Source organism: Nannospalax galili, unplaced genomic scaffold, assembly GCF_000622305.1.
Source record: "Nannospalax galili isolate Female #2095 unplaced genomic scaffold, S.galili_v1.0 scaffold231, whole genome shotgun sequence".
Classification (NCBI taxonomy): Eukaryota; Metazoa; Chordata; class Mammalia; order Rodentia; family Spalacidae; genus Nannospalax; species Nannospalax galili.
In genome coordinates, this window is record NW_008330120.1 from 3,373,835 (window position 1) to 3,507,500 (window position 133,666).

At 51.1% G+C, this 133,666-nt stretch overlaps 1 protein-coding gene across 1 annotated transcript; it reads left to right on the forward strand.

The window, feature by feature from the left end:
• The first annotated feature begins 27,914 nt into the window (after window positions 1–27,914).
• Bmp7 (bone morphogenetic protein 7) lies at window positions 27,915–120,611 on the forward strand. Its single transcript, XM_008842560.2, has 7 exons — window positions 27,915–28,556; window positions 59,316–59,508; window positions 86,818–86,966; window positions 106,924–107,121; window positions 114,303–114,379; window positions 115,873–115,983; window positions 118,597–120,611. The coding sequence occupies exons 1-7, from the start codon at window positions 28,142–28,144 to the stop codon at window positions 118,744–118,746; spliced, it is 1,293 nt and encodes a 430-aa protein (XP_008840782.1). The 5' UTR covers window positions 27,915–28,141; the 3' UTR covers window positions 118,747–120,611.
• Window positions 120,612–133,666: the final 13,055 nt, after the last annotated feature.

Here is a 133,666-nt window from a genome sequence, read left to right on the forward strand (position 1 = left end):
TCTTCCCTTCACTCAATCCCTAGGGAAACAGCAAGTTGTGGGGTCAAGTCCCCGCCCCTTGTAGGACAGGTGCCTCCTGCTGGCCTGTCACCTGCAAACTGCTCACACAGCTGACTGGATCATGCAGTTTCTACTCTGGGCTTTTGCAGATGCTGTTCCTCTGCTCAGAACACCTGTCCCCCTTACAGGAAGGGTACAGTTACTCTGGCCTTGTACCCTTACCCAGCCTTTATCTCTGAAGAACCTGCTCTTTGACTTGCCCCTTGCTGGTATGCAGCAGTTTAGCCATGGTTTACCTTAGTACAAAGACTTTAATTGTTATTTTCATTTTATGTGTATCAGTGTATTGCCTGCATGTATGTAAGTGCACCCGTGTCATACAATGCCCAACGAGGTCAGAAGAAGGCATTAGATCTCCTGGAACTGGAGTTATGGATGATTGTTAACTGCCATGTGGGTGCTAGGAACTGAACCCAGGTCCTCTACAAGAGCATCTGGTGCTCTTAACCACTGAGCCATCTCTCCAGCCCAATACGAACATTTTAAAGATGACTGTAAGAGATGTTATTGTTAGAGGAAACTGGTGGGGGTGTGATGTAGGAACTCCATGCTGTTCTGCAACTTTGCTACAAGCTTCAAGTCATTTCCAAAATAATAAGTTACCAAGGGAGCTGGAGAGATGACTCAGCAGTTAAGAGTGCTTACTGCTCGTCCAGAGGAGTGGAGTTCAGTTCTTAACACCTGTGCTGGGCAGCTCACAGACACCTGTGGCGCCAGCTCCAGGGAATCTGTCTTAGTTTGCTTCTCTATGATTGTGCTATAACACTGACTAAAACCATCACAGGGAAGAAAAGGTTTATTTCACCTTACAGCTTACAGTTCATCACTGAGAGAAGCCAGGGCAGGAGTTCAGGGCGGGAACCTGGAGGTAGGAACAGATGCAGAGACCATGGAGGAATGCCACCTACTAGCTTGCTCCTTTGGCTTGAGCTCAGCCTGCTTTCTTATACAACCCAGGACCACCTGTCCAGGGGTGGCACCACCCACATTGGGTTGGGCCCTCCCACAGCACTCAACAATCAAGAAAATGCCTCACAGCATGGTCACAGGCCAATCCAACAGATGTAATTCTCCAACTGAGGCTCCCTCTTCCCAGGTGTGTCAAGTTGACACTAAAGCTATCCAGCACGATAGACACCTTGTCAACTTGACACATATACACTTCGCTGTTAAACCATAACCTTTCCATTTCTTATTCCCAAGATCTCATGTTAATATTAATATTACTATACAACAGCACAACTTTAACAGTCCCACAGTCTTTTGAAAATTCTAACACTTTAAAAGTTTGAGGTCTCTTTTAAAAAAAATCTTAGCTATGGGCTCCTGAAAAATCCAAAACAAGTTACATACTGTCTTATTTCAAAAGGGAAAAACTGGGCACACTTAAACAAAACCAAAGCCCAGCAGTGCAGTTCAATGTCTGACATCTGGGATTCACTCATGATCCTCTGGGCTCCAAAGGGCTTGAGAAGTTCCACTTCCCTGGTTCTGCCGTCCACAGCACACACAGCTTGTCTTGCAGGCGCAGGCTGGTTCCTCTCTACTCCACACCTGCCACTGTCTTTGTTGGTCATGCCACAGTGCTGGATCTCTACTACATCCTGGGGTCTTCAATGTAACTGAGCCCCCACTTCATCAGTGGCCTCTTCTGGCCTTTCACAGAGCCAAGCTGCAGCTTCCCTCCACGACACCTTCAATTCTGCAGCTTTCCTGCCATATGGGAGACTCTTACATGTCATCCGTTCATCTTCTAGCTTGAGATGCAGTCTTGGCCCCCTCCGGACCACAGGTCCTGTGTGCTGACCCTGAGGAAATACTTTCCAAAAGATTTCATCTTAATGATGCTGGTCTCTTGCTAATCACAGCTGATTCTTCAGCCCCAGCTGACCAGAAACCACAAATTCTCAATTCAAAATATCATACAAATAGTGCTGATAGTCTCTGCTTCCCCTGAAACTTCACAAGCCAGGCGTCCATGGTCTGCATTTCTCCAAGTTCCCATGGAACAGCTCACTAAGCTCCAAACACTGCCACAATCCTCCCTAAAACAACATGGTCAGGTCCGTCATAGCAATACCCCACAATACTGGTACCAATTTTTGTCCTAGTTTGCTTCTCTATTTCTGTGATAAAGCACTGACCAAAACCAACTTGGGGAGGAAAGGATTTATTTGGCTTACATGTCCCAATCTCACAGTTCTTCACTGAGGGAAGCCAGGACAGTAACCTGGAGACAGGAACTGAGCTCCACAGACTATGGAGGAGTGCCGCTCACTGGCTTGCTCCTCTGGCCAGTGTTCAGCCTGGTTTCTTATACAGTCCAAGCCTACCTGCCCAGGGGTGGCACCATTCATAGTGGGCTGGACCCTCCCACATCACTCAACAATCTAGAAGATGCCTCAGAGATTTGGCCATAGGCCAATGTGACAGAGGAAATTCCCCAGTTGAGCTTCCCTCTCCCCAGGTGTGTCACAGTGTGACTGGAGCTGTCCAGCACAGGCTATGATGCCCCCTCTGGCCTCCTAGAGCACTGCACTCACATGACACACACAAATTAAAAAATAAAGATAAATCTGTTTTTAAAAGTTACCAAGCAAAGCTGCTCATTATTCCAGATGGTGTTAGTGGGTTTGATGTCAGTCTCCACCTATCCCACAGGCAGGGTAACTTGTGGCCAGACCTATTGGTAGGTCAGGTCTCTTCTCTCTCTCTCTCTCTCTCTCTCTCTCTCTCTCTCTCTCTCTTAATTTTTTTTGTTATATTTTACTATTTTATTTTGAATGTTTTTCCTACATGTATATAAGTGCACCATATGGGTCCAGTGCCCTTGTAAGTCAGAGGAGGGTATTAGATCCCCTGGAACTGGAATTATGAATGGTTGTTAGCCTCCGTGTGGGTGCTGGGAACCAAATCCAGGTTCTCTTCAGGAGCAATCAGTGAGCTACCTCTCCAGCCCCTGCCCTCCTCTCTTTTAATGTATGTGTGGTGTGCGTGTATGTGTGTGTATGTGTGTGTGTGTGTGTGTAGTGTGTGTGTGTGTGTATGTGTGTGTGTGTGTATGTGTGTGTGTGTAGTGTGTGTGTATGTGTAGTGTGTGTGTGTGTGTATGTGTGTGTATGTGTATGTGTGTGTGTGCGTGTGTGTGTATGTGTGTGTATGTGTGTGTGTGTGTATGTGTGTGTGTATGTGTATGTGTGTGTGTGCGTGTGTGTGTATGTGTGTGTATGTGTGTGTGTGTGTGTGTGTGTGTGTGTGTGTATGTGTGTGTGTGTGCGTGTGTGTGTAGTGTGTGTGTGTATGTGTGTGTGTATGTGTGTGTGTATGTGTGTGTGTGTAGTGTGTGTGTGTGTAGTGTGTGTGTGTGTATGTGTGTGTGTATGTGTGTGTAGTGTGTGCGTGTGTGTATGTGTGTGTGTGTGGTGTGTGTGTATGTGTGTGTGTAGTGTGTGTGTGTGTGTGTGTGTGTATGTGTGTGTGTGTGCGTGTGTGTGTAGTGTGTGTGTGTATGTGTGTGTGTAGTGTGTGTGTGTATGTATGTGTGTGTGTGTGGTGTGTGTGTATGTGTGTGTGTATGTGTGTGTAGTGTGTGTGTGTGTGTATGTGTGTGTGTGTGGTGTGTGTGTATGTGTGTGTGTGTGTGGTGTGTGTAGTGTGTGTGTGTGTGTGTGTAGTGTGTGTGTGTGTATGTGTGTGTGTATGTGTGTGTGTGTAGTGTGTGTGTGTGTATGTGTGTGTGTGTGTGTGTGCACCTGCATGTGGAAGCACAAGGTTGAAGTCAGGTGTCTTCCTCCACTGCCCTTCACCTTGTATACAGAGGCAGGATCTATACACAGCTGTTCTCCCCACTGTGTGTTAGGACAACAGGCAGGCCACTAGGCCCACCCAACATTTTTACATAGCTTCTGGGGATCAGAGGTCAGGTCCTAACACTTTCATGACAAGTACTTTACCTGCTGAGCCATCTCCCCAATCCCAGGTCTTCCCTTTGTGAGTCCATCAGCTCTGCTCAGTGTGGCTGCCATTAATTCAAAGCATGGCCTAGTGGAGTAGTCACTGAAAATACAGTTACTGCTCACAGACACCCCGGAGTTTGGTTTGCAAAATTTAATGGAGTCGCGTGGCCTCCTAAGCTGCTGTTTGAAAGCATGTGCTAGCTGACTGGGTGTGGTGGGATGCACTTGTGCTAGCCGACTGGGGGTGGTGGGTGTGCACTTGTGCTAGCTGGCTGGGGGTGGTGGGATGCACTTGTGTTGCCTGGACAAGAGGCAGAGGTAGGAGGATTGAGAGTTCAAGACCAGCCTGTACTAGACAGTGAGACTCTGTCTCACAACAAAAAGAAAAAGAGCTTTGATCCGTGTCTGTGTCAGTCAGCTGTCCCGCCTCCCAGTGGTTCTGACAGAATTGCCCCTGCAAGAAGGGAGGCGAAACAGGATGATTTATTATTATTATTATTATTATTATTATTGAGACAGGGTCTCCCTGTAGCCCCAGCTGGCCTGAAACTCACTATGTAGACCAGGCTGGCTGCAATCTCACAGAGATCTGCTTGCCTCTACCTCCTGAGTGCTGGGATGAAAGGTGTGAGCCACCATGCCTGGTTAAAAAAACAAAAACAAAAACTATATTCAAAATTTGTGGCACAGGGAGGGGCCCGGGCATCAAAGCACATGAGTGGAAATCAGAGGAAAATCTGTGGGCTTAGTTTTCTCCTTTCACCGTGTGGGTCCTAGGGATGGAACTCAGGTTGTCAGGCTTGGCGGTAGACGGCTTTACCTGCTGAACCATCTTACCCACCCCAGAGTTAGCTTCTTTGTTTGAAACAAAATTTCACGCTGTAGCCTAGGCTGGTCTCAAACTCTGGGCATTTCTCCTGCCTCAGCCTTCCAAGTGCTGAGATCACAGGTATGCCCTACCACACTGGGCTCCCAGGACAGTCCTAAGGCTCTTGTGGTTTCAGGATGGAGGGCCCCCTATGCTGTCCTGAGCTAAGAGGTGTGCGTTACCTCCTTAATCTGGAACATAAAACAAAAAGGTCACTCCCAGTCACAGGGAAAGTAATGAAACGTTTGGGTTCAAACCCCCGTTAAATGATTCATCACGATGAAGAACCTCAGGTTTCTGGGCTTGGTGGGAAGTTGGATAATTGACCAGATGAGTACCTTGGGTGGCTTCTATTGGGGGATTTGCTTCTCCTCTATTTGGGATGAGAGTGGGGGATGTTCTCTGACAGCCGTGTGCAGCTGCCAACCCCACTGCTAGAGGAGCGGCAGTGACGGAGTTCCAGAGGGCAGAGTAGCCTGTGCCACCTGTCCTGTCTGAGTCACTGAACTTTGTGAATACAGATACATTGGAAACACCAGGTGGGTGAGAAGGGCAGCTAGGTACCGAAGGCAGGAGCCATTCCTTAGATGAACCAAGGTTGGAAGCTCCACTAAGCATGTCCTTGTGTAACCTTGAGGAAGTTACCTCTTTAATCTGAGCCTCAGTTTCCCTGTTGGGAAAACAGACTCACACCTAGACCTTGTTTCTAAGTTGTCACCAGGGTTACACAGAAGAAAGTAGCAAATTTCTTGGGCCAGTTGAGGGGCAGAGCTTAGCCTGGGGCTCAGCACCGCACTGACATCTAGGAAAGTAATTCCTGGAGTGCCACAAAGTTCCTGCTTCAGCAAAGGTGCCACCAGTCAGCAACTCCAGTCTCAGTCCTGCTCTGTAATTCTACCAAAAACTTACAGGTGAGCTTCTCTTTGTGACGCTGGGACTGGAACCCAGGGCCTCAAGCATGCTAAACAAGTACTCCTCTGCTCAGCTCAACTCCGACAAAGCGCTTTTTCCTCTCCGAGATAGGGTGTCCCTATGTTGCCCAGGATGGTCCTGAATCCCTCTACTCAAGTGATCTTCTTGCCTCTGCCTTCCCAGTAACTGGGACTACATGCACATGCCAACAAGCCTGGCTTGTAACTGTGTGTGTGTGTGTGTGTGTGTGTGTATGTTGTGTATATACATGTTTAAATATCCATATGTGTGGATACACATGTGGGGAGGCTGGAGGTTGATGTCTGGTGTACTCCTCTATCTCCTCCATCTTACTGATGACAGGGTCTTTCACTGAATCTGAAGCTTGACCTGAAACTTGGCTGGCCAGTGAGCCCAGGAATCCTCCAGCCTCCACTTCTCCAGCACCGAGACTATACTGCCCTGGATTTTTGTTTTTTCTTTCTTTTTTTGTCTTATTTGAGACAGGGTCTCCTTGTAGCCCCAGCTGTCCTAGAACTCACTATGTAGACCAGGCTGGCCTCAAACCCACAAAGATCCGCCTGCCTCTATCTCCCAAGTGCTGGGATTAAAGGCGTGTGCCACCATGCCGGGTGTTTTTTCTTTTTTTAATGTGGGTGCTGGGAATCAAGCAGGGGTCCTCATGTTTGTGAGGCACATGCCTTCGAAGGTCCCTCCTCCTCCCTTACTTCCCAGGGCAGCCCCTGGGGCTTGTCCCACCAACAGCCCCTGACAGAGTTCAGGAAGAGTTAAGAATCTCACTCAAGGTCACATGGCCAGTATCATGAACCCTAATCTGTCTGAATCTTGGCCTTCAGTATTTATGAGAGGGAGGAAATGGGCAGATGTTTCTCAGGGAATCCCAACCAAATCTTTCCTGTTCTTTATCTCCTTGGCCGCCCCGGCAGTACTTCAGACCAGAGATTTCATTTGTCCTGATTTATGACTGCTTCCTCCTAGGAAAGCGAGACTGACGAGTCCTTCAGCACGCATAGTGGACACAGGGAAGGAGGGCTTCGGAGGCCAGCCACTCTGTGCTGTGTCGCCATGGCCATGGGACCCTTTACCTGTGTGTGCCGCAGATTCCCCAGTGTCACCTCCTTCTTCGGGGTTTGAGTCTCCACTTCTATGAAGGGCTCTGTCTAGTGCCTGTCCCTGGGCAATGCTGGGTCCTGTTTCCTAGTCACAGCTGGACTCCCTGTTATTGCTCAGTGGGTCACAGTGATCCAGGCGCTTCCACCACAGGAAACTGACCACTGACCACAACTCCCAACCCCATACCTCCCTGTTTCTTTCTTTTACTTGTGAAGAACAAAAATTATATTTCTCCTATCTATGGTTGGTGTGACTGTGAGAAAAAGGAGGGGAGGAGAAGGAGGAGGAGGGGAGGAGGAGAAAAGAAAAGGAAATAATTAACTAACTAAATAAATTAACGGATTGAAGCCTGGATTCTGCTCTCAAACCTTCGAAGCTCTGGCCATTGAGAGCTCTGCAACCAGCGCTGTCCCTCAGGGTGACACAAAACAAAAGCCCTTACCAGGGAGCGGGAAAATATGAGAGGCATTTGGTGGAACTTCATTTACCCCAGAGCCACTCCAAGCTGCTTAACTAGAGTCACGCCCTCATGCCCTGCCCTAGGCAGGCCCCCTCGGGAGTGGGGGATGGATTCAGGTTGCCAGGAGACTGCACCTGGTGTGACCAGTGGAAAGGAATCCCATCCTGGTTTAATTAAAAAGTGAAGGGAGGAAAGGGGGAGGAAGACAGGAAGGGGGTGTGTGGAAAATGCTGGGAGGAGGAAGGATGGAGGGAAGGAAGTAGGGAGAGAAAACCAGAAGGGGTTAAGGGAGGGAGGAAGGAAGGAAACCAGGAAACCGTGGGAGACGTAGCAGGGTGGGGACATTTCTTCTCACTCTGGAATACAGCCATAACCTGCTGGGTTGGGACCTGTTCCTCTCATGTGTCAGCCGCCTCCTCGGGGCCCAACATGACAGGCTAACTTCTTCTAAAAGACTCCAAGTGTCCCAGCAAGTGTCCCAGGGAGAGCTCAGAGCAGGAGCTGAGATCAGGCTGGCCTAGCATCTCAGTTATGTGGCCTTGGGATGCGTTCTGACAAGACAAGTTAGTCACATGTGTACCCTTCCATCTATGGAGACTGAGCCCTACCCCATACCTTGTCTGCAGTCACATGGTGGAACGTCAGCATTCCCATAGATTCCCCCAATCCTGTCAAGAGAAGCTGCTGTGGTCCAAGGCATCGTGGGTTCATCCCCCAGACAGCAAGTGAGAACCTCTGAGATCCAGTGCTGGGCTGGGCTGGCCCACACTGGAGGCACCCCTGGATCCTGGGGATCCCAAGGCCATATAGGGCCAGGTCCTGGATGAGGGAGCAAGGACCATGTGGTTCAAACTTACCCCCAGAACATTTGATTAGGAGCACCCAGGATTCCACTGGGTGCTGCCATCACAGCCTGGACCCTAGACTCTTGGTGAATGAACCTGGCCGTATTTGCTCAAGAAGCATCTACAGAGAGTTGTGGTCGTTTGGTGATGGGCAGGCAGAGAGAAAACCAAACAGGTGAATGGAAGATGTGTTTTGGTGACTTGAGGACAGAATCTTTGGGGTGGGGGGTGGGGAGGCACCTGGGCTTTGGTGAGTGACACAACTGGGGCAGCCATCACTGTGCTGTGGACTCTGTGGCAAGAAGGAAGACACACCACTGGGCAGGCAGCTGAATTCAGGACCCACTGAAGAGGGGAGGGTGCCACATGTGCCTCAGAGGAGAAGGCCACGCCTCTGCTCTCCAAGCACACCTGAAGCACAGAGTGGTGTGGGGACCCAGGTCAACCAGGTCACCTCCCTGTGTGCCCCCTCCACCAGAATCAACCCAGCCTATGTGCTGTGGGCCCCAGACAACCGTGATTTGCACTAGTACACTCTCCCCTCGCCACACCACTGTTGTCACCATCCCATCACATTGGGAAGCCAGCAGTAGAACACGGTTAGGCCAGTAAAGACTGGCAGTGAGTTGTGACCTTGTTTGTAGAGCCAGGAAAAGATCTGGCAGTTTCTACTCATGAACTCACTCCTGTAAGAACCCAAGGATCAGGGGCCAGTGAGATAGCTCTGGGTAGAAGTGCTTGCTGACAAGCCTGGCAGCTGGAGTTTGATCCTGAGACCCACAAGTTGTCCTCCGATCTACACACACACACACACACACACACACACGCACACACGCATGCACACACACACACGCATGCACACACACACACATGCACACATGCACACACACGCATGCACACATGCACACACACACGCACATACACACGCACATACACACACGCATGCACACACATGCACACACACACGCATGCACACATGCACACACGCACACACACACGCACACATGTACACATGCACACACACATGCACACACACACGCATGCACACATGCACACACACAGACACACACGCATGCACACATGCACACACACACACACACACACACCAAACAAATAAATAGATATAATTTAAAAATAACCCAGGGTCTGGAGCTCTGTGGTTGGCTGCTCTTGCAGAGGACCCAAGTTTGGTTCCCAGCATCCATATGACAGCTAACAGCCATCTATAACTCCAGTTCCAGGGGATCAGACACCTTCTTCTGGCCTCCACAGACATTGCACACATGGTACACTTAATATGCACTTACATACATGCAGGCAAAACACTCATAATTACATAAAATTTTAAAGAATAACCCAGGAGCAGGAAAGCCTATTTTTCCTTTTACATAAAAATGAAAAAAAAAAAAAAAGGTGCAAAGTATAGACCACAGGGTAGTGGGTTGGGGAGTAGTGGGTGAGGGGCTGTCCCAGGTCACACAGTTGGAAAGCTGGTCCTCAAACCTCAGGACCCTAAGTTCACCCTCACCGCCTTGATATCAACCCCTCTTGTTAGTTACTAGGCGGAAAAAAACAGATGATTCATAAATCCATATATCGAATCCTAAGCGTGTTCTGTTCCCAGACTGGGCCAGGCTGTAGAAGCAGGTGTGCTGGGGAGAAGGCGGAGTTGAGCTTGAATCAAGTCTGTGGGAGTGTTAATTAGGGAGCTCATCCTGTTTCATGCCTCGTGATTTATTTCCCTCAAAGACCCATTAGTAATGTAACTTGAGTTGGATTCTGTTTCCCCATATAATTTAAGAAGACTTAATATCAAAGAAAGGAGGACCCAGGGGCCTTTTCTTTAAGTAGCTCTGGGCTCCTGGGTTGTCCGAGCGCTTCTGTGGGGGAGCAATTTGACCTTCTCTGACCTTCAGATTCCTGAGGGTCTGGTTCAGAGGTGGGGGTTGGGGGTGGGATGGCTTCTATCCGGGGCCTCTCAGTCTCTGTAGCACTTGAGCGGGTCCCTGGCTGCAGGGGCTGCCCTGTGCATCAGGCTGCTGAGCCAATGTCTGCACCCAGCACGCCAGGCTTTAGGACACCTTCCCCCTCCCCAAGTTTTAAAACTCAGAAATGCCCCTCACATTGCCTCTCGTCCTCACTGTGGCAAGTCACCCCTACCCTCAACACATACACTGTCCCCAGTAGAGAACCAGGTGTTTGTGTCTGCCTGAATCCTAAGAATCTTAGTTTTATTTCAGAAGGGGATGAACCCTCCTCCAGGGGTGAATCATATTTTGTTGCTTGGTCTCTTTAGCCCAGGGGGACAGTGGCCCTTGGGCACCCCTGGACATCCTCTGAGGGTCATCTTGCTGCTTGCTTTTGTTTGTTCTGAGACAAGGTCTCACTCTGTAGCCCAGCCTAGCTTTGAACTTGTAGTGATCCTCCTGCCTCTGCTGGGCATGGCCGTTAGTACTGAGCCCAAGGGGTTGGGGTAACCTCCAGATGCAAAGCAAAGGTTCTGACCTGTGGCTCCCTTGGTGTCTCAGAGTGCTGGGTCTAGGTGCTGCACCCTGCCCATTTAGGAGATTCTGGTTCCTAGCCTCTGGGAACCCATGTTACCTCCAGGAGGACACCCCATGTCACGGTGCAGTGGACACACATATGCCTCTGAGCATACCGTGTGCGTGTGAGAGAGCTCCTGACGCTTGGCAGGCACTAATTATGGGAATTGTGGGTCAGTCCTGCCTGCCTGACACCCTCCCCCTGTTCCATCTGAGACAACAAATGAAAAAGCTGGGCCTCCCTTGGGGCAGGGCCACCAGGGCAGAGCAAAGGCCCAGCCCTCCCCAGCGCCTGGCGCTGCCCCACTGGGCACTTCCAGGGTGGCTCAATGGGCCGCCTTGTTGAGATTTCCACAGGACTGGCCTGGAAGGGATCATTAAAAAACAGTTCGGTGGGAACAAAAGCTGCTCTGTTCATTGTCCCCTGGCTTCGGTTTGTTCTTCTCAGATGAAAGTGGATCCGATGGGCCCCAGACTGTAAGCAGCTGCAGCGGGTTCTGGCCTCTGGCCTCTGGTAGCCATGGCTGATCCTAAGCAGAGAGTTTATCTCCTAAACCCAGCCCAGGCCCAGGCTTTGGGTGTGGTGCTAACGTCTCCTATTAAAGATTCAGAAGTCTCTGGAAACCCCCGGAAAGTGGGGTGCTGGTTGCCCACATGCTGGCTAGGTAGGGCTTCTGGTGTGGGTTTGTCCCAATGGATACTGGGCCTTCTGGGCAAGAACTATGTGGATCACGTGACCAGGGGGTTCTGGCTGTCCCCCCAACCTCTACCCTAGAAGCATGCAACAGGAAGTGTACTTCTAGAACCTTCCAGATGCAAGAGAATCACACCAAAAAGAAGCTGTACTGCCGTGTCATGGGAACTCGCTTTAAAAATTACATTTATTTATTTATTTATTTTTTATTTATTTATTTGTGTGTGTGTGTGTGTGTGTGTGTGTGTGTGTTATACATATAGAGAGATCGGAGGACAACTTTCAGCAACCAGAGCTGTCCTTCTGCCATGCAGGCCCTGGGGATTGCACGTGGGTCCTCAGGCTCGGTGGCAAGTACCTTAATCTGCTGAACCATCATCTTTCTGGTCCCTGTCTCTATTTTGGAATGGACTTCCTAAAATAAGTCAGGTTTTTTTAGTTTTGGGCTTGGAAGCCAGGGCCTTGAACATTCTAGGTTGGCAGGCACCCCACCACTGAGCCATCCCCAACTATCCTGATTTTACTTTATATTTTGAGACAGAATCTCATGAAGTTGCCCAGGCTGGCCTTGAGCTGGCTCTGTGGCCCAGGCTGAACTTGAACTTGCAATCTCCCAACTCAGCCTCCTGAATATTTCGCAGTTGCAGCACCCATAGTGCCAGCTTTAGTTCTTAAGTTTTATTATACTTTACTAGCAAAGATGAAGTTTAGAAATGATTGGGGTAACCTAGGGACTCCTGTCCAGATTTCCAGAGTGGCTGTTGTCACTGTGGCAGAATAGGGCTTCTCACAGCTCAGAGCCAATAACCCACACTGGTAGGTTAATTGGACAAAGATGGGGCTGTCAAAAGCACTCTGAGCTGGCTGTGATGGGCAGAGAGCCCAGGCAGGCCAAGGAGACCTGTCTGAAAGCTAACCTGAAGACCCCCACCCCCCTCCAGGGAGCAGCTGTCCCTGCCACTTCTGTGGGGGTGCAGTCAAATCCCGAAGAGCATGTGACATCTGAAAGATGGTCAGTGTGACTCCCAGCAACAAGACCCCACAGAGCTACATACATATTTAGTCCTCTTTCCAGTTTGTATTTTGAGTCAGAGTCTAGCCTTGAACTTACTCGGTAGCCCATGCTGACCTTGGCCTGGGATTTTCCTGCCTGAGTGTCCTGAGCAGTGTGAACCACTGAGTTCTCCCCAGAGAATTCAGAAGTGCCCTCCTTAGGAAATGCTGCCTACAAGGAGATAAGAATTGGTGCTCTCTTCTACCATGTGAGTCTTGGGGATCAAGCTCAGGCTGTCAGGCTTGGTGGCAAGCACCTTAACCTGAGGCATCTTGCCTCAATTTTGGAGTGGACTTTGCTGGGTGTGGTGGTGCATGTTTTGGCACGGAGAAGATTTTATGTTATTATTTATCTTGCATGTGTATGTTCACATGTATGAGTGTAAGTGCACACGTGGAGGTCAGAGGACAACCTTGGGTGTCTGATGCTGCCTCTACCTTTTCTGAGACGGTTTCTTTCTTCTTTTTTTCTTTTTTTATTGAATTTTTTTTCTAAGTGTGTTGTTATTATTATTATTATTATTGGTCTTTTTGAGACAGGGTCTCCCTGTAGCCCCAGCTGTCCTGGAACTCACTATGTAGACTAGGCTGGCTTCAAACTCACAGAGATCCGCCTGCCTCTGCCTCCCGAGTGTTGGGATTAAAAGCGTGCGCCACCATGCCTGGCTGTTCTTTTTATTATTTTTAATATTTTAGTTATTATTTTTATTTTATCTGTATGAATGTATTGCCTGCCTGTATGCAAGTGCACCTGTGCTGTGCAATGTCCACGAAGGTAAGAGAGGACACTGGATTCCCCTGGAACTGCAGTTGCTGGGAACCAAACCTGGGTCCTCTGCAAGAGCAGCCAGTGCTCTTAACTACTGAGTTACCTTTCCATCCCTAAAATTTTGTGAATTTCATGCAATATATTTTGATCATATTTAGATCCCCTCCCCTATTATCCCCACCCAATTTCAGTACTCTCTATATAAAATGTAAAGGCCTATGGAGTCAAATTTGTGTCTCCAAATGTCCTCCAAACGCATAGGCCCATCCGCTGGAGCCTGGTTAATCTACCAAGAGTTTCACCCTTAAACAAGACTGACTCTCTCCCTCCCAGAAGCCATTGATTTCCAGTAGTTCCTCAGGAAGGGTTGGGGCTTCTTACCCATTTACTCACGTCTATGCTGGGAGTTTTGTCTGGCTTGAACTTAAATGGGACTTGTGTACGCACGCTGTCACCATTACTGTGAGTTCATGAGTTCATGACCAGGCGTCTGGAAAACGGTTTCCTTGTGCTCATCTACCACCTCTGGCTTTCACAATCTTTCCGCTCCCTCTTCTGCAATGATCCCTGAGTCCTCGGAGGCAGAAGTTTGATAAGGTATCCCATTTGGAGATAAGCACTCCGCAGCCTCTTGTTCTCTGCACATTGACTAGTTGTGGGTCTCTGTGTTCATCACCATTTGCTGCATAAGGAAGCGTCTCTGGTGAGAGCTGAGAGATGTGTTAATCTAGGAGTATGATGCAGGCAGGGCTTTGCTATATTTGCCAGGCTAGCTTGCTGGCTAGCTTCTGGGGACTCTCCTGTCTCTGCCTCCCCCAGCTTCTGGGGATTTGAATTCAGGTCGTTGTGCTTACACGGCAGCACTTTGCCTACTGAGCAATCTGCCCAACTCAGAGATAGATTTTACCACCTACTTGATTTAGTGAGCAGCTGACTGTGGGCCAGAGGCTACCTGGGCTTCTGGTCAGTTGGGTTCCTCAGTGTATCCTACACAAGGTGACTGATGTCATCAGAGCTAGTGTGTTACACCATAGAGTAATCTCAGAAATGCCTCTAGCCCATTGGTTGGAAGCAAGCCAGAGGTCTCATCCACCCTTGAAAGCAAGGGTGGACATGGGCAGGAATGCTAGGAGGTGGGACTGGTTGGGGGCCTCTTTAGAGACTGGGGGCTCCATGGTCTGCAAGGTCTTCACGGTGTGGCCTCACAGCCAGGATTCTTATCCCCTCTCTATTCCCTCATGCTTAGTCTTGGGGACCCTCTGGTTGTTACATAATCACACATGTCCTGGCCCAGGACCTTGACCTAGAAAGTACATCTGCCCAACAGTGTGAGTGGGTCCTCCCTCTGTTTTCAGGTTCTTTATGTAGAATCCACTCCTCAAGCTGCTTTTCCTGACTGCCGAAGTGGCCCTGGTCCTCTGAACCCCTGCTGTATGTCGCTAGTACGAGTTCCCGTGTCAGGAAGTTGGTTTCCATCCACAGTGATGCTCAGTACCTGTTTGTCCCACAGGGATGGAACAGAGCCTGTGAAAAGCTATTTGAGCGGAGGGAGAGACTTGTTGGAGGCCCAATACGATCAGAACAGTGATTAGAACCACTGGAGAAAAGTGAAGTCTCCCGCTCAGGGTCCCGTGCTGGTGCCCACTGTGCCAGGTACAGATGCTTGAGGCTGGAGACCCTCTACCGACAGAAACCAAGCAGTGTCCTGAGAGAGGAAAGAAGCTCTTACTGGGCACCCAGGTGTGGTGGCGCACACCTTTAATCCTAGCACTTGGGAGGCAGAGGCAGGTGGATCTCTGTGAGTTCAAGGCCAGCCCGGTCTACATAATGAGTTGGGGCTACAGGAAGACCCTGTCTCAAAAAGACTGAAAAGGAAAGAAGTTCTCACTGGGGAAAAATAAGTGAGGCTGCAGTGGGAAACTTGCAGAGATTCTGGCTTTTGGACATTTATTGAGTACCAACTGTGTGGAGAGCCTGTGTTGGGCACAGAAGGCCCAGACGGTGGTGCCAACATGACCTGGGAACCTACAGACCATGCATGGACCAGTGTCTAGAGCTGCCAGCCTGCTGAAAGCCAGGCAGGGGGCCCTCTGGGCTGGAGGGGCCTGGCCAGTCACCAGAGCTCGTCAACCCAGCTGCTTCCCAGTAGCCTGCTGCTTGTGGGACCATCTCAAGGGGTCTCCTGATCAAACCTGGCTTTACTTTTGCCACCTATGTCCCTTCCCTGCTTTTCCTAGTGATGGTGTCTCCTGCTTCAGGGAATTTCTTCCAGCCCTCTGACAGGGGTAGTGCAGGCCCAAACCCTGACACAGGGAAGCGTAGCCGTGGTGGGCAGATGCGCTATACCATTCTTTCTTCCCTAGCCCTGGTCTGCAAAGTGGGCTGAGCCCTGAAGCTCCCTGCCTTCCTTCCCCAGGGCCACCAGCTGGCACTGGACACCCAAAACTACAGTAGGGCTGAGACCCTAGTGTATAGCGGTCAGACACACCTGTGTAACAGACAGGATAGGGGGAAGTCAGTGCTCAGAACCACATGGAATAGAAAGATGGAGTAAGAGAGATGGAGGAAATGGGGCTGAGGAGATCAGGGTGCACAGCACTACCCAGAAGGCCTCCCCGTAAGGGACTTCAGCCTGGCCTGAGCTTTGGTAGAACCCCAGCCCAGAGCCCCCCAATGAGAGGCTGGGGGCATGGCTCAGTGGTAAAGCCCCTGCCTAGAGTCCTCAGTGAGGGGCTGAGGGCTTAGTGGAGGCAAATCTGTCCAGTATGTTCAAGCTCCTCAGTTCCATTCCCAGCACCTCAAAAGCCACAAAACCAACTAAAAAACCCCACATCTTCTTCCTCAGACCCCAAACCTCCTGACCTTTCCAGAGACCATCACTTCCTAAACTTCCTGGATAGGACATCTTTTCTCCTGATGATGGGCACATTGGAGTGAAGGGTGGAGGCAGGATCTGTAACATGAAATCATGAGTTCAAGACTGGCTATGGTTACACAGTGAGATCCTGCCTGAAAAAAAAAATCAAAAGAAACAGAAAACAAAACAAAACAAAACAAAACAAAACAAACCCAAACAAAACAACAGAAACAGGATCCTCCCTGGCTTCCAGGTGGCGGCTGGAAGGCAGATGTAGAAAATCTAGATCCCCCAACCTTCCTCTGCTGTGTGTGGCTGAGCTCCAGAATAAGGACTTTGGTGTCCACATGGGACCTCTTTCACAGCATGGCTTCTCAGTCACATTGTGTTGTTTTATCTATAAAATCGCTGCCTGGGAGCCAGGCCACTCCTCCACCACGGGTGGCTTTATCTGCCTAGCTGTTTACAACTTTATTCCTGGACAAGGCTCTCTCAAAACAAAACTGGTACCCAGATGCCTCCAACCTGCCCAGAGCCCTGGGCGACCAAACATTGCCCTCCGTGGATCTCCTGCCTTCTTCAAAGTTAGAAATTGTTTGCAAATTCAATTTTCTGGTTATAAGGAGGCTTTTGAAGGCCTGCAAATCATTCTTTTGTTTCTTTGTGCCTGTACAGCATCCCCCCCCCCCAGCAAATTCCCACATGGCATTTGGGAATCAAAGGATTTTACTCCATCAGAACAAAACTAAGGCACAGTCCCAGAGAGACACAGAGGGGGTGGGGAGCCACAATTCCAGTCTGGTGGGACAGTGGGGGTTTGAGTGTGAGATGGCCTTAGCCCCATCCTTCCTTGTATCTGGTAGGCCGGCAGCTGGCTGCGGGGCGGGGGGGGGGGGGGTCTGGTGTGACGCTATCATGATCTTTTGCAAGCTCTTTGATGTCTGGCTCTGGATAAAGGTGGAAGGACTGATGGACACGCCCCTGGGAACATGCCGGCAGAGCAGGCTGGGGAGGGAACAATGGGGGGAGGATCTCACTGCTCCTTCAGCCCAGAACAGCAGATGTTGGATCAACAGTGCTGTGGTCCTGGGGAAGGCTCAGGCAAGTGTCTAGGCTGAGTTCTTTTGGCAGTAGGAATTAGTTCCCCAACTCTGGCCACGCTGAGGGGCAAGGTAGAGCATACAGATAGATCAGGGCCAGCTAGGCCTAGGGCTCCATGGGGGTTAGGAGGTGATTCTAGGTCGTCACCATTAGCTTTTGGGGTTCACCTCAGTGTCTTTGCACCTCCCATGGCCTCTACCAGTAACACCCTTTGCTGTTTGTTTATCACATGCCTCTGAGAGCCTCCTCTACTAGTATCTTGCTTGGCTCTTTCTCACTGTGGCATTGTTTCTTCTTTTCTGTCCCCCAGCTAAAACATAAGGGGTATTTGAATGTCTTTCCATGGTTGCTGCTGCAAGGACATAAATATATGTGAATGACTGGCTGTTCTTGCAGAAGACCTGGGTTCCAATCTCAGCACCCACATGGCAGCTAACAACTGTCCGTAACTCCAGTTCCAGGGGATCCAACAGCCTCTTCTGTCTCCGCGGGCATGCGGGTGCACTTACCTACATGCAGGCGATACACACATACACATAAAATAATAATAAGGAAGCAATTATTTCAAATCCATGGGGCATTCTCAGAACAACTAGAGGAAAGGTGACAGACTTATAAAGGATGGCTCCAACCTCTGGGGACCACCTGGCTCTGGGCTTGCGTATAAGTGGAAAGCTCTCTCACCCTATCTCAAAAAGATCAAAAAAAAAAAAAAAAAGTGAATGAATCCATGAATGAATGAATTCCAAGGCACAGTTTCTCAGGGTGTGCACTGCATCAAGTCCAGAGGTCATCATTCTTAAAGACAGTGGTGATCCTGCACACTGTGGCCCTGGGCTCCTCTGCAACAGCAGCTGGCTCCTCACTGGTCATGGCCATGCTGGCTCTGCTTTCTGCCTCTTCCCTGACCTCATTCCCATAGCCTCATATCCATGAAAGGAGTGAATTTGAGAAATGTGCCTACTGGTCTTGCTTAGAGCCACATCGTTAGTCACTCTGACTAGCTTGGAATGGTGGTACACATGTGACCTGCTCTGATCTGCTTGTCTCTGGGGAGGCCTAAAGGCCTAAAGGCTCCTGTGACCCATTTATAGGTCCCCAGAATTTATGTGCCCCCAGCAGCACCTCACACACACAGTCAGGTTTCACTATCCCACCCCCTGCGGGTGGAGCTATCATTAAACCTAACTTTAATAAGTAAGCAAACAACTGGGTCTATGATCAAGCTGGCTAGGCTCATGGTGGCTTACCGCTTTCTGGGTTTGTAGCTCTCGGCAGACTGCTTAGTTTCTTAGAACCTCAGTTTCCTCATTTGGAAAGTGGGCGTTAAAATGGTGTCTGTTTAGAAGAGCGTGGAGAAGTCCCAAGTGATCAGAGTTCAAGCCCTGGAGTCACTGACAGTGGCTTCTGCTGTGTATGCCCCTTCTGCCAGTGTGGCAGGCACCACAGCCTGTCTGTAGAGACGCCAGGGTAAGCAACCTCACACTCACAAACAGGACAGCCCATTCTCAGGGCTGTGTCCCTGGGACCCAGCTGTGGGGCGTGAGCTGGGCAGGTAGCATGGAGAGTGCAGCAGATGCTGAGCAAGGTCTTCATCTAGAACCTTCTGTGGTCTGGTAGTTCTGTGCTAAGAGCTCTTCTGCTGCGCCTTCTCAAAGTAGGAGCATTCAAGGGCATGCCTGTCATTGTTTGGCAGGTGACAGAGTGGATCACAGGTAGGCTCCAGATAGTCAGGTGTCATTTCATAGTGTGAGCTAGGAGAGTTCATTTGTTCATTCATTCATTCATTCATTCATTCATTCATTCATTCATTCTTGAGTACCTAGTGTGTCTCAGATACCATTCTGGGCTCTCAGGAACAGAATCCATACCCACACTTTAAAAGATTTAATTTTTATTTTTAATTATGTGTGGGTATCTATGTGTGGGTATGTGTGCATGAATGCAGCTGCCTTTGGAGACAGGTGTCAGATGCCCTGGAGCTGGAGTTACAGGTGGTTGTGAGCTACCCAACACAGGTGCTGGGACCTGAACTCGGGTCCTCTATAAGAACAGTAAGCACTCTTGACTGCTGAGCCATCTCTCCAGCCTCTCACCCATACCCACATTTAACAGAGGGAAGAGAGACAGCAGACAAACATGAAACTCTATAGTTTCAGTGGTGAAAAGTGTGATGGAGAAAAATTATGGATCATTTCTAGGAAGAGAAAGGTGACATGAACCAGAGCAGAAACCCAGAGGATGAGGGAGATATGCGCTATGGAAGGTGAGCTTCCTGGCAGACAGAGTAACAAGTGCAGAAGCCTCAAAGTGTGCATCTGCTGCAAGACATAATCCAGGACATGGCAGATGTTTCTTATTTTCTTTAGAAGAACCTTGAAATGCAGGCTTGCCAGAGAAGGTGTGTTATGTCCAGTTACATGAGTGTTTCACATAAACAATGGCTCACTTTAGCACAAGTACAACCCACACAATTGAGGATATATGTAAACTGCAAAACTTGATCTTGTTTATCTGAAGGTGAGATCTAAGTGTTTTATTGTGTGTGTGCCTGTGTGTATGCATGCATCTGTGTGTCTGTGTGCATGTATAAGGTAATGTGTACGTGGACATGCCTGTTTGTAAAGGTGAGTGGTTGATGCTCGGTGAGTTCCTCAATCTCTTTCTACCTTATTAATTTTTAATATTCTATTTATTATTTTTATTTTATGTGTATGAGTGTATTGCCTGCATGTATGTAAGTGCACCCATGCTGCACAATGCCCGTGGAGGTGAGAAGAGAGCATGGAACTGGAGTTAGGAATGGTTGTTAGCTGCCATGTGGGTGCTGGGAACTGGACCCAGATCCTCTGCAAGAGTAACCAGTGCTCTTAACTGCTGAATCATCTCCCCAGCCTCTCTACCTTAGTTTTTGAAACAGGGTCTCTCCCTGAGTCTGGAGTCCACCAATTTGGCTAGGCTGAGTAGCTAGCAAATCCCAGACCCTTGTGTCTCTCCTTCCCCAGCACTGGGATCACACCAAGCTTTTTATGTGGGTGCTGGGGATTGAACCCAAGTCCTCATGATTGCAGGGCAAGTAATTTACTGATTGAGACCTCTCCCCAGCCCCACATCTTGTATTTTAATTTGCCAAGTCTGATAACCCTAGGCTGTGGTGAGTGACCATGGGAACTGTGGACTCTAACCCTTTGGCTGGCTCTGCGACAGGGACCTGACTGATTGAAACGGGGTTCAGCATCTGGTGCCCCTAGACTTGAACACTGGCTTCACCACTCATGGCCACCCACTGTGGCCACATTCCTTGACCCTCTACCTTCCTGCCTCATCTGTGAGGTTGGAGATCTAGCACCAAGTCTAGAGCTTTGATCCACCAAGCTGTGCCGTTAATCCAGGCGCTGCATCGGATGAGATCTGCAGAGATCTGATCATCTCTGAATGTTAGCTTTCCTCCGTGAGTCAGGACTCACCTGGTTAGAGCAAGGCTTTGGAGAGTGGTGAGCAGTAACAAGTGAGAGAGGAAATCATTGCTTTTGTTTGTGTATTTGTGGTGTGTGTGTGTGTGTGTGTGTGTGTGTGTGTGTGTGTTGTGTAAGCTATCGGGTGTCTTGCTCTATCACCCTCCACCTATTCCTCTGAGACAGAGTCTCTCACTGAACCTGGAACTAGGCTGGCAGCCAGCAAGCACAATGATCATCCTGCCTCCGTTCCCCCCAGTACTGGGTTAGACTCACACTCCACAGCTGGCTTTTACTTGGGAGCTGCGGGTTTGAACTCTCTCTCTCATTCTTGTGCAGCATGCACTCCTATCTGCTGAGCCGTCTCTCCAGCCTTCATATAGTTTTGAATGAGCAAAGCCACAGCTCAGGCAGCACGGAGATGGACAGCTATGGGGAGGCTGTGTGAAGTGATGACTATAACATAGGAGCTCAGATTCTAGCCCCAGTTCTGCACTGACTCCCTAGAAGACTTTGGGCTGAGCAGTTTCTCTTTGGCCTCCTCTTCTCCAGCTTTAAATTTTATTTATTTTTATTTTATGTGTATGAGTGTTATGCCTGCATGTATGTAAGTGCCCCTGCAGCGTGCAGTGCCCATGGAAGACAGAAGAGGGCAGTTGGATCCCCTGGATCTGGAGTTACAAACAGTTGTTAGCCGCCAGGTGGGTGCTGGAATTCAAACCCGGGTCTTCTGCAGGAGCAACCAATGCTTTTAACTGCTGAGCCATCTCTCCAGCTCCCCTCTCCAGATTTAAAAGGCAGAAATCAAAGCTCAAATTTGCAGTTTGTTGGAACTGAGAACTCAGTACATAGGGGCTTAAACTGGGGTGTTCTGGGACCCTGGGAGTCCCCCGACCTCCACACTGCCCTCCATCAGACCAGCAAACTGGACTCCCATAAGCAGACTGGTCCTTGGGTGGTCTTTGGTCTAATACTCAAAACCAAACTTGGAGGCTTGAGAGATGGTTCAGAAAGTAAGGGTGCTTGCCACTAAGCATAACAGCGTGACTTCAATCCCCAGAGCCTACATGGTGGAAGGAGAGAGCTGACGCTTGAGTTATTCTCTGACCTCTTCATGCACCACGGTACACACACATGTATTAAAACAATTTAAAACTGTTTGGTTGCCAACATATAAACACTGAGTGTTATCACATGTGAACAGGACACCAGCTTTTCTGAATCAGAGCCGTCTGGTTGGTTACCTGGGAGACCAATCCTGGGTTGGCACTGCCTGTTTCCATCTTACTTTGACTCCTTCCCTCCTTTAGGAAGGCCACTGCTATCTTACCAGTGCTCACTCTGTCCTTCATGGAAGCATGTGGGGCTATGCTGGTTCCTGGGTACTTGCTGTGGGCACGGGGGCACGTTGTGTCTGCTTTAGAGAAGGCATGGAGGATGGGTCCCAAGGTGTGCTTGGCATCACCCACACTCATGGGTAAGGCCCTGGCCAACACTGAGGCACAAGAGGCATGCCCCATTCTGGGGTGCCCCAGTATTTAAGGGCTAGACGGCTGGTGTTAGGACTGGGATTTTACCATTCACTTGCTGTCACCGCAGCCTTGGACATGTTCCCAGTAGCTGAGCTGAGCTTTTCTCGTGTGTAAGATGAGGGTAATAACAGTGAACATGGTACAAGGTGGTTGGGAGGGGTGGACAGTTAATTTAGAAAGCACTAGTCCAAGCTGGTGGGCATGTAATTTTCTCAATCTGAAGCCTTGACATACTGGTTGTAACTTCTGGAGAGCATTTGGTGCTTCATGGAGCATTCACAAGCAGTGGCAGCCGCTTGAAAGTGTTCACAAGCAGAGTCCGGCTGCCTGCCAGCCTCCATGTGGGGCCTTCATTCCACCCAGCAGATCCCGGGGTAGGGCACAGTCAGGAGAGCAAGGGAAACACGAGTGGCTACCAGGTCTCTCAGACACAGCTGTGTGCCCAGGCCTGTCCACACGGCGACTGTGGGTGCTGGCTCTGCCACTGATTAGTTGGACCTTGACGCAGTCACTCTCAGCACCTGTCTCCTTGTTGCTCCATGTGGAGGAGGATGTTCAGGAGGCAGTTCAGCCTTACCAGGTGCTACCTGTGGAGCAAACGTGTCCCTCAGGTCAGTGGCTCCCTGTCACTCCCCACAGGAGAGGAAAGGGTTCCTTCTAAAGGAAGAACAGCCATGGTGGTCAGACAAAGCAGCAGCCCCCTTGGCCTACAGGGTGCTGAACCCCAGAAATCAGTGCAATTCCAGCTTCCTGGAGCGTGCATGCAGCGTGCGTGCCGTCTGTGTTTTGGAACTTAAGTATAATGTGTGTAAGGCTGATGAATAATTCCTATCTCCTTTCCTCCCTCTCCTGGCTCTTTTCTTTTTTATGTGTGTGTGTATGTGTGTGTGTACGTGTGTGTGTGTGTGTGTGTGTGTATGTGTGCGCGCGCGTGATGGTGTGAAGGCTAAACAGTCAATCTGAGCTGTATCCTTCAGAAGCTGTCCATCTTGTTTTTGGAGACACGGTCTCCCTCTGGAACCTGGCGCTCACTGATTTGGCTGGGCTGGCTGGTGAGCCCCCAAGGATCCCTCTGTTTGCTCTCCAGAGCAGGCCTTTTACATGGGTGCTGGGGTGGAGCTTGCACGGGAAGCACTTACCAAGTTATCTCCCCAGCCCACCTTCTCCCTTCGTCTGAATATCTTTTCCTTTCTGGCACTAGGCTCTGCATAGCCCAACCTGGTCTGGAGCTTGCAATCCTCCTTCCTCAGCCTCCTGAGAACTGGGCTGACTTGGCTGATGGAAGATGCCAAGTCTCTTGTTTCCTCTTTAAGGCATGCAAAGATGGCACAGGAGAGAGAGGGCAGCACAGGAGTTGGCACTGTGGGGAGAGGAAACTTGCCCAGGAAGAAGTGTAGGACAGGTGAGCACAATGTTCCCTGTGGGGGATGCTCTGTGTGTGTGTGTGTGTGTGTGTGTGTGTGTGTGTGTGGTGTGAGAAAGAGAGAGAGAGAGAGAAACACGAACACAGAGACACATACACAAAGAAACACACACAGACTCATACAGAGAGAGAAAGAGAGATAAACAAGAACACAGAGACAGATACACAGAGAGAAACACACACAGAGAGACTCATTCAGGAGACAGAGAGAGAGAGAGAGAGAGAGAGAGAGAGAGAGAGAGAGAAAGAAACTGGCTCTTGGCCTCTGGTTTGTCATCTGGCCTTGGCCAGGTGAGGAGGTAGAATAAGCAGTCCCCAGTTCCCTGGCTGTGCAAGGCACCCCTCAGCTGGCTCAGCTCCCCCTCCCCAGGCAGATGGAATGGGACAGAGATGAGGTCCCACCTCGCTCCACAGTACCTGCCTCCGTCAGCAGAATTCTTTTCTTTTTATTGCCTTGAAGACACTTGCTGACTGGGTCAAAATCGCTTCCGCAAGATGTGACCGATGATGCACCAAATGAAAACTTCTTGCTGGGCGTCTGGAGGCCTGGAGAGGGCCTCCCCACACAATGACACCCCTCTGTTCCAGGCCCAGGTGGCCCAGGTGTGGAGCAGCCCGGGGGGGATCGTGTTACACTCTGGAGCGGCTGGGTCTGGGTGTCCTGGCCTTGGTGTGGGGCTGGTGTGGGTGGGGGCCTGGCCGGCTAAGGGAGTCCTTGGCTGGCCTGGAGTGGGGGCTGGGAGACAGCAGATGGCAGAGACTGACAGATTGATGAGTCTTTATCTCTAACATCCCTGCTGGGTCCTCCTTCGCTCTTGGGCCATTGCTGTCTACTTGGGGCTGGCTTGCTACTCTGCAGAGACCACCATGGAAAGTTCTGCAGTTCATGGGAACCCTACAAGCTTCCTTTTAGTGAATTTCCCTTCTTACCCAATGCCAACTAACATTCGCCAAGGATGTTTTGTCCTCCGTGCCCCAGGCACCCAACAGAGCTCTTTCCAGGAGTGCACCTGAATCCTCATGCAAAAGCTCCTAGCCCTCCTGACCCCCATTTTATCGATGGGAAACAGGTCGGTCTTTCTCTTACAGTGCACAGGTCGAAGACCTGGGTGTGGAGCCCTGGGCTGGCCCCCAGAGTCCAGGGTATCACTTCTTCCCTGCAAGGCTGTTCCCAAGGAACCTCAAAGCCTGTCCTGAGGTGGCCTCCGCTCTACAAAGTGTCCATGTGTCCCTGGGGGTGCCTCTGGCCTTCTTGTTTGCTTAGTACTCAGACAGCAGGCCAAGGTGGGGTCTTGGGGACTTCTCTGAGGAAGGAAGCACAGAGGAGAGCCCTCCTTCCCCCAGGTTTGATTTAGAGATAAGGCTAACTAGGGGGTGGTGAGAATTCAGAGAAAAGCTTATCTCAAGGGTTTGGGGAATGAGAAAAGGTGGCCTCTGGGAGGTAGGGGCCTGGCTTCTCACAGTCACTGACCTTTAGGGTTAGGTTGGGCTGATTACCCATCATCCAACAGGTACTTTGCTGTGCTTCTGATGTGGGAGACTCAGGGAGAGCCCAGGTGGGAAGCACACTAGGGTCCTGCTTCCCCTCCTCTGACAAAGCAGTGTTTTTCATATGTAAATTGGTAACTCCTAGCCATGTTCTTCCCTCTACAATGGCCAAGCCTTGTTGGCTAGGGAGATGCCTCCCAAGATGGGGGATGGGTTTGAGAGCTAGTGGGACTGCTGTGAGCAGCACATCTTAACTAGATACCATTCTAGACTCTGGAAAGTAGCCACCTTCTTCATTGACTGGCTCTGGGGGTGACAGAGTGTCTGCAGCAGCCTTGGCCTCCGCACCCAGCATGGGATACTGACAGAGCTGGGGGCAGCTTGGTGATTTGCCCCTGCTTTGTGGGCAGGCCCCCACTGCCTGGGCTCCTCTTCCTGCTACCTTCCTTAGGAGAGAGGGTCTCTTCTGTACCCTCCTCCAGAAATTCCACATATCCCCTTACCTGTGGGGACTGGAGTGACCTGGGGTCTTGAATTGCAGCCTGTCCCCCAAGAGTGGCTGTGCTGTCACGCCCTCAGCAACCTGTGGGTCAGATGGCCTCCTCTACCCAAAGTTCAGTCAGGTGTGCCATCTCCACCTTCCCACAGTGCCTCATCAGCTTGGCTTCAGCATGCTTCCCAGAACGACCAACCCTCCCATCCTCAGACCTTACTGAGGGTCCCTGCAGTTTCCCAAAGCCTGAGAACCAGTTTCCCATGGAGGCTGCCACATTGTCTGGCTTGCTCATTGCTATGTCTTTCTGCCAGGCCCTGCATGTGGCTCCCAGGCTGGTCAGGGGTATTTCAAAATGAAAGTAGAACCCCTTTGCTCATCCATATCACAAACTGTAACATGCTCTGTGACCACAGGACATGACACCAGGATGACCGCACAGGCCACTAGCTGTTCTCACTTCCAGCGTGATCTTAGTTCACAGAGGCTGGGCAGATGCTGACAGGGGTCTGGACTGGCGAGGCAGCTGGACGCCTGTGACACCTGGCCTCGGCCTGTGTGGGGATGGCTAGGACCTGTAGTAAGGGCACAGCTCTTGCTTCTGGCTGGGTGCAGGTCCCTTTGTCACCTGTGTGACCCCTCTGGCAGCCATATATACTAAAAGTCCCAGAGAGCCCTGTGTCAGCCATCTCCATTCTAGGGAGCCCTGAAACACCAGGCTGCCCTCTCTCAGTCTTCCAGCTCCAAGAGAAGTGCTCCTAAGCAAACGGTTATCTAGAAGCCTTTACCCAACGTCCTCCATACTCTGCCCGTCACTCCCCTGGGTCCTCCATGTAGCCCTGCTCCAGGAGAGTAGGGACATCTCACCTATGACCCCGCAGCCACTCTGGGTGAAGGTGGTTTTGCTTCTGTTTTTCAGATGAGAAAACTGAGGCTCCACAGAGCAGTAATCCACTGAAAGTCTCTCCCAGCTGGGTCTGGGGATCTTTCTTTGTGTGGGGTGACTGGTCATTTTGGGGCAGGGAAAGAGTCTTCTGAACAGCCCCTGGGCCACCAACTAGGGTACCAAGACCAGCTGTTTACTCCTCGGGCCCTGCTTGAGGATGAGGGTGGGGTAAGGGGGTATGTCAGACAGTGGTGTGAGGGGAGCTAAGGGACTTGTCTCAGGATGAGGGGGTGGGTGCTGTTAAACATACTGGCCCAAGGAGGCAAGGGTGGGAGCACTCTGGTCCTAGATTTCACTTAGGCACTCAACAAACACTGAGTTCCACTGACAGGGATTCCCAGGCTCTAGCTCACTGGGTGTGTGTGTGGGGGCACAAGTCAAGAGTCTGGCCCCCCAGGGTGCTAGATTTCCTTGGGGGTAGGGAGACAAAACAATAGACCTTGTAATCCCAGGCAGTGGAGAGGGGATATGTGTGTGTGTGTGTGTGTGTGTGTGTTGGGGGGGGGGCTTGAAGTGCAGAAAATAAAACAAGTGTGGGGAGGGGTCAGGAGAGGAAGCAACCTTATCTCTGCGGGTCCAGGAAGGTCTCCTAGAGGAAGTGGCATCCGAAGGGGGCGGGTAGGGAGAGTCCCAGGCAGAGGACTGACCAGGGGTGGAGGGGTCGACGTGACTGAAGCAAATGGCTGTTTAAGGAGGGATGAGCCAGCCCCATGGTCACCACCTCAGGGAAGCCTCGGATTCCCGGCGCTTTCTCACCACCGCCCCAAGATCCCACTGGTTGGGTTCTGGCCTCCTCCAATTGAGAGTCCCGGGAGGGCCGGACCTCCTCGGATTCCTCTCTCCGCACCCCCCGCGGCGTCCGTCCCAGTACCGGGCACCCGGTGGGCACTTGGTAAATATTTGTAGAGCACCCTGGGAGGAATGAATGAAACCATTGGGCCCAGTTGGGGGAGGGCAGGGCGGAGCGCAGGTGGGAGGCCGCGGGCGGGGTCGGTCCTCCCGCTCCTCCTCCCCTTCTCTCCAGCGCGTACCACTCCCGATCTCCGGAGGCGGCTGGCGGCGAATCCAGGGTGCACAGGGCAGGGGGGACTCCGGGCCCCTGCTCTCAGCGCTCCAGGTCCCAGGAGGGTTCGTCGCCGGTGCCCGCGGGCCTGCGAGGACCGGAGCGGGAGGAGGGAGCGCGGGCTGGCCGTCGCCTCCCGGGTACTCGCTGTCCGGGCTTTGCAGGCTGCTGCTCCTCCCACCCCGGCCCGCCTCCTCCTCCTCCTCCTCCTCCTCCTCCTCCTCTTCCTCCTCCTCCTGGCTTCGACTGCCCCGCGAGCCCTGCTCTGCGTCCCGGCGAGTGCGGGGCGAGGGGCCCCGGGCCAGAGCGGGAACACGGGTTCCAAGCAGAGCGCAGCCGGCCGGGGAGTGGCCATGTGTGTCGCGGCGGCGGCGGGGCTCGTCTGCAGCCAGTAAGCGAGCGCGGTGGACAGCTGCCCTGCCCCCCCTTGTGCTGCCACCTGGGGCGGCGCGGGCCGCTGTGCCCAGGGTCGCGCGTGGAGCCGGCGCGATGCACGTGCGCTCGTTGCGCGCCGTGGTGCCACGCAGCTTCGTGGCGCTCTGGGCGCCTCTGTTCCTGTTGCGCTCCGCCCTGGCCGAGTTCAGCCTGGACAACGAAGTGCACTCCAGCTTCATCCACCGGCGCCTCCGCAGCCAGGAGCGGCGGGAGATGCAGCGGGAGATCCTGTCCATCTTGGGCTTGCCCCACCGCCCGCGTCCGCACCTCCAGGGCAAGCACAACTCGGCGCCCATGTTCATGCTGGACCTGTACAACGCCATGGCGGTGGAGGAGAGCGGGCCCGACGGCCAGGGCTTTTCCTACCCCTACAAGGCCGTCTTCAGTACCCAAGGGCCTCCTCTGGCCAGCCTGCAGGACAGCCACTTCCTCACCGATGCCGATATGGTCATGAGCTTCGTCAACCTCGGTGAGTGACAGTGGAAGGGGGTTCGTCTCCGTAGGGGGACACTCGGGCACAGGGAGGGGGTCACTGCTAACAGCCAGCGCGTCCACCTTTCCATTTGCAGAACCTCAGCGCCTGCCCCGGGCTCTCGCATCGGGGTCCCAGTGGACCCCAAGCTCTTTACCCACCACCCCCCGTAGGGTTTGCTGGCCCAGCTGGCCTGTGGGGGCTCCTGGGAGGAAAGGACTGGTCCCAAGTGCCTTTGCTGCTCCGCCGCCAGTCGCATCTCAGGGGCGGGAGGCGCCTGCCGGGCCGCGGCTCAGTTCAAAGTGCCCGGCTGGGTCATGTGAGCTGTCCCGGCCGCGGCCCGCGCTACCTGGGCTTAAAAGGCCCTAGTGGGCCAGGCTGCTTTCCCATCCTTCCTCGGCTCCTTGGAGCCTGGCCTGGCCCTGGCACCGCGGGCGTCACTTCCCATCCCTGTCTCGGCCAGCCCTACCTGGTCCCCTCGCGATGCGCCCGCCTGCTTGCGTGCCGCGCGCCGGAGCGCCTCGGGGTGCCTTTCCCAGCCGCCCACCTCCGGGCTCTACTCGGCTGGAGCTGGGGAAGCAACGTTGCCCTTGCAAGCTTTCTATTTTAAATATTTAATGATAGGTCCCCGGCGGGCAGAATCCATTTTCAGCGTTTATCACGTGTGGCGCGCAAACCACCGGTTTTGGCGATTGGGTGTCTGGGGACCTGGGAGCCGAGGCAGCCGCTGGGTGGTGGTTCCCTGCTGGAATCCCAGCCAACCCCAGCGATGCGAGGCCCCAGGCCCCGGGGCAGCTTCCCCACCATCTGTAGGCACAAGCATCAAACTTGCTCAAACTAACCCCTAGCCGCGCGCTGTGGGGGGTGATGACCAAATATTTGGTTTGGGAGATAACCCAGCCCTGATAGTTCCCTTTTCTGAGCCGCTTTAATTCCGCTTGTGGGAGTTGATTCGAAAACACCAAGTCAAGAGACCAAACATGCCCACCGGGTGCTGTGTCAACTTGGAAATAATGAAGTTTGAAACCCTGCTACCCCACCCCCTACCCCCCGCGCGGCTGAGCACTCGGGGCACTCGGGGCACCTCTCGGGGCCAAGATCTACCCACCCCAGATACGGGCCCTGGGATTTCTGGGAAGCCATTGTCTGTGCCCAGTGATGGCCAAAACTCAAATAGTGAAACAAGGTTCAGGGAACTTAGAGTCTAAATCCTGCTTAGACACACACATTAAGAGCCAGGACCTGGATTTGAACAGTCTCCAAGATAGGTAAGGTGGGGAGCAAGGCAGGTGCTGATGGCGGTGGACACCATGAAGGGCAGAGAGATTTTCTTGGGGGATACTTAGTGGGGGAGATGGAATCTGTGTTCCATTGTATGATTAAAAAAAAAATGTGTGGATTTGTTACCTATAGCAAAAACTAAAGAAAACTGAATACATGCTTATCAAGACGTGGACATACATGGAGCTCTTTAACCATCGCGAAGCCAGGGTTAACTCCAGGGCCCTTTCTCTGGGGTAGGGGAAGGTGGCTTATGGCATCCCCAGTCTGTCCTGTCCTGTGATTTCCACTGAGCGCAGCAGGCAGCCGCTGATCCAGAGCCTGGCCGGGCTCATTAAGAATCCATTTGTCGTGGCAGTCCCTGATTCTGGTCAGGCAGTGTGGTCCCAGCTGTCCTCCTGCATCCCAGAGGGCCAGGTGGCTCCTGGGGTGCTCCTGGGAGCTTGGCAGGGGCAGTTGCCCCCCACCTTGGGTGCAAGCTGGGGCGTGCTGGGAGGCCACAGCTGGGTGGCTTCTTCCAGCTGCGCACACCTTTTAGTCCCGTTCACTCATGTTGAAAGGACAAAGACCTGCTTTTCTGAGCCTCTTAATCATCAGGGCTGACTTGGAGCTTTTGTGGGACTATCCTGGCTTTCCCAGGTCTGGCTTTCTTTCTTTTCTTTCCTTTTTTTTTTTGTCTTTTTGAGACAGGGTCTCCCTGTAGCCCAGCTGTCCTGGAACTCACTATGTAGACCAGGCTGGCCTTGAACTCACAGAAATCCACCTGCCTCTGCCTCCCGAGTGCTGATATTAAAGGTGTGTGCCACCACCATCTGGCTTTCTGGAACATCACTCCATATGGAACATCACAGCATTGGAAAATCAGATAGCAAAGTGGCTTTTAACAGAGCCCATAGACCTGGGTCTTGTTTTCTTTCGAGGTCTGTCCCTAAACTCAAGGTGATTAGGAAGCCCCAGATTGCATTTGGTTAGGACTTCCTGTATGTGTTTGCACCAGTGGCCTTTAATTTCTGCTGGGCCACAGCACAGGAATGAGCTGCCCACCCCTACTGGTGTGATTTCTTCTTTTCAGGAGGGACTTGGGGGTGGTAGTTAAGTTAGAGAGGGGTGGTGTGACTGGAGACTGGTTGTAAGAATGCATAGTTAGACTACAGGGCATGTGGATGGGATACAAAGTTTTAGAAATCCAAGTTTCCTCTCATCCTCGGGGTGAGAAAACATCAGTTGTTCTTGTCAAACTATTTCTTGTTATCGTTACAGGGACTTGGGGTTTGGTGCAGATTTGGGGGGGAGAGGCTGACTTCTCAGCTGCCCTGCATGCTTTTGCTGTCCTCCAGGCCGGCCTGCTTAGGGACCCCTGCCTCAATCCTGAAGGCTTTTGCAGACTGGCTGCCTTTATCCCTCTGTCTGCAGCCAAACTGGTTTTTGTTCCTGTAAGTTGTTCTCGTTGGAATTTGAGCCTTTTGCCAGGCCGAGTGGGATCTACACTAGAGGGAGATTTATGACAAAACCAGGTCCTGGGAGTGAGGACTTGACCGTCCCTCATCACAAAGGTCAGCCTGAGCCATAAAGCCCCATGCAGCGCCAGCCAGCCAAGTGGGACTCCCATCTTCCCAGCCCCCGCCCCTAAGTTCAATGGCAGGATCTGAAAACTGGTTTGGATTAACAAGCCCCCTGTCTTCTCTGCGTAGACTTCATTTTGGAATTCAAAACAGGCTACACTCTCTCAAACAGTCCCCAGGCCATGGTGATCCTGCAGAGTCGGAGTCTAGCCATTAACCCTGACCACTGTTTCTTTGGAAAACCCCAGCAGCTGTGTTTGGAATCTTCTAGAAAGCCAACTGGCATGGAGGGGGTTTGACTCCTGTTTATCTCTGGGCCAGGTTAGGAAGGAATGAAATGTGTTTAATCTTCGAAGCTAAGTTAGAACCCTGTCGTTATTGGAACCAGCACATTAAAGTGGCTTTTGTTAGTGTGGGCTGAGAATCAGGGGAAGGCCTAGCGGTTTGATTTTTGCTTTACCCCATCTGGCCATCCCTTCTGTTGACAAGTGTTTGGCATTAAGATCTCTCCTCTACCCTTCAGAACAGGCCCTACCACTGTGGAGTATTGGGGAGTTACTCTGTGGAGCGCGGCTGCAGGCGCCTGCAGCTGTAAGCTGGCCCGCCTTAGACTCTGAAAGGGGTTCCTTTGCATCCCAGTCCCGAGGTGAAGGTTAATAGAGATGTCGTACAGCTTCCCCTGTCCTGTCATGCCCCCGCCCCCAAAGCAGCTTCACCCTAGGAGTGTACCAACAGCTGTGTTTTTAGTAACCCTTTCAAAATCACTTCTTTCAAACCTCATTTCCCCGGGTCTATAAATCAAAGATTTCCCCCTCCCCTTTTCCCAAGGATGTTATGTGACCCCGATTTGAACTTTTTTGGGGTCATCTGTGTGTGTGTTTCTCATCTGCAATCAGGGCAGGCTAAAGCTGGACCCTGGATGGCAGCTCCTGTGGTTGGTTTGGGTTTTGCATTGGGGTCTGAGGTCTCCATGGAAGGGCAGGGGAGATGATGCAGATGATGAACCTGGAGGAAAGAAAGCCCCTCCTGAGAGCTGGGCCTCGGCCTACCTCGATGATGGCCGCCATCAAGCCTTCACTCAGATAAACACAGAGGGTGGGCGATCCCCTGACGCTGGCATGCCTGTGATATGAGCACATGTCACATGTCCACTGAACTCAGAGACAAGTGATGATTTCATCCCAGGGAGAGTCCCATTGTGGTTGATTGATCGCCCCGATCACTTTCATGTCTTGCCCACCCCATTCACTAAGGTCATATTTGGCCCATGGCGAGCCTCACAGTGTCCTCCCGCTGCCTCCGCCCTTCCCGCCTGCCCTGCCCCTTCGTGTAGCTGTGGAATGAGAGCCCTTCCCACCCAGCTGCCTCCTGGTGCTCTGCAGCTGTGGGCTGGGGCCCTCGACACACTGGGAATGTGGCTGGCCGCTGCAGAGCTGGCCCCACAGGCTCTGCCGTGTCACCAGAGTGGGGACTCAGGCAGGGATGTGTAGGATCTGTCATGTTATCATCAGAAGGAATGCACACAGGATTAGCAAGAGAGCGCGTGGTGGTGGGAGGGAGCCGCAGCTGTGTATACTTATTTTAAAGGATTTAAATCCCACTGGTAAAATCAATATATTGAATTGCATAGCCCTCTGCTTTTAATTAGTTTAAATCAAACGCTCCAAGACTGCTTTGCCTCCCTTTGCCTCTGTGGGGTGAGGAAACACCAATATTTACATAGAAACTGTTAATTTGTGGTGCAAATGGTAACATATTCTATGGCTTTGACTTGACGGATCACAGATTGGTGTGGAGTTGGGAGGGGTGGTATCAGTAGGATGAAGGAGCAGAGAGGGGACATCCGTGACTCCCAGGGCTTGGACCCCAAAGTTGGGACACAGGTGGGTGTGACCTCAGGTTGAACTTTTAAGAAACTAGTCTACTTTCTGTACAGGAGATTAGAAATACTGAGATTTACCAATGCAACCCCTTAAGCATTCTTGCAAAGCTGTGCAGGGTGCTTGCCCTAGGCAGGCTTGATTCCACCCCACCAGCATGTGGGGCACTCTGTGTCGGACAGCTTGAGGCACATGCTTTATTTATTCCAGAGCTTGCTTTCCCAATTCCTGTGACTGTTTATAGAGGCAGGAGGGCTTGCTCATTGAAAGCGATCGCATGTACCACCACGGCTATTATGTGAGCCGGCCGGTATTAGCTCCGTGTTCAGCTGGGATTGAATTCCGGGGTTTTGCAGCAAATGGCATTTGACAAATACTATTTGACAAAAAATGTGATTTGGTATTTCTTAATGTGGAACAGATATTTCATGGTTAACCCCCTCCCCTGGGGGGGTGGCTTAAAATTACTCGACCCCCAAGTACATCAGCACTGCCAATGAGGACTAGGGCTGGGCTAGGTTCTTCCCCTCCACAATGGGCTGTTTATGATTTGGGGGTGTCATAAGTGCATGGAGCCCGACACGCCCCATTGTGAAGCTACAAGTGGCACACCTCGTGCCGTCCTTTAAACATTTGTGTCGGAGGCATCTCGGGGAGTGGCGCAAAGCCTTTGCTGATCCTCCTGGAGTGGATCGAATTAATGAGGACTCTGTGAGCACCAGGTTTTGGGTAACTGCTTTATTGTTTGGGAGCCAGAGTGCTTATAATCCGGTTCCTGTACAAACATGTTTAACGTGTGTTAATGCATTTTCAAACCAGAGCCTCTCAGCACAGCTCTGCTTTTCATTAATTGATGTCAGTAGCGTGGTACAGTATTTCAAAGGGCTGGCCAAGTATAAACTGTGTTTCCAATTTCCTTCCTTTCCTGTGTTTGGAATGCCATTGTTAATTTGTTCTCATGCACGAGCTGGGGCTGCCAACCGGCTTTCTATAAAGGGCTCCACAGTGAAGGCTTCCAGCCCTGGCTCATGCTTGGGGCTGCCTGGCCAAGTTTCCTGACACTTTACAGCTAATTCTGGGTGATATATGGGGTTGGGGGGTTGGGGGACTTCCCTGCCATGGAACGGAAGTTCTTGGTAACAGCGGTGGGTGTGGCTTGGCAAGGGAGACCTGAACAGCATCCACTGTGATTCTCCTTAAACACGTGCCTGTTCCCACCTTGGTTGCATAGTAGCTGTGTGACGCTGGGCAAGCTACTTAACATCTCAGAGTCTAAGCCCTCATTTTATAAAGGGTCCCCTCCTCAGTGGATTCTCAAGAAGACACAAGTCCTATCATCTCTTTTCTTAATAAAAAATAACTGAAGGAGAGCAATATTCACTTTGGTATGTTAGTCTAAAAGTTTTTTATTACTTTTATTTATTAGACAGGAGGTGCACATGTGTCATATGGAGGTCAGAAAACAACTTGTAGAAGTCAGTTATCACATTCTACCGAGTAGGTCAATCCTGGGGCTCAAACTCAGGTCTTGAGGCTTAGCAGGAAGTGTCTTGGCCCCTTCATTTCAGTTTTTTTAAAAAAGATTATTTTATTTTACTTTGTATGTGTGTGCTCTCAGAAGCCAGAAGAGAATATCTGATCCCTTGGGGCTGGAGTTATAGGCAATTTGTAGGCCATCCATTGTGGATGCTGGGATCTGAACTCGGATCCTCATGGTTGACTATCAAGTACTCTTAAGCGCTGAGCCAGCTCTTCAGCCCAGTTTTTAAGTAATCATAAAATACTGAGATCAAGTGCTGGACCATTAAGCACTGAGCCATCTCTCTAGCCCAGTTTTTATTTTAATTTTATGTGTATGAGTGTATTGCCTGCATGTACCCATGTCTTGCAATGCTCATGGAGGTCAGAAGAGGGTGTCAGATTCCCCTGGAACTGGAGTTATGGATGGCTATTAGCCACCATGTGGGATGGGAATCAAATTCAGGTCCTCTGCAAGGGCAGCCAGTGCTCTTAACCGCCGAGCCATGTCTCTAGCCCCCGTAGCCCAGTGTTTAATTGCTTAATCATAAAATACTGAGATCAAGTGCTGGGCAGTAGCTCGGTTGGTAGAGTACTTGTTTAGAATACTGGAAGGCCTGTATTTGATCCCCAGCACCACATAAAGCCAGCTGTGGTGCTGCATGCTTATAATTCTAGTATTTGGGAGGTAGAGAGGAGGATCAGATGTTCAAGGTTAGCCTTGGCAAGGAACAAGTTCAAGGCCAGTCTGGGCTATTTGAGAATATGTCTTAAAACAACACAGATACTGAGATCAACTATTTTGAAGGTAAGAAAATGTCCCCCAAGGCAAGTTTCCCTCTGTTTTCCAGAGGTTAATAAATGGATGCTCTTTGACTTGTCATTAATTTGATCCATTCCATTGATCAGCAAAGGCTCGGACCAGTGACTCCCCATGATGCCTTCCCACACAAACGGGAAAAAAGAGCAAAGCTACCGATGAGCAGTGACGTCAACTGCTTCTCTGGACTTTAGCAGTGATGGTTATTTAAAAATACCACTACCAGGGAGACTGAAATAGAGTAAGGGATCCAGATAGGAACCCTCTGCATAGCTTTGCAACTTCCAACGAAGACTTACTCTTTCAACATGAAAAAGTTTAACTAAAAAAAAATCTGAAGTATTTCTTCCCACTCCTTTCTGGGAGCTGGTCAAAGTACAAATAATCTTTCCCTTCCAGGGAGTGACAAGCCCGGAACATTCATTAACAGAATGTGGAGGCTTCCCACTTTTTATTGGAGCAGGTGCTAGGAGCCCCTGACTTCTGCAGCTGGGTCTGGGCCGACGACATCAGCAAAGCCCTGTGTGGATTCTGTGGAGGCCAGAGGAGCAGTGAGATGGTGTCTAGGGCCTGAGGTGGAGGGTGGGTCCCTGCAGGGCCTTAGCTCCCTCCAGCCCTCCATGCCGTTAGGAGAGTCCAACTTGGCAAGTATTAGATTTCTTGACATCTCTGAGACCATGGATTCTGTCCCATCACTGTCTCCCTGAAGCAGCTTTTACGTTTCACTCTGTTGTTGGGTTTAATTAAATTTGGCTGTGAATACAGACTTGCGCTGTTTCTAGAACTGAGGACTTGGACGTTCCAAAGCCTTGGCCTGAGACCTGCACCGTCTTGTCATCTCAGTCTCACTCTTTTATATGGCATTGAACATGACATTCAGCATCTGATGGGCCAGGTGCTCTCGTGCCCAGAAGCTTCACATATGGATATGGACACATGTATGCAGACATACACGAAGACATATGTGCATACACGCTCACAAATATATGGCAAACATACAAGCACATATATTAACACATGCATAAGCGTAATGAATGCATATGCAAGCACATGCCAGCACACGTGTGTGCACACACAGAGCCCAGGGTGTCTGGTTGCTTTGGCTTTTGATCAAGGTCTCCCTCCTTGATTATTCTCACAGCCCTCTTTGCTGCTCGCCCAAGCGTTGCCTTGCACAATTCCCAGGGTGCACCAGGTGTTTGCAAGTTGGCTGTCTGTGACTGTGTGCAGGGGTGGGGCGAGGACATTCCAGGCAGAGTCCTGCAAATGTGTCTGGTCTCACAGTCCCTCCCCCCTACATTTTTGAGTGCACCGCCTATGTACAAACTGCATGTTGCAGGCCACTGGAGAACTTGTTCCGTAAAAGCGTAGGTAATGATAGAAGCGTAAGGAGTCCAAGGAGGGAAAAATACAAAAGATTCCCACTTGCTTAGTAGGGTGGGTTGAATGTGAACTGTCCCTCACTGGCTCATGTATTTGAGTACTTGGTCCCTAGTGGGTGGTGCTGTTTTAAGGAAGTTGTAGAAACTTTTGGTTATGGGTCCTAGCTTAGTAGATACAGGGCTTATGGGTTATAGCTCAGTCTGTTTCTAGCTTGAGCTTCTCTCCTCTCTCCCCTCATTTTCCCCCTCTCCATCCCCTTCTCCCTCTCTCTCCTTCATCTGCCAAGCTGTGAGTAAGCTGCCTCACACCCCAACTGTCATAGCTGTGAGCTGTTCACGCCTTCCCGCCATGGTGGACCGCACCTTCTTAAACCTTTAGCCAGAACAAACCCTTCTTCCTTTAAGTTGTACCTTTCTGGATACTTTGTCATAGCAACAGGCATTACAGATTTTAATGTCATCACGAGTGTAACTGAAATAAGTAATTTTTTATTACTTTAACATATTAAAAATATTTGTGTGTGTGTGTATGTGTGTGTGTGTGCACTTACATGCACAGCTCAGGAGAGATCAGAGGACAGCTTGCAGGAGTCAGTTCTGTCCTTCTACCATGTGGGTCCTGAGTCTGGAGCTCAGGCCTTTACGTGCTGAGAGTCTGGCAGGACCTCATGAATATAATTTTAATCATCACCGTTGACCATTCCCTAAAGCGTGGATGGGATAGAATATTCCTTGAGATTGCTGAGCTGGTGGCCTAGTCCCACATTGGGATGATTTTGTCTGGCTCAAGTGAGATCACCACCTGGTGACAAAGAACCCCATGGTGTTGAGCTCTTAAAGGGGCTTGCATGTGTATGGAGTTATGGTGCCACCCTGCCTCAATGCATAGGGAAGGAGAGGCACCCACTTTCTGAATGTCACCGACTGGATGCCAGGCATAAGAACACTGAATTATGTGTTGTCTTTTCACATTTTACCCCAGAATTGACGTCACATGACCCTCCTTCCTATAATTTTCTGGTCAAAACTGATGTTCAGTAGGCAGGAGGTTGTGGTACAGGATCGGGAGGGTAGAGCAATAGGGAGGGTTCAGGACAAACCCTCAGCACACCCTGCTGTCACCCCACACAGAAACATTGCCTGACGTGGCCCATCTCCACTTCCCGATGTCCATTTCCAGTTTACCAAAACTTAGCTGCTAAGTTTCTACAAGGTCAATCCTGGAATAATATATGAACCATATCTGTCTCTTGCATCCCATGGGTCACCCTTGCTTTTTCCCAAGAGCGTGTATCCCAGTTTTGGAGACTAATGTTTCCAGAAGCTTCCATTTCACAGAGCAATGCAGACACATGGTTCAACTAGATAACTGTTTCTTAGCATTCACAGGGCCCCCTTAAACTGTCTTTGGGTGATGTCACCCATGACTGCAGAAAACCTGGGAGCCCTGCTTTGTGAAGTCCTGGTGATGGGGACACTGCTGCTGTTTCCGCAGAAGATGCTGGATATCCCTTGTCCCCAAGTCTTGGTCTGAGTGGAAGGACTCCCACTTCTCAGGCCTTCTAGGTTCTGGGCCCCCACAGGACTCTGTGTGATGGAACCTAGATATGGAGTTCAGGGTCTCATTTAGCCCTCACTGAGATGGATGAGTGTGATCCTCTGTAGCAATAGTGGGCTGAGACCCCTCTCCCCCTTCCCCTGCCCTCCTACCTCTGCCCTCTCCCTGTCTGGGCGCTTTGCAGGATTAGTGTCATGGGGTGCCCCTACCTTACCCAATGAGAAGGTCCAGCTTTGTGCATGAATAAACACAAGCCACTGTGGCCTCCTGGGTCCCAACAGGGAGGAGCTATGGAGGAGGACAGACTCCCTGAACACAGATTTAGGGTCCCATTTAGATAAAGAGAAGCAGGCACCCCTCTTCCTGTGGCTCCTCATCTTGCTTGTAATAATGCCTCTCTCCTCTGTCTTTATGGCTAGAAGAGAATTGTTAGGGTAGAGGGCCTTGCGTGCCTATATGTGGAGCCCAACATGCACCCCCACCTCTAAAGAAACCCCAGACATAGCTTCAGAGAAGGCTTTTAACAGCCAAGTCTGATGGTGATGAGTCAAAGCAGCTCAAGCACATGTGGCTGTGATGCTGGAGAGTCACCCCCCCCCCCCGAATGTCCAAGGATGGCAGATTGGCAGAACATTCTAGAATGGCTCTGGGAAGGAATGCAACAGTGTGGTTCAGGTGCACAAACTTCTGTCTGTATCAGGGTGACTTAGAACATATCAGGAGAGAAAGTGAGGAACAGAGGATGTCTAGGGTCAACTCAGCAGGGCACCGGGTGACTGTTGGTTTGAACCCACATGACCATGGTGATGCAATGAACATGGGAGAAAGGACCTGCGGCCTTCAGGGTGACAGCTGCTGAGGTAGTTAGAGGCCAACATCAGGCGCCTTCTTTAGTTGCTCTCCTTGTTTTTTGAGACAGAGTCTCTCACTGAACCTGGAGCTTACTGATGGGGTGAGGCTGACTGGCCAGTGAGCTCCAGGGAACCACTTGTCTCTCCCTCCCTGCTTCCAGGGTCATAGCACAGCACTTGGCTATTTATGTGGGTGCTAGAGGTCCAAAGTCAGGCCTTTACCATCTGTGCCATCTCCTCAGCACCCAAATTTTTCTTTCTTTCTCTTTTTTTGTCTTTTGGTTTTTTGTTCGTTTATTTGTTTTCTTTTTTTAACATTGAGAAGCGCAGTGGGAGGTCCTGGGGCAGATCTTGGAATGGGATCGGGACACACCAGTGTAGCATCCAGAACAAATGGCAACCCCCCCCCCCGCCCGAGTTTGGGTTCTGTAGCACAGCACTGTGACCCTCAGTTCTGACACATGAATGTCACTCATGTGGGAGAACTGGGTGAAGGGCCCACATGGCACCTCTGCACACCAGCTTTGAGTCTTTCTTGTAAATCTTCAGTTGTTCCAAAATTCATTCATTCATTTTTAATTTATTTTCAAAAGGAAACAATCAGAATGTGGATGCCCTGTTTTGGGCATGTGGATGCCTGGTATTTTTCTCTATCGTTTCTATGTGATTCAGTTTTTCCCAAGCCCCTTCCTGCTGGAGCATGCCCATTGGGTATAGTCTGTGTTGGACCTCTATTGCCAGGCCTCCCCCACCAGTCCAGAATCATGCTGTGGCATCATACCCCATGGGCCAAAACCCATCTATCTTCAGAACCATTAGCACAATAGAGACCTGTGTGGAACTGGTACCTGGGGTCAGTGGGGGCAGTGCTGGGAGACGTTTAAAGCTCGCTGCCTATCCCTAAAATGCTCAGTACAGAGCAGCCATTTGTTCATGGGGTGGGAGCTGTCTGGGGTTTTTTCATTTATTTCTTGGTCTTGAACTTTGTAAAACGCGCCCCCCACACTTTCCCCTTCTCATGTTCCATTTTCTGACTGACTTGACCTTAATATTTGTTGAGAGAGAAGCCCTTAAAAAATTGCAGTAGGGCCTTAGAACCTTCCAGGGCCAGTAAATGTTTATGGGGTGGAGGCGCTGGTCGGTCATTTCCTTTAGTAGGAAACAGTAAATGAAGTGACTTGCCTTGTGCCTGCTCAGCCCACTGTGGGTTATCTTAATGTACCTGTGGGGGTAGAGTGGGGGCAGAGGAGAGTGAGAAAGGGGATCCAGAGTCTGGGGGCCAGTGGCTCAAGCACACTGGGAACATGGAGGTGCCCTGCATAGGTGCACAGGTCATGCGTCCCAGCCAGGCCCTGTGGATGCCCTCTGTGGGGCCACCTGCCCTCTGCCCTATGGGGTATTTAGCTGCCTCCCCAGCCTTCACACACTAGATGCCCCAAGTGCCTCTGCCCCAAGTTGTGACACCCAAATACATCCCCAGACATTGCTGAATATCTCGCGGGGGGAAAAGCAGCCCCCCCAGTTGAGAAATGCTGACTTCTGGTGACTTCTGTGCATCATGGGAAGTCATATGGCACTGAATGAGGAGGCTGCATTCTTGGGGATGGATTACATTCTGGCTGAACGGAAGGCAGATCGCAATCAGTACAGGGCCCACTCTTGGGGACCAGTGTTGCCTTCCCGAGAAGTACCCTGAAGACCAAGGTGAAGGGGGCCCCTGAGAGCCACTGACCAGCCATTCTTTCCTGAAACCCAAAAACATAGCACTGTTTTACCCCCCCCCCCCCCCAAGGGACTAAAGATGCAGTTATCAGACTCTGGTTACTGTTGTCTCTAACTCACCCAGCAGGAAGCTGGGCCAGCCTTCCTCACCTTGTCCCCTTCCTTGGGAAGGTGTCTTCCCAGGTGGAGGAGAGGGGCAGCCAGGCTATATTCACATCTCACAGTAGCTTCCCTTTGGCCTCAAAGCTCCTCAGAGCTGGGAGACTTGCTTGCTGTAGACCTCAGCCTGTGACCCAGTCCAGCCACTCACCTGTTTCTCTACAACCTATGAGTGCAGATATTTTGTTCATTTCAAACGGGATAAATAATCAAAAGAAATGAAAATTGGGGCTGGAGAGATGGCTCAGTGGTTAGGAGCACTGGTTGCTCTTGCAGAGGACCCGGGTTCGATTCCCAGCACCCACATGGTGGCTAACATACATCCCCAGTTCCAGGGAAAACAACACCCTGTTCAGACCTCTGTGGGCATTGCATGACATGGGTACACCTACATACATACAGGCAATAGACTCACACATAAAATAATTTTTTTTTTTGGTCTTTTGAGACAGGGTCTCCCTGTAGCCCCAGCTGCCCTGGAACTCACTATGTAGAACAGGCTGGCCTTGAACTCACAGAGATCTGCCTGCCTCTGCCTCCTGAGTGCTGGGATTAAAGGTGTGAGCCACCACACCCGGCCTAAAATAATTTTTTAAAAAAGTGAAAATTAAGGGCTGGAGAGATGGCTCAGCGGTTAAGAGCACTGACTGCTGTTGCCGAAGACCTGGGTTCGATTCCCAGCACCCACATGGCTACTACGAACCGTCCTTAACTCCAGTTCCAGGGGAATCCAAAGTCCTCTTCTGACCTCCGTGGCATTTCACGACATGGGTGCACTCACATATATGCAGGCAATACACTCACACAAAATAGTTTTTTAAAAAAGTGAAAATTACACACAGTTGAAGTGCCAGGGTTGCTAAATAATGTTTTCCTAGTGCACAGTCTGGGCGTGCTCTGGGGCTCCTTTCAGCCCATAGTGGGGCCCGTGTGGCTTTGTCAGATATTGTGGTGGCTGAAGCCTTGTTTCCTGCCCGGCCTGTCACAGGTATGTGTGGACCCTTGGTTTCCTCTGTCGTTGACCCCTGCCTGTGGATGCACACTGTCTGTGGGCATCATCCCTCTGCAGGGACTACTTTGGCCCCTCATTCCTGGTTGGATTAGACCTGTTTCCTCTGACCTGAGTCTGCCCCCACCCCCTCAGGGTTGTGCCATACCCAACCTTGTCTCATCCCCACAGATTGTTTTTAGACAATTTCTCCCAAGCAGCTCAGCTCTGAGGCTGGCCTCTGCCATTCACTAGCTTTAAGACCTTGGGCAGAGCTCACAGACCTGGTCCCTTCTCTGGCTTATTCCCTGGGTTCTGGAATAATCCATGTGAGGACACGGGAGGGGAGGGGAGCTTGGTGTGAGCACACTGCAGCCAGGGACTTTAGCGACAGGTAGCCATACTGACACTAGAGCAGTGTGACACAGTACTGTCCTGGACAGAGTATAAACTGTGTATATAGCCGGATCCTGAGTATGGGGGCTCAGCCCTGCCTGAGTGGAGACGCTGGCTTGTCTGTGTCGACAGGGCATGAAGCAAAACAGGAAGTTGGTGTTATCACATTGGGCAAGTCCTGTTATACTAGAAAGTTGCCTCTTGACTGATTAAGATCTGTCACTGGTTAGGGTTTTAAAAAAACAATGCTTGGGACCAGCTGGAGGTGTGCCCTGACTAGAGTGTGGGTAACCTTCCCTGAAATTTCTTGGAAGATGTCCCCTTGACTCTCAGGGGTCACATGGGTCATAAGGACACATCTTGCTGTAAGAGAAGGTGGGAAGGTATGCTGTGCCCTGGCCTCTAGTCAGCACATTGGGAAGGGGAAGGGATTGGAACTGGCTGTTGGGAGTCATGTTCAAACGATTAGAGTGTTTTCCTCTCCCTCGTGATTTCCTATGTTGTATAGTTGTGTAGGAAGGTGAGCATGTGTGATTTGGCTCTTCTGTGTGCGTGGGTAAGTAGAGGCCTAGGCTAGCTTCCAAAGCCCATGAACATAGCAGTGTGGGACCATGAGTGCACACTGAAGGCAGGGTGCATTTGATAGTTGTTTTGTGTTTTTTGCTTCTGGAACTGAGGGCACTGAACCTGGTTACCATTGCTACCCACCCCACCACACACTGAGCTGCACCCCCAACACGTTGCTGTTTACTGAACCAGACTTTGCAGTCCACACACCTCGTGGCTTCTCTTTAAACCAAGCCTCAAAGGTTGGACCTTAGAAATCCAGGCAAAGTGTGGTGTTTGCTGCTGACAAACTTTCAACAGAACCTTAGACAGGGGTCAAAGCTCTTGACAATGACCCAGGAAGGTCAGACTTTCTGTCCCCTGCAGGGAAGTGGAGGCTGCGTGAGGCTTGGTCTGCATCCTGCTGAGGGACAGGTGGCTGTTTTCCCTGCCACAAGATTCGAACGAGGGTCAAGATGCCCAGAGAGTTTTCAGAGTCTGGTCCATGTTTTTTTTTTTTCCTTGGAGATGGTGTGCTGCCACGTGGAAAGGCCTTTGTCTGGATGTGGCTGGTGGGTGCAGCACCCTGGCAGATGCTTCCCCAGTGAACGGGGTCTCGTTACTTGTTCCTGCAGGGGATACTGGGATGTGGCTAATGATGAGGGAAAAGAAGCAGGGCAGGAGGTATTTGTAGGAGTGATTTCTGACCAGTGTGTGTCTGTGGGGAACAAAATCTCATTTGTCAGAATCTTCTGGTTGCAGCAACAGAATCAGTGGTGGTTACCTTATGTAAGGGGGAAAGGAGATCAGCATCTGCCTTCTGCTGAAAAAGGACTCTGTAGGCCAGCACCTGTAGAGAGGATGCAGGTCTGTTTTCCCTATGGCCAGCTTCCCAAGGCCCCCTGCCTCTTCAGCTACCTGGCCTATGAGACAAATATGGCCGCTCACAGCAACGTGTCATTACAGGATCTGGTTGGCCTCATGCTTGCTCAGCTTCCCTTGCAGCTTGAAATGGCCTTGGGGTGTCAGTTGTAATCACCAGACACAACAGGAAATCTGCAGGTGGTAGAATGGGCTAGGAGGTGGTTCAGAAAAATACTTTGCTTCCCACTGAGTGACAGCTGAGTAGACGGAACTCTGGCTTCTCCCTTCTCTTGAGTATGTTCTGTGAAGACATGGTGCTTGGTGCCATGAAAGCTGTTTTGTGGCCATAAGGTAAGAAGTCTGGGGATTAAAAGTCATTGTGCAAAGAGTGGCAGGGCAAAAAAGTGGGAGAAGAAACTTGAGTTCTTGATGACATGGTTGAACTTCTGAATTCAAATGAAGTTTTTGGAGAGAGACTCAAGTGGCTTGAGTCACATGTTTTCCTATGACTCAGTTGGTCTAGAAGGTAGATCTTGCCACATAAACAGGGTGGCTGGGAGCCAGCCTCTGGCCCCCTGTGGCTAATCTGGGGATGTAGGGGTATGTCTGTTCTCTGATTATAGCTGGTTAGTCATAGTAATAATCATCAGGTTTACTCCGTGCCAAGCACCCTCTTGGTTACCCTCCTGGTTCATGGTACCTTATTTTTGTAACAGCCGTTTCAGGCGTGGACTATTATTATCGCCCTTATTTTACAGACTGGAAGACTGAGCACAGAGAAGACAGCCGTTGACACCAAGATGCACAGCATTCTGTGTGTCTGGCTTTGGAAGCCCACTCTCTGAGGCTTCCTTCTTAAACTGGGTCCTGACCTGCATCCTTGGCTCAGAGGATGTGACGGGAGAGGCTAGGAGGTACCCTTGCTAAAAGAGAGTCTTGTGTGGGGCAGGGGAAACCACACTCAGCCTTCAGAGCTAGGTGATGTCGGCACAGTTGCCCCTATCCTTGGTTGCCTGTGCTGTTGGAAGCAGATGCCTTAATGCATGCATGCATGCACATCTTTCCCCAAAGATCTGCCATTGGTTGGTCATGCCTCTTAAAGCACGTATGGTGCATGCATGCATGTGTGGAGCAGAACTCAATGCTGATGGGGCTGATGGATGATAAACTGGTTATGAACTACAGCAGTGCATACAGTGTGCAAACCAGGAACATGTGAAGGCTGGGGAGACAGCTCAGTGGGTAAAGTGTTGGACATATAAGCATGAGGGCCCAGATTCCACCCGCCTGCAGAACCCTCATAAAACAGCCAGGTGTGTCCTTGTAATCCCAGCACTGAGGAGGCAGAGACAGATCCGTTGGCCTCACTGACTGACCAGCCTGCCTAGCCGAATCAGAGAGCCCCAGGCCAATGAGAGCCACTGTCTCAATAAACAAAGTAGACCCTTCCAAAGGGACACCTGGCATTGTCCTCTGGCCTCTACATGTCCATGCACACCCATATACCTGCACACAGACACACATACACAAGAACATGCGTGTGTTCCTGCAGAGTGTGTGGAGATGCAGAGGTCCTACTTTCTGGAGACCTCCCCCATGTTCCTTTGCCCAGTGGTTGCCACTGTCTTGTTGGCCTGCTTCTAAACTTGATAAACATTTAATTGTTTGAGAATCCTCTTTTTTTTTTTTTTTTTTTTTTTTTTTTTTTTGTAGACCAGGCTGGCCTTGAACTCACAGAGATCCACCTGCCTCTGCCTCCCGAGTGCTGGGATTAAAGGCATGCACCACCACGCCTGGCCTGAGAATCCTTTTTTAAATATCTGATCACAGGGGGCTTGAGAGATGGCTCAGTGGTTAAGAGCACTGGCTGCTCTTGCAGAGAACCTGGGTTTGATTCCCAGCACCCACGTGGTGGCTAACACCAGTTACAACTGTAAGTTCCAAGGAATCAGACATCCTCTTCTGACCTCTATGGGCGTTGCACGACATGTACATATGCAACCAAAACACTCAAAATAAAAGTAATAAATCAAATATTTTTTTAAAAAAGCTGATCACAGGCGCTAAGGCCGGGAAAGGGGACCCTATTTAGAACTGCTGTGAGTCTGTCCATGGCTTAACTGGTTTTGTTCACAAAGAGCCTGGAGTATCATTTGGAAGAGCCGCCTCCTGTCAGAAGCAGGTCCAAAGGGCTGCAGGCAGTTTTAAGGGTGTTCTGGTAGTTTGGACAAGGAATTTGAATGCTGTTTGTTCAAGTGTGAAGCTAAGATGAGAGAGGACCTTGGAGATCTCCGGTTTCCACCAGACTGTTTCCCAGCAGTCTCTGATGTGGCCTACGCTCTCCCTCTGCACCAGCCTGCTCCCAGGAATGAAGCTGACCACGCTTGTCCACGATCAGGAGCTCAGCACTACAGAAGACTTCTATTTTGAAGGGGAGATGGGAGCGGGCTTTCCCCTTAGCACCTGTGTCTCTCTGGGCCTAATGAGTTTAGGCTGATGGAACCCAGACCCCAGGAAGGATTATAACTTCTCATTTGATTTGATTTGCTGCTAAAATACCTGGAAGCAGCTGACCCTGCCTGGCTGACCCTGCTCAGCTGCTGGGGGCAGTCCAGGTCCTCTCTTGCCCAATGGGTGAGGAGGCGGCCACAGCCTCACGCCCACCTGGTGCCTGTGGCTGGATTCCCTGCTGGGCTGGCTGGGTGCTGGCTGGTCTCTGCCTTCCCCAGTTTCCCCTGCAGCCACATAGCTAGGGGCTCCTGTATGGCCATGTTTCCCAGGGGAAACTGAGCCTTCTGAGCCTTCCCAGGTGGTCAGTTGGTCCTGAGTCCCTATGAGTGGCTGGCAGAGTCTGTGTCCCACTGTTCTCTCAGACCCCTGGGCTCACACTCAGCTAAGTGGACTGAATCAGAGGTGGGGTTCTCCTCCTGTGAACTGCCCAGGACCTCTACCATCTACCCTCGGAAGCTGCAGCGCCCCTGGCTGGTGAATGTGGTGGATGGAGTAGAGGTAAATGTCAGAGTGGCAGCGGCCATCTTTGAAGACCTCTGAATGTACCAGAGGCTCCATAGGTATCACGTATCACGGCGGTTCTCAAAGTGGGGTCCCCAGGCCAACATTATCACCCCTGGGGGTGGGCAGAACCATACAGCTGGTGGGGTTTGTCCACCCCCATGAATGGGTCTAGGCTAACCCTGCCACAGCCCTGGGGAGCGAGTCTTGATCCTCCCATGGCCATGTTTCGTGGACAAACAGCAAGCACCACATTCAGGGGAGGTTGAGCCTGGATTCCGCCCTGACTCTGCTCAAGAGCAGAAATGCTAGTGTTTGGTTCCTTTACCTGGTGGGCAGTGGATGGGCAGGTCAGCAGGTCCATCGGTCCGTCATTTCATGGCATCTAAACAGGAAAAGACGGGCCATGGGAGGGTGGCCATGAGTTATGCTTCCCTCTAGAGTGGGGATTCATTCTCTCTCTCTCCCTCCCTCCCTCCCCCCCTCTCTCCAAGCTCATGCATGCATATGTCTGGAGGCTAGTGGAGCTGAGGTCTGTCCATCTAGGAAGGGGCCAGGCATTAGGCGGGCCTGGAGCAGAGCTCTGCATGTGCCACTGGGGCACTTCTGACAACTGTCCCTATGATGACACCACACGTGTGTGGTGTGTGGATCTCTCTCTCTCTCTCTCTCTCTCTCTCTCTCTCAATCTAAGCTCATGCATGCATATGTCTTGAGTATGCATATGGAGGCCCTTTGAATTAGCTCTATAAAAACTGTCTGGAGCAGGGGGCACCTCATGTAGTGAGTGGTACTGACCAGCAGTGCTTTCCACCATGGGGCACAAATTCTTGGGACGTCTGACGGAGGGCCGCAGGCCACAAGTGACGATTTAGATTTAAATTAATTATGACAAAGAGGGTGAAGCACTCAGTTTCCCGGCCACAGCAGCCACATCTCAAGGGCCCAGTGGCCACATGTGGTCCGTGGCTATTGCCTTGGGCAGTGCCGATGGTTAGAGGCCCTGCCTGAGCCATATGTGGGGTCAAGGTTGGTGGGATGTTGGCGACTTTAGATGGTATGACCTATTGGAAGTTTCAGAGTGGGGATTTCAAAGTGATGAGGCACTTAGGGTCCTGCCCAGCTGGCTGACAGCCCAGAGGGAACCAAGCCCAGCACCCTTGGCCTCTTGAGGCCTGGTTAGCTTAGTCTCTTAACAGAGCATGTTCATATCTGGGAGGCATGGAGGCACATGACTAATCCCAGCACTCGAGAAATGGAGGCAGGAGGATCAGGACTTCAAGGTTATCCTTGACTGCATAGCAGGTTAGAGGCCTGTCTGGACTACAGGAGACCCTGTCTCAAAAAACAAAACAAAAAAAAGGACTGGGGCTGTAGCTCCCTTGGTAGAGTGCTTGCCTTGGATGCCCGAAGACCTGTGTTTGATCCCCAGTACTGCATAAACTAGGTGTGGTGGTGCACATCTGTAATCTCAGCACTCAGGAAGTAGAAGCAGGAGAATCAGAAGTTCAGTCATCCTAGCCTGAGCTATATGAGACTCTGTCTCAAAACACTGAAGAAAGGGGCTGGCGATGTGTCTTGTTAGTAGTGGACTTGTTTAGGGTGTGCAAGGCCCTGGGCTCAATTCCTTCTCTGTAAGAAAGAAAGGAAGGGAAGGAGTGAGGAAGACAGAAGGAAAATAAATCTGGAGTGGGCCTTTGTATGTTGCCAGACTCTTTGAACATGTGGACTCAGTGGCCATTCTTCCTGAGTGCCCCCTGTAGCTGGGACCCCAAGCATGAGCCACCACCCTCCTATGCCATTCTGTGCTATGAGACTGTGCTGTGCATTGTGGGATGGTGGCAACATTGTGGCCCCAACCCACTAGACTCCAGTAGCCTTCATCCACCCAGGTGATACCTGCACTCATGCCCAGGTGCTGTTCAGAGGGGCCTGGTCCACAAGGGGATGAGGACAAAGCCACCCCTCGTGGCAGCAGCTTTAGAGGGACCTGCTGGCTTCTGTGTTTGTCCCTCATTTTTGTTAGCTGCAGATGGGCTGGCACCTGGGCATCTGTCTTCTCGCCCTGAGGACATAAGTGGTGGGTCAAGGCTGGACACTGGCTTGTGGAAAGGGAAGACCCTACAGACAGTCTTTACTCTCAGCTCTTCTATGTCTGGGTATTTTGGGCAAACAACTGTCCCAACCCTGGAGGGTTAATTAGACCATCTTTCTTCTTCCCCACCCCAGTCTGAACCCTCAACTTTACCCAGTTCACAGTGATAACATTGTTCCAGCCATGCTGCACACATGTGGATATTCAAGTGTTTAATCTTACAGTGAAGACGTCATTCCTCAGCCCTGCCCCAACCCCACATCCTTGCAGTTCAAAGCTCAGGACAGAAAGGTGTCCCCAGATGCCACAGCAGCCTTGTGCTTAGGAGGCCATGTCACCCAAAACCCTCTCAGAGAGCCGATGTGGGGACTCTGGAGGCCCAGTTGTTGCTGGAAATACTTGATGGAAAGTTCCAGAGCTGCAGTGACAGGGAGATGAATGTGAACCCATCTGGCATGCCAAGGGCTCTGAGTACTTCTGGCTTCCTTATTTAATCACCTCCCCAGTACAAGGTCGGCCGGTTCAGAATGTTGGGGGAGGGGGCGGGGGGAGGTGTGCCATCGGCCTTCAGTGCTCGAGGTTCCTGTGGCTATGGGCCCATGACTTTACACTGAGCCTCAGTGTCCTCAGCTGTGACACGGGCCTGCCTTGGACCAGGGCTTTTCTAAGAGTCCAGGACTTGATGTATGACATAGGGATGGGGCATCCAGGCCAGTGAGAGGGTGGGTGTATGCATCAATGTGTGTATATGTGTATGCACGCATGTGTATTTATGAATGTCTGCATATGTATGCATATGTGTATGCATGCATGTGTATAGTGTGTGTGTGCATGTGGATGCATGTGCATATGTGTATGTACATGTATCTATGAGTGTGTGTACATGTTTGTATATGTGTGGGTGGGTATGGCTGCACATTTGTCTGTCTGTGAGCATGTGTGTCTGTGTGTGCATACATGTGTGTATGCATATGTGTATGCATATGTGTGTATATGTATATATGCATGTGTATATCTGCATGTATGCATGCATATGCATGTGTGTGCATGTGTGTGTGTGCATGCATGTGTGTGTGTATAGACCAGAAGGCAATCCCATATGTCCTTCCACAGGTGCTGTCCATCTTAGTTTTTGAGTCAGAGTCTCTCACTTGGACCTGAAAACCACCAATTAGACCAGACTGGCTTTGCCAGAGAGCCCCACGGATCTTCCTATCTCCACCTCCCAGTGCTGGGGTCAGCCATTCAGCTTCTTGATCTCTACTCCAAAACAAGGTGTCCGGGAGCTATTTTGTTTACCATGACGACTGTGTCAAAACAGTTGAAACACGGAAGCAACCCCAATTCCACAGGCTCATGCATGGATAACCAAGTGTGTTCTGTCTACATGATGGGATATTATTCAGCCTTGGAAAGGGACATGCTGGTACCTGCTCCAACCATGACAAACCTTGAGGACATTGTTGAGTGAACTGAGCCAGTCATGGGACAGAGCATGCAAATTCTGATAGGAGGTCCTCAGGGGAGTGCAGTTCACAGGAATAGGAAATAGCATGGTGGTCTCTAGGGCTGGGCAAGTGGAGGATAGGGTGAGCAGTTAGTGGGGACAGGGTCACCTTTTCCAGCTCCTGGGCATTCAAACTAGGCTTAGTTCGACCCCATCTCAAAATAAAAGGTAGGAAAGAGAGCTGAGGATGTAGTTCAGTGGGAGAGTGTTTGCCTGGCATGCACGAGGCTCTAGATTCAGACCCCCAACACTCAGTCAACCAATAAATTAACAAATTAATAAGCGAAGATTTTGGCCTTGATGGGACTCCACCCTGCAGTGAGGAATGGATGGGTCAGGCTGAGTGGCAGAGGCAGACCCCAAGGGAACACTTTGCAGTTCCATAGTTAAAGGTCAGATGATGGATGGTAGTCACCTTTGGGGCAATAGTCCTGCTGATGTCTGGACATAGTCATGAATGCATGACGTCCTGCTCTGCTGTGTTCCCAGGCCCTGTGGATGTTACCTGCCAGTGCTTCCCGCTGCGTGTGTGTATGTGATTATGGAGACGGTTTACCTATGGACAGGACAGTCATACACAGAGTAGGCTCAGACACCTGTGAGCATCAGCTTGCCGGACCTTCAGCCCAGATGTAGTCACCATCCTGCTCCTCCAGAGCACCATCAAAGGGTGACATCTCTAAATTGGGAATTATACAAGTCTAGAGAATGCAGTTCTTGCTGTGAGGGTCAGCTGGAGAGGACATAGTCATCATGTGTTTCTTCCTGCCCATTACTTGTTGTGTGTATCACTGCACTTACATTTGTCCACTCAGACCTGCTGTCACAGCTGAGTGCAGGGCCTGACACTTTCGAATGACCAGGACAATTGGGTGGAGCATCAAGAGAGCTGCACCCCAGTCTTCAGGAGTGGGGAGGGCACAGACCAGGGGCTGGAACAAAAGGCTCCTCTTGCTGTATCCAGTCTCATCCATCCTACCTGCCCCATCTCGCAGTCCACCAGAGCACGTTCCTCTGCTTGACGGTCGTGCATGGCCACCCAGAGTGCCCTTCTACCTCCCTCGGATCCCAGGAAGGGGAGACAAACTGTCTTTCCTACCTGCTTCCAATAAAAACAAAGGAAACTTGATGTGGGGACAAGCTTGTTCCCTCCCATCCTTCGACTGGGAAAGGAGTCATAGAACAAGATGGCGGCCCCCTTGGGGCCATGGGACACCACTGGGAGCAAAAGAGGGTCAACCCTTTGCGACAGCACAGTAAGCCAGGGGCCAACTGCTTGCGCATCTGTCGAGCTAGGCCCAGGTCCAAGACTACCAGTTGGGGATCTGGGAGACCTCAGCTTCCAATCCACTTTTTTTCTTAATTTTATTTTTAAAATTTTGTTATTTTGGGGGCTGGAGAGAGGGCTCAGCAGTTAAGAGCAGTGGCTTCTGCAGAGGATATGGGTTTGAGTCCTAGCACCCACATGGCAGCTAACAACCATCCGTAACTCCAGTTCCAGGGGATCTGACACCCTCTTCTGACCTTTGTGGGCATTGCATGGCACAGGTACTCTTACATACATGCAAGCAGTACACTGATACATGTAAAATAAAATATAAAAAACCAATTTTTTGTGTGTGTGTGCACACCCACGTGAGTGTATCTACATTCATGTAAGTGCCCATGGAGGCTTTACATGAGTGCTGGGAACTGGACTCGGGTCCTGTGAAAGAGCAGTATGTGCTCTTAACTGCTGAGCCATCTCTCCAGTTCCATTTTATCTATACTCACCCATCTGTGAGCATGTAATGTGTTAACTTACCCTTGTTATTGATAAAACACAGTAAATATGTATATAACTGAGGTATATATCAGGATTCACACGCCTAACCTTCAGGATGTAAGACATGCTTTCCTGAAGTGTGGCTTCCTGTCTGGATTCCCATGAAGCGCTGCCCTGTGTTTGAGCTGGAACTGCAAGATGCAGTACTCTGTCTAAAGGACTCTCAACTTGGTGAGGGGTTTGCCTAACATTTCTGCTAATTTTAGGTGGGACAACCCCAGATGCTCAGGGGAGACAGCTTGCATTTGTGGCAGGTGACTCGCATTTGTGGTGGAGTTCTTTTCTGCTGTGGCAGAGGATCATGACAAGGGTCCCTGGAGATTTGGGCACTTTAAATCTTGGAAAGAAGAAAGTTCCTCATGGGTCCCTGTGGGCTCTCTTACCTGAGGGTGCTGCAGCACAAAGTCACTGGGAGGCCAGGCCTCTGCACCAAGCCTCTCGTTGGAGGCTTTTCTCTATGGGTCCACACAGACACCAACTCCAGACGTTTGCTACAAACCCCAAGCCATGGGTAATCAACTCGGGGAAGGTGAGAAGAACGTACAAGCTATGTTTCCCCCATGACTACCTGTATACTTCCATTTGTCCTTGGGTGATGGTAAACCAGTACCATCACACATCCATCTGCCTGAATTGACCTTGTGTAGAGCTCACACTTGTTAGAGGCTTTCCAGAGATAAGGACCCTGGGAAGACTGTTTGGACTTTGAATTACTTGCTGCTACTGTGTTTGGGGTGAGGGCAGCAATCTGGCAACAGCTTCTCTCTCTTTGGTAATTCATACACAGTTATGTCCAGGGCTTTTAATGACCTGTGTGAGTTTCAGGAAGGACATTGTGGTCCATTCCTCTCCGTGTCATCAAATCATGAAGGAAATGCACTCAGAAAACCAGCCCAGGTACCCACAGTGTTTGCAGGAAGTTCAGCTGGCCTCTTTACCTATGTGTTTAACTAGAAAAAGACTTTACAACCCCCAACCTTAGTCGTCTTCATTGTGTCTTTTTCATTGAAAAAGGTATATAAGTTGTGGTGGTGCAGGCCTTTATAACTCCAGCATTAGGGAGACAGAGGTAGGCATATCTCTGTGAGTTTGAGGTCAGCCTGCTCTACAAGTGAGCTCTAGGCAAACCCAGGGCTAAAAAAAAAAGAATCTCTACAGGGGACTGGGGAGATGGCTTTGTGGGTAAAATGCTTGCCTTGTGAGCATGGGGACCTGAGTTTGATCCTTACAAATCATGTAATGAAGGCCAGGCGTAGTAGTACCTGCTTGTAATCCACCCCAGGGGAGATAGAAACAGGATCTCTGGGGCTCACCAGCCAGTTAGTTTTCCCTAATGGGGGGTTCAAGATCTCAAAGGGAGACCCTGCTTCTAAAAACAAGCCGGATGTCAACTGACGAAGAATATCCCAGGTTGTCCTCTGATCGCCACATGTGTGTGCACACACAAATACACAGGCACAAACAACACATGCACACTCATGTACACATCCACACATCCACACATACAACACAGAAAGCTATCTAGAACTGCTGTTTTAAACTTTGTGATTGTGCCAGTGTTTTCTTTGTCAGTGTGACTTTGAGTTTTCCTGTGTTTGCGTCATGCATGTTAAATGTTTCATTACTGTTTGGCCCGTTGGAATTCTTTTTCCTTAAGATCTTTTACCTCCTTGGTTAGTGTTATTCCTAGATTATTTTATTTTTAATTGTTCAGGGGTGTGTGTGTGTGTGTGTGTGTGTGTGTGTGTGTGTGTGTGTGTGTGTTTGCAGAATGGCCAGAAGTGTCAGATCCCCTGTAGCTGGAGTTACAGGTGATTGTGAATAACCCAACGTGGGTGCTGGGAACTGAACTCTGCAAGTGTGTGTGTGTGTGTGTGTGTGTGTGTGTGTGTGTGTGTGTGTCTTATGTGTGTGAACAACCCAATGTGGGTGCTGGGAACTGGTCCTCTGCAAGAGCAGTACCCACTTTTATGTGCTGAGTGTCTTTTTTTTTTTTTTTTTTTGGAATACAATTGCTTTCCTGATTTCTTTCTCCGAAAACTTGTCATTGGCCTGTGGAAAGGCTGCTGGCTTTTGTGTGCTGATTTTCTGCTGTTTGCTGGAAGTGTCCGTCAGATGAGTTTTCTGGGGGAATCTTAAGTAGAGCTGATAGGGGTCATTTGGCTTCTTTTCCTGTTTGTGTCCTTTTTATTTCTTTTTCTTCCTTCCTTGTGATTCTTTGTCTTTCTTGGCAAGCAAACCTAGCCTGGTGGAACCATGTTGCTGCCTGTGTGCTCACAGGCATTCTCCTGACCCATCATTAGAGTCCCTGTGACAGAGGCAGACACAAATGCTCAGTCCTTGCCAGTACCGCAGCAAGGACCGTGCTCTGTGATTGCTGGGCCATTACTGCTGTCCTCTGAGGCCAGGGAGGCATATGGAGCTCGTCATACAACCTGGGTCACACAACTGGTCAGTGGCACAGCTGAGACCAAACTCCATCGGGCCTCAGAGAGTACAGAGGGAGAAAGTGAGGAGCCATCCTTGTCTATGAACAAGATCCCACTGAAGGGTCATTTGTTCTGACTGATCCCTGTGTTTGGCAATAGGGCTGTTCCAGAGGTCAAGCGCTGAGGCTTCTGGGGACTGATTGTATTCCAGGTCAACTCCCATAGTGCTCCTGGGTGGACATAGGGCAGCCCTCCCTGGGGTGCATTACCCACCCTGGGGGCTCTTCCTGATCTCCTCAAATTGGAAGAGATGTGGGCACTACTCATCTGCGGGGCGAGGGAGACGGGTAGGACTTTGAGCACTCTTCTGACACTCCTGGGGCTCTATGGGGACATTACCACCATAGCCTGATCCCCATCCACAGGTAGAGTCACCAAGCTCCACTCTGCAGCTGGAGAAAAGGAAGACAACCATAGACAGAACTGGGCACGAAGGTTAGGACATGGAGGGAGAGGAAAGATGATTCTGGGGTGACGGTGGGGACTCTGCTGAGGCAGGTAGGAATGAAAGTCATTCAGCCAGGGTGAGGAAATGCCAGAGACAGCCGGGCTTAACGGGTAGTTTAGACATGGTTTTGAGGACTGACTTGGAGTTGCTCTGTAAGGTCTACAACTGGAGGCATCTAGAGGAATTGGGTACAAGAGTGCAAGACTCAGGAAAGATGGCCAAGCAAGAGAGAAAGCCATCTGCATACTCCGGTCATCTGTGTGGAGTGCCATCTGCATGTCGGGGTCATTACATGCAGAGAGCTGTGTCCATGTTGGAGTCATTTGCATGTAGGCGGCCATCTGTGTGTAAGGTCATTTGTATGCAGAGAGCCATGTGTGTGTTTGGGCTGTAACCATGTCCTGGGCCAATGTGCTCTCCCGAGGAGTGGGTAGAGTGGCCGGAAGCCAAGCATGAGTCTTGGCAACGCTAGCAAGATGGACAGAAAGAGTAGAGGATGTCTCTACAGTGTAGGCCAAGAAGAGGTTGGGGAGTCAGGAGCCCCTAAGGATTCCCAGTGAAGGGCTTCTGAAGACAGTCAGGAATCATATAATGAATGTTACCCTGAAGGCCAGCAAGAGTATGGATGGCCATTGATCTCCCATTAGTTACGGGTGGTCTTTAGGGAACTCACTGGGGCGGAAATGGTACTGGGACATGCACTGGAGCTTCTCTCTGAGGTGTGAGGATGGGGTGGTGTGGACACATGCACTGGCTGCTTCCTGAGGTACGGGAATGGGGTGGTGTGGACACATGCACTGGCTGCTTCCTGAGGTACGGGAATGGGGTGGTGTGGACACATGCACTGGCTGCTTCCTGAGGTATGGGAATGGGGTCGTGTGGACACATGCACTGACTGCTTCCTGAGGTACGGGAATGGGGTGGTGTGGACACATGCACTGACTGCTTCCTGAGGTACGGGAATGGGGTGGTGTGGACACATGCACTGACTGCTTCCTGAGGTACGGGAATGGGGTGGTGTGGACACATGCACTGGCTGCTTCCTGAGGTACGGGAATGGGGTGGTGTGGACACATGCACTGGCTGCTTCCTGAGGTACGGGAATGGGGTGGTGTGGACACATGCACTGGCTGCTTCCTGAGGTACGGGAATGGGGTGGTGTGGACACATGCACTGGCTGCTTCCTGAGGTACGGGAATGGGGTGGTGTGGACACATGCACTGGCTGCTTCCTGAGGTACGGGAATGGGGTGGTGTGGACACATGCACTGGCTGCTTCCTGAGGTACGGGAATGGGGTGGTGTGGACACATGCACTGGCTGCTTCCTGAGGTACGGGAATGGGGTGGTGTGGACACATGCACTGGCTGCTTCCTGAGGTACGGGAATGGGGTGGTGTGGACACATGCACTGGCTGCTTCCTGAGGTACGGGAATGGGGTGGTGTGGACACATGCACTGGCTGCTTCCTGAGGTACGGGAATGGGGTGGTGTGGACACATGCACTGGCTGCTTCCTGAGGTACGGGAATGGGGTGGTGTGGACACATGCACTGGCTGCTTCCTGAGGTACGGGAATGGGGTGGTGTGGACACATGCACTGGCTGCTTCCTGAGGTACGGGAATGGGGTGGTGTGGACACATGCACTGGCTGCTTCCTGAGGTACGGGAATGGGGTGGTGTGGACACATGCACTGGCTGCTTCCTGAGGTACGGGAATGGGGTGGTGTGGACACATGCACTGGCTGCTTCCTGAGGTACGGGAATGGGGTGGTGTGGACACATGCACTGGCTGCTTCCTGAGGTACGGGAATGGGGTGGTGTGGACACATGCACTGGCTGCTTCCTGAGGTACGGGAATGGGGTGGTGTGGACACATGCACTGGCTGCTTCCTGAGGTACGGGAATGGGGTGGTGTGGACACATGCACTGGCTGCTTCCTGAGGTACGGGAATGGGGTGGTGTGGACACATGCACTGGCTGCTTCCTGAGGTACGGGAATGGGGTGGTGTGGACACATGCACTGGCTGCTTCCTGAGGTACGGGAATGGGGTGGTGTGGACACATGCACTGGCTGCTTCCTGAGGTACGGGAATGGGGTGGTGTGGACACATGCACTGGCTGCTTCCTGAGGTACGGGAATGGGGTGGTGTGGACACATGCACTGGCTGCTTCCTGAGGTACGGGAATGGGGTGGTGTGGACACATGCACTGGCTGCTTCCTGAGGTACGGGAATGGGGTGGTGTGGACACATGCACTGGCTGCTTCCTGAGGTACGGGAATGGGGTGGTGTGGACACATGCACTGACTGCTTCCTGAGGTACGGGAATGGGGTGGTGTGGACACATGCACTGGCTGCTTCCTGAGGTACGCTGACTTAAGAGTTCCAGTTTGGAAACTCCCTGTGTGCCCAGGAACTGTGGAATGGGGAAATGAGTTCAGGTGCAGGTGAACTGTGGAACTGTATATAGCCAAGAACTTTCACAGTAAGAAGAATGAATTGTAAAAGCATTGTTAAAGACAGAAGCAGAAGAATCCAGCACTGTCATTCTGGTCAGTGTTGGAAACAGTGAAATCAATCAATCCAACTTGAGATTCTGTGGTGAACAACAGCTACCATGTTCTGGTTCTGATCCCAACCGATTCCCATGAGGAATACCTTATTGACGGTCCTCTGAGTTGCATGCATCTGGTTCACACACATACTACACATGCGTAATAATGTAACAAACTCTGTAACAAACTCAGCAGGCAGAGAATGTTCCCTGCCAAGCTGTCCCCACAGCCTCAGACATGCATGGTGGTGAAGGTCTTGGGTTCGGGTAGGACCTGCATTTGAATCCCAGCTTTGTGACCCCAGTAGGCCACTAGACACTTGTGGGTCTCAGGCTCATGCCTAGCCAGTGCTCTGTTATGCTTCTTTCTGAAGTTAGCATGGGTCACCTCTCCAGGCTCCCTTCCAGAGGCCTGCCCTTCTCAGCAATGGCCACAAAGGAGCCCTTGCTTCCGGATTCTCTGTGTAAACCCAAGGGACCAGTGGCACCTCTGATCCCACTTTCTCATGCAGGCTTACCTTTCCCGTGTGTTGGTACAGAAGACATGTGCTCCTCATGGGATAAAGAGTGGATGGGAAGAGATTTCTGGAGAGTTTTCTCTGGCTAGCTCTTGATCCCCTTGACTCAGCAACATGATTCCACAACCCACTGTCTGCCTCTCTTCCACCTTGTGGTCAGCATCTTCATGTCAGCAACCCAAGGTCTACCTCGAAGGTGCTGTTTACACCAAGGGATTGGCAAACCCTGCCAAGAACCAGTTATATATTACCACCCCTCCGTGACCAGTCATCCTTAAGTTTTAGATTCTTCTGAGCAACCACAGCCAAGAACCATTGGCCTACATTGTCCCAGGTCAGGCCTAGCAAGGTGCGTGTTCACCAACGATAGTTGTCAGTTACCCAGCCCTAACATCATAAGTCACTAACGTGAGTTAGGTCCCGCACATCCTGTGGAGGGCAGTTATCCCCCTTTCCCATGTGGTGAAACTGAGGTCCAGATGGGTTGTCTGGGGCCTTATTAACTACCACAGTGCTAGTGCCTGAAGGTGGATTCAAACCCAGTCCTGAGCTGCTAGGACTGGAGTCTGGTGTGGCTGTAGTCAGTGCTCGAGTCATGTTCTTGTTCAAGATGACCCCAGGTCCTGAGCCTGTGATGCTCAAGTCAGCGGTGTCAGCATGGAGTCGGAGGTTATCACACGGGGTTGCAGTGGGAAGTGTCCATCCAGCCTAGGTCAGGCACGTGGACAGAGGAAACCAGACACTGATGGGTGTTTGTGCTGGTGTGTTTTCTCCCCTCTCCAGTGGAACATGACAAAGAATTCTTCCACCCACGCTACCACCATCGGGAGTTCCGCTTTGATCTTTCCAAGATCCCAGAAGGGGAAGCCGTGACCGCAGCTGAATTCCGGATCTATAAGGACTACATCCGGGAACGCTTCGACAATGAGACCTTCCGGATCAGCGTCTACCAGGTGCTGCAGGAGCACTTGGGCAGGTGGGTGCTGCATTGGTGTGGGAGCAGATGCTGGGCTTCCCGTGATAGCCGACGATGAGGCAGGTGGTGACAGGGCCAGCCCTGGTGGCTTTCCATCAGGTCCTGGGCCAGATGACCATCTTAAAGAAGGCGTGTGATGTGTTCCCCTAAACTTTGACCATGTGAGAATCTGGGGCAGGACTGTCAGCAGGCCAGGAGATGTGGGGGCTGTGCCACCCTGAGAAGGCGTATATGGATGGTCTGGGTCTGGTGGTGTGGAAGGGAGGGATGGGGAGGCACTGGTGTTGATGGTGTCCTCCCTTCCATCTACCACCCTGAATCCCAGATGATGTCAGACAACCAGTGAGAACAGGCATTTATAATGAAATGCTGAGGGAGGAGAAATCCCAAACCAAAAGCAAATAGACAGAGAACTCTCAGCCTTCCAAGAATCACTCGGTCAGGAACCAAGAGTTTGTTGTGAAAGACTTTAATTTCTAGAGACCCTCTAATTTCAGGGTCTAGTGAGAGGTAAGGAGACTCAGAATGGTGGATGACCAACTGTCCCTCAAATACATCCCACAGTCCCAGGTGGCACTGCCAAGGTCATCTGTCCTGTGGCTGGGCATTGACACTCCAAGCTTGTGAGACTTCTGTTGTCCGCACCGCCCCCCAAATGCTGTGGCATGGAAATTGGTAGAAGATGATTAGTCCTCACTGTCCAGCTGGGAAGGGGACTCGTGACCACAGAGACTGGGGAGCCCTGGCCTGGGTATGGCTGCTTTGTGGGTCATCTTGCTGAGAAAACAGAACTTCTGTGGAGCATTTGCAGTGTCTCCCACACATACGCCATTTCACAGACACGGTAGCACCCTGAGGTGACCTGTGGGGGAAATGGATAGCATTGAAGCCATCTGAAGCCACCGTGGGAGGCTAGTCCAAGACAACATGGCCATGTGAGGACTTGGCCCAGGTTTGTAAAGATGGAGCCAAGGCCTGTGAAAAACATTTCTGTTAATTTGGTTTTGAGATGATGTTGCCTGTATAGGCCTGCCAGCCCACAGGCTGAGGCAGGAGGATTACAAGACCTGTCTTGCACAGTGAGGTCATGGCCAGCTCGGGCAACTTAGTGAGCCCTGTCTCACACTGAAAAGGACTGGAGGTGTAGCTTAGTGGTAGAGCACTTGTCTAGAGTACATGAGGCCCAGTGCCGTAAGGGAAAAAAAAAATGGTTTTGGATAAACAAGATATGCTTCTGGAATAGACCTGAAAAGTTAGAGCAGTAACTGCTGTAGAATTTGAAGTCCTCAGTCCCTGTTCCTGAGGTGGCCTTGACTCCTGGCTTCTTCAGTTCCCTCATCTGTGCATTCTGTATCTACACATGGAAATGAACACCTACTCTCGCCTGCTTCTAGGCCAGTATAATTCACTTAACAGCTCCTATGCGGACTCTTCTAGTCCACATGTAGTTCCCATGAGATGGATTGTGTTGTGAGGTGTCTTACCTGTTGCCCGTGAGTGTGTGTTAGCAGCCCTCTTCCTGCTGTGGTGGACAGCACTGTGAGGGTGGTCTCTGTGACATTCCTTAGCATGTCTGCCTAAAGTTCTAGAACTGTGGCTGGAACACACACACACACACACACACACACACACGGTTTTGGCAGATGTCACTGGGCTGCCCCCACCAACCAGGGAGAAGAGACATCTGGTCCCCATGCACTCACCAAGGCCCCTTACCAACCTGTTTTGATCTTTGTCAGTCTGATGGCAGACAGATGGCATCCTAGTGTGGCTTCAGTTTGTGTTTACAACCTGCCCTGCACCAAGGGCTAGTCACATGACTTCCCTGCTAGAGGGTGGTGCACTAGGTGGCCAGGGCCAGGTACACGAAGGAGCTGGGTGGCCGGGAGGAGGGGGAAGCAGCTAAGCTAATAAATCTGACTCTTCCCAGAGGCACTCAGGTGTACCATGGGCCTTGCCTTGGTCCTCGGGCCCAGCCTTATGAGGAGCTGAGTTCATCTTTGAGAGTTTCAGTGCTTGTGCTCTGTGAGGGCATCCTTGCTCCAGGATTATTATTTGTTTTACAGTGCCTAGGGTTGGATCCAGGTTCTCAATGTGCTGGGCAAGTGCTCTACCACAGATCTACCTCCTACCCCCAGTTCCTAACCCTTAGGAGTCTTAACCATGTTTGATCTTTCTTGACGGCTGATGACTTGAGGTGAGCTGGGCACCCAGAGGCTGTTTGCCAACAAGTGGGGCAGTCTGCTTGTGCCAGCCTTGTGCTTCCTCACTGCCCAGGGTTCCTGGCAGGCTCCCAGACCTGCCTTGCAGGAAGCCACATTGAGAGGCCTAACTTGAGGAATGTGGTGGCTTCCAGCGGGTCTGGCCCAGCCACCTGGAGGGGTGACTGGCCAGGTTCACACTCCTTTCATAGCTCTCCCTGTGGGAGTGAATGCTTTCCTAGTAGCTGGTAGCCATTAGGTCTGGAGGTCACTTCTGACACAGAGTCCCTTTTACCCAGCATCCCACTGCCCATCACTCCAAACCTGTGTACAGTGCCCTATAGAAGGAGCTAAAGGCTTAGGGACCCACAAGCAGAACCAGGCTGCCCTCAGAGAGGTCAAGGCCATGACATAGGTGAGAGGGGTTTCTGTGATTTATCAGCCACCTTTGAGTGCCCTCATACTAGGCGCTGTTCTCAGAGGTCAGACAGTAGGAACAGATGAGGGAGGCCTGAAAGAGCAGGGGCCTCGTCTGAAATTTGGGTTAGAGTACGTCTCAGTTTCCTAGGATGACATACCAAAGTTCCATATGCAAGGTGGCTCAGAGCAGTAGGAATGGATTATCTAGAGGCTGCAACTTCAGAGGCTCAGACAGTGGGACTGTGTTCCCACTGAAACCTGTATGGTGTATGCATGCATGTGTCTCTGTCTCTCTCTCTGTCTCTTTCTCTCTCTGTGTCTGTCTGTGTCTCTGTCTCTCTCTCTGTCTCTGTCTCTTTGTGTCTCTGTGTCTCTGTCTCTCTCTCCATTCAGTCTCTCGTCACATGGCCTTGGTTCTCCCACTGTCTCACATGGGCTGAGGGGTCTACCCTACTCTTCTGGGAGCTCAGTTAAGCCATTATATCTGCAGAGATGCCATTTCCAAATGTTTGTTCCATTGGCAGGTGCTGGGCCTTAGGACTTGACTTACTTTGGGAAGACCCAGTTCCCATAACTGGGTGAAGAGATGTCCGTCCCAGAACAAATGAATAGAGAAGCTAATGGCTTGGGCTGTTGGGAAAAGGGAGCAGCATAACAGATGTCCATTAGGTGGGGTTGATCACTAATGTCTTTGTAGAGCTGGGAACGTTCAAGTGACCAGAGGCTCTGTCAGTGGAATGCAAGGGAAGAGTGTCTCTGGGGAATCACAAGAGCCGAGGTCCTCTGGTCACATGAGACGGGACAGAGAGATGCTGCTGCTGCCAGGTCGGAGTGAGCTCCTAAGAGCTTGCATAGAAGGTGGGCCTTTGGGCAGATGCTTTCCTGGGGGTTCCCACCTCACTGCCAGGACCTCCTCCCTGTCCTGACTGGGTTAACCTGCCATCCCAGTATAAGGAGCTGCCTCTCAGACCCTCGCTGAGATCCAGGGGTGGATCCTGGTACTTGCAGGAAGCAAGGAGGCCTGAGTTGTCATATTTGTCAGAGGGAGATATGGTACAGGAGTCCTCAGCTCCCAGGCAGGCTGGTGTTATAGGTGGCTACGTGCTGAAGGCCCCCTTTGGGAGGCTCCTGGGACAGGAACAAAACCAAAACCAGTGCCAGGTCTGCCCTCTGGGAGCTCCTGGCTGAATAGAAGAAGGGACATGCATCAGTGGGGACCCAGCAGGTAGATGTGTATGCCAGGGAGAGGCAGAGTTGAGAGGCACCAGGAAGGGGACACGGTGGGCTGTTGAATGTTCTTCCTGAGCCCGAGAGACGGGCAGTGCACCCTTCTCCAAAAGCTAAAACTTTAAAACACTGTATTTGCCTTCTGGGTTGCTTTCTAACTGCTCCTCTAGGTGGGCTAACCCAACATTGTGAACATGGATTCAAATCCTACCACAGGTACAGCGTGACACTGGGAAGTTGTGACCTCAGTATGAAAGGAAGATAATCAGCCCCCCTCCCTCAGGGTTGTGGGTTGGGTAAGGGAGTTCAGGTTCTTAGAACAGTGCCTGCCAGGTAGTAACTGTTCACTGAATGTTCAGGAACAGACTCTCTACTCTTTATTGCTGGAAAGACAGAGACCTTAGGAGAGTGGAGCACCAAGCTTTCACTTTTCTGCCCTCTCTGGGCTTTAACTGCTGAATGCTTCAATGCTGCAGTTTTCCCTGGGGACATAGGCCTGGGCTGGACAGAGGTAGATCGCTCCTTTGCATGGCCCAACTGCATCTTCTTCCATTCCAGGAGCCCAGGGTCCACCCCTCCCCCACCAGCCCTGCAGCCACCCTGGCCTCTGTGCTCTGAGAACTGTGATCCTGCTGCCACCAGTCACCCAGCTGTGCAGGGCTGGGACATCTGGCTGGCTGGCAGTCTCTGCTGACGCTCCGGGGGTGCTGGGATTAGCCAGCTGTGGGCTGGCCTCAGCATCTCTCCCCTGTGGGAGTCACTTTCCACCAAGTCCTCTTGATCTCTTGGAATCCAGATTAAATTCCGATAATGAGCCGAGCTGGAGGCCTTCCCTGGGTTGTGCCTCAAGCCAAGCCCCAGACAGCTAGGAAGGCTGGAGAGGCATGCCAGAGCTGCCCTTGGCCTGCTGTGTGAGAACAGGGGCACAGAGGTGGGCCTGGGGATGGTGACCTGGGTCTAGAGGACTTGCTGGGGTCAAGGGAGGAGGGATTGGGAGTTAGCCTCATTTCCTGAAGCCAGGCCAACCCAGCTTCCAGGACCTGGCCTTGTTTCTGTCCCTGTGGGTTCAAACTGCAGTTCCAGTAGAAGGGGTCGCACTGGGTGCCCATCCCAACCTTTCCTCTTCCTGGGAGTTTCCAGGCTTCTCCTGTAGCCCTACCCTGACTGGAGGGTTAGCACTAAGAGCCTGGGAGGCCAGGCCCTGTCACCACCCAGGGGGAGATGATGTCGGCAGCTGGATGAAAAATGTTCCCTGCTTCATTGCAGGGTCTTTGGCTGCCAGGAGGGTGACCTCAGCATGTCTCCAGTGCCAGGATCTGGATCAGCTGCAGCCTGAGTCACTATGAGGCAGAGGGGGCTGTTCCCTGACTGTCCTTCTAGAAAGAAAGGTCAGCAGAGGAGGCCAAGGGGAGTGACTCACCAGCACCTCCCCCCCCCAGGCAAAAGCATCTTGTCCCTGAGCTGCTTTGGGTGTGGACAGTGGCCTCCCCTCCCTTGGCTCTTGCTTCCCACATGGAGGTGTCCTGTCAACTGGTGCCCCATGCTGCAAGAACAGGTGTACACCTACCCACAGCTCTTCCTTGTACCCTTGGAGACTGAAACATCCACACAGCTACCCCATGGCCGCTGGAGTCCTGTCTCCTTGTCTTCTTAGCCTCCTTTTCCCCCTATAAGCCCAGCGTGAACAGGTGGAATGTGCCTTTTATCCCCCCTCAGGACAGGCCTCCCCTCTGCATCTTGGGAACACAGGGAGACAACTATGATGCTCTCCTAGCAAGCCTTGCTGAGACTGGTGAAGAAGGAAGGAAGGGCATTGTGTTCTCTATACCCCAGGCTCCAGGTAGCCTGGGGTAATGAATCATGGTCTTAACTCACCTCGTATGTTGGGACTTCCTGGTGGTCATCAGGTTGGTTGTAAGCTCAGGAGTTGGTGACCAGACTCTGGGCAGGCTTTGATTTAACTTTCAGTTACCATAAGCACCTTCAGGCAGATGTCATGGGTACAGTGCAGAGATACAGTGCAGCAGTAGGATCCGGCTTCAGTGGGTTTAGTGTTTCCTGTTTGCAGTGATGTGGTGGGCTCACCAATGTTTTCTCTGTTCCACAAACTGGCTCAGAGATGGGGGTGACTCCACTGAGGTCACACAGTCAGGAAGTGGCAGAGTGAGGACTTGAATCTGAGACGCCCCTAGTTGCATTCTGAGCTGCGGTGAGGTTCTCAACCTTGGCTGGGCATAAGTGTCAGGTTGATCAGGGTCTGTTAAAGATGCCAGTGTGGGTGGATTGAGCTGAGTGCTGACATTTCTCAAGAGAATCCACGTGTTCCAGATGCCTGGCTGTGGGTAGGTGGTGTATCTCAGGACCTATTTCACTGACTCGCTGGCTGGGACAGGTGGACCAAGGGCCACTTGTGCCTCTACTCCAGCCACCAGTGCCTTGTTGTAGTTCAGACTGCTTTTCTTCCCACAGGACAGAGCCCTACCATGGTCCAGACCATGACTGTGAGTTTCACTTGCACAGGAAAGGAACTGGCTGAGAGTGAGGGATCAGGGCAGGCACTGGCTATGGAAGTTTGTAGAAGCTTCCAGAAACTTCTGGCACCTTCTCCCTGCTACTGAAGGCCTAGTGCTTGCTTTTGGTCTCCTGGCTTCCACCTCTTGCCATTATACTTCAGATCCAGGGCATAAATTGGGTTTTGAGCTGCCTTAGCAGGAGGAAGCTGCTGGCTATAGCCCCACCTGTGTGTCCTGGAAGATCAGAGGAGAGGGCTGTGAACAGCCTTGTTAAGACTGGGCCCCTCTTTTTGAGGCCTCTTTCTCTAGGTGTCACTCCAAACCCCAGCTCTGGGCTTCTTGGGCAGTGAAACTGCCTGTGATGCCCCTTGGGTCCCCTGAGTCCTTACTGATTTGTAAGGATTATTCTAGAAAAAGCTTGCATTCAGTGCCACCCAGCAGGGCAGGACTACAAGCCACTGTGTCCAATCCAGTTAGTGCCAGAAAGGCAGTCAGCCGGCCCTGTTCTGCATCCCAGAGCCAAATGCCTGCTGGCTTCCTGTCCTGTGGTCTGAGGCCAGCTGGTGGGCTTTGGTGGCTGTTTTGATCTGTTTGCCTTTTATCCCCTTCCATCACCCATCCCCACCCTGGCTTCTTGGGGACTGTGTGGTTGGTGATCATCAGCAGTGACAAGGCTGTGTCTGTGGGGCACTTCTGATGGAGCCCTGTGGTGATTTCACAGGGGGCTTAGTGAGTACTCTTTTTTCTTGGACCCCTCCCAGCACTGAATCACATGGTGTTGGGTCGGGCAGGTCCCTGGTCAGGCCAGCAGTGCTGCAGACCAGCTGTTCCTTAAGGTTAGATTGAGCTGGCTGAGTTCAGGATGCTTCCCCGAAGTGCAGTATGCCAGAAGTGACTGTGCTTGTGGCCAGCAGTGGTGACTCTGTGTGGCTGCAGAGACTCCCTATGCACCCATTTTGCAGCTCAGGAAACCAAGGCGCTACACATCTTTGGAGGTAAAAGACACCCCATGTTTCTCCAGATGTTTTTCCTTTTCACCTGGCAAAGGCAACTTTTACTTTTTACAAAATCCTATGAACTAGGTGATGGGTCACCCGCATTTCCACCAGGGAAACTGAGGCAAGGAAGACAATCGACCTGCCTAGCTTGTCCTAGCAATGTGAAATAAGGAAGTCCGGCCTGCTACCTGCAGCCATCTCCAACTTAATGACTATGTGGACTTGGCGGCTCTCGGGCCGAGCTGCAGCTGCGGCTGTGAGGGTGGCAGGTCATGGCGGCCAGGAGGAGGTTCTGCTTAGCCAGGAGGAGGTTCTGCTTAGCTCACGGTTAAGCCCAAGGCACGCAGTAAGCACTCAGAGAAGCACCTATTGTGGAAACGAATGGAGAGGAGGGTCTGGCCTTTGCTTTAGGACAGGGCTTCCTGTAAGGAGGCGTTGCCTTGGGGACATGCCCCGCAGGTACCTGCTATACACGCATATGTGTGGTGCATCTTTGCCCTTGGTCTGGTCGTGGGCTAGTCTGTCTTTTCCAGCAAACTTGCCACCATGTTCTCTTCCAGAACTGAAACTCAAGATGCCTTATTTGCAATCTTACTTTGGCATCTGAGCTCAATTTCCAAAAAAGTGAAAATTGCCCATAATTATACTGCTTTCGATTCTCCCCAAGTTCCCTGTGATGATTGTAATTATATTATGCAGAGCCAGGGGCTGCCTGGGTGTCCGGGGGTAGGTCGACTCTCATGACAGTGAGGGGAAGTGTCAGCGTGTGTTGGGGTCCTGGGTTCTTGTTGCTGGGATACATCTGGGGACAGTGGGCTTTAGGATCCGGGCTGTCTGGATAACTTGATCTGACACTTTAATTCCAAAAGCACTTCATTCTTGGCCTGGGACCTCTGCTCGCCTATAGGAATCTATTTTTCCAAATGTATTAACATCTGTGTTTCATATCGGGGCCTGTAATTGCTTTAGCCTTTTTGGCAGGAGACAAAGGGAATTAATACTTTTCAATTTGGTCATGAGCGGTCATCTGTAGCTGGGATAAAAATCCTGCTCAGATGTGAACTCTGTGAGAATTGGGGAAACAGGTGCCCCAGGAAGGCATTGTTTCTAAGAAGTTGGCTGTGTTCATGAAGGCCTCTGGTATTTTGGATTCAGGTCAGAAGCAGGCGTTGGGGTGAATGTTCTAGATTCTTTTACACTCTGGTTTCTTCCTTCATTCTCCTGGTGTCACCCCTGTAGCCCCGTCTTCTTTCTCCTCAGCGATGTCTGTGGCTTTCTTTTGCTGCTCCAAGAACGGAGGAAGCAAAGCTGACATCTGGCCTCCATTCTAGCATGCAAGGCCTTGTTCTCCCTCTGGGAGCCAAGGCAGGCATGACTAATGGATCACAGCACTCCTGCAATCCTTAGCGCATCTCTGTGCAAGGAAGCAGCCGCTGCTAATCAAGTGAAGCTGCCAGGAAGGGAAGCCGGTTGGCCACCGATCTCAGGTCAAGGCTCTTCCAGGGCTGACTGTGAAATGAAGATTTGTGTATATGTGTACACACGTGCACTTGTATGCTCGTGTGTGTGTGTGTGTGTGTGTGTGTGTGTGGAGGCCAGAAGTCAACATCAGATGTTTTCCTCACTTACTCTTCACCTTATTTTTTGAGACAGGGTCTTTAACTGAACCTTCAATTTGACTAGACTGGCTGGACAGTGGGCCCCAGGAATCCCCTTGTCTCTGTCTCTGCAGGGCTGGGATTAGAGGTGTACTGTCATGCCTGGCTTTTCACGGGTACTGTAGATCAAACTCAGGTCCTCTTGCTTACGCCATAAGCACTTTACCAACTGAGCCATCCCCCCAGGTCCCTGAAATGAGAGTTTATGAGCGTGAACAATTAGGAAAGGTTTTCAGGAGAGACCTGTTGGCATTTAGGGAGCGGGGCCAGGAAAGGAGGAGACCAGGGGAGTGCCAGCACGGTACCCAGAAGGTAGCTGGGGTCTATTTCCATGTAAAGGGTTCAGAAAATAGTTACACCTTTGTCAGCATCATTTCAGGGTCCCTAGCTTTGGTGCTGTGAACTTTTGACCCTTTCCTGGGGTGGGCCAGTGGTGTGTCACGTCAGGTGTTCAGTGGCCTCCCCAGCTTCAACACAGGGGCAGAATGGCCTGGTGGAGAGGCAACCTGGTGGCAGGGCGTTGCCCATTCCTAAGCGCCCAAATGTGAAATGCTCTCTGTCATGGTGTCAGGTGGTACGGTACAGAAGTTCTGCCCTTCGGAGGTCACCAGGGCTGGCCCTCACATCCCTCATTTCTTCTGGACCTCCCCTTCAGCTTATTCATAATTCCCCCACATGCCTCACTGCTCAATTCCCACTGTCCACAGGCTTATGTCAGGGGTGCAGTGCCTGAACCCACCTGCTCTTGGATTCCCAACTACCTTAAGAAGGAGACTTCAGATCCCCATGTCTAACTCAGCTGATCAGAAGGAGGGCTAAAAGCCCTCTGACTCTTGTTAAACACAGGCTCCCAGGACTGGCCACATAACTTTTGTGGTTCAGTACAAACAGTAACGTAGAGACCAGTGTTAAGCGTGGTAAGGTGCCGGCATGGTGACACGTGCCTGTAACCCTAACCCTCAAGAGGCAGGGGGAATAACACAGATTCAAGGACAGTCTGATTTACATAGTTCCAGGCTAGCCAGGATGACAAAGTTAGACCCTGTGTTAAAACAAAACAAACAAAAAAGTGTTAAAGTAGGACCGGGGGTGCGGCTCATGGGTAGAGTGCTTGCCTGTCCTGTGCAGGACAGCAGGTCCCATCTCCAGCTCTGCAAGACCAAAATGTACTAAGGATTTCAGTTCAGTAATAGTGGGACTTTGAACATTCATGGGGTCATGTGATGTGTGAGGCTCTGATCTACTAAATGGGAAACCCATCTATCAGGCCAGCCCTGTCAGCTGCCTGGTGTGGGTATTTGTTGATATCTGTATTCAGCTGCAGATGGACAGGACCTGCTAGGCTCATTGGTCACAGAGGTCTCTGTGGGTTTGAGTCCCAGGTGCTGTTTGCATGCCTATGTCTGTTCCCTATACCTTGATGTGGGTCCCCGTATCACTTCTTAGACAAATCACTTGCACTGAAGTCCTTGAGAGAATCTGCTCTCTGTGGTCCCTCACACGTGACAGAGGATGACCATGTGTCCCATGGTGCAGCTGGCCAGACCTACTTCAGGAGGCACCTTCAACACCTGGCCCTACTCTGGGCACCTCGTGAGGTGTGAGCCCTTTGCCTTAGGTTCCTGGCCCCTTCTGACTCAAGGATGCTGTCATTAAAATGAACCTCAGCTCCTCAGCCCTGCTTCCCGAACAGGACTTCGTCCTAGAGGATTCTGACCCTGGTAATGGTCACAAGCTCTCTGTCAGCAACATAGCGGCACTCTGTTTTTCTAATGTCAGAGTTTATTGAATAACAAATTCTCAAGCCGCTTCAGTTTCCAAGGCTTCAAATCGCCCTGTTTCATGGTAGTTGGTAGTCTTGGCCATGGATGGTCACTATTTCCTTCCAATCCTGACCACTCACATGAACTCTGAGATCGCACAGTACACTGTACACAGTGTCATGTGGGTTACAGAACACCTCAGCAAGGATGACAGTGGCCATAGGGTTCAGAGGGGGCCTTGCTACTGGCAAGCACAGAGGTGACACATGCCAAAAGTCACTGCACGTGGCTGCAAATGAACTCATTCAGAGAGCTGGCGAGGTGCCGGGCTGTCAGGGCACAGAGCTGCCTCAAGGTGCAGAGGAGCCGTGTGGTGGTGGTTCAGTTTGAACAGCCTGTGCTGGGAGGGGGAAGTCATGCTGAGCTAGAACCCGAGACAGAACCAGTAGTTGACTTCTCATCCATCCTGTGACACACACACACACACACACACACACACACACACACACACACGAGTTTCTGATGGCCTGATTATGGGCCACTGAGTGCCACTGTACCTTAGGTCACTGAGGTGCCTTGCTTTTCATGATCCAGGTGAGGATGTTGTATGTCTGCTTACTCTGATAGAGCTTGTGTGTGTGTGTGTGTGTGTGTGTGTGTGTGTGTGTGTGCATGTTTGAGTGTGGGTGCACATGTATACACATGCATGTGGAGGCCAGAGGACAACCTTGGGTGTTGTCTTCATGTGCTGTCCAACCTGTATTTTTGACACAGGGTCTCTCATTGACCTGGAGCTCGCCAAGTATCCTAGTCTGACTGGTTGGCCATCAAGCCCCAGAGATCTGCCTGTCTCTGCCTTCTCAGTGCTGGGATTACAAGTATGCACTGTGGCCCTAGCTTTTACAGGGACTCTAGCTCGGGTGCTCATGCTTGAGAAGCAAGCACTTTACCCACTGAACAATCTCCTTAGCTCTCTAATAAGGGTTTTGATATATCTATATGTCCATGTGTTCCTGACTTAGTTAGTATTTAGATAGGTGGTAATAATTTATTTGCATAAATAAGTTATCAGTCTCTGCCTCAAGGTTTGGGTTGGACAGTTGGAGGCTGTTGACTTGGAAACACGAGATGTGGTGTTTCAAGAGCCTCAGAATTTATGCTCAAAATGGTGCAAACTTCTGAGTTTGAAGTGGAGTCACTTGGGTTAGATACAGTGTGAAGGTGACCGACTATTCCCGCACCACAGGATTTGGGTGGAACACAGCCTGTCCCACGGTCATGGTGGGTCATGGATTTCCTTCTTGCCCCCCCCCCCTTTTTGGTCTCTGGGTTTGGAATTTAAGGCAGTCTGTGGTTCTTTTTTGTAAGGTTGGAGAGATGATGTGGCGGGAAAGCTGTTGGTTTGTTTTTTTCCTTGACTGTTCCTGAGAACAGTGAGGTTGCCTTACTCTATTTTGGTCTGGAGCTGGAGGCTGGAGGAAATGGGGCAACCAGGGAAAGTCTAGAAAGATCCACCTCCACATCCCCAGCTGCAGGCAGGCGTCCATGCAGAGGACTTCCCCAGCTGACTCAGAAGCTCCACCAGGCTCCCTACTGCTTCTTGCGGGAGGGTGGGGGCTCCCCGGGTCTGGATGTCTCGCTGTGACCGTGTCTGATAGGTCACTGGGATGAATAGCATGGCTCGGCTCTTGTCGCTGGTGTTGAAGTGAATCCTATCCCGGACGGCTGGACAGGCTCTCTAGTTTCCCCAAATTCTGGAAGGAGCGGTGGCAAGAGGAGATGGAAGACACGTCTAGCAGCTGTCTCTGCCTGCTTGAATCTTTTTGGTTTTCCCTGATGTAAAGGAGGTAGACTGAGGGTCCTGGAGACACGGAGTGATGGGACAGGAGGTGGCCGGGGGCAGGAAGTGCCAGCAGGAGTAGGAAGCACAGCTGATATAGAGTTTCACCTTAGAGTCAATTTGGGTTAATTTGATTACCTCCCCCCAAGTCTACAGCATGGACCTAAGTGCCAGCCAGGCCTGTGGGAGGTGGGGAGTTGCCTAGGGAGGACCAGGACTTTTCCTCAGCTAGTGTGAGTGACCAACCTGGGATAGGAAGAGGGGGGTGGGCTTCCAGGGTGCTCAGAGTGGGACCAGTGGTCAGAAGTCCAATCCATTTCCTGAGACACCTGTGAGATTTGAAAAGGCTTTTGCCCTGCCTCCTTCAGTTTTCCTTCACAGTTTCTATTATTTATGTTGTGTGTGCACGTGCGGGCAGGGGCCACATGTGGAGGTCAGAGGACAACTTGCAGGAGTTGGGTCTCTCCCTCTACTGTGTGGGTCCTGGGGCTTGAACTCAGGTCAACAGGCTTGATAGCAAGTGCCTAAAGCCACTGAGCCCTCTCGCAGCCCCTCAGAATCTTTAATTACTATGTACAGCATGACATCTCTGAATGTCACTGTTGAATGAGGTGCTTTTTATTTTACTGCAGAGCCTATTTGACCTCTGGCCCTCTGTAAATGCAGTGCATTTTTGAGACCTTGATAAAGTTCAAACCATCAGCTTGTACCCAGCCCTGGAGGCCCTCAACATGGCTACTATTGCTTCCTACTTGTAGCAGCTCAGCCTGTGCCTGGGCAGGCTTGACCCAGGCTCTCCACATTTTTCTGGTGGGCTTGCTCAGCGGGCAGCTGGCCCAGTTCTGGGGTGGGTGGGAAGGCGGTGGGTGGCCCCCCGTCACTCTGTGGCAGTAGGTGTCGTGGTTTTTCATCTGTTTTTTTCACATTTCTCCTAAGTGACTTAATTTGGCCTTCCTGGACACGCAGGGCCTCAAGAAAGTGGTTTATAAAAAGACTTGGACCTCTCTGATTTCATCGGCCGTCTCAGGGACGCCAGGTCCATTTGGGTCGTTGTCGGAAAAGCAAGGCATTTCCTAAAGCCTAGGTGGGCAGCTCCAGGCGCCAGGGGACCCACCCTACAGGGCCGATTTCCTCCAGGGTACTTTGATCTGCCTCCCAGCCCCTGTGTCTGCCTCTGTTTTTGCTGGGCTGGCTCCAGTGCACGGTCCACGCTGTCTTCTCAGCCTGACAAAGGCTCAGCGCACATGATATCACACCCACCTGGGAATCCTCTAGCAGCTATCTAGCTGTCCCGACCCCTGTCTGAGGGCCTCCCAGCACTCACAGCAGCCCTTCAGATGTGTCCAGTGAAGCGAGGGGGTGGGGCAGGGCAGGGAAGGGGAGGGGAGAATCTGACAGGGTTTGGTCTGCCTTGCTTGAGGCTTCCCCCTCCCTTCAGCTTTCAACACCCTCACCCACCTCTGTGTTCACGTCCACCTGTTCCCTCTCTTCATTGGTATCCCATCACGTTTCCTGCACTCTGTTCCCTCTTCCAGGAACGCTTGTCTGGCCCTGTTGGCTGTGTGGGCCTGCCCATCCTTCTGTAGCCCCCTGGGGTGTCCCCCTGCACCCCATGTCCTGCAAGTCTTATCTTTTTCTTTGGTTTGCTCTCATAAGTCTCCTTGTCACCCCTTACCAGGGTTTCCATATGTAATCTGTGTGTGGCACTCCTGGTCTCTGGTCCCCACTCTGGCTGCCATCATCTCTGCAGCTCAAGTATAAGGATAGAGGCCAGACATCCCCTGGTGATTGGTCAGTTGGCAGTTTCTCGGGCTGCTGTAACAAAGGACCCCACATTTAATGGCTTAAAATACGAACTGAGGTGATAGCTCAGTGGGTAAAGACTTGCGAGCATGAGGGCCTGAGTTTCTATGCCCACCACCCTCTTAAAAAGCTGGGGATGGTAGCACATGCCTTTAATCCCAGCACTCTGGAGGCAGAGGCAGGCTGATCTCTGTGGGTTCAAGGCCAGCCTGGTCTACATAGTAAGTTCCAGGCTAGGCTGGGTTATATAGTAAGACCCTGTCTTTAAAAACAAAACAAAACAAAACAAAACTAGCCACAGTGGTGCGCATCTCTTCAGAGGATGGCGTGATAAGAACAGGAGGTAGGACTTGGCTAGGCAGTTAGGGTAAAAAGACCCCAAAGAAAAGTAGCCAGTTTCTTGGCTAAAAGTCAAAATGTCCTTGAGCCTCTTAGCAATATACTCTGTTCCAAAGGCCAAAAATGTCAAAAGTATTTGTATCTAATCCTTAATGATTTTAGGGTTACCTCTTCAGAGGGGGGAATGTTAGAGTAGCCAAAAGAAAATCAAAGAAGAACGAGTACATGAAGTTATCAGAAAAAAGTGATGGGGAGATATGGGCGGAGTTGGAGGGGAGGGAGTGGGCATGGATTTTATCAAAACACCTTATATGCATGTATGAAATTCTCAATAAATTATTTACTTAAAAAAAGATAATGTTTTATATCCATGCTCAGATGCCAAGGAGCTCAGAAAGTAACCGACTGTGACTAGTAATAATCAGCTATATAGAGATTAGAAATGCATGTGCATTTAGTGTTAATTGTATTGAAAATGAATTGTTGTGTATGAAACTGTGTATTTTAATAGTGAAATGGAGATCTTTTTTAAAGTTTAAAGCCTCATTTAATTTTATGTCGTATAGGGTTTATACTGAGTACAATATTGTTGTAACTGTATTAATTCAAATGTAAACCTAAAAATTTACAGCCAATTTTGAAGGAGATGCATCGTAGCTCTGGAAATTGTTATTGAATATGTCAATGATGTTTTAATGAAATGCTTCTTCTGATTATGTGGTTATTAAATAAATAATTTTAAAAAAAGATAATGTTGCCAGGCATGGTGGCGCACATCTTTAATCCCAGCACTTGGGAGGCAGAGGCAGGCGGATCTTTGTGAGTTCGAGGCCAGCCTGGTCTACATAGTGAGTTCCAGGACAGCTGGGGCTACAGAGAGACCCTGTCTCAAAAAGACAAAAAAAAAAGATAACGTCATATCCATTGTAGGAATCAATTTCATTCTTATTTTTATTGCCTGATGGTTTACTGTATCACTGGATCGTAGTTTATTCAGTCAGTCCCTGTTACAATTTTGATTACTTACAAAATTTTGCTTTTACAAATAAATTTCATAGTAACTAAAAAAAACAAAAACAAAAAAAGAAAAGAAAAGAAAAAAAACTAGCCACAGTGGTGTGCATCTGTAACACCAACGCTGGCAGTGGGCGGGTGGAGATAGGTAGAGTCTGGGGCTCTTACTCACCTACTGATCTAGTCAAACCCAGTCACCTGAGTTTTAGATTCAGTGAGAAATCCTGTTTCAAAAATAAAGTGGTGAGCTGTAGAGGAAGGCACCAACCACCTCTGGCCTCCTGTGCACCAGTGTGAGCACACGCATGCATGCACCAACAGGACTTCTTTTTTTTTGTAAATTGGAGGTCTCGGATCTGCAGTATCCTCCAGAGGAGAATGCATTTCCTAGCCTTTTCTAACTTCCAGAAGCCACCTCCCTTCTTGGTTGGTGGGGTCTGCCAGCAGACACATCATGCTGACTCTAACCCCTGCCCACCCCTTCACTCACAACTACCTTGTGACAACACCAGGCCCAAAGGGCTCATTCTGGAGAATTGTGTCAGCTCAGGAATCCTTCGTTTCCTCACATCTGCGGACCCCTTCTGCCATCCAAGATGGCACATTCGGGCCCTGGCACTCCGCATAGGTGTGTACTGTTATGCCGGTCTCTCTTCTGATGCTCGTTTTCTTTTGTTTGGTGTAGAAGCCACTCAACCCAGCACCTGAATCATGCCCTCTCCCCCAACACCCCCACATCCTGTGACATTCCTGGCTGGCACACCATCAGTTCCCATTAAGTTACTAAAGGTGCATCTCATGATGGCCTACAGGGGTGCCCTGCACCTCAGTTGTCTCCACTGCTAAGTGGGGATAGATGGTGTGGTGTGGCTGTATCACAGGGGAAGGAAGGTGAGACAGGTCCCTGTCTGGGTGCTGAGGCCCCCAGCCTCAAGCCAGGCCTCCTGGAGAGACCCTGGAGAATTCAAAAGGTAGGCAGTCTTTCTGACACCCAGCATGTGCCTGCTCCCTGTAGGAGGCAGGCTGTGTTTTGGGGTCCTGGGGGAAACTCCAACTGTGACTCAGATCATGATAATGAGAGTTCATGGTCCCCAATTCTGCCACTTGAACCCAGGGCTTTGCATGTTAGGTAAGCACTTTATTACGGAGCTACATCCCCATTACACTCTTCTCTCCCTCCCTTCCTCTTCCTTCCTCTCCCTTTCTGTCCCTGCTCTCATTTTTGTTTGGAGATAGAGTCTAGCCAGATTCCCCAGGCTGGCATTGAACTTGTGACCATCCTAGTATTTGGGATTGCAAGCCTGCAACCGCCATGCCTGTCTTTCTTTCTTTCTTTCTTTCTTTCTTTCTTTCTTTCTTTCTTTCTTTCTTTCTTTCTTTCTTTCTTTCTTTCTTTCTTTTTTTTTTGTTTGTTTTTTTTTTTTTTCCCTTTGGTCTTTTTGAGACAGGGTCTCCCTATGGCCCTAGCTGGCCTGGAACTCAGTATGTAGACCAGGTTGGCCTTGAACTCATAGAGATCCACCTGCCTCTGCCTCCCGAGTGCTGGGATAAAAGGTGTGTGCCACCACGCCCAGCCACCATGCCTGTCTTTGAGAACACTTTCAGTCACACCACTTAAAATTATGGTCCACACCCAACTCCACCTCCCCATCCAGCAGCCAGCACAGCTGGCCTGGAACTCAGTATGTAGACCAGGTTGGCCTTGAACTCATAGAGATCCACCTGCCTCTGCCTCCCGAGTGCTGGGATAAAAGGTGTGTGCCACCACGCCCAGCCACCATGCCTGTCTTTGAGAACACTTTCAGTCACACCACTTAAAATTATGGTCCACACCCAACTCCACCTCCCCATCCAGCAGCCAGCACCGAGATACTCCCTGTCTTCTGCTGCAACTAAGATGCCTTACAGAGACTCCAGAGTCCTACTGGGCCCTCATGATGCTGGGGCTGGGCCCCTTGATGGGAGTCAAAGGAGGCTTGTTCCCCAAGGCTGGAGCTGGGTTCTGAAACAGCCACACTCCATCCCAGGTGCATCCATGGCCTTTGCTTGTGAATCCTTAGAGTCCCAGCTTCAGGCCTTCCTCCTGGGCCGCCTTTTGTTTTGTTTTATTTTTATTTGTGTGTATGTGGCAGGGAGGGGGATGTGATTCTCTTGGAGAGGTTGTAGGTGAAGGCTTCTGAGTAGCCAGAGGCCCTAAACACGACTTTCTACCCACCCACACTGGAGATTTAAAGTACCCACTTTCCATGGGGTAAAACCTGATAGGTAAAAAGTAGCCGTATGAATGAATAGGGTTGATCAGGAGAAAGCAGAGTTTGTTAGCAAAGGAACACATGGGACAGATTCCCTTCCGGGCAGGGAAAATGTCTGCCTGGGTCGTGAGCTGGGGTCTTTTTAAGGGGGAGGTTTCTGCTTCCTGAAGAAGGTGGGAAGATGTATTTTTTTTAAGTTGGTGGGGGGAGTGGGAGAGCAGGACTGTTAAAACCTGTCCTCTTTAGAGATCAAAGGGGAAGCCTGTGGTGTTGGCCAAACAGTGGAGAAAAGTCTGCTTCTCTTGACTTCAAAGAGCAAAGTGCTTATCAACTCAGTTCCCTTTTTTCAGGAGCTTGAGATGTCCATGAGACTGTGTTGGTGAGGGGGCGGGGCTATCTGAACCCTAACAAAACCTAGTTCCAGAGGAGCTGTGCAGTGGGTGGCTCTTCCCACTCCCCGCCAGGGTTAGGTGTCTGCTCTCCACCAGTTTCCTTGGAAGTAGGCACCCTGGACCCAGCAATACCCATAGCCTGATGGTTAATTATTAACATCCCAGGACCAGCTTTGGTTCACCTGGGATTCATGCCTAGCAAAACAGGGCTGCAGGGAACTGGGGTTTCAGGAGGGGAGAGGCTGACCTTCTGGGTCTCAGTGCTGTTTCTTTGAGTATATGTATGTGTAGGAATGTGTGTATGTACATGTGTGGAGGCCAAAGGACAACCTTGGGTGTCATTCCTTAAAATCTATCCACTTCATTCTTTGGGACAGCGTCTCTCACTGGTCTGGAACTGAACAAGTAGGCTAGGCCTGCTGACCAGGAGTTCCAAGGACCCACCTGCTTCTGTTGCACTAGTGCTGGAATTATAAGTGAGCGCCACTAAGTCTGGCTCTTTTATGTGGGTTCTGCTCATGGAACTCTGATCCTCAGGCTTGGGCAGCAGCTATTTATGGCCTGAACCATTTCTCCAGATCTTGCTTCTGTTTCTTTCAAAGGAAAAAGTCAGGGGGCTTGTGCCTATAACCTGTCATGAAGCCTCCCCTAAGTTTGCACACAGGGCCGCAAAACCCACATTGACAAGGGAAGGCGAGGTTTGTTTTCCTACAAACCAAATGGAATGTAGTAGTGTGTGAGGGTTTTTCAGAACCCGTGTGCTGATTTGAGATAGCATCACCAGAGATTTAAAATGTCCAACTGTCCATTAGAGTTGTGTGTATGCAGGCTTGCTGTGTGAGGTGTGCAGGCTTTAGCAAGTTGTTCCAACAATGGTGCTCCCCTCCCCGCTTGGCGTCATTCATTAAAAAAAAAAAAGGTAGTCTTATTGAAATACGATTTACATAATTTACGATTTACCATGTAAACCACTCTCTAGGCCTATGGTTCTGTGGGGCTACAAACATTCCAAGTTTCGCAGTCAACACTACTGTTTCCTGTGAAATGTCTGTATTACAATTAGCAGCCATCTGTGCCCCCCCCCCCCCCCCCCCCCCCCCCCGCGTCAGTGTTCACAGTGCTCTTTCATCTCTGACTTTCTTCATCCTGGACGTCACATGTAAATGGAATCTTACAGTATGTGACCTTTGCATCTGACTTATTTTATTTAGTATAAACATACTCAGGTCCATCATGTTGTGCCGTGCGTCAATCCTTCATTCCTCCTTCTTGCCCAGCAACATTCCATTGAGTGGGCATGCTGTCGTTTGCTCATTCGCCAGTAGATGCTGACTTGGGTCCTTTCCGTGTTTTGGCCTCTACTGAGGTGAATGTTTGTGGATAAGATTTTGTGTGGACCTACATTTTCATTACTCTCAGACACTAGAAGGATTTGGTCATTTGGTCATAGCTGTGTCTCACCTTCGAGAAGCTGCAGGGCCTGTCTTCCAGAGTGCCTGTACCATCTTGCATCCCCATCATCAGCTTGTGACACATATCCTTCCAACACTGTCAGTGTTTTCATTCAGCTGTCCCAGGACACACAGAGTGACAGCCTGTCTGTGTGTGTGAGTGGCAGAATGCACACGTGAGTGTGGGTAGGTGGGCGTGCACCTGTGCGTGGAGGTCAGATCCTGACATCTTCACCTTCGTTTTTGAAGCACAGCCTCTCACTGAACCTGGTGCTCATCAGTCCAGCTAGACTGACTGGCCAGCAGAACCCAGGGATTCTTCTATCTCTGTTTCCCGAGCACAGAGGTCACAGGTGCGCACTGCCACACCTGCTTTTTACATAAGTACTGGGGACCTGAGTTTAGGTCTTTTCTTGCTTGCTCAGCAAGAACTTTGCTGGCTGAGCCATGTCCCTAGCCCCTGCTATAGTTTATTCTTATACATTTATGTTTTATGCATTAATTAGTTAACTTGCAGAGGACAACCTGTGGGAGTTGGTACTCTCCTACCCTGTAGGTTCCGGAAGTTGAACTCGGGTCATCAGGCTTGGTGGCAAGCGCCTTTACCCACTGAGCCATCTCACTGCCCCTATTTTGATTTGCCTGATTTGCCTTTCCCTAGTGACTAATGCAGTTGAACATCTTTTCTGTGTTCATTTGGACATCTTTAGAAAATGGTCTTTCAAAATTGATCTTGTTTGCCCTTGGAGTTAGTGGCCTCTGGCTTTACTGTGTGGGCTTGGAACTTACCCTTTTACTTTCTTGAGTAACTTGTGTAAGAAGGAATTGCTGCTGATTTTGTAAAGCCACCATAGTTTGCCACCAACTCAGGTGTGAAGATAGGCAGGAGCATTTTTTTTCTTACTTTAATTTCTTTTTTTTTAAATTTTACTTATTATTTTTATCTTATGTGTATGCATGTACTGTCTGCATGTAGGTAAGTGCACCCATGTCATGCAGTGCCCGCAGAGGTCAGAAGAGGCTGTCGGATCCCCTGGGACTGGAGTTACAGACAGTTGTTAGCTGCCATGTGGGTGCTGGGATTCAAACCCGGGTCTTCTGTAAGAACAACCAGTGTTCTTAACCGCTGAGCCATCTCTCCAGCCCCTCTAACTTCTTTAATACAAGCATTCACTCTGTTTCTTTTTGTGCTGGTTTTAGCAGTTTGTGTTTTCTCAGAAATGTACACAGCACACAGTGTTTTGTAACACTTTTTTCTCAGCACCTATTTCTCCTTGTCAACAAGAAGGCTTGCGTGGTTCTTTGAAGCAGCCGTGTAGTGCTGCCTTGGACGTGTCGTGACGTTTTAACCAGTCCTCTTGGAAGTCAGTTTTCCTTTTCACTGAGCGGTGTGAGTGTTGTGTGGGTTATCTTTCCCTGGAACTGATGTAGCACAGTTAGCAACTTAAAACAGCAGCTATTCAGTTGCTTAGGAATTGGGCCGGGTTTAGCCGGGCATTTCTTCTGCTCCTGGGGATGTCTTCTGGGGTCACTGGTGAAGCTGGGGGCTGGGCTGGGACTGGGGCACTCGAGCTGACACCTCACCTGGGAATGGCATGGTCTTTCCCTCCCCCTCTGTGGTGGTTTTTAGTGCAGAACATCCCCCATAGGCTCATGTATTTGAATGTTTGACGGTGCTGTTTGGGAAGATGATGGAAGCTTTAGGAGCCCCGCTCCAGGAAGCACGTTACCGGAGGCAGGCTTTGAGGGTTTATCGCCTTACCTTACTTCCTGTTTTCTCTCTGCTTCCTGTTTGTGGATGAAAACGTGGTCTGATGGCTTCCTGCTCCTGCTGCCGCACCTCCCCCCCTTGATGGACTCTGTTCCTCTGGAACCATAAGCTAAAGTAAACCCTGTCTTCCTTAAGCTGCTTTTGGTCATATTGTCTGTCACAGCAACAGAAAAGTAATCAATACATTCCCTTTGCAAACCCGCACCCTGAACAGCCTCTTTTCCCTCCTCCAGGAGGGCGCCCTCTTCCACAGTGCAACCAGGCTTGCTGACTCAGCAGATTGCTTCCCAGGAGTTGAAACCAGAAGCTTCTTGGACTCTCAAGGCCTGGCCCTGACTGGACCTTGCTCCCATCTGACATGCAGGTCCTCCTGACATGCAGGTCACATGGCCAGTCTAGATATCAAAGATGGGGACCATAACCCACTTAGCCCATTGGGTAAGCAGGTCATGTATACAGATAGGAGGGAATGTTGGCGGCCGTATTTAGAGAGTTGTGTACAATCATAAGTGTACTTGCATACTTTGAAGTCTGTGGTGCAGTCTTTGGATAGATGGATGGCCTCCCAGTTGGAGAGTCTCAAACCGTTCCTAACCTCTTGGGTTAAGCTTCAGAAGGTCCCCACCTAGGATTTCCTAGGGCGCAGTGGAGAGAATTCACCATCCCTCCCGTAATGGGTGCAGTGTGTACATTAGAAGTGTATGCCTTGCCTTCACTCAGCTCTCGCCCATTGCTGTCTAAGATCCCACCAAGGCCCAAGATCATCTGCCTTGCCTTCTCCATTCCCATGCCTTCCTGGATCCCACCCCCCTCTCATGCTGCTCCGCCTCGCACAGTGCCAGGAAGAAAGCAGACATCACGTAAAACCTACCAGCTCCTACATCTGCCCATTCCCGGATAAGATAGTGAACTGAGGGGATGGGGAAGCGGGACTTAGGGACAGACGTTCTTGAATCAGAATTCCTGTGTCACAGCCTGGTTCTTTTATGTTTAAGGCCTGTCCCTGGCCAGTGACTCTACCTCACTGCTTGTCCCCTTACCCACTTGTATCTGTTCGCCTGGAACTCTGTAGATCAAGCTGGCCTCAAACTCACAGCAATCCTCTTGCTTCTGCTGGGATTATAGGTGTGGCCTCCATGGACAGAGGTCTGCAGGGAAGTGCAGAGAGCCAGGCTTGGAAAGCACCCTGGCTTCAGGAGTGGCGAAGGTAAAAGAATGCCCGTCTGTTTTCTGGGGCCCTCTGCCTGCTCCTTCTCTGACTCTGCCCTCACCTGGGCTGGGCAGGCAGACCATTGTGCTCAAGGTAAATAAGAATGTCACAGAAGACCTATTCACAGCCCTCCCAGTGGTAGGACCAGCGTGCTCCTGCAAGGTTCCAGGTGATGACCAGGAACCTGCTTTCCCAGCTCAGGCAGGAATATGCTGCTGTGTGCCCGTTCCTCTTTCTCTGTGATCCCGTCACTTGCCTGGCCTGTGAGGTGTCTCCCCCCCCCCCTCACCCAAAGGTGTGGTGCTTCCACAGGTGCCTGGGACAAACTGCAAACAGTGGCTAGGGGTGGGGAGTGGCCGCCTTCCCAGTGATCCAGAGATGAGTCATCGCTGACCTGTCACATCTGGCCTCTGGGTCCCAGCTGGTAATGAAAGAAGGTTTAGCATCCATGGACAGGGCGGCCCTGTGTAAAGGCCCACTCCATCACCTGGTCACAAGCATCGTTCACTATACATGAGGACCTGTGCAGAGATGTCTGCTTACGTATTTCTGCATATGTGCTTTGCTGATAGCATCGCCACCCAGGTTTCCTCTGACTTCTGTGCTACAGATCAGATATTACATTTTGACTCCATCTGTTGACTGTTAGGTCAGCTGGCGGCTTCAGTGGTGGTCCTGGGAATTCTCTGAGCCAGGGAAACCAGGGAAATTGGAGGTGAAGACAGTCAGATCTTCCTGTCTGTGGGCTTGAAAGTCATGTGCATGTCCCCCAAAGGAGCTCTAAAACTGCCTTGACAGGGGCCTCAGAAGTCGGAGAAGTAAGTGGGTCCTAAAGACTAACTTATTTTCATTCAACTTGGATGTGAAAGTCACACTTAGGGCCTTTAAAACCCTGTTGATTCTAACATGACTTCCCTGCCTCTGTGACCTGTTACTGAAGGCATTGAGTCTCTTGAAGACTCTGAGGGACTTTCGTCTAGCCCTCTAGGAGACCACGCGCTCTCTTGTCTGGTAGCTGTTTTACTGGTTAAGATCAGAAGTCATAGCATCACACACACACACACACACACACACACACACACACACAAACACATGGCATAACCATCTTAGTCTCTTTCTGCTGCTGTAATGAATTGTTCAAGACTGTAATTTAAAAAGAACAGGGCTGGAAAGATGGCTCAGTGGTTAAGAGCACTTGCTGTTCTTCCAGAGGACCCGGGTTTGATTCCCAGCACCCACACAGTGGCTAATAACTGTCTAAAACTCCACCAATTCCAGGGTATTCCAAACTCTCTCTAGGCCTTTGCAGGCATTGTACACACATGGTGCACTTATATACATATAGGCAAAACACTCATGGCATATAAAATAAAAATAATAAAATATTCTTAAAAGAACAGAAATTCATGTTCATGGGTTTGGAGGCTCTAGAGGTCCAAGGTCAAGATGTTGGCAGGGTCAGTGTCCTCACATGGTGAAAGGGGTAAACACCCTCCCTCCAAGCCTCCCCCAAGGGCTAGTCCATTCACAAAGGTAGCTTCTAAGGCCTAACCACCTGGGAAAATTACCACCTGTGATGGTTTGAATGAGAATGTCCCCCATAGGCTCCAACTATTTGGACACTTTTGTCCCCAGTTGGTGGCGCTGTTTTGGGAGGTCTTAGAAAGTGTGGCCATGCTGGAGGAAGCACGTCATGGGGGTGGGCTTAGAGAGTTCTTAAGCTCCAGTCGCTCTCTTGCTTCCCATGCCTGCTTGAAGATGTTAGCTCTCTGCTTTCTCCAGCCACGGCACCCCGCCATGACAGACTGTAATTCCCCTGGAACCGTAAGCTCAAATAAACTCTTCCTTCTATAAATTGCTTTGGTCAGTGTTTCTATCACAGCCACGGAAAAGTAACTAATACTTAATACTGTCACAATATGGACCAAATTTCACCATGCATTCGGGAAGGGACATGCCATTCAGGCCAGAGCAATGAATTCTAGATCAGGCTTTGGGGTGCATATGTGGGGACATCTATCTCACAGTCCTGGTAATGCTGTCCATGTTTGCAGTGCCCCACCCACCACTCCGAAGCCTGGGCGTGTGACTTGCCTGGTCCACCTAGGTTCTCTGCTCAGACTTTTGTCTGGAGAGATGTGAAGAGAGAGAATCAGCTCAGCCCATCCCTTCAATGACTTTGAGTGAATGGGACAGCCTGTCTCCTCACACTTGCTCTCTGAGCCTGGTTCCTGTCCCTGTGTGGCCTTGTACGTGACTGTTGGTCTCCCAACCCAATGCTAGTGGGTTCTGAGCAAAGATCACTTAAGAACACACACCTATATTGTGTTACAGGTTTATCCTGGGCTGTGCATGCTGGTGGGCCTTGTGGCTATCTAATGCATAGAGCCCCCAGCAGGGTGTTGTTCTCGCAGACATGGAGATCTCTGAGATACACGCTATGGAGTGGTGAATGGAGGTGGTCGGCAGGAGTTTATAGGAGGAGGGTGCTGGGACCCACTAGAGACTGCCTTTTCCAGAGTGGCATCTGGTGTTGGGCCTGGATGCTAGTTTATGGAGCACATGGCAACAAGTTTGATCTGTCAGAGGCTCTGAGATCAGAGCAAAGGTCACATTCAGGAGACTTGGCGTCATTAGTGGCTGCAAGCTTGAGCTTGCAGGGAGCATAGTTGGGTTCTACTAGCTGGACGCTGTCCCAGCCCTGTAACCCTGGGCATAGAACTCCACCTTTCTGAGCCTCAGTCTTGGATCTACCCAGTGGTGTGGGCAGGAGTCCACAACTCATAGGGTTGTTGCAAGAACACAGTGACAGGATGCTAGTCAGGCTTTCCATCCCAGAGCATAGCCCATAATAGGTGCTCTATGACCAGTTGTCACATCTGATACCTTTGTGTGTAAGCAATGGAATTTCACCCTAATCTCAGAAAAGAAAGTAACTCCAGGGCTGATGGAGGCTGTCAGGGCCCCAGGGAAGGGAACAGGCTGTTGGTGTTCATCACTATACCCCAGGATCAGCATAGGGATTAGTATTTTAATTGGCCACTGAGAGCTCAAAGTATAGAACTGAGTCTTTATAACTAAAAATTCACAAGAGCTATTATGAAGACCTTACATATGACAGCAAGTGTGGGGTGGAAATCATCTACCCATCCACCCATCTGTCCTCCACAACCTACACATCCATCAATTCCCTATCCACCAATCCAGCCATCTCTCTATCTTATCTATCTCTCCATCCATCCTTTTTCTACTCACCTATCTATCCTTCTATTCACCCATCTATCCATTTGTCCTCTATCCACCTATCCATGCATCTCTTTCCTCCATCCATCTATCCAGCCATCCGTTACCCATCCATCTATCATCTATCCATCAGTTCATCTATCTGTCTGTCTATCCATCATCTACCATCCATCCATCATCTATCTACTCATCATCTATCATCTGTTCATCTATCCATCATGTATCTATCCATCATCTATCATCTATCCATCATCTATCTATTCCATTGTCTATCTATTGTCTATCCACCCATTGGTCCATCTGTTCATCTGTACACCCATTTATCCATCCATACAAGCATCTGTTCATCTACCCACCCATCCAGCCATCCACCTACCAACCCACTCACCCATATATCCATCCATCCTGTCGACCTATCCATCTACCTGTCCACCTTATCCATCCATCTACCTATCTATGCATTCATTCATCCACCCTCTATCCATCAGTCTATCCATCTTTCATCTATCCATGCATCCACCCTCCTATCCATTTTCACACTCAATCCATCTTCTAGCCCTCAAGCCATCCATCTCTCCAACTCTCAGCCAGTCACCCAGCCAGCCAGTCATCTTCCAACTTCTCATAGGATGAATTGTTTGCTACTGCAAAACGTGAAGAAACAAGAACTGAAGGACACCTAGGTCCTGACATGGTGGGCTGATAAAGCCTTGTGGTGTGGGGGGTCAAGAGTGTCTGTCCTGGTGCTTAGTTGCTTGGGCTCAAACCCCAGCCTGGAAGCTTACTGAATAAATGACTGTGGGCAGGTCCTGGTTCACCATATATTGAGTGTTGCTATTATTGCCACAGCCATGGGGATTAATTGAGATGATGTGTGTGGAGCCCTTGGCATGGCCCAGGCACATAGTGAACAACCTAGTCAGCATCACCTTCTGCCCCAGCAACTTGAGGCTGTGTAATTCCTGATGACTGTGCTGCTGCCGTTGGTGGGGGAGGTTACCCCTTGTTCCCCGTGTGTAACTATATTTCGTCTACACCGTCTTCCCCATCACAGCTACTAAGAGGCCTTTGTCTGGGTCTGACAAACCCACATGTGAGGGACTAGTGGGCACCCTCCTGCTTGCCCCATTACACAGGACTTCTCCTATCTGATAAACTGTTGTCTGAGTTGTGACCCACCTAACCTGAAATCTGTGTCTCTGTCCTCTCTCCAGGGAGTCGGATCTCTTCCTGCTTGACAGCCGCACCCTCTGGGCCTCTGAGGAGGGCTGGCTGGTGTTTGACATCACAGCCACCAGCAACCACTGGGTGGTCAACCCTCTGCACAACCTGGGCCTGCAACTCTCAGTGGAGACTCTGGACGGTGAGTCCCCGGCCACTGCCGCCTCTAGTCCCAGAGCCTCCTGAGTCTTAAGAGGGGCTCAAGAGGGCACATGCTTATTTCTACCTGAGCCAGTGTCCCTGACCCTCAGTTCAACCAGGCCTTAATAATCCTACCTTCTGATCTGAAGCCAAAGTCCCTTTCACAAAATTGGGAGTTGCCCACAGCTGGACCAGGGATGGCCTCACTTCTCAAAGCTGTGTTGCATCAGCAGGGTACAATTCGCAGGTTAGACCTGTAGAATCACGGATCTTCCCAGACATGCTGTATCACAACTGCATAGGGATGCAGCCCTCCGCTGACATAGTTCACATGGGGTATGAGATGTGCTGGCGCAGCCTTTCAGCTCCTGACGCCTGGCATCTTGACCATTGGAGCAAGTTGTTGTCATCCCTGATCTCTTAACCACTACATACCAGTAGCACCATCCCAAAATGTCTTCAGACATTGCCAGATACTCTATGGGATGCAACTGAACCACTGAACTCACTGGTCAACACATTACCCCCTCCACATAATGGTTCTGAGCCTCAAATTCCTGGATAAATTCATTGTTAACAGGCCTTCCCTGACACATCTGCCTCCTTTGAGATGGGCAGACAGGAAGGCAAGTGGGAGCTGGGGGTGGGCTGTTCCAATGTGTCCTCTTAAAGTATGTCTCTAATTAAATTAGGACACTTTGTAGATCTGTAACTTCTCCTTCCACTGCTTTTAAAGAATGCAAACACCCCACATTGTTTCTCTTTTATTTGGAATAGGAAATGCATGCCCATGTTTCCATAGTCAACATGATGGAAATGTGTGGCAGTAAACAGTTTCCCTCCTATTTCCCTCCCCCAGATTCTGAGTTCCACTTTCCGGAGGTAACTCCTGCCTACTGTTGTCCGGTACCTTTTCAGAGAGGCTCTCTGGGTGTTGAAGCGGTATGCGTAGATTTTGATGGTCTGTTTTGCTTCTCCCACAAATGATGATAGGATCTATTCATTGTTCGGGTGACAACTTACCTTGGAGATTGTCTCCTCTGCCATCAAAGACCTTTCTGGTTCATTTAAAGGTCTGTTTTATGGCCATGTAGTGTCTGTAGCTCCACCTTTCTCTCACTCTGACTTTGGACAATTTCACTTGTCAGAACTTTGGCCTCTCTTCTCCAACATGCAGGTGGTAAGGGAGTGCTGGCCATGGGGATGTTAGAAGATTCCATGAGTTAAGATTTTAAATTGTGCCTCAGTGGGCCATTAAGATGGCTCAATGGGTGAATGTGCTTGTTCGCTTCTAAACCTCCACAGGATCCACATGGTTGAAGGAGAGAACCAGCTCTTCAAAGTTTCCCTCCAAACTCCACACTTTGATGTGTGTGCCCCTCACACATAAACAAATAAATGTAAAAATTTTAAAATAGCACCTCAGCATGCAGAGGAATTCTCCCGGCATCTTGTCAAAATGTAGGCTCTGATTGAATAGGTTTGGGGCACAGGGGAGCGTTTTTTCTCCAAACAGCCCCCAGGGCATGCCCAACCCACTAGCCCCTGGTCCATGTTGTGAGTGGTTAGGACTTAGCCATGACTTGAATAAGCTCTTACTGTTATTATCAGCTTGCGGGCTAGACACCTGGTATTCTCTACTCTGTGGCTCAGGCAGGCAGGGCTGCAGTGAGGAACCCAGCTCTCAGGTCCCTTTCAGCTGAGGGACTTCAGCTCCAATGACTTCAGTGCCGGGATTTGATCTGGCCTATGGTACTTGTGGTCCCCATCTGCAGTCTTCACCCCCCAGAGGTGTGGTAGGTGCTGCTGCCCCTTGCCCACCTGATCACACTCTACACCTGACCCTCCTTACAACCCAAGAGAGGACAGTGGTATCTCTTGCTGAACTGTGCTTCTCTCCTCCTGAGTAATGTGTGACCTTTCCCACAGGCATCCTTTGTAATCTTTGCCTCCTCTTTGTGTTGTGTGTCCACATGCATGCAGGTGTACATGTGTGTGAACATAAGTGTATATGGGTCTACATTATGTGCATGTGTGCATATGCACAGACATGTACATATGTGTTAGTGTACATGTGCAGGTGTGTGCATGTACGTGTGTGGGTGTACATGTGCAGCTGTGTGCATGTACGTGTGTGGGTGTACATGTGCGTGAGGGTGTGCGTATGTATGGGTTGCATATGTGTATGACTGTACATGGGCCCCAGAGGTCAACCTCAGGTGTCATTCTTCAGGTGTTTCACCTTGTTTTTGGAGACAAGGTCTCTCACTGGCCTGGAACTCACGCAGTATTCTAGGCTTTCTGGCCAACAGGCCCCAGGGATCCACCTGTCTCCACCTCCCCAGTGTTGGGACAGCAAGCAGGCACCATCACACCTGGCTGTGGCACTGGCAGCAAGCGCCTTCACCTGCTGAGCCAGCCTGCCTCTCCTCCCCTGTCTCTCTCTCTCTCTCTTTTTTTTTTTTTTTTTTTTTGTCTTTGTGAGACAGGGTCTCCCTGTAGCCCCAGCTGACCTTGACCTCACTATGTAGACCAGGTTGGCCTCGAACTCACAGAGATCCACCTGCCTCTGCCTCCTGAGTGCTGGGATTAAAGGCGTGCACCACCACGCCCATTTTTTTTTTTTTTTTAATGTGCATCCTTGGAGTTCACACTCTGGCCCTCATGCTTATGAGTGCCCCTCGCTGGCAGAGCTGCCGCCACAGCCTGCGGTCTCTGCATACCCTCTGCCCATTGTTCAGATGGCAGGGGTCATTTTCTGTCCCAATTCTGGTTCTTAGCAATTTGATTTGCTAATACCCTTCCAGGTTTTACTTTTCTTTTGATTATTTTCTTTTCACTTCGTTCGGATTTTGATGCATGGGTTCAGACTATAGCTCAACCATCACCTTTCCCTCATAGCTTCTGGGCTTTGCCTCTTTCCTGGAACTGGGGGGAGGGGAGGTTCTGACCAGAACCTTGGGAATACCTCAAGGTCAATCTGGCTTAGGCATCCCTTTCTTTCTTTCTTTCTTTCTTTCTTTCTTTCTTTCTTTCTTTCTTTCTTTCTTTCTTTCTTTCTTTCTTTCCTTCCTTCCTTCTCTCTCTCTCTCCCTTCCTTCCTTCCTTCTTTCTCTTTCTTTCTTTCATTCCTTCTTTCTTTCTTTCTTTCTTTCTTTCTTTCTTTCTTTCTTTCTTTCTTTCTTTCTTTCTTCTTTCAACCCAGGGCTGTGGTAGCAGGATGTAGAGATGGACCATCTCCATCTTCTCAACCCTACTTCCCCCATCTGGGACATCCCTTCTGTCTGAGCTTCAGAAAGCACACCTAAGCTCAAGGCTGTGTGGAGGCCGCAATGTTTGGGATCACTCTGTCACTCTCTGCTTTCCAGACTGTTCCCTGGGTACCGCAGGGCCCCTTCCTCCTTCTCCCTGTTCTTTAACACCTGTCCCTGCCCCTGAGACCTAAAAGGCATTCTAGAAAGTGCAGGAGCTCCTCGTCTGTGTCGGGGATGATGGAGATCTAAACCTGTGTCCTTGTGCTTGCTCAGCAAACCCTTTACCCACTTTACCCCGAGTCTAAGTCTTCATGTTTTTAAATGATTGCAAACAAATCAGAAGAAAACTCTGGTTGGCATGTGAGATGATTTGAAATTCACATTTTTTTTTTTTTGTTCCTAACTGTGTCTGGCAGCACCAACCACACCCATCTGTCCCCATGGTCTAGAAGTGCTTTTCAGCTCTAGGTGCAGGGCTGAATATTTGTGACAGACATCTGATGACCTGCCAAGCAGGCCATATTTGCTGTTTTCAGAAAGTCTGACATTGGCTCCCTACCAGCCTTTCCCAGTCCATGCTCCCTGAAGTGCCACAAAGTGCCGCATGAATGGAGGAGTTCACGGTCAGTTAAGTACGTGGCACGCTAGCTGGATAAACCAAACAGGCTTCTCTGTGGGACTTGTCAGAGACTTTATTTTGCCAGTGTCCCTCATGACTCTGGGTGGAGGAGTTTGCATAGAAGAATTCAGATGTTTCTGGCAAAGGAATAATTCAGCTCTTTAAAGCCCCCATGGGATACTAAAAAGATGAGGTCAAGAGGTGAAGATGGAGTCCTCTCATCAGAGTGGCTGTTTCCCTGGACTTGCAGACACTTGTTCAGCCTTCCAGTCTGACTCAGTGGATCCTGAGTGTGTCTTGCCAGGCCTGTTCATGGGGCCCAGGTACTCACTGGTCAGGCTTGCCCTTGTGTCTCCTCCAATGCCAGAGTCCTTCCTTCTGCTTTGGCCCCAGCCTTCTTCCCCAGGCTGTGATGAGGCTCGGCAGACCCTAAGGTAGAGCAACTTGGTGCCCAGAGCTTGGGCTCAGGAGCCAGGTGGCCCAGGTTTGAATCCCAGCCCTGGTGTTCCCAGTTTGGTGACCAGGGCAAATCACTGAGAATCTTTCTTCTAGAAAATAGGCCAATTGCCGGGCTTGGTGGTACACACCTTTAATCCCAGCACTTGGGAGGCAGAGGCAGGCGGATCTCTGTAAGTTCAAGGCCAGCCTGGTCTACATAGTGAGTTCCAGGACAGCTGGGGCTACAGGGAGATCTCATAAAGACCAAAAAAAAAAAAAAAAAAAGTTACTGTGTGCTATCACAGCCAGGCTCAGAGGCTGGACCTGCTTCCTGGGCAGGTCACAGAGGGAGAGCATACCATCCAGGTGCAAAGCATCCCCAGGAGAACCACCCTGTGGTCCCTGGTCAGGTGTGCAAAGGCCATTGGCTGGATAGGTGAGGATCTGCGGGGAATGGACTAAGAGTCAGGGTGCCTGGCACTTTTGAGCCTCAGGCTCATGGTCTTTTCTACCTGGTGATCTTCAATGAGGGAGCCATTGGAGCCACCTGAACACACAGATTCCCGGGCAGCACCCATACCCACAGATGGTGAGTACCCAAGGGCATCCCAGTACTGTGTGTTCTACAAGCTTCTTGGAGCCTGGCTGGGTAATGGCACTGTGACCGTATTCCTGTGTCAGGGCATTCCCTGTTTGTGTAGAGAGCTGAATGATTGACAGGTTCCTCTCACATCACATGAAGACCCATGGGGCCCTCTGGGGAGTCAGTGCAGTCCAACAGCCACTACTGTGTGCTGGGCTTTGAACTGGTAATACAGTCCCTTGTGCCCACCCTGTGGACCTGCACTCACTCGGGCATTCAGGCAGTATCACTGCTTTGCGTGACTTCTGCAGAGATCAGGCTCAGGGTGGTGTCACAGTGCCCAGTCCCTGTCAGGAAGGAAAGCAACAGGGCCCCCATCTTCACCCTGTGTGGTGGTTTGAATGAGAATGTCTCCCATAGGCTCTGAGTATTTGGACATTTTGTCCTCAGTTGGTAGTGCTGTTTTGGGAGGTCTCAGAAGGTGTAGCTATGATGGAGGAAGCATGTCACTGGGGGCTGGCATAGAGAGTTCTTAAGCCTTGCCGGATCTCAAGATACTTTCTGCTTCCTGTGCCTGCTTAAAGATGTGAGAGCTTAGCTTCTGCTCCTCCTCCAGCCACCTCTGCCACCATGCTTCCCGCCATGATGGACTCTTGCCCCTTTGGAGCCCTAAGCTAAATAAGCTCTTCCTTTTGTAAGTTCCCTTGGTCATGGCATTTCTCTCACAGCAACGAAAAAAGTAGCTAATATACCCTGACTTTAAGACCAGGCTTGAGGCCACACTGCCTGGATGGAGAGGACCTACCTGCTGGCAGCCAGAATTTGGAGCTGGTTGCCTTTTGGGCCTCAGTTTCCCACCCCACCTGTCCATACCCAGGGCCAAGTGCTTCCATTTTGGTGTGGTGTCAGCACCACAGAGTTCTTTCTGGAAGCTTGGTATCTGTCCTGATGTCACAGCCTACTTGCCTACAAACTGCAAAGCCCAGCATGCTCACTCGCTCCTCTCCATCTGGCCCTTGGGAAAGCGTGCGCCCATTGCTGCTCCTCAGATGCCCCAGTTGTGGTTTGGGCAGCCTGTCTAGCTTCTTGGAGCCTCCCAGGTCAGCGGTGCCCTTCTGAGACCACCCAGGCAGCATGTAAAGCCTGTATCACCTGTGATCCCTCTCCTCCCAGCTGCAGCCCTCCTGTTAGTCACCCATGCAACACAGCTGGACTCTGGGGCTAGTGTTCACTGTGGGAGAGAAGCCATCCCTCTCTAGGCAACTGTAGATCCCAGAAAATAGCCAGGCCTCAAGGCTAGTTGTCTGTCCTGGCTTTCGAAAGTTATCATGGGAGATTGTGGTGGCACACGTCTTTAATCCCAGCACTTGGGAGGCAGAGGCAGGTGGATCTCTGTGAGATCAAGGCCAGTGTGGTCCACATAGTGAGTTTCAGGCCAGCTGGGGCTACAGATCCTGTCTCAAAAGCCCACCCCCAGGGCCGGGCATGGTGGTGCACGCCTTTAATCCCAGCACCTGGGAGGCAGAGGCAGGTGGATCTCTGTGAGTTCAAGGCCAGCCTGGTCTACATAGTGAGTTCCAGTTCAGCTGGGACTACAGGGAGACCCTGTCTCAAAAAGACAAAAAAAAAAAGAGCCCACCCCGAGGCCAGCCATGCCCTGCACGCCAGGCTGGTGTTGGGGTATGAAATACGAATGAGGCGACAGGCTCCTGTGGCTTGAGTCCTGCTGAGAGGTGAGGTGGTGGAGCTCAGGGCTCTATCTGCTGGAAGTAGGGTGGTCCAGTAGTCCCGGGGCCTCTCATTGCTGCTCCTCAGATGCCCATTTCTTCATCTTCTCCCTGGACATGGTAATACCACCTGCCCCGTAGGCAGCCAGCTGGGAGGAAGAGCATGCTGAGTCCTTGGCGTAGCCCTGCCCCTGGGCTCCTGGTAGATATTATTACTATTGATTTGTTTAATTCTTTCAGTCACCAGGGAGCACAGCTGCCACGGACAATCTTTTTTCTTTTCTTTTTTTTTTTGTCTTTTTGAGACAGGGTCTCCCTGCAGCCCCAGCTGTCCTGGAACTCACTATGTAGACCAGGCTGGTCTTCAACTCACAGAGATCTGCCTGCCTCTGCCTCCCGAGTGCTAGGATGAAAGGTGTGCGCCACCAACTGACAATGTTTTATAGATGAGGAAACTGAGACAGAGAACGCTGGGGGATTAGATTACATGCCGTCAGGACTCAGACTCTGGTCCCCTAGTTCTTCACTGGAAATACTTGGGAGGGATGTGGGCACCAATGATGGGATGAGGAGGGACTTTCAGGAGCAGTGGGTGTTCAAGGTGCTGTGCTGAGGTCCTGCCAAGTTGTTCTCAGCCAGTTCTTCCTACCCCTCCTCTTCCCTAGGACTGAAGAGTGTTTAGAAAGAGCCCCACATAGCCCTTTCTCATACTGAAGAAGTATCTATGCATGGCCTGGGCTGCATTCCACTTTTGTGGGCTTCCTGTCTATAAAAAGAATTAAGAAGTGTATTTTGGGGGAGAGGTGGCTCAGCAGTTAAGAGCACTGGCTGCTCTTGCAGAGGACCTGGGTTCAATTCCCAGCACCCACATGGCAGCTAACAACTGTCTGTAACTCCAGTTCCAGGGGAATCTGACAACCTCTTCTGACCTCCACAGGCATTGCACACACAGGTGTACTTACATACCTGCAGGCAATACACTCATACACAAAAAATAAAAATAATAAGTTATAAAAAAGAAGTGTATTTTATGAGTTTATTGGCATAAAAATGGATGTAAACCTAGCTGGATTAAAAAATAAAACATACTGGGCATGGTGGCTCACACCTTTAATCCCAGCACCTGGGAGGTAGAGGCAGGGGGGTCTCTGTGAGTTCAAGGCCAGCCTGGTCTACAGAGCCAGTTCCAGGCCAGCTGGGGCTACAGATCCTGTCTCAAAAGCCCATCCCCAGGGCCGGGCATGGTGGTGCACGCCTTTAATCCCAGCACTTGGGAGGCAGAGGCAGGCAGATCTCTGTGAGTTGAAGACCAGCCTGGTCTACAGAGCCAGTTCCAGGCCAGCTGGGGCTACAGATCCTGTCTCAAAAGCCCATCCCCAGGGCCGGGCATGGTGGTGCACGCCTTTAATCCCAGCACTTGGGAGGCAGAGGCAGGCAGATCTCTGTGAGTTGAAGACCAGCCTGGTCTACAGAGCCAGTTCCAGGCCAGCTGGGGCTACAGATCCTGTCTCAAAAGCCCATCCCCAGGGCCGGGCATGGTGGTGCACGCCTTTAATCCCAGCACTTGGGAGGCAGAGGCAGGCAGATCTCTGTGAGTTGAAGACCAGCCTGGTCTACAGAGCCAGTTCCAGGCCAGCTGGGGCTACAGATCCTGTCTCAAAAGCCCATCCCCAGGGCCGGGCATGGTGGTGCACGCCTTTAATCCCAGCACTTGGGAGGCAGAGGCAGGCAGATCTCTGTGAGTTGAAGACCAGCCTGGTCTACAGAGCCAGTTCCAGGCCAGCTGGGGCTACAGATCCTGTCTCAAAAGCCCATCCCCAGGGCCGGGCATGGTGGTGCACGCCTTTAATCCCAGCACTTGGGAGGCAGAGGCAGGCAGATCTCTGTGAGTTGAAGACCAGCCTGGTCTACAGAGCCAGTTCCAGGCCAGCTGGGGCTACAGATCCTGTCTCAAAAGCCCATCCCCAGGGCCGGGCATGGTGGTGCACGCCTTTAATCCCAGCACTTGGGAGGCAGAGGCAGGCAGATCTCTGTGAGTTGAAGACCAGCCTGGTCTACAGAGCCAGTTCCAGGCCAGCTGGGGCTACAGATCCTGTCTCAAAAGCCCATCCCCAGGGCCGGGCATGGTGGTGCACGCCTTTAATCCCAGCACTTGGGAGGCAGAGGCAGGCAGATCTCTGTGAGTTGAAGACCAGCCTGGTCTACAGAGCCAGTTCCAGGCCAGCTGGGGCTACAGATCCTGTCTCAAAAGCCCATCCCCAGGGCCGGGCATGGTGGTGCACGCCTTTAATCCCAGCACTTGGGAGGCAGAGGCAGGCAGATCTCTGTGAGTTGAAGACCAGCCTGGTCTACAGAGCCAGTTCCAGGCCAGCTGGGGCTACAGATCCTGTCTCAAAAGCCCATCCCCAGGGCCGGGCATGGTGGTGCACGCCTTTAATCCCAGCACTTGGGAGGTAGAGGCAGGCAGATCTCTGTGAGTTGAAGACCAGCCTGGTCTACATAGCCAGTTCCAGGCCAGCTGGGGCTACAGGGAGACCCTGTCTCAGAAAAACAAAAACAAACAAAAAGCAAAGCAAAGCACACCAAAACTTCTCCTTGGTTGGGCATGATGGCGCACATCTGTAATTACAGCACATGGGAGGGGTATCACCACAGTAAAGTTAGACTAGGTTATACAGTTCCAGCACAACAGATTGAAGTCCTGACTCAAAGACAAAAACAAAACCAACCGAACAAGAAAACTTACTTTCTTCAATGCCAAGCCTTTATGTTTGTTCTTAACACTTGAAGGGACAATAGAACCTGTTCATGAGCCCTTCAGTGTCCTCATAGGCTTGGGCACCCTGAGTGAGGATGGGGCTGTGCTGAACCCTCTACCAATTTCTTTCCTACTTGTTAAGAGTAGCTTTCTACAGCCAATAGCCTGTTAACCCATATTGGTTGGAAGTTGATGTAGTCATTCAACAAAATGTTAAGGTTGATGCCATGTGGGCCACAGCCTTTCAGGAGGAGGCAGCCAGTGACAAGAGGCAGAATGCTGAAGGGGGTGAGGGGGCTGCATGGACAAGTCCTTGAGTTCTGGGAAGTTCTCAGAAGGGCTTTCTGTGTTCCACAAACAGGCCCACTTTCCCAAGCTTCGCCTCAAAAGCCTGCTGTAGAGAGAAGAGATGGCCCAGCTAGACAGATGCTGATCCCTGCTTGGATGGAGGCACCTTGTTCCAGCACAAGGATCCCCAGCATTCCATCCTAGTCCAAGGGGTCTCTCCTTCTCTCCCTGTTCACTTACAGGGTCAGTAAGGCAACATCCATGAGACTTCCAGCCCCAGAAGACAATCCGGTGGTCTCATCTGCCCCCTCACACTTGGGGAGGTGTGGGGCTGTTTCTCTAACACCTTCCAGGACTTGCCCCCTTCTCAGTGTCAAGGCCTCAGGGCTCCTGCTTTTCCGCCCCATCTCTGCCTTCTGAAGGTGGCCTGGCTCAGACCCATGCATGTGTTGTCCATGTGTGTGGTGCCCTGGGCTTCTCAGCTATGACACATAGGAACATGTGTCCCTCTTCTTGATCATCCCAGATGGACTGGATGTGGTCCAGGGCATTTAAAGGACTGAAGGGCTCATGTTGTTCAAGTGTGATGATGCAGCAGCTGGGAAGGAAACTGGAAGTGAGCCTCCTGCCTGAGGAGGTCGGGGACCCACTGGCATACAGCTGGGCTGGAGGGCAACCTGCTTACAACACAGCTGGCTCCCGGAGCCTCTGCTTCCCGGGATTGCTTCACTTCAGCAGAGAACGGAAGAGGCCCAGTGGCCCGGCATCTGAGATCTGTCCTCCAAGGGCCCAGCAGGCAGGGTTGGCCTGAACAGAATTGGGTCCCTGGGGCCAGATAGGCATCACAAGTGTTCAGTTTGTTCTTGATGGTCATTGGATCCGTGGTCATTGAGTGCAGTGTGTTTTCCACAATTAATGAGGTGTGTTCTTAGGCTGTGGGGCACAGTGGGGTGGCCTTTGGGAAGCAGGATGCCACCTACTCTGTGGGAGGATGTGCCCTCCTTTTCAAGAGGCCCTGTTTGTGCTCTTTGCCTGCTCTGGGATCTTTCTAAGCTCTTCAACTACTCTGGCCTGGGCTCCCCAATTCTGCTCATGCCCTCTGGGGACCCTAGTGCCCCTGCCAGCCCCTGTCTTTGACCCACTCTCCAGAGTGCCATGCCTACCTGCCCTGCCTCTTGAGCCTCTAGAAGGCCTCCCTCAGGCCCTGCCCTACATCCAGGTCTGGTCCTTTCTGAGCTTGATGGCTCGCTCTCTCAATATCTGCTTGGGCTCCTTGGCAGATGGTGCAGTGTTAAAATGTGCCATCTTGAGTTACATAGCCAGATGTGGGTTCCATCTCTGCTCTCTGGCACACACAGGGACTTCACATCTTTGTGAAGAAGGTGGTCACCCTGGCACTAAACAGAACATAATGATGTCTTATCTTGGGAGAATGTATTAGTTGCTTTTCTTTTGCTGTGATAAAACACCAAAGCAACTTATAGAAGGAAGAGTCCAGAGGGATTACAGCGTCCATAATGGTAGGGAGGCATGGCGGCAGAGGTGGCCAGAGTAGAAACCCAAGCAGTCACATCTTCAAGCAGGCACCAGAAGCAGAGGGTGACTGGAAATTTGGCCAGGCTTCAGAACTCTCAAAGTCCACCTACAGTGATGTGCTTCCTCCAGCAAAGCTGTGCCTCTTAAAACCTCTGAAAACAGCCCACCCCACTGGGGACAAAATGTCCAAATACTTGGAGCCCATAGGGAGTATTCTCATTCAGACCATCACAGGGACCATCCATGGTTTTCTTTTTATAGCTTTTTCAATAAAGACAGCATCTCCTGTAGTCCAGGCTGGCCTCAAACTTGCTATATAGCCAAAAGATGGCCTTGAATGGATCATCCTCTTTACCTCCTGAGTGCTGTGATTATAGGGATGTGTTTTGCTTTAAGCAGTGCTGGAGATTGAACGCAGGCCTCTGTGCTTGCTAGACAAGTGCTCTACCAACTGAGCCACACCCCTACCCCATGGTTTTCTTTATAATTGAGTATATGCAGGTCCAGGGTCAGGACAGGTTAGAGTGGGATCAGCAAAAACTCTCTGGAGTGTTCCAGAGGGTGGATGTTTTGGTTTTGGAGGGTGAGATATTTGCTGTTACCGGTGCTAGTTCGTGTGAGAGGAGCCACAGACTGCGCTCATGAATATACACCGGCTATGTTCCAGTACACCTTTATTCGTTAAAGTGGCCATGGGCCACGTGCGGCTTTGCAGGCTGCAGTTTGCTGACCTAGAGCACTCAAGGGTTTCCCCTCCTGGATGACTCTCTTGAGTCACTGACATTTTGTCCTGGGCCATCACAGCATACTTGACATCATGGCAGCCTCCAGGTCATCCCAGGTGTGGAGGGGAAAGGGCCTCAGTGAGCAGGAGAATGGATGTATCTCTTGATATTCCAGCCTCCTCAGGGAGGAAGACACTTCCAAAGACCCTGCAGTTCCCACAGAGCAAGCAGTGAGTGAGGCAGGGGAAGGTCTCATCTATAGCCTCCAGGGGAGAAGGGAAGCCAGGGACCAAGGCCTGGGGTGAGGGCCACTCAGCCTGGGTCCTCTGTGCAGGCCTGATCAGGCAGTTCTCCTGGCCCTTCTCAGGTGTGTTGTTTTGGGAGTGGAAACTGGAGACACAAAGAAACTACCTTCTACTATGCACAAGGAAATAAAAAGTCGAGTCCCCATGGCAACCTATGCATGGATGTTTTCCATTATATCAATAATCCCAACCCTGAACACTACCCAAGACCTCACCAGGTGATGGGATGAAAGTACTGTGATTCATGTGCTGTAGAATACCACTCAGCAATGAAAAAGATAAAAGATGGAAACACAGTCTGTGTGGTGGAATTGGAAGCCGTTATGTAGACTGACGTAAGCCAGCATGAAAAACTGGAGTTCATTCATTCATATGGTGAGTCAAGAAAATGCAGAGCAAGCAAGTGGTGCACACCTTTGGTCTCAGCACTCAGGAGGCAAAGCAGGTTAAGCTCTGTGAGATCGAGGCCAGCCTGGTCTTCATGGGGAGTTCTAGGCCAGCCAGGGCTGTATAGTGAGACCCTGTCTCAAAATGCCCCCATTGAGAGAGAGAGAGAGAGAGAGAGAGAGAGAGAGAGGAGAAAAGGGAGGCAGAGAGGGACGGAGGGAGGGAGGGGAGGAAAATGCGGGGCAGCACTTGGCAGGGCAGCTGTGTCGCTCTGAATGAGAATGTCCCCCATGGGCTCCAGGCTTTAAGCACTTGCCCCCCCCCCCCCGCCCAGGTTTATTTACAGAGGTTTAGGAGGTGGAGGGTTGGCTTGCTGGAGGAAGCATGTCATTGGGGGTGGACTTTGAACACCCACAGCCATGCCCCATTTCCAGTCAGTCTCTGCTTCCTGTGCCTGCTTGGAGATGTGAGCTCCCGGCTTTCTGCTGCGGCTGCCTCCTGCCATGCCTCTCCACCACAATGGACTCTTATCCCTCTGGAACCATAAGCCCCCAAACCGTTCCTTCTACAAGTTGCCTTGGTCATGGTATTATCACAGCAACAGAAAAGTAGCATAGCGGGATGCTGCTCTGGGGGACTGGATAACTAATTGGGGGACCGCCTTGGGCGTGCTTCTAGGCCTCGCGGCCTCCCCTATGCAATGCCTGTGGCATCAGGCCCACTCCCACAGACATGGTCACGGGGCCTGGGAGCAGCAGCACCCTGCTGAGAACTGGAGGGAAAAGCAGCCTGTGTATGTGTGAGTATAGAGTATATGAGTGTGTGAGTGAGTGTGCATGCATGAGTGTGTGTATGTGAGTGTGTACATAAGAGTGTGAGTGTGCGCACATGAGTGTGTATGAGAGTGTATGTGCATGAGTGTGTATATGAGTGTGTGTGTGTGCACGCATGAGTGAGTGTGTATGTATATGAGTGTATGAGTGAGTGTGTGCACATGAGTGTGTGAGTGTGTATTTGTATGAGTGAGTGTGCACTCATGAGTGAGTGTATGAGTGTGTATGTATGTGTCAGAGTATGTGTGTGACTGTGACTGTCTATATATGTATGTGTGACTGCATGTGAGAGTATGTGTGTATATATGTGTATGTGTGCATGAGTGAGTGTGTACATATGAGAGTGTATGAGGTGTGTGCGTGTGCATATGAGAGTATGTGAGTAACTGTATGTGTGTGAGTATATGTGTGTGAATGTGAGTGTGAAAGTATGTAAGTGTGTGTGAATGTGCATATGAGTGTACATATGAGTGTGTGTAGATGTGTGAGTGTGACTGTGTATGTATGTGTGAGTGTGTGCATGAGAGTATGTCTGTGACCATGTGAGTGTGACTGTGTCTGTGTGATGTGTGTGCGTATGAGTGAGTGAGTGTGTGTATGTGTGTGAGAGTCTGTGCATATGATGGTGATGCTATGTCCTGAGTCAAGTAGCTTCTGCAGACATCTACACGTGTTAACAAGCAGATCTGTGAACAAAACAAAGGCAAGCCCCCCCCCCCAATTCCAAAGGGTCATTTTTTGCTCTTTCTTACTTTAAAATGAAATAAAGTAAACTTGGCACAGGGCTGGGGCTAAAACTCGGTGTTATACTTGTCTTTCACACTCCGAGTCCTGGCTTCCATCTCCAGCCCCGCATAAATGGGTCCTGCTGGCATATACAGTGAATTCCGCACCCCAGGGATACAGGCAGGGACCAGAAGGCCAGTCTCAGCTCTATAATGAACTTGAAGTCAGACCTGGGCTACAAGAGACCCTGTCTCAAAAAACAAAACACAGAACAACAACAACAACAAAAAATATATGCCAACCCCAAGAGGGCCAGCACAGGTCCTGGGAAGGTCATCCAGCTCCTGCTTGTCAGTGGGCAGGTGCCTCCCCTGCCTGCTGCAGCTCTAGAAGGAGTGTTATGAAGCCAGGCTTGGCGGTACACACCTTTAGTCCCAGCACTAGAAGGCCAGCCTAGTCTACATAGTGAGTTGCAGGCCAGGGCATCTGGGGCTACAGGGAGACCCTGTCTCAAAAAGATGAAAAAAAGGGAGAATGTTATGACAGGACACAGCGGGAAAAACATCTTGTCACAACCTCAAGGAGATGCAAGATGCCGGTTAAATTTGAGCGACAGGAGATTGCTCTTTCAGTATGGCCCTGCCTATTGCAAGCAGCCTTTGTTTATCTGAGATTGAAGTTCTAGAAAGCTTCCTGCTGTTTGATTTGCAAAATCTGTCTTTTCTTAGACAAATCTGTAGGCTTAGAAAAAAAAAAAAAAAAACTAGTTAACCCTCAGCTAAAGTAGAAATCTTTCCCAATTTCCCCAAAGACAGATTTTAGAGCTCAAAATATTATGTATATATTGTCCTGTCTAGTTTAATTAATTCACCCATCTCTACCCAGATGCCTCACTTAAATAATCTTGCTGGATATTTAAATACAATTAGTCAAAACAAATAATTACAAGTGCTCACTGAGGCTGATGCATGTTCACCTCACAAAAAGGAAAAGGGATTCTCCTTATAATAACCTTTCACAGAAATAAGAGCACAGCACTCAGAAGGCAGAGGTGGGGGAACTGCTGTAGTTCAAGGCCAGCCTGGGCTACGTAGTGAGACTCTGGATCACACACCCCTCTGTATAGCATTTCTCAGTGCCTGGGACAGGGCTCAGGACCTCCTGCATGCTAGGCAAGTAATCCGAGCCACATCCCAGTGACTTACAGTACTTGTATATGAATGCCTCAGCTAAGTCGGACAGAGTGAGCAGCCAGCCATGGCTTCTTGTTACGGTCGTTTTTCCCCTGAGGGGAAAGTATGACATTGTCTGGGGCACTTTTGATTGACACTACTGGGTAGGGACTGCTAAATGCCCTCCATGGGTGGACTGTTCTCTTTCTCTCTCTCTCTCTCTCTCTCTCTCTCTCTCTCTCTCTCTCTCTTCTCTCTTCTCTCTTCTCTCCTCTCTCTCTTCTCTCTCCTCCTCTCTCCTCTCCTCTCTCTCCTCTCTCCTCTCTCCTCTCCTCTCTCTCCTCTCTCCTCTCTCCTCTCTTTCTTCTCTTCTCTCTCTCCTCTCTCTCCTCTCTCCCCTCTCTTCTCTCCTCTCTCCTCTCTCTCTCTCTCTCTCTCTCTCTCTCTCTTCTCTCTCTCCCTCTCCATGATCTCCTGTAGCCCCAGCTGGCCTGGAACTCACTCTGTAGACCGGGCTGGCCTTGATCTCACAGAGATCCGCCTGCCTCCCGAATGCCCAGATTAAAGGCATTCACTCTCTTCTATTCATTGTGAGACCCCGGCCCACGGGATGGTGCTGTCCATGTTCAGGGTGGGTCTTCCTTCCTCAGTTAAACCTCTCTGGAAACTCCCTTACAAACATGTCCAGAGGTGTGTCTCTAGGTGATTCTAAATCCAGTCCGTTGACATTGAAGATTAGCCATCACACATACTAGGGGTGCATTTGAGCTTTGAGATCATGTCAGCTGCTCCATGACCTTGTTTTCCGTTAAGATGGGTGGATGCTGCTGGGCCGACTTCCAGCCCTTAGGCAAAAAACTTGAATCTTTCCCCATATTTGAGAGGGGCAGAATTAACATTTGCCCCTGCAGGCCTGCTTCATGCCAAGCCCAGAGACGGCTGGCACCTGTGTCCCCCATCACCGGCCTCTGAGGAAGGGATGAGGGCAGTGAAAAACAGCGACTAGACTGACCCATGGAGCGAAGGCCTTCTTGGTGGTGGTTGGGGTGAGGTGCTGTATTGATCCAGTGATGATGTCAGCAGAGACCTCTTTGCTGCCCCTTCCGTGGGTCAATCTTGTTTGGAAACAACATTTCCCTGGGGTCAGTAGATAGAGGCTGGTTCTGGATTGCCATCCATCTCCTGCCACACTGTTGAGAGAAATAGAGAACAGGTTAGCTATTACCTGTTCAAGTATGTTTTCTAGACACTTCCAGAGGACCTCTCTTCCATGTTCTGACTGAACTGGGTCATGTCTCATCCCTGAGCATTGACGGCAGAGAAGGATTAATGTCTTTTTGTCAAACCGCGTCCCACCCCTGAGGCCAGGGTGAAGTCAGTTTGAGCAGAGCTGCCTCTGAAAATCTGTCATTTACCAGGGATATGGGACGGACTCCTAATGTCTTCGTCCTGTTTTACACAGGAAAGCAAAGCCCATGTAGGCCGCTGGTGGCAGGTGTGGGTTTCAACTCTCGCTTCTCCCTTCTCTCTGGCCCGTCAGTTCTCAGTCGAGGTGGTGACCCCTGGATGTGCTCTGACAGCCTCCAGCACTGGCCAGCTGGTTGAACAGTCTGCAGGAACTGGGGCCATTCCCCACGGCTGGATTTAAGGGGTCCAGAGCAGCTTTGGGGTTTCAGGCGAGGTATTTTTATTCTGCCCTAAAAGCCTTCCAAGGGAGAAGTACAATTCCTTGGGGCCTGACTTTAATGGTTTCTTTTATAGACTCATTCGGGTTATAATGGATGAACTCAGGGGAACCCTGCTCAAGAATGCAGGAAAACCAGACATTAAAAGGGGGTAAGGTAAATCATGGGGGGGTGGGGACAAATGTGTTCTCTTAAACATGAACTCTTAAAACCATGCTAACCCCAGTACAGAGCTGGGTGCAGGAGGCTGGGCTTCTTGACTTCTGACCTGCCTGGGGGATGCCAGGTGATGTGACTTCCTGATGGGCACTGTTCACGCCCTTCAGAACCATCACCTCTGCTGACCTTGGCTCATCACTGAACTTGGGGGTGTCGGAGCTACAGTGGTGAAGCATGCCCCCCATCAGGCTCATCTGGGATCAAATTCTATGTTGTGGCTTCTAAGCTGGGCATTCTTAGGCAGGTCACCCAGCCTCTCTGAGCTTCTTCTGAGGTGTGCAAATAGGTGTTGTTCCCATCCCACAGTCTGTCAGATGTGAGATCTAAACTATTTCCAAAGGTCTTGTAGCCACTTTGTCTCAGCCTTGGCAGAGCACAGAACCTGTGTGCATCAGTTACATTTCTCATCGCAATGATAAAATACCTGACAAAAACAGCCTAACAAGGAGGAGTTTAATAGTTGGGCGGGGTGGCATACACCTATAATCCCAGCACTTTGGGGTAGGGGGGGTAGAGGCAGGTGGATCTCTGTGAGATTGATGCCAGCCTGGTCCACACAGTGAGTTCCAGGCCAGCTGGGGCTATGGGGAGACCCTGTCTCAGAAAAAAAGAGGGTTTGTTTGCAGTCCAGCATGGTGGCAGGAGCCTGAGGCAGCTGGTCACATGACATCCAGAGTCAGGAAGCAGAGAGAGATGAACACTGGTGCTCAGCTCGCTTCTCCTTTTTATTCAGTCCAGGACTCCAGCCCATGGGATGGTGATGTCCATGTTCAGGGTGCGTCTTCCCATCTCAGTTAAGCAACCTAGAAACTCCCTCATGAACACGCCCAGAGGTGTGTTTCCATGGTGACTCTAGATCAAGTTGACAATCAGACTTAACCATCATGGCCTGGATACTGCTTCCCGGATTCTTCCTTGGGTTTCTGGGACCCCAGACTCTCTTGTCGTCCCTTTCTGTCCATGCTGTTCCAGATCTTTTCTGCACTGGGCACTCCTGCACAGTCTGCTGAATGCCCTGGCCTCTCTGTGGAAGAGAAAGGGTGCCAGGTTCAGTTGTCTTAATGCATATCTAGCATCCTAGCTCTCAACCCCTCAAGTTGTGTGTGGCCGGCCGGCCGGCCACTACTCTGAGCCAACATTCACAGAACCCAGCTCTGTGCCACAGGGGAGTATTAAACTGAGAACAGTGATGCAGGATGCCTGGCCTGATCCTGGATGTCCCCACTCTCCAGGCCAGAGCTTCCTTATGCCAAGCCCCAGCTGAGACCTCCTGATACTCACGAGACTAGATTGCTTGAGTGTCAAGTGGGGCTTCAGGGAGTGTCTACGAAGCTAATCTGTACTTTGCCTCCCGTCTCCAGTGCCCAGCCCCTTTCTGGGTTCCCCATCTTTGTAAATAAAGTGTTCAAAATTTACTTTCTGTTGTTTAGGCCAAGGGTGTACCCATCTCATGAGACTGCCTTCTCCCTCAGACCTTTTATGGTCCCTCAGAAAAGTCCTTCATTTTCTGCCAAGATACGTACTGCCACTGCTTGAGATATTCCCACTGCAGTAAACTGGGTGATAGGTAAATGGGACCACCCTAGACTGGTTTTCAATTCTGTTGCGTGTGTGGAGATGGGGGTGGAGCTGGGCCCTTGGCACCTTTTAGGCCATATAGCTGGGTCTGCCTTGTCTCTGGCTTCCAGCTTTGAGCCTGAAGTCCAGGTGTCAGGGACACTCCAAAGTCATCTTTAAAAACACTAATTCCTAGGCTGGTAGCTACACTTTCGAGTTTCTTTGGGTATCCGTGTGCGAAGGCACAGGTCCCCAACCAGGTGTCGTGGCCAGGCACCTTTCAGAGGCCCAGGAAGGCCCTGCCTGGCCCAGCACCCTTGGTGACTTGTGGCCTTCCTTTGGTGTGTCTGGTTGTTTATGTTCACATGGTCTTTTCACAAGGCCACCAGCCCAGGTAGTGAAGCCCTGTCCTGTGTGGCCTAGCTGTTGAAGGAATTACACCTGCAAAGATCTTGCTTCCAGATGAGGCCATGTCCGGAAGCTCTAGCAAACGGCTCACGCAAAACACTCTGGTTGCCACTGGCCACGAGGTGATCTGTGTCCCCTGTCTGTTGTCCCCTTGCCTCCTGCCTCCTGCCTCCCTCTCTCAATGGGCTCCTGAAGTCCAGCCTCTACTCCTCCCTCGGGCCTTTGTTTTTGCAGGGCCCTCCACCCAAGTGCCCTCTCCCAGATACTCTCAGGGCTCATCATCCCTCATTGCCACCAGGCCTCGGCTCAGGTGGCCCTCCGTTGTCATCGGGCTGTTGGCAACAGCCCTAGCCTCCTTGACGCATGACAGGTGTGCTCCCCACACTCAAAGTCAGTTGGATCACATGACCTCATGGCTGGTGCCATATGAGCAGCAGTTCCATGGTATACTTGCCTGCGACCCTCCGTGAGGCTCAGCCTGGTTCCCACTCCTTCTCTTTCCTGCTTAGTGTTTGACTCGCCACTGTATGCTCAAAGTGATGTGTGCTGCTTCGTCCCCCTTCCATAGAGGCCACCAGAGAACAAGGGTACCCCTAAACCAGCTCCTGTAATCTCTCAGATAGTCCTTGCCTGATGGGTGGACATCTGGTAAATGAATGGGTTGTAAGGCATGAATGAAACTCTGTCCACTCTGCCTGTCCTGTCACCATGCCTGTGTAATGAATGCCTCCTCTCTAGGGCAGAGCATCAACCCCAAGTTGGCGGGTCTGATTGGGAGGCATGGCCCCCAGAACAAGCAGCCCTTCATGGTGGCCTTCTTTAAGGCCACAGAGGTCCATCTCCGCAGCATCCGGTCCACGGGGGGCAAGCAGCGCAGCCAGAACCGCTCCAAGACGCCCAAGAACCAGGAGGCACTGAGGATGGCCAGTGTGGCAGGTACATTGCGTGGGTGGTCAGTGTGGAACCCGAGCAGCTGGAGGGGCTACTTGGATTCTGCAAGTGTTCTGCAGATGGCTCCAGAACAGATCAACTAGAGGTCAACCGCAATTCCCTTCAGACTTTGGGCTTCCGTCTTCATTCTGTAAAAGTAATGCTAAGTATGAAATGCAGACAACAGGATGGAGAGACGGCTTAAGGTTAAGAGCACCCGGCTGCTCTTCCAGAAGACCTGAATTTAGTTCCCAGCACCCATGTCAACTGACTCTAGCTCCAAGGACCTCTGAGAGCGCGCGCGCGCGCGCGCGCGCGCACACACACACACACACACACACACACCCAAAAAAAAAAAAAACCCAAAAAACAAAAACCCATGCCGGGGTGGCCTGTGGCATTGGGGTGACCTGTGGCATTGGGGTGGCCTGTGGCATTGGGGTGGCCTGTGGCATTGGGGTGACCTATGGCATTTGGGTGACCTATGGCATTGGGGTGGCCATGCCTTGAGAGGAAGGAGAAAAAGGGAAAGTGAGGGAAATTTTTACTGTTTTTCATTTTATTCCCTAAAATGGAAACTATTTGACACAACCAATTTAAATATGTTTTAAGGCTAGAAGGGATTTTTGTATGTATTATTCAGAATATTCTAGGTTGGTTTGAAATGTTTTATTGCTATAAGAAAAATATTTGAAAGCAATTCAAGGTTGACAGAACAAGCAAAGGGACACGTCGAGGGGTAGCAGTAAAGGGACACGTCGAGGGGTAGCAGTAAAGGGACACGTCGAGGGGTAGCAGTAAAGGGACACGTCGAGGGGTAGCAGTATTCAGGTCTTCACTGTGGGCGGGGACAAAACTTTCTAGTATGTGACATCAGAAAGTTCTTGAGGCTCTAAGATAGGTGGACTTCACTTTATTGAGAGCGAAGCTGGGGCTCGGAGAGGTTAAGTGGTTTGCCAGCCCTGGGATACTGGAGCCTGGTTGTCCCTCAGTGCACACATTTCCTGTGTTGTCTGTCATGAGTGGCTTCTGGTACCCTGCTCTTACTTCCTGTCAGTCCCCAGGCATTTGCTAAGCCCTGCATTGGGCTGGCCATGTCCTGACTTGGGGACATGGCTGGTGCAAGCCTGTACCCACTTTCTGGGAAGTCGTTCATTGGTGGCACCTTTGCAGCCTGGGTTGCTGGGATCCTGGGTGGTATATTTTGGTCTGGAGTTAGGGGATGAGACCAGGAGCAGCCTCCTGAGTGCTGTGGAGGTCTGTGTCTAGCCACATACACCTACCTGGCTCATGCTCCCTGTGCGTACAGCTCTCTGCTAGCAGGAAAGGTATCTCTATTTCCCCAGACTGAAAGTAAAGCTTTCTGGTCAGTTAACATCACCAGCATATTATTTTCTGATAGACTGTAGAGGTGACCAGCCAGATTTCAGGAGCCCCAGCTCTGGCTGAAGGAAACATTGGGTCCCACCACCTGTCCCGGTAGTCTGTTGTCGGGACTGCTCTTTCCTGGCCCTGTAGGAGGCTGCCCCTTGGTAAGCAGAGACATGTGTCTTAGACCCAGAGCCAGTGCCCAGGTTCTAGTCATGACAGAGGTCACAGTTGCTAGGAGGATCACAGTGGTTGTCAGCTGATCTCAGAATTCGGACTTGACCTTAAAAATGACCCTCAGTCACATGGGTCCTTAAAAGAAAGAACCTTTGTGGGGCCAGAGACACATAAGGACAGGCAGAGATGCTGTGTGCTGGCTTTGAAGGTGGTTGGGGCACGAGATGTGGACCCAGATGGCTCTAGCAGCCAGAAAAGGCAGGAAATGACCCTCCCTAGAGCCTGAAGAAGGGAGGTGTGCAGGACGCTTTGACTTCACGTGAGGGGAACGGTGCTTGGCTGCTGAACCCCAGGGCTGGGAGAGAATACAGTTCTAAAACATGAAGCCCCCAGGATGTGGTGAGCTGGAAGGGTGACAGAGAGAAGCCAGGGCACTGTTGCTGGTGATGTGGCTCTCGCCCACCAGTCAGCTGAGACACACCTGTCCAACAACCCACTCCCATACTGGGGCCTTCAGGGCTCTGGTGACCTTGAAGCAGCGCAGGGTCTGGACACAAACCAGCCTCAGCTAGTTTGTGAGGGCTCTAAGCTGACTGAACCCTCCAGCTCTTGGGCTGGGGGTTCCTAAGAAATACTCAAGGGAGCTTGAGCTGTTTGGAAATACTGTGTGACACACACACACACACACACACACACGCACTGCCAGCATGGTCTCTTCATGCTCCATGGTCAGACCTCATTGCCCATAGCCTTTTCCTTCTGTCTTGCACTCATTTCACAGGCTATGTCAATTTCCGTGGCTTTAATTCGCCAAGTACTCCTTACACTTGGTAAACGTGGCCACTTTCAATTATAGGTACTTTGATTTCCAGTCTTTACTAGTAAGTTACGTTAATCTTAACTATTAATGTTAACCCTTAGGACAAGTTATAGTTCATACGAATATACATGTATATACAATACATACACATACACACACACACACACACACACACACACACACACACACACACACATACACACACACACTACAGAGTGGTTAATATGACTCAGAAAGGGCTGAAGCGACTGGCTCGGAGAGTCTGCCCTGACACTGGCGATGTATTTACTGGTACAGACACGAGGAGAGTCTGTGTAAGGACCAGATAAGTCTTTGGAACAGAATGGTCAAAAGCAGATCTGGATGACAAGCAGTTTTGAGTGTCAGTTTGCAGAGGGCTGAGGGTCACAGGCAGGGGCTGGAGCTGGAGCCTAGAGACAGAGGTAGAGGTCCTTCCTGTGGTGATTTTCTGGAATGAGGCTTATAGCTAGTGACTAGGGAGGTCCTGGACCAGTGTGCTTACGTGTCTCTGTGTTGGGGTACACCTTCTCTCCTAGTCCATGTGAAAGGGGTCCAGGCAGCAGGAAGGTTGGGCTTATAAGCCTGGTGTTACCAATATGGACATATTCACAAATGACAATATTTAGAAGACACAAACGAATTACTTGTTAGTTATTTGCATAAGATGCGGAGTCATTCTGCCTTGGCACTCAGACCCAAGATGGAATAACTCACGTCAACACAGTTGCTTTATAAAACAGGGTAGCAGGGTGAGGTGTAGCCCAGCAGCTATGTTCCTAACATCGAGTTGCCCAGAGTTGCCCAAAGTTACCTGCAAGCTCCCCACCAGTAGCCCTATGGTACAAGTGTGGATGGGAACTTTGCAAGGATTCTTTTTCTGCCAGTTGGGGCCTTTTATAGACATCTCAAAGGGATCCATGATTTCCTCCAAATAAAAGCTGAGTTCCTTTGTATTTGGGGACCTCATCTATACCGGGCTGCTGGGCCTGGTGTTCAGTAGTAGAAGCCCAGGAACAGTCTGCCCTGAGGAGCTATTTGGGACAGGTGGAGGTGACTGTCACCCTCTTCTGTAGTACTGACAGGATTGGTGGGTGATGACTGGGTAATCCAGCTCATTCCAGAGGTGCAGAAAGACTTCCCATGGGAAGTGAGCGGAGAGCTGAGCCAGGCCAGGCTGATCCACTGCTGAGGCCTGGAAGTCTCATGGTTTAGCTTTTCTGGCATCTTTGAGAGTGTGGTGGCCAGGGCAGAAGGAGGGAGCTGGAGCCCTGGGTGGGTGGAACATTCTTTCTAGGGAGCCACATCTTGAGTTTGAAATCCATCCCAAGAGCATGTGGGAGTTTTACGGTTTCAGGCTGTGGTGTGCGGTGCAGGTGTGAGGTCCTGATGACCTCTCTGAGGAAGGTAGGTATAGGGCAGGGTGACAGAGGGCCCCACTCAAATCCAGCTGTCAAGTCCCATCCCAGCAAAGGCATCCTTGTCTTGTAGAGTTCTGGCGTTTGCCTTGGGAGTGAGGGGAGTTGATGAGGCCCAGAAGCTGAGCTGCCCACAGAGTCCCACAGGGCGCTCACTTAACATAGCTCCTCTCACAGCAGCTAGTCTGGCTAGTCTGGCTTGGAATCTGCCTGTTTCCTGTAGATGTCAAATCCTTACCCTTGTTTTAAGTTCTTCCAAGCTCTGCCTGGAGGTTTAACTTAAAAAAAAAAAAAAAAAAAAAAAAAAAAAAAAAAAAAAAGAAACAAAAACCGCAAGGGAGTCCAGAGCTCTCCTGGGTGTGGAAACAGTATGAAGAGTCTTGTGGGTGCTGATAGTATTGTAACTGATAACAGAGCTCTTGCATAGAGAATGGAGATAGCTTGTCCTGGGCTCCAGACAGGGCTTGGGCCCCACCCTAGTTGAGTGAGGCAGCCTGTGTGCGTGGGTGTGTACCCAGTGCCTTTGAAGTACTCACACCTCACGTGATGGGCCAGGAATCCTTCTAGAGGGCCACACAAGTTGAATCCTCTCTTGCATGCACAGCCTCCTTTGTGTGTCAGGCAGGAGATGCATGTCCCAGCATGCCACTGCATGAAGGTTTCTTTCCTGTGGGCCACCCCTGCCTCCGGGCTCCAACTGCTCCTGAGATGCAGGTGGAGCGCCCCAGCCCCTCGTCCCCTCTGGTCCAACGCCCTGGTAATTGGCCACCCTCCCCAGCTGACCCAGGGGGTAGGAGCAAGTCTGAGCACCTGTCCTAACTTGCTCAAGGCTGCCTGGGCAGAGCCTTGCCAAGGTAGCTGTGCAGTGGCTGGTGGCTGGCACTGCCTCTTGCTTGCTGGCCCTCTGCTGCACTGGGTGGGGTGGGTGTGGCAGGATTGGGGCAGGAGAGCTGGGTGTCTCCTTTATTCCCTTCCCTTGCTTTTCTAAGCAAGAAAGACCCGGGATGCTTAGGAATTCCAGCCACTTTCTTCTGGGATAGCCAGGACCCTACAGCATGCCTGTAACTGGCTTCAGGAGCTGCTCCTAGCCTCCTGGTGGGTCTTAGATTAAAACATTTAGCCAGAGATCACTAGGGGCTTTAAGACAGGGTTAGGAAGTGACTCGGGCCACTGCTCATCCCTTTCTGCTCGTGGCAGACATTGCTATCAGTCGCGGCTCTTTCTTCTCTCACCCCACTTCAGAGTCCTCCTTGACTCTAGACTTAGAGCTGTGGGCAATGTCTGGCTCCAGCTGTCCTGCTCAGAGCTGCATCTCACTCAGGCTACTATATATACCCCATGTCTCGGGGCTCTACCTCCCTCTTTCCTTCCTACCTGCACACAAGGGTGGACGGTGCTAGCTGTGGTTCCCAGCTTTGCCACAGCAGTAGCTGCCACTTTAGATATTCTGACTGTCCCAGAAAGTAGACCATACCATCCATCTCTGTGGGCTGTGCTCCGAAGGGGCCTTGGCCTTTTGAGTGCTAATGACAGCCTGGCATGTCTGTCTTTCACTGACCTCAGAACTGCGCAGGTGGAATTCCAGGGTATTGTGGGACTCAGACTCTAAGGGATGTGTCACTTGTTACCAGACACCCTGTGGCATGTCAGTGGGTTCAGAGGAAACCATCCTAAGGTAGGAATAGTTGAGGGTGTGTACAGATAAGAACTCATCAGAGCACTCAGGCGCCTGGGCTGAGAGGCTCTCCACAGTGCAGACCAGAAACCCAGGGCTGGAAGAGCTAGCCTGACCTCCAGGGTTGAGGCGACCCCTCTCCCAGGCCTGCCTCCCTGGTCAGACCACCCACAGGCTGGCAGGGCCCTGGCTTACCTCTAGTATCCTCTGGGCTACACCAGATTCCTGTACCCTGTACTGACTAGGCTGAGCCTTCAGTCAGAGAGCCAGCTGGGAACCAAGTCCAGTGGGCATTGACCCACAGGCCTGGGTAAGGCGAGCACCGGGCATGGCTGGCCCGGAAGCTCGGTGGTAGAATCAAAGCTCCGTCACTTACTGCCTCCCCTGTCTTCAGTGTACTTCTCAAAGCTGTGCCTGTGCGGAGCACCAGAGCCTTGCTATCTTTGGTGCCAGGCAACAGAGAGAAAGAGGATGAACACCCTCGATAGCTCTATCTTTAGAGGGAGGAAACCCCCATGTCTCAAGGTTTGAGTTGAGCTACCTGCCCTTCCCTGAACCGGTTTCTGCCTCAGGGTGGGGTATGTGCTCCGCCTCTGTGAACAACCAGTGGAAAGATGTCGTTGCCTCAAGGGCCTGTCCCAGAATCTGCACTGACCTAGAGTCCTTGTGAGAGAGACCATGGGAACTCGGTCATGGTCTGGAGACCAAGCTGGGGTCAGGTCTTCCCGAGGTACCTGTGAGGTGACCCTGGTCACCTTCCTCTTTGTCTATGACTTTGCTGGGACCCTCAAGTCTGGAGGATCTAACGGAGAAGACAACAGCTCTACTTGTGTGTGTGTCTGTGTGCACTCGTTCCACAAGCGTTGGGGGCCATTAGGCTCTGGGATGTAGTGGTAACGCAAGGCCTCTTTGAGCAGGTGACATTAGAGCCCAGGCTAGACCATCAGTCAGGTAGGAAGCACATACACAAAGATCACAGGTAGGACAGTCTGTGTATGGGGGACCAGCAAGTGCAGAGACCCTGGGGTGGGAATGGGCGTGGCAGGCTGCACATTGGCAGCACGTAAAGAAGCTGGTGGGATTGAGGATTCAGGGGTTGGAGCCACACAGGGTCTTATGGGCAGGGGCAGGTGATGGAAAGCCTGGGAAGTTTTAGGTTGAGGGAAGGCATGGTTTAAGTAAAAACCAATTCTTGTAGCTGCAGGATAAAGGGAAAACTCTACAGCATGTGTGTGAGGGACAGACAAACAGAGAGACAGAGCCTGACAGTGTTTACAAATGCAGTTTTTACAAACTTAACACCCACTGGAAAACCTAGCGCACTGTTTTTGCCCCTTGAAGAACTGTCAGCAGCATGTTTCTGGAGAGCCGTGGGCTTTCCTTGCTGTCCCATTTTTTTTTCTCTTCCCCCCTTGGTGGTAGTGGTGGGGTGAGTGACTGTCCCCAGCCCTGGCTCTGTAGTTCCTGCCCCTGCAGGTAGGTGAGTACCTTAGAGTGGGCTGGCCTCCCAGGCAGGATGGTCTAGAAACAGGCCGTCTGAGCATAGCAGGGTGGTCTCTGCTGGGGGCAGAGGAGGTGATTTTGAAGGCTAAGGTTGCCCTCCAATCTGAAAGTCCATGACTGCTCCCCTACTGCAGAGCCAAAAGGCCTTGAACATGTGTATTTCTCTCTCCTCCCTGGGTTCTGTTCCTTCGCCTCCTTGTCAACACAGAGAACAGCAGCAGTGACCAGAGGCAGGCCTGTAAGAAGCACGAGTTGTATGTAAGCTTCCGAGACCTGGGCTGGCAGGTAAGGATGGCTGGACCACCACCCTATGGCTACAGTGAACCACAGTTTTTGTCTTTCCCAGTGAGATGCCAGGTGCCTCGATCGGAAAGGGGGGCTTGGGCTGAGCATATTTGGATATTCCATGATACCCCTGTAAAACCCAAGAACAGAGATGCAATGACACTAGGGCCAGCACCTGGGGCCCCAATCCTCTGGGGTCTGAACCTCGTTCTTCATGCATACTTCATTCCCACCCACATATGGCCAAGCCATCTGTTTAAATTCAGCCCCAGAGAGCCAGCTTCCTCTGCCCTGGCCCTGATCTAACCCTTCCATGACTTAGTTTCCCAGGGAAGGAACCTACCACTCTGTTCAGGTCAGGAGCTTATTCCTGAATTAGCAATGTGTCAGGGGACGGAGGGAGGGCTCTGTACCTACAAGTGTCTCCTGAGTCCTGTGACCACTCACACAGCAGCCATTCAGGAGCCTCCGCGACCTCTGGGCCCCTGAATGGATGCTAGAGGTGCAATCAGTGAACTTGGCTGTATGCCTGCCCCATGTAGCTCAGATGTCCCCACACAGGGCAGTGCTATAAGATCATCGGGGCACTGTGTGTCCTTCTGCCTTTGTGGAGCTCATAGTTCACTGGGACAGTCAAAACTCTTCTGCAAGGATCAGGTCCAGATGTGCCCAGGGCACAGGGCACACAGCCAGCCCAGTCCCTCTGTGTGTCTGTCCAACGGATTTGTGGCAATACCCACAACACATGGGGCATCATGCAGCACTTGCTGGAAGTTTCTGTGCACCTAAGGGTTGGTGAGGCATACAGGAGTTGGCTGGCCAGCATTTCGGTGCACAGTCCCTAGAGGCCAGCATGGTGAGTGCCCCTGGGCCCTGGGCTGGAAGCACTCGAAGTCTGGCATCATTACCTGAGCCCTACAGGTTACTAGCACCGTGCACCAGTCAGGGGAGTTTGATTTAGATTCACAGGCACATCCGATCTTGACATTGGGACAAAATGTCTCCTACAAAGTACACTCATGAGAACCATGCATTCAGGTTCCACGAAGGAGCCTAAACAAACGAAAAGGCGAAGAAACAAATAAAATCTTACAGTGTTTTAAGTAAGTCTGTGATTTTGTGTTGGGTTACATGTATAGATGTCATTACCCAAATGCAGTATCTGGGTGCTGAGTTGGACATGTCAGGGAGCATGCTGTGGTGTCCCACTACCTAGCAGGGACAGAGGGAGGCCCTTGAGGTGCCACCTGTTCAGGAGATGCAGAACAGAGGTGTTCCCTTCGGGTCTTGGGCCGTTTTTTGTCTCCTTGCTTGCCCGTTCTGGCTGGGGTCATGAAAGGCTATGTTCATGTCTTTTGCCCCTGCTGGACCCCCCACAGCTCAGGAGAGCATAGCCTGAGCTTGTGTCCCCTGGACGTGAAGAGGGGTCTACACAGGCTTTTTGCGTTGTCTGGTGGTGGCCTGGCCACACCCACTCCTAATCTCTCCTACAGGACTGGATCATTGCACCTGAAGGTTATGCCGCCTACTACTGCGAGGGTGAGTGTGCCTTCCCTCTGAACTCCTACATGAATGCTACCAACCACGCCATCGTCCAGACACTGGTGAGTGCTGAGGGGGGTGTGGCCAGTGGGGGTGCAGGACCTGATGGGTGCTGCGGAGGATGTGGCTAGTGGAGGGTGTGGGACCTGATGCCTGAGCAGCCCAAGGCCACACTGTGACTGTTGTGTGTTCCTGCTTCATAAGATATTCAACATTATGTTTTAGGCATAGTTGGTATAAAGGTGAATATAGTCTTGGACCCTAAAAGTCTTCTATTTCTTTATCTGTTCTCACTTTAAAAGTTTCGCAGGCTCCTGCAGCATTGTGGGCATGGGTCACTGTGCTTCACTGAGGAGTGGACCCTTGCCTGGTGGGGACCGTTCTCTTGGGTGTCAGCATGCCCCCCTGTGTTAAGGTCGACCTGTCTGCTGGCTCCCGGCCCTGGTCCAGCCTCTGGCTCTCTTCTAGGATGGGCGGGCTTCTGTTTGTCAGTACACAGGTGCCTTTCAGAGCTTGTAGTTTTCTCCCCCAACCTTCAAGCTTCAGTCATTCAAGAATCTTCATTCTGTTGACTGATGTGTGCCAGGAGCTGGGGATACCACAGGGAGCAGCCCAATGTCCGTGACTCAGGACTTCCGCGTCCAGGGGAGGAAATGGTCAGCTGAGCAGATGAGGGAATTTCAGAGGGAGAGAATACAGAATGAAGGGGTGGAGGGACAGGCAGGAGCCAGGGGCTCATTCACGTTAGCCCCTGTGGACTCACTGGCAGAGCCATGGTGGGAATGGAGGCTTCTGGGCAGATGCTGTGATTGCTGCTCCACCAACCAGGGTAGGAGGAATGAGGAACTTCATTCTTTATTCTAGAATCCTGGATTCAAGATGATCTTACTTTCTCTCTACCATGAATGTTATCTGGGCCTCTCCTGACAACTGACCAGCTGTGCTGACTTGAATGCTTTTAGGGCCAGAGAGCCCACCACCTGGGCCTCCCCCAGTGTGGTTCTGTTTGCTATCGAGATTTATGATTTCCCATCTACTGACCCTATGGCCCCCACACACGAAAGTCCTGGAGAGAAGGCTTGTCTGTGCCCGTCACTCAGTCTAAGGCTTACTTTAGAGGAAGGGTACTCTTCCCTTCCTGTCACTCCCTCCTCCCTTTCCTCCCCCTCCCTCCTTCCCTTCTTCCCTTACCTCCTTCCTGCCGTTCCTTCCTTCCTTCTGTGGTTCTAGGGATGAAACTCAGAGCCTCATACACATTAGCCAAGTGCTCTACCACTGAGCTGTATCCTGGACTCCTTTTCACTTTCTGTTTTGAGTCGTTATCCAGACTAGCGGTGAACACATTGTAGCTCAGGCAGTCCTTGAACTTGTGCTCCTTCTGCTTCAGCCTTTGAGTAGCTGGTGTGACAGACCTGCACCCCCAGGGCCAGCAAGGGATTTTTTCAAGTGCTGGTTTTCCAATGCCTGCCCTTCCTCATATCTGAAACCTCCAAAGCTGCATTTGAGGTTGTGTCTGCAGCTAGTGACAGCTAAGTTCCCCCAGACCTGGGTGCTCACTGGTGTAGCCCACAGGGCTCCTCTCCATCCTCTTCCACCCTTACATTCATGACCGGGACAAGGTCTCAGCTACCCAGTGAGCATTTTAGTCAGTATCTTACCAAGGCCTTGGGGTCTACAGAAGTCTCCAGAACTGGAGGAAGGAGGTCTCTGTGATCAGTGAACAAGGTGTGACTGGGAAGTCCTGGTGAAACACTCAGAGAGGAGAGAAGATGATGTCTGGGGTTGACATTGAAATTACTCAAGGAGGTACAAATGGCACTAGGGGAGAGATATATAAATCACTTAACTCCTTCCATCAAAAGAGACGAAGAAGCAACATTAGAGGCTGGGGCTGCGGCTCATTTTGGTAGAGAGCTTGCCTGGCATGCATAAAGCCCTGGGCTCGATCCCTAACACTACATAACGGGGCGTAGTGGTGCCCGTCTGCAATTCCAGCACTCAGGAGGCAAGATCTGATGTTCAAGGTCATCCTTGGCTACGCAGCAAGTTCAGCCAGCCTTGGATATTTCAGACAAAACAATCATAGGAAAAGGGTTGGATCTCTGGTCTGTCCTAAGCATCTGTCTCAGCTGATGACACTGGCTGGCAGCTGGGCTGTAGTCAGCTTGGATGAACAACAACCTCTCCCTTCAGCTTGCTTCAGTCCCCACTACTCCCTACTGTCTGCTCTGGTCCCATGTTGCTTGTCGATGGCACTCACATGGTGCCTGCAAGCATTTGAGTTTTCTCAACCCCTACAGGGTACACAGGTGCCCATGAGCAAGACAGAGCACTTGTACTATTGTGATGCTGGGAATTGAACCCAGGACCTTGTGCATGCCAGGCGAGCACTCTACCACTGAGCTCTATCCCCAGCGCTTAAGACAGAGTACTTTGAGTGGACGGCAGTCGGCAAGGCTGTTGGACTTCCTTCAGTGCTTCGTGTACACTGCTGTGTGCTGTGAAGGTTGGATACATTGGCCCTCTCATCTGACAGACGGGGACACGTGAGAAGTGAGCTGGGTCGTGTCACGTGCTCCGAAAGGGGATGCTCAGTAATTGTCACTAGAGAGATCTAGAGGCCAGACGTAACGACCTGGCTCCCTCTCACCATGGTCCATGTTGGCTGTTTGCAGGTTCATTTCATCAACCCGGACACAGTGCCCAAGCCCTGCTGTGCACCGACCCAGCTCAACGCCATCTCTGTCCTCTACTTCGACGACAGTTCCAATGTCATCCTGAAGAAGTACAGGAACATGGTAGTCAGGGCCTGTGGTTGCCACTAGCCCCTCCTGGGAGCCCGACTGTTTGGGACCACATTTTTCCAGATCCGTGGTATCTCACCATCCAGTCTCTCGCTGCCTGTCATGGTGAGGAGGCAGCAGACCAGCCACCTCGCCTGAGCCTCCCCTTACCCTCCCCGACTGGAAAGATGCCAGACTTTAGAGACCTGAGCACCCAGTGGCTGGCTGGCAGGTTTTCATCTCTTGCCAAGATCCGACAAGCTGCCACAGGCAATGTGTAGCCAGGAAAGATATCCCCCAAGAAATAGTCCTGGCCACGGCTACTGGCCACATGGTCCCTGTGATGCCTTGAGTCTTTGCAAAGGTAATTCCAAGCATCCTTCAGCCAGGCCCACTGGCTGTACCAGGAGGAAGGGCATAGCCAGGGAGGGCACTGTGTGTCTGTGCTAAAGGTAAACGGAGTGGAGGTCCCTGTAATAAATGTCACAATAAAACCCATGAATGAAAATGGTTAGGATGTTACAGATATATTTTCCTAAACAATTTATCCCTGTTTCTTGGTTTATACTGATTTCATAAACAGAAGCTGGGGCCTACGGAGGCCAGGGAGGCCCCCTCCTTTCCATTTGGTTTCCTTCTGAGGCCGCAAGGCCCTGTGTTTACCCAGACCTGCCCAAATCCACCATGTAGGGAGGGGACGAAGGAATGTCTGCTGGGAAGAGGAGAGCCAGTGTTGGCCTCAAAGGAGGTGTGCGGGGGTGGAGATGGAAAGAGACACATGTGTGAAACACACGCAGACGTTGGGATGGCGCTGCTAGCTCTCCCCACTCCCCTGCCATGGTAGGAGATCAAGAAATTTCAAAGTGAACAAGCACAATGAACCAGATGGAGCTTGCCACCCAACGCCAACGTGAGGAAGCAGGAGGAGTCCTGGCTCCATAGGTGCGGGTGTGTGGGACACTGACCTCTAAGCAGGGCCCCTCGGGTGCCTCTGGCAGTGCTCCTGAGCCAGGTCCTCACCCTCATGGCCTCCGTTCCTCTCTCTCCAGCCCCTGTCAGAATGCTTTGCAAAGAGATTGGCTCCTAGAAGTGAGGGAGACAGCATAAAGGGGGCCTTGTGGGTACAGGGTGTACAGGACTCAGATCACAAACAGAAGATTCTAGAGGGTAACCTCCTGACCACACTTCCTGACTTGAAGGTGACCCTTAATGAATGCCTACTTTGCCTGGATCTGTGGTCCCATAACTATGCTGCGCCAGCTCCCAGCTACAAATACAAGCTGTGGGGAGGACTGGGCTGTCTGCCAATGTTTCCCACATCCACACAGAGAATGAGGTTAGCCAGACAAGCCCTGTGGTCCTACAGCGTCTGGTCAAGTGGGGGACCAGTTGTCCATGTTTGTCCGGTCCGTTCCTGGAAACAGTGGGGCTCTGCTTTTGTTTGAACTTTTCTTCCTTGGTAGCTTGGGCTGCACCCTTCACTGTGCCCGGTCCTCGGGGGAAGAACGTTCTGGTTGTAATCTGTTTTGTGTGCTGGTAGATCCGGGGCTTTCTGTGTGACCCCCCCCCCCACCCCTTGCTGCACAGTCTCTTCCTCCTTACCATTGCAGTCAGCCTCTTGATAGCATCTTTTGTACATGTAAACGTGTAAATAGTTGTGACAAGACAAAGAAATTATTTATTTCCATCTGAACTTCTTTTCAAACACTCCTTCCTTTCCTGTTGAGGACAAGCTCGCTTCCCCTCAACCTGTTTGTTTTCTTATTTAAGACTATTTATTAACAGTTGGACTGATGTGGCCACGGCTGTCGGATAAAGTGCTCCTTAGTGAAAAGTCTGTATAAATAGACGAGTGAAAAGGGTTTTGACTTTGCAATAAAAGGAGACATTTGGTTCTGGTCGTTGGACCCACGTGTGCATATGTGTCGTTCTTTTTTCGCTCCATTCCTGGACGTTGGAGTTTCTCCGTCCTCCGAGAACCCTCAGCCTTGGCTTCCACCATGAATACTGTTTATCATCCAGGCCCCGGGGCGAAGCGGGCCCTTGTCAATATTTGGTGCAGCTGTGTGGGGCTCCAGTCAGGAGAGATGGAACCAAACAACAAATGTGAGTTTGGTAGGCTCCATGGCAGAGATCCTTGATTGAATTACAGCCCAGCCGTCAGCAGCTGCTTCAAAGAGGCAGGGGGTAAATTAGCTGTGTTTACTGCTAACATAGTTGAAGGATTTAGTCATCCCAATAAAATAGAGGCAGAAGGGAGAAAAGGGGGGGGGGGTGCACCCAAAACTTGAAAGCAGTGCTGGCCCCACAGCCAGCGTCCTTCAGTGCCCGTCACCCCCGGGTAGTTGGGGGACTGTCCTTGCAGAGCCGCTGTGGAGGTGGATGGCCCGCAGCGGGCCTAGGGAAGGCATGGGCCCCATTAAGCTTGGAGCTTAATGTACTAAGTATGTACTAAGGTCACCTGATGGATATTTCTAGAATTCCAGCCGATACTTGGACAGGCTGCTTTCTTTTTCTGTTGACTCAGACCCAGTGGCCACTCCTAACACGTTCCAGCTCCCGCGATTTCCCAAACCCTCCTGTCATTGTCCTGATACACATTTTAGGTTTTGTTCTGGCTCTGAAGACCAGAGCCACAAACTGGAGGTTAGATGTGGCCTCCCAGATGTGCTAAACCCTCCTCCTGCCCCACCACCAGTGGTGTTTACACATTTTTAAAAACATGAATTCATTGCCAATATGTTTTTGCAAATCAGAAGTTCAAGTTTCTCTGGACAGTCAGCAGAGTGGGCCACCTGGACCCTCCCTGCATGCTGTTCTTGGCTGAACTGGGATGGCCAGTACTATAGCCCCTACCACATCCTACTGTCTTCCTTCACAAGGGGGTGAGGGCCAGTTGACATTTTTTAAATGGCAGGTGAACATTTATTTATGTCCAAGTAATATGAAATATAAAATGAAAGCTACACTGGGAGATGATGGGTGAGCATCTTGTGGTTTAAGCTGGCCTGCTCCCGTGGCCCTCATAGGCCCTTGTAGGCACGTGTCTGTGCCCATGTGTGGTGACCCAGATGGACTCCTGTCACCTTCCCCATCTTCTGCCCATTTGCCCAGCTTTACTTTTCAACTCTGCCCAGTCCCACTCAATACTGGACACTGACAGATCCCTCTGCTAAAAATTGGTGGAAATGGATGTTGAACTCCATACCTTGGGCTTAACCCTGGGCTCCCCTGAGCGGTCATTTCCTGGGGCTGCTTGGGAAATGGGGATCCCTGGCCCACAGCTTGACCCTCGAAACGTCCTTCCCCAACTCTGTATACCAGTCTCTACTCTGTTTCTTCAGTATCGTCTTCCTGGGCTTCTAGACTGCTGAGCACCTCCTCTGTGACCGTGACCTTGAATGTCCTGCTTCCCCAGGGCTGCTGACCAGGCAAGCAGATTGCCCATTGTGGTCCCTCCCCTGTGCTCTCCAGGCCTGGTGACCACAGTGTGGGGGTAGGGTATGTTGTCGGTGTCCGTGGGGGTCCCCTCTGCATGGGCTTCTCACATGGCCAAGCTTTGGTAGAAAGTGTCAGTGTCTCCTGGGGCCACCACAGCCCATTTCTGCAAGCTGCTGGCCTAGACCAGCAGAAACTGATTCCCCAAGTTGCAAGGCTAGAGGTCTAAAATCCAAGTGTCTGTGGGCAGTACTTTTCCTTGATTAGCCCAAAGGCAGTTGATTAAGGACCTCAATTCCCACCTACAAAAGACCTTCCCTATAGGAAAAAAGAAATGGCTGCCATATTCAGGAGAGGGCCAATTAGAAGAGGCCAAGCTCTTGCAAGCTTCTTAAAATGCTACTCAACTGCACACCGCAGGAACCAACCCAGAGACCATGCAGACACTGAGGTGTCAATCAACAGCAGTCACAATGCACAACAGAGACATGGCTCAATCTGTGGTTCCCACCAAGACCCCTACACGCACACCTCACTTGAGTTGTTAGTTGTTGGGTGCCTCGAGTGGGTTATCTGTCACTCAAAATTCTTTAGAAGGTTGCTCATTGCCGAGCTCCTTGGTGCGCCTGGGAAAGATGCTGGTGGCTCATCTGAATCTTTGCAAAGCATAGAATGCACTCCTGACAGCTCATCTGGTACCTGCTCAGGGCACACAGAACACTTGGCACTTGAACTCAGCCAAGCTCAGGACAAGCTGCATACGCTGCCCTTCTCTCCTGTGTTGGATGCAGGCCCCAGTGGTAGAAATGACACAGGTAACTGTTGTAAAGTTAGTGGATTTTCCCTGGACACCTCCAGAAGGTGCTATTTACAACATTCACGAAAAGATGCCTCCAGAGGATGCTGTTCACAGCATTTATGAAAACGATGCCTTCAGTGTGTGCACGCCCTAGCCAACCCGAGGACCGACCCTCTCTTCTAGACCCCAATCTTGTCAGGTCCTAACCCACACTCCGGGTGGTGAGTTTGTCCCTGCCAAGGACACACATAATGACCTCTTTAGACATTTCCCCTTGGCCTGTGGGCCTCATTCTCCTGGCTCAGACCCTTCAGCACCCTGGCGCTGGCCTCTCTTGGTTGCAGATTTGAGGAAATAAAAATAGAAGAGGAAAACATGGAGCTCTCCAAGACTGTTTCGACAGCTGCTTGGACGGAGGCGGAATGCACCTGGCCAGGAGGGCAGTGCTACCCCACCCCACTGAGTCTGGCGCTCACCCATCCCCTGCAGTTCGGTGTATCAGGCAAGAAAGGACCAGGGCAAGTCCCTGACTGATGGAAGCCCACACTGGCCCCACTGTGAGCACCTCAGGGGAGGCCAACTTGTACCCACAAATCACCCACCCAGCTCTGTTGGCTCATCTCAAATCAGATCTGACCCACCATCCTTTCAGGGCATAAGCTCCGCCCTCCGGAGGGCCCTGAGTGTGGTTTTGTGTTTTCCTGTGACCATCTTGAATTGATTAGTGCCGTTGGACAAGAGCTCCACATTTTAATTTGGCTCCCGACAGCCCCGCAGATTCTGGAGTAGGTTCTGTGCCTGAGGAATGGAACAGACCTCCAACACACGCTACTCATGACGGACATACCGGTAGTCTGTGAGCCCCTGATGTCCTGGGCACGACATGCTGTGAGCAGCAGGTGACGTCAGGTGGCAGAGAGCAATGGAACCAGCGGGGTCCAGCAGGAGTGAAGCCAGGAGCTCCAGAAGGAAGAACGTTGTGCTCAAGCTAGGGTGCATGGAGGTGGACGGTGGGAAGTGAGGCTGTGTACAAAGGGGCAGGGAACCATGTGAAAAGTGGGGCCAGGCAGAGCATACTGGACCCTGTGCTGCGCTCAGCCCCTTAACTCAGGATAACTGTCTCCTTGTTCCAGAGCCTCAGCTCCCTCCCACCTGCAAAGTCTCTGGGAAAAAAAAATTTACAGATTTGGTTCCTGTTCCAGCACAGATGTTCTGAAACTTTGGAAGTTCCTGGTAATGGCAACCAGAGTGTGTGTTTGCCATTCATTACGAGCCCTGACTGCCATACCACAGTGTACGCCGTTCTCGATGGTCCTTGAACCAACCCTGGGACAAGAGGGCTGGACTTTGAGCACAGGAGAGAGGGGGGCTGCTGCCTGAGGAAGTCACTGATGGCCACCCAGAAACCTCTGGGCCCATAGCACAGCTGACTGGATGTGGATTTTTAAATTACTTATTATTTTTATTTTATGAGTATGAGTGTATTGCCTGCGTGTATGACTTGTTCTGCAACTCTGGAGGTACTGGGTAGCATGTCATATGAAGCCTGCGGAGGTCAGAAGAGGGCATCAGATCCCCCGGAACTGGAGTTACAGACAGTTGTTAACCACCATGTGGGTGCTCTTAACTGCTGAGCCTTCTGTCTAGCCCCCTGGACATGTTTTGATAAGTCCATGTCTTTATTATCAATGGGCTGGGAGTCAGGAGATATGTATGGCTTTGCCCCAACTGGCCATGTTGATGTTAGAAGGAGCCTTGACACTGTCTACCAGGTCTCTCCCTTCAGATCAAGGTTAAAACTAGCGTGAGACTTGTTCTGCAACTCTGGAGGTACTGGGTAGCATTTGGGGTCATCCATGAAGTTTCCCAGGTGTGCCCAGTATGGGCTCCCAAGGAGCCATGACCTGTCCACTGACCTTCACCCCACACAGTAGTGTTTTCCTTATAGGAAAGGAAGTGGCCGGGAACTAACCATGACGAATCTGACCTTAGCCGCCTCCTTGCCACGTCATTGTTTAATACCTCAAGCAAGCCGCGGATAACAGACTAAATAACCTCCAAGGACAGTTTATGTGTGTGAAGGAGGCTGCAGGGTGATGGTGGAGATGGGGGTGGAGTCTGACCGCCATGATGTCTGCACCTTCGTGCCTGACCTGCGAAGGTGAAGATCCAGTCTAACTAATTATAGCCACTCTGAATAAAAGTTGTTTCACTTGCTGAAGGCAGCAGAGAAGTTACACATTTGCGCTAGGACAGTGCCTAACAGACTCCAGACCTGACCCGGGTCTGTTTCAGAAGGCTTTAACACAAGTCACCTTTACATGTCCCCTCAACCCAGAGTTGCATGGTAGTGACTTTGCTCCTCCACCCTGCAAGGTCACCCTGACTGTGGCTTGGGGGTTGGTTGCCCAGGGGTGCTGTAAGAGACAAGGGGCTTTGAACACATTCCTTTCCCAGCTGCCTTTGGGGAGGATGGATTCCAGCTCAGGGATCCTCTCCAGCCCACCACATGAGTGCTGGTCTTTGTTTGACCCATTTAGAGTGTTGATGATGGAAAGGATGACAGATGACCTGGCCCTCCATCCTAACCTGTTCTCTGAGTGGTCCCTAAAATAATACCATTAGTGGGGCCAACCAAAGCTGCTTATCTGTTGTGGTCGTGCTGATAAGGGTCCTCACAGAAGCATGGGGCCCAGATGGAGAAGTGGCTGTGAGCCTTGGCTGAATGGCCAGGTCTTTGCATCCACCATCCTGATACGTTCCATGAGTATTAATAGTCCAGCAGGCTTGACACCTGATTGTGCAGTGTGACGTTAGCAACACAGAGTGGGCACACCTGGTATGTGACATTTACTGCATCACGTTGCGGTTCTGCCCACAGGGCTTCATACACAGCGGGCTGTGAGGTCCAGGGACATCTGGGACTGACTCGTAGTGCAACTTTGTCCAGCCGTGGCTGCCATGTCAGCCAGGGACACTCATCCTCAGCATCAGACACACAGCATCTCCTGGCTGCTGTGGCCTCACCTGCAGAATGTCTTCCTGCTCTCTTCACTCTCCCCCAGCACAACTCAGAAACAGAGAAGGGGACACAGGAAGAGTTGACAGATGGCCCGGAAAGCCCCTTCTGCCGCTGGTCATTGTGGGTATTTGCTGCTATGTTTGTCTCTCCGGATGTTTTCCCCATCCCTGCTTATGTGTCATTGAATTGTTTTTTTAATTCAACAAGGTTTATACATCACCCCACAACCTCCTTCTTTCACTTACCACATCACAGAATTTAACCATGTGGTCCAGGCTGGCTTCCAACATGTCATTCTGCTGCCTCATCCTCCTCAGTACTGAGATCAGTTCCATCTTTGACAGTTGCCTGCCATCCAGTTGAGCAACCCCTATAGTTAGCCAGCTGCCTGGGTTTGCCTCCATGTTACACTACCAGCTCTGGGACCTCAGACAAGCTGTTTAACCTCCTTGTTTGGACCCTCTTACATGGAAACTATTTTGAACCTTCTAAAAAGGTTGAGAGGACTGAGTTTATATGTGTAGTGTTGACAGGTACATCCAGTTCAGAGTGAGCACAGAGCAAGTGTTAAGTCACCAATGCCATTGCCACCATCAGTACCATCGCCTTCACCACCATCACCAATAGCCCTACCATTACCATCATCACCATCACTATCAACATCATCACCATTGCCACCACCACCATCACTATCATCCCATCACTAATACCAACATCACAACCATTACCATCATCCTCACCACCATCAAAACCACTATCACCTTCATCACCATCACTGCCACCATCACCACCATCATTACCACCACCACCTCACCACCATCATCACCACCACCAACACCATCACCCCCCCACCATCATCACCATCACCACCACCACCATCATCACCACCACCACCACCATCACCACCATCACCGCCAACATCACCACCACCATCATCACCACCACCACCTCACCACCACCATTACTGCCACCACCACCATCACCGCCAACATCACCACCATCATCACCACCACCACCACCACCACCACCACCATCATCACCACCATCATCTCTATGTTGCATGCCGCTGCTGGTGCATAGTGTCAATCGATTTCTTAATCAGTGCTTAGCTTTCTTCTCTATATAGGTGTTACCTCTCACACCTCTCACTCAGTCATACCACCACCACCTCACCACCATCATCACCGCCACCATCACCATCATCCCCCCCCACCATCATCACCATCACCACCACCACCATCATCACCACCACCACCTCACCACCATCCTCACCACCACCCCCTCACCACCCCCATCACCACCACCCCCCCCCCCCTCCCCACCACCCCCCCCCCCACCCCCACCACCCCCCTTCCTGCCACCACCACCACCACCACCACCACCATCCCCACCCCCCCCACCATCACCTCCACCACCACCACCACCATCACCACCACCATCACCACCTCCACCACCATCATCACCACCACCACCACCATCATCACCCCCACCACCATCATCACCACCACCACCTCACCACCATCCTCACCACCACCCCCTCACCACCCCCATCACCACCACCCCCCCCCCCCTCCCCACCACCCCCCCCCCCACCCCCACCACCCCCCTTCCTGCCACCACCACCACCACCACCACCACCATCCCCACCCCCCCCACCATCACCTCCACCACCACCACCACCATCACCACCACCATCACCACCTCCACCACCATCATCACCACCACCACCACCATCATCACCCCCACCACCATCATCACCACCACCACCTCACCACCATCCTCACCACCACCCCCTCACCACCCCCATCACCACCACCCCCCCCCCCCTCCCCACCACCCCCCCCCCCACCCCCACCACCCCCCTTCCTGCCACCACCACCACCACCACCACCACCATCCCCACCCCCCCCACCATCACCTCCACCACCACCACCACCATCACCACCACCATCACCACCTCCACCACCATCATCACCACCACCACCACCATCATCACCCCCACCACCATCATCACCACCACCACCTCACCACCATCCTCACCACCACCCCCTCACCACCCCCATCACCACCACCCCCCCCCCCCTCCCCACCACCCCCCCCCCCACCCCCACCACCCCCCTTCCTGCCACCACCACCACCACCACCACCACCATCCCCACCCCCCCCACCATCACCTCCACCACCACCACCACCATCACCACCACCATCACCACCTCCACCACCATCATCACCACCACCACCACCATCATCACCCCCACCACCATCATCACCACCACCACCTCACCACCATCCTCACCACCACCCCCTCACCACCCCCATCACCACCACCCCCCCCCCCCTCCCCACCACCCCCCCCCCCACCCCCACCACCCCCCTTCCTGCCACCACCACCACCACCACCACCACCATCCCCACCCCCCCCACCATCACCTCCACCACCACCACCACCATCACCACCACCATCACCACCTCCACCACCATCATCACCACCACCACCACCATCATCACCCCCACCACCATCATCACCACCACCACCACCATCACCACCACCACCACCACCATCACCACCACCATCTGCATCTCTATCCCCATCTCCTTTTCTTTGCTCCGTGTTCTCCACATATGTGACACTATTAACTGGCTTTTGGGCGGGGAAGTGAGTGCATGCTGGGTTGACACAGTGAAGGTACCACATCCGAGAGCAGTGGCTAGCCAGAATGGTCACACTTAAGCAGTGGGTGGCCTGGCCACAGTGAATACTGTCCCAGCTGTTAGAGAGAGGCAGGAAACCCAGACATTCGGCCAAACTACTTGGTCTCTGGAAGAACATGCGGGTCAGACATGTCTGCCCATGGTTTCCTCTACAGGTGGGAAAACAGGCTAAGTGGGGGACAGGCGGTGCCCATGGTCACACAGCAAGTAGAGGCAGCTGGGTGAGGGCTGAGCCTCTCCTTTGGACACTGGACTGGAGATGCTCTCTGAGCGTCCATGTTCATACCCGCAGGATGGGACGGGAGGCTGATGTCATGGGGTCGCTGCTGCATTTTATTTATGAGCACTCTGCTAACAAACAATCAGGAGCCTGTCCCTCTGCTGCCCAGGCAGTGTCCTAGGGAGACTTTGTATGTTTCCTATTTTCTGCCCACCCAGTACATTGACCATGTGTTTCTCATCGCCACCACTCATATCCATGACGAAGATCCTTCCTGATTCTCCTTGAACACCCGTGACAATCCCTCATGCCCTTGGTGATGAAATTTCCCTTCCAGGGGAAAACTATGTGCATCCACTGAGAATCTGGAGCGCTGGAGTTTTAGGGTGATTGTGGTTTAGCCTCTACTGAACTGCTTCCAGTCTCTCCAGAAGCCTGGAGCGGGGTCTGTCCACCCGCCTTGGCCCCTGCAGACACCCCTTGCCACACGGACTCTGACATCTTCGAGCAGGTTTGCTGGTCTCAGTGGACACAAAACTCACTTGTGACCGCCTGGGCACATCACAGGTGTGCTCTGATACCATTCTTGTGGGCTTACAATGACAGAGAGAGAGAGGGAGAGAGAGAGAGAGAGAGAGAGAGAGAGAGAGAGCTCTTCTCTTTCTGGTCTGCAGACCTGCCCTCCGGTCACATACACTTCCTCCAAGGTCCCACCAGCCCAGTAAAGTCCACCACAAAATGAAGCAGCCCCCACTTCTGAGGCACTGAGGCACCTGCATTTCCAGTCTCCTGGGACCATCTTCTGGCTCTCCCTTTACCCAGCCCCAGCCCTGTATAATCAGCCCCACCCTGGGAAGCCCCAGTGGACCCTCTTCTCTAGCCTTGCTGCCCAGCATCCTCTGTCGGACACTCACTCAGCCTCTTCCCAGGCAGCCCTGCCTCTTCCCACCCTGGCAGCCCAAGGATCCCCTATGAGTAAAATTCAGGGCCAAGCCCCAGCAGACAGGGAGTCTCAGGTAGAGGGTAGACCCGGGTATGCAGATGGTGGCTAAGGTTAGACCAAAGAGGAGAGTTCAGGAGCACTGGGATTTACCTTGAAGATGACAGGGGACCTCTGGCATCTTCCCTCTTAAAATAAAACTCCTGCTTAGACCCCAGTGACACAGCATCTTGCTCACATCCAGACTTTGTATAGGTAAAGATGCCAAAACTGGGGGCATGTCTGTAATCCCAGCCTTCAGGAGGGGGAGGCAGGAGGGTCAGGAGTTCAAGGTTATCCTCAGCTACATGGTAAGTTTGAGGACAACCTGAGCTACATGAGACCCTATCTCAACCATCTCCCACAAAATAAAACAAAGGACACTAAACTAAACCAAATGGAAAGATGCCCAGAGGACAATACACAAAATGTCATAGTCCATTGCCTTGGGTAGATGGGTCTGTCGGTGTGCTTACTGCTTCCTCGTGATTTTCTGTACTCTTAAGACTTTTTCAGTGACCACCTATCTATAATCAGAAAAAAGTCAAATATATATACTAAATACACATGTGTAAAATAAAAATATACTTATCACATAGTAAAAATGTTTATATTTTAAGAGGGAAGATAACAGTGGCCTCCTGTGTCTTCAAGGTAAATTCCAGTGCCTTTGGGGACTGTGAGCCCTCCTCCTTGGTCTAGCCTCAGCCACACCTGGGTCCAGCCTCCAGGCCTCTGAGGTTCCCTGCCTGTTGGGCTTGGCCCTGAACCAGACTCTCAGGGGAACCTTTCTCCCCTCTGTCGTGTTGATGAATTTCTGACTGGTCCTTCAACATCCATAGTCAGCACTCTACTCTCACTCTGCACCAGAGACAGTTCTAGAAATAAAGCATGCTACAGGAAGCAAGACAGACACTGCCCAGCTCTCAGACCCTCAGTTTGGGACGGTGACAAACAAGATCCACGTAGCAAAGAGCCCCCACAAGCGTGCGATAGCCACCAGCCGGAAATGCTCTCCAAGGGAAGCTTCTAGAGGATGACAGTGCTGGGGGCAGACTTCAGAGGTGACGGCTCCTCTGAAAAGTGACCCTGAGCTGAGTGACAGGGAATGGCACTGCTAACCCAGGCCCCGTAGGCATTGTTCACAAGGAAGCAGGCTCTTGTCCATGAGATTGTATTTTGTTGTAAAGTGCAATAGCCCAGGGCACACAGGAAGACTAAGATTAGATATTGACAAGGTGAGCTGTCTGCACTTGGTGTTGGTTAGTCAGGGCAGCAGCTTGGAGCCCAGAGACCATCCTGTTCGCCTTCCCCAGAGGGCAGCCACTGTCCTGAATTCCCATGATGCGCACTGGCTCTGCCCGTTTTAGAAGTTATGGTATCAAAACCACACAGCAGGATTGAGAACTTAACATGGTGTACTGCTCTTGCAGAGAACCTCAGCTCAGTTCCCAGCACCCTGGTCAGGCAGCTCATAACTATCCACAACTCCATCTTCAAGAGAATCGAATGCCTCTGGCTTCCACAGGCACCTGCACACACTTGCGCATATCCCCACAAAGACACACACATACACATACTTAAAAACAAAAATAAAATATAATCACACAGCTGGTGCGATTGTGGGTCTGGCTTTATTTTCTCTCATCACCTGTGTGAGTTTCTCCGTGTCACTTTTAGCTTTAGTTTGTGGACTTTTCCCCATGTGGTATCACAAACACTATAGAGTCTTTGCTCTGTGTCTCAGCAGGAGAGAGCCTTCAGCAGATTCACATACATGTCAGGCCCCTGGCTGTTGTTCATAAGCTGCCCAGCAGATGACACTTTATCCTAGCCTCCTAATAGAATTAGATATTCATTGAGCCCACATATAGAAAAGAAGGTCTAAAACCTGACAGCTCTGCCATACACAGACTTGGTCCTACAGTCTCTTGATTATAAATTCTGGTGAAGTTTGTGTTTAGTAATTATGGTCATAGGAATATCATTTGCTCTGCACCACGCAGTATATTATGAAATCTTACACTCTCTTGTACACGCATCTGGTTTTCCTGGAGTTTTTAGTTGCTTACTTTCTATTACATCCACCCTTACTGTGTTCCTAAAAGACTCAAAAGCTTTTCCTCAGCACGAACACATCGGAGGTTGTCTTTGCTGCAGCCTCTTTGAGTTATTCCCCACTTGTTTCTGTTCAGTGGCTCCCAAGCCTGCTGCACTCAGACGTCCCTCTCCTGGTGAACCTTGCTGTCACACCCTCCTTGTGTATCAGTTAGCTTTAGCGGTCAACTTGAGTCGGCCCAAAGTCACCTGAGAAGGGATCTCAGTTGAGGAACTGCTCAGATCAAATTGGCCTGTAGCATGTCTGTAGGGAACTGTTTTGTTTGTTCATTGCTGTAGGAGGGCCCGGCCCACTGTGGGTGGTACCACTCCCTCGGTAGGTGGGCTAAGTTTCACTTAAGTCGTTTTCTGCTAAGTTTTGAGTATTCCTTCACCCTTATCTTCTGCCTAATCATGGATTCTGTGTGTGTGTGCGTGTGTGTGTTCAGAATATGCAATTGTGCACTTGTGTATGTGTTTCCCCACCCCATGTAGGTGCATGTGAAAGTCAGAGGGTCACGTTGTTGTCTTCCTCAATTTCTCTACACCTTTTTTTTTGGTCTTTTTGGGGCAGAGTCTCCCTGTAGTCCCAGCTTTCCTGGAACTAATTAATTTTTATTTTACATCCATGAGTGTTTTGCCTGCATGTATGTGTGTGTGCCCATGCATACAATGCCAGTGGAGGCCAGAAGGCAATGGTTGTTAGCCACTATTTGGGTGCTGGGAGCCAAACCCAGGTCCTCTATAAGAGCAGCCAATGCTCTTAACCATTGAGCCGTCTTTCCAGCCCAAATTCACATGTTCCCCTGGAAGAAACACCTCTGGGAGGTACAGAAAAAAATGCATGGGATCCCTTCTCTAGGGTCATGAGCATAAGGTGACCCCCTCACCCCTCCTGCCTTACCCAGGATTTGCTGGTTTTCAAACAGAAAGTCCTGTACCCCAGGAAATCCCCTTGGATACAGGCTCCTTCCAGGTGGACTACTGAGGGTGCCTCCACATGAGGTTCCCTGCAGAACCACTTCCAGAGCACCCTGTCATGTGGGGTCACACCTTCACAGCCTCCCGAGACCATGCTGACCGGGTCACATATCCCAGGCACTTGGAAGTGCCTGGAAAAGTCCCTGTATTTCTGGAAACCCCAAGGATAAGTGGTGTACATGACTATCATTACCAACATTTCTGGGGGCGGTGGAGAGCACAGGCCTGGCGCACTCGGCCCCCACAGCCTCTGTAATTAGAAGACAGCATTTTAAAAGATTCCAGTCCCAACAAGAGCTGCGTGCAGGAAGCCGCCCAGGTGCTGGTGCTGTGGAGGAGCAGCCAGGGAGGAGGATGGGGGAGAGGGGGACTCTGCCCAGGGCATGGTGTTAGGCTGGTCAATCCACCACCTCTGCAGCAGGTAGTGGGGTTAAGGGAGTGCCTGCTGGCAGGCCTTTCTTGGGACCCCCCCCATGGATATTGGCATAGGAGAGGTCCCATTTATTATACTGATTAGCATGTGGGAGGTGTTCTCTGTAGAGAGGGGCCCTGCTCTATAAGAATAGGACTATGGGAGGTGCCATGTTCTGTAGAGACAGCCTTGTAGGCGGTGCCCTTCTATGTTGGGATGGGCCTGCGAGGGGCACTTGTCCACATTTCACCCATGAACAGTGCTTTTGAATGAACTAGCTGTTTAAATTATATATATATATA

Coding starts and splice junctions, on each gene's coding strand:
- Bmp7 (XM_008842560.2), top strand. CDS start 28,142: ATGCACGTGCGCTCGTTGCGCGCCGTGGTGCCACGCAGCTTCGTGGCG. Junction 86,967..106,923: donor CTCAGTGGAGACTCTGGACG/GTGAGTCCCCGG, acceptor CCTCCTCTCTAG/GGCAGAGCATCAACCCCAAG. Junction 115,984..118,596: donor ACGCCATCGTCCAGACACTG/GTGAGTGCTGAG, acceptor GGCTGTTTGCAG/GTTCATTTCATCAACCCGGA.